This window comes from Cervus elaphus, chromosome 25, assembly GCF_910594005.1.
Source record: "Cervus elaphus chromosome 25, mCerEla1.1, whole genome shotgun sequence".
Lineage (NCBI taxonomy): Eukaryota > Metazoa > Chordata > Mammalia > Artiodactyla > Cervidae > Cervus > Cervus elaphus.
The window spans coordinates 40,129,210-40,257,070 of record NC_057839.1 but is presented as its reverse complement, the minus strand read 5'-3'; the positions used below and the strand labels follow the sequence as shown (position 1 = coordinate 40,257,070).

The following is a 127,861-nucleotide window of genomic DNA, read 5'->3' as shown; positions in this document are numbered from 1 at the left end:
AATGGCAATTGTGAGATCAGATTTGTGGTTACCAGAGGAAGGGGTGGGGGGTATTGGGAGTATAAAAATTTTAGATGGCATGATTGAAATGAACTCTAAAAATTCATGAGTATCAGAGAAATAGGAGCATAATATTTGATGATATTAAATAGTTACTATTCATTTGGAGAAGCATCATAATATTATTGGGGTTATTTAAAAAGAGATACCTTGGCTCTTCAGATCCGTTCTGGGAGACAGATGAAGTATTAGGATGTTTTGGATTTGCTTCAGAATAATTTGGGGCAGGGGATGGAGGCAATGTTGAAAATAGGTGGGAATATAGAGGAAAGAAAATTTTCCAGGAGTTTATAATCTTAAATGTTGGACACGGGAAAATTCTGATTTTACAAATATTAGAAATTTGTCATTAAAAACTTCTTAAACTCTCCCACTATGATTCTAATTTTTCTTGTTGTTCCAGTTTTTGAGGTCACACTAGTAGTGTGTACATTTTCATAGTTTCACACATTCCCAGTGAAATAATTCACCTTCATTACAAAAGTACCAATTTTGTCTCTAGTAAAGCTTTTTACCTCAAGTCTGTCTGATATTATTCCTAATTATCCAGGTCTTATTTTTCACTAGCATTCAAGACCTTTTTCTATCCTTTTATAGTCAACCCTCCTGTATCCCCATGTTTTAGATGTGCCTCTTGAAATGGCAATTAGCTTGTTGTTAATCAAGTCAGTCAATCTTTGTATCTGAACCAAAGTGTATAGGTTTACATCTACCATGTTCTTATTTCTCCCTCTTATTCTTTCTTTTCTTCTCTGTTTTGTCTTCCTTTTCAGCTTGGAATATTTTTTGTTACTCCATTTTCTCCCTCTAATGATTCCCCTCTTGTCTCTTTTCTCCAAATAAAGTATCCCAGATTCACAACATGCCTTTACCACTTATCAAGGTCAAAAATTAATCCATATCTTTACCTACTTCTGGTCAACACAAGGACCTTAAAAGTTCCATTTACCCCTCCTGACTTACATGGTATTTTTGTCACACATTTGGAGTCTATATTTTTAACCTCAAGAAACATTATTTTTTACTTTAATTATTAATTGTATTTATTAAAGACTTTACACCAGATTTCAGAGAACTCAGTAATTAAATGAGAGATACTGAGGCATTACAGAGTTAGTAGCGATGGAAGGCAGCCACCACCCCTTGTGCTAAGGGAACAAAGGAAAGAAGTGAGAATTACTAAAATTTAGAGTCTTGATAAAGAATCTGCCTGCCATGCAAGAGACCCCAGTTTGATTCCTGGGTTGGGAAGATCTGCTGGGGAAGGGATAGGCTACCCACTCCAGTATTCTTGAGCTTCCCTGGTGGCTCAGCTGGTAAAGAATCCACCTGCAATGTGGGAGACCTGGGTTCGATCCCTGGGTTGGGAAGATCCCCTAGAGAAGGGAACGGCTACCCACTCCTGTATTCTGACCCAGAGAATTCCATAGACTGTATAGTCCATGGGGTCGCAAAGAGCTGGACACAACTGAGCGACTTTCACTTGAAGAGTCTTGGTGGTGAGAGCCATGCAAAGCTTGGAAGGAGAAGGGAGCAGTGTCTTGCTCATCTGGTGTTGATGCTTTAGGACCACAGAAGGGAAATCCACAGAACTGAAACCCAGACCTGGGAGGGGCAGTCACCAGCCTGCCAGTCCTAATATCTGTGGGGGGCCCAATGAGGCTGACTCCAGTATTTCAGAAGAGCTGCAAACAGAAAAGCACTCCTGGCACTAAAACCGTCACTGCCACCATGAAAAACCACCCCTGTGGTGTTGCTGGCATAAGCGGGGAGCACACAGGATGTCCCAAGTCCCCACCTGTCCCTGCAGCCTTCCTCTGGTGTCCCCTGTTTGCAGAGTCCCAGAGGGAGGGAGCTGGGCAGGCATTTGGCAGATTCCCAGTGTCACAAGGCAGGGCAAAGTTTCTCGAAGCTTAGAAACAACAGCTTCATAACTTGTATACCTGGCCTGCCATTTCTGGAACCAGTAATCCAACTGACTCATTCCTGGTCTCATGGTTATATTAGCAAATAACTGTTATTTCTATATCAGTATCTTGAAAATGTCGTTTTCTTGACTGTATTTGCATTTGAACATGATAAAAAGTTCAAATACATTTTTTATTTTCAAAACTATTGAATAGATAAAATTATTAGAAAAAAAAAAAACACGAACTTCCCTAGTGGTTCAGTGGTTAAGAATTTGCCTGCCAACGTAGCGAACACAGGTTCAATCTCTGCTCTGGGAAGACCCCATATGCCACAGGGCAACCAAGCTCAGGTGCCCCAACTACTGAAACCCACGCACTCTAGGGCCCATGTACTGTAACTAGAGAGTAGCTCCTGCTCTCTGCAACTCTAAAGAAAGCCCACACACAGCTATGAAGACCCAGAGCAGCCAATAAACTTTTTGAAAAAGAAAGAAAGAGATATCCGGTTAATAATTGGCCTTAGGAAGTGTTCTAAGTAGTTGATTTCCATAATTCCCTAGTTTCCATAATCCCAGTGCAACCGGGGACCAGTTAATGCCATCACACTGAGAAAGTCATTGAGGTCAACTCGGAGCCAGATGTCTCCTCAGTCCCAGTCAGAGATGGTAACCAAGAGACAAAAGTTATTCTTTTCATTGTGCCAAGATTGTCTGATGATTTGATAGTCAGATATTTTCAGGAACTGATTTTATGACCCCAATCCTTACATCTTTTCCTACCTAGAAAAGCACTAAATCCCTTCATGGTGACATGAGCTCCTCGTGACTAGCAGAAAACTTTTTGTAAACTAAGTGCTTAGTTGCATTGAACTTCTCCTTCACCAAAGTCTTATATATTGACCTTCCTCCACTGCCTCTTTGGGACAGTCTCTCAGAGCTATCTGCGGTGCTGTCTCCCAGGCCACAGTTGTCATTTTTCTAAAACTTAACTCGCAACTCTCACATTGTGAATCTGTTTTAGTCAACGCTATAAGTACATACCAGGATAAAATTTCAAAACACAGAAAATTTATCTTCTATGAGTCAAGCATTGTGGAGAGTTTTTTGGCCCTTTGCCATTTGCATCAAACACTACAGGTTGTTTAACCCATCACCCACTTATAGCTCTTAATCCTCACCAGCTGCCAGTGCAGAAAGTTTTCACAGCTTCTCTTACAGTCTTGACTGGCTCAGTGACAAGATTCTAGGCAAGAGGAAAGAAGCCTCTTGGTGAGAGGCGGAGGGAAGGTAATTCTGTGAAAATGCTTACTAGCTCATATTGCCCCTTCTCTGTTTTTGTCCTCCTTGGGACATGGACATGATATTTGGAGCTCGGCAGCCATCTTGAAACCATGAGGGGGAATTATAAACATGTTCTTCCTGACATTGTAGAGCTATGGAACCATCGCCATCAGTTGCCTGCTTCCCTCCCATCTACTTCTTTTTTTTTTTTTCCATCTACTTCTCATGAAGGAAAAACAGTCCTCTTTTTGTGAAAGCGAATGGCAAAAAAAAAAAAAGTGATCTTCTCAACTATATATATACTTTGTAAGAACACATTTTTAATTGACATCTAGAATGTCTATTTAAATAACTGAATAGGATGTCATTTCTAGTTACTGCAATTGTATCATTTAACAATAAACAGTTGCATCATTCTGTTAAATGTATGCAGTGAGTTATAAAATCTCAGCATGTCAGCATTGATACCATCATTCATTCTTAATATAGATAATGAGCTGTCAACTTTCAATGGGAAATTTTATGTCATTCTATTTTCCTCTTGAGTTTTTATTTATGTTCCACTTTCTCCAGAGAATTTAATTCTAATCTATGTATCTTTATGCATGAAAGCACTGTATTGAGTATTCACTCATAACTTTGAACATCATAAATATTATTCAAGTTAATATTTATAGTTCCTACAAGAGCCCAATATTTTTAATAAATTATCACTTTGTTTTAATACTTGCATTCACTTGGTCAAAGCTACATAATCACCTAACAAAACATAAAATTTTATTGGAAACATATCTTACAATGAGAAAGGGGCTGTTTTTTCAACTTTTAAAAATTTAATTCATGTATTTAAAAATCAATGTTACCTACTTCTAGAGGTTAGTTATGCAAACACTGAAAAACTATTTGCATAAATAACAGGAGCACTAAGAGTTTTGTTATGAACTGTCTTGAAAATGGTGTCCCTCCATTCTTTGAATGACTTCAGAATAATGTGCTACATAAATATGCCATTCTCACACCAATCCATTATCAAAATTTACTGTCTTTAAAGGTCTGTCAGCTGAAAAAAATCACAATTCATCTTTGGATTTTGTTAAAACAAAGAATTACAAATCATCTGAGTTACAAGGACTTTCTGGCTCAGTCACCTCTACTTTTCCACCCCCAGGCAATGCACCATGGGAAGAATGGGAGTGGGTGAAAGGTGTCCATTTCTTCTGTAAAATAAAAGTCAGAAAATTGTAAAAAGTGTGGCAAGAGAGAGGACCTGTCAACTAAACACAACACCTTGTTAGGAAGACCAGTTTTAGAAAACTGGAGTACACAAAGGTGGAAATTTATCACCTCCAAACTCTGTGTCATGTAGCCCTTGGGAAGTTTTCACGTATGCATGATGCTGAAGGTAGCCTAGTTTGAAGGCTACTGGCTTAGGCTGTTCTACTGAGGCTTTTTGCTACTGCTTGCTAATTGGTTTCCTAGTAACAGTAACTCTCATCTGAGATGATGCCAAGTTCATCAATGGCCACTAAAGGAATATGGAATTGCAGGCTTTAGCTTGGTAATATTCCATGAGATAAACTATGAAAAGGGGAAGGAATGATGGCACTGTTATTTTTTTTTAGGCTTACTCATCTGTAAAATCAATTAGAGGACAAATGAAGCTCAGCTCTCAATAACACAAGTGAGAAAGCAAGAGTTATGCCATCATTCTCAATGGTCTTATCTATAGTCAGGGAGCTGGCCCCACCACCTGGAGGGTTCACAGGCCTTATTTGTGGAACCTTCCTTTCTTTGTGTAAAAAACAAGATATCTCAAAATTCATCTTGAATTTTTAAATCAGAAAAATAAATAAATAAAATCCAGGGGGACTGAATCACCAGTGCAAGTATTAATTGATATCACTTACTATTATCTTGAGATGAAATTTGAAGATACTAGTTTAAAATCCACTCTGGCAGATGTGTGTGTCTCTAAATTTGGAACTTTAAGAACTTATTAAAAAGAAATAATTAACTAATTTAAAGCCTGGCATGGAGAAAGGAGCCTTCCTGGACCTTAGGGGTTAAAAAAAAAAAACCCACAAAATTTCCCAAGGGAATTCCTTAGCCAATCCTAGTGCCTTCTGTATGCATGAGCATGAAATTGCCCCGGGTGGGAGGGGTACACCAGCCAGGACCACCCTGTGGCAGGGCAGATTATTCTTGGCAAAGACATGCTCACAGGAGGGGGCCAGTGGGAGCTAAAACCAGCCCATCCACTCTCCAAGCCATGTACCCTGGCTGGAGGGGGCATCCATGATGAGGTGGCAACAAATTTTATTGCTACTGTCTTAATTTACACAATGACTCTCCTCTCCCTCTGTGGTTACCCCTGTGGTACCTGTTTATTTCCAGCTGAATGGATTAGACACAGGTGTCCCATTAAATGGCAGAAAGGAAGATGAAAGAACTTGGAACAAATAACACATGTCACACGGTAAAAGACTGCTGTTCTTATTTTGAATGTTCCACTCAGAAAGGTGGTGAAGGCTGTCCCCGAGGTCACTGAGTCACCAGGTCACAGGTGAAACATACACTCAATCCAGCCCTTCCCTGCCTGCCCTCCACATGTGACCAAGGATCTAGTTTCCTCCATTATCCACTGTCCTTTTTTTTTCTTTCTAACACCTATTGCCACCCCTCACCACCGCCCCCCCCCCCCAATTACTTGGAGTAGTAGTGTACCCAGCACTGCAGTCAGAGCTGGAGAATATTTATGTAGCTAGGAATGGTCACATGCCTCAGGTCTCTCAATGAGATTTAACTGGAATTCTTTGGGAAACCTTTAAAGAAGCTAACTCAGCTAGCATGAACCTGCTTTATTCCCTTTCCTTGAGTTTCCCTTTTCTTGCCTAAAATCTCATGTGCTGACTGAATCCAAAATGACCACCTGGAAAATCAGGGTGACCTTAGGATGAAGCCACCCATTAAGGAAGGCAGATCAATCAGACAAAAAATCTGGACTATTGATGACATCATGGCACTACCACGCCAACTCTGGATGGCCTGCCCACTGACACTACACTTTTTTTTTTTTTCAGCCCTGATACCAGCTTGTGGAATCTTAGTTCCCCAATTAGGGACTGAATCCTCATCCTCTGCAGTGAAAGCTCAGAGTCCTTACCACTGGACCACCAGGAATTCCACTACACTTTCTTTTACATGAGAAAAACAAGAAAAAAAAGAAAACCCTAAGCAGTTCCAGTCACTCTTTTTTTTTTTTTTTTGGCTTCCATTACTATCAAGATCACCAGGAGAAATACCAACAACCTGAGATATGCAGATGATGCTACTCTAATGACAGAAAGTGAAGAGGAATTCAAAAGCCTCTTGATGAGGGTGAAAGAGGAGAGTGATAAAGCTGGCTTAAAACTCAGCATTCAAAAAAGTAAGATCATGGCATCTGATCCCATCATTTCATGGCAAATAGAATGGGGAAAAGTGGAAACTGGGAGAGTTTATTTTGGGGGGCTCCAATATCACTATGGACAGTGACAGCAGCCATGAAATTAAAAGACACTTTCTCCTTGGAAGGAAAGTTTTGACAAACCCAGACAGCATACTAAAAAGAAGAGACATTACTTTGCCAACAAAGGTCTGTCTAATCAAAACTATGGTTTTTCCAGTAGTCATGTATGGATGTGAGAGCTGGACATAAAGAAAGCCGAAGAATTGATGCCTTTGAATTGTGGTGTTGGAGAAGGCTCTTGAGAGTCCCTTGCACAGCAAGGAAATCAAACCAGTCAATCCTAAAGGAAATCAACCCTAAATATTTATTGGAAAGATATTCATTGGTGCTGAAGCTGAAGCTCCAATTCTTTGACCAGCTGATGTGAAGAGCTGACTCTTCAGAAAAGACCCTGATGCTGGGAAGCATTGGGGGCAAGAGGAGACGGCACAACAGAGGATGAGATGGTTGGATGGCATCACTGACTCGATGGACATGAGTTTGAGCAAACTCCAGGAGTTGGTGATGGACAGGGAAGCCTGATATGCTGCAATCCATGGGGTCGCCAAGAGTCAGACATGACTGAGCAACTGAACTGAACTGAATGCAATTTCCAACAGTATGTCAGGTACAGAGAGGCTCAGCTATGTAGAGACTCTTCTCAGTTTACAAAGAAATTATCTTCTTTCTCATGACTTCGTGTTTTAAATAGGAAAGTTGAGAAGATAGCTCACAGCTATGAAAAGCAGAGACCAGTGACACTTCAGCCCGTGACTAACCTGCAGTCTCCACTGCAAAGGAGGAGTTCTCTGCAGAAACCAAGGCAGAGACCATGCACACAGGCAAGGGTGTGTCTGGCCCTCAATGCTCTTGCCCAGGACAGGCTTCCTGAACTTTGACAAGAGTTTGTGGGACAAGCAAACAGAAAACCAAAGAAACAACAAAGCACCTGCCTTAGGGGTTATTCTTTGACAAGTGGTGGAGGAGGAGTGAGGGAAGGAGGCTGAGAAGATGCAAGGGAATGGAGACCAAAATGGTCCAGGCTCAGTGCCAGGAAGAAGGGTGTGATACAGAAGGCAGTTTCAAGGCTTCAGATCTGATGGTCACTTATCCAAATTTCCCAGGGACAGAATCACAGAACAGCCCTTGCTGAGTGGCAGTCAAGGTCACAAGGGCTCAGTAAAGAATTGCAGTCATGAGAAGAAGCCAGTGAGCAGGAATTTGTAGCAAAAGAGCAAGTGGATAGGATGTGGAGAACCAGGGTTGACAAAACTGGCTGGAGATGCCAAGAAATGCTGAGTCTGCCCAAACACTCCACCTTCCTAGGCTCCATTCGGCCTCAGGCCTTCTTCAGCTTCCTGGTCCCACACAGCCACCTGGCCACCAGGCCTAGCAGCTTCCCACAGAGCCACGCAGTGCCCAGGGTGACCACCAGCAGGAATAAGAGGATGTCCAGTAGGTACTGCTCATACCACGGCTGCTGGAAGGCATGGGGCTTGAGGTGGGCTGCACCCCCTGTCTGGAGGATGTGGTCGATCCAGCCCACCAGCCGCTGGGTAGGGGTCAGGGGCTGCGAGCGTCTGATGATGCTGGCGGCCTCTGCGGCAGATTTGTACCTATCGACAGAGACAGAGGGGAGGTGTTAACTCAAGTGGTCTCAGAATTCTTAGAGACCTTGTATCACACACACATGCACACACACACTTTCTACCATAGGCACAAAAGACTTCCTTTCAAGGAAAAGTTGTTGACCTTACCTTACCATTGTCTAGTTGGGTCTCCTTTAAAAGTTCAAACTGATATATGCATGCAAAGATCCATGCTTGGTGCTGGAAGTGCTAAACTACAAAAAAGTGACTACTTCTATAAGGACTAGTCTCTCCCCAAGGAGGTTCATGATATAGACTACAGGAACCATTATATTTATTGAGTGTCTACTTTGCTCTGGTGTTTGGGCTAGATAATACATATGACTCTGAGAACCACAGTCCAGGAAGACACCTGCATTTCCCTGCCCCTTTCAAAGCATCATGTTGACCAGCACTGGCTTCATGGGCTGTGAGCCTGCCTATTTGCAGAGGGCTTCACCCTTAAATCAGCCTTATTGATTAGTCACTAAGTTGTGTCTGACTCTTTGCGACCCCATGGACTGCTGCCTGCCAGGCTCCTCTGTCCATGGGATTTCCTTCAAGAATACTGGAGTGGGTTGCCACTTCCCTCTCCAGGGGATTTTTTCCAACCCAGGGATCTAACCTGGGTCTCCCACATTGCAGGCAGATTCTTTACCACTGAGCCACCTAGGAAGCCCCTTTAAATCAGGCATGCTTGATTTAATTGTCTGCTGTCACAGTCTTAAAATCCTTACACACTATGACAAGGGGTTTAACATTTCCATTTCACATAAGGGCACATGAATTCTATGGCCAGCCCTGATATCCAATGTCTGTGGACCATCCCAGCCCAGATGACTGCTTCGTAGGGCCAATGGATCATGCACATTTGGGTCTAAATCTTTGAAAATATAATGAAAATTACAAATCCATTCATCAGGAAATGAACATTTTAAACATATGAGATACCAACTATATATAAAGTTTCTGGGTTATCTGATCCCCAGAGTTTAACAACTTTTCTGGGGTTGGCATCACATGTGATATGGTTATTATTCGGTCATCTAACAAAACTACTTACAGGTCTCCTATGTGCCATAATGTTGTACGGTAATGCTAAGCCTTGAGCTATGCTTCAAGTGTGTGTCCCTGAAGCTCTAAGTTTTTCAGTCTTTCTTCATTATAAGAAAGAAAACATATATTTTTTCTCTTCACACACAAGATTATTGCACTGGTTGGAAAGTTTCTTAAGAGATGAATGAATCCCTTTGTATTGATTCACTTAACAGAAATCCATTCAGACTTACTTTGTGGCAGACCCTGAGCTGGACCCTGAGGACATAGCAGGAGACTCATGCTGTTATGCTGGAAGAGTTTACTCTCTACCTTCTCGTGTGGGGTCCATGCATGCATGCAGTCACTTCAGGCATGTCTGACTCTTTGCGACCCATAGACTGTAGCCCAGCAGGCTCCTCTGTCCGTGGGATTCTCCAGGCAAGAATACTTGAGCGGGTTGCCATGCCCTCCTCCAGAGGATCTTCCCGACCCAAGGATCGAACCCACAACTCTTATATCTCCTGCACTGGCAGGCTGGTTCTTTACAACTACCGCCACCTGGGAAGCCCTTCATGTAGGGACAGACAATAAATTAAAACATAAAGAAATGGGGCGATTACAGATTCTGAGACACATTAAGAAAAAAATAATGTGTTATGATTGGGGTGGAAAAGAGAGGAAGCTCTGAGACCTATCAGAGAAAGGTCTCTCCGAGCAGTTGACATTGGGATGAGACCTCAATGTCATGAAGGAGCCAGTCTTGTGAAGAGAAGGGAAGGAGTGTTCTAGGGAGCAGCACAGGCCAGGGGCCTGGGGTGGGGAACCGTGTGGGATACTGGGAATAGAAAGGCAACCTCCTGCCTCAGTTGGAATTCTACTACAAGCACCTCCAAAATAGAAGACCTCTCAAAGACAGTCTGTGTCAGTAGTTCCAGTTCCTCACAGCTAGAAGATAGAAAACCAACATCTAACCTAAATTATTCTCGTCTTCTTCTCAGAGGAAATAAGTCAGCTATTAGCATCATACACATATAATTTCATTTCCTGGAAGTTTCAGCTTTTACTGCAAAAAGACCCACATGGTGCCCGTCATGGTTTATGTCTTCATTCATCATAAGCAACCACAAGCCCAGAGAACTGCACACCTCTTGTCCTCTATGACTTGCTTCATCTTCAGAGCCAGTGTCTCAGCCTTGATCTGCTTTAATTGGATAGACACACCGAAATTTTTGGCTTTAACACGGAGCAGGTTTTCATGTTGGTCTCCAAAGAGGGGAATCCCCACCATGGGCACGCCATGTTGGATGGCCTCCATGATACTATTCATCCCGCCGTGGCTGACAAAGAGGCGGATGCGAGGGTGCCCTGTTGTAAATAAGAAAGAGAGTGGGACATCTTAGGTAGAAAGTTTTCAGGACAACAAGGAAAGCAGAAAAGGCAGAAGAAGATACCAATGGGAGCTCAAGGGGTGTTGGAGCCATTGTAAAGATGATTTTGCTTGCTACACATTCAAAGACTTCAAACCTTGCCTTTGTAGAAACTCCTTGACTCGGTCATAACTGGGGGAAGACTCAGAACCCAGGGAATTCTGTAGAGAATAGTGCTAGTGCTAATCAAGGCAACTATCTCCATCTATCCATCCATCCATCCAACATTCCATCTATTCTTCTTTCTATCCCCTCAAGTCTCTGCTTCTCTCATCTGTTTTCTCTTTATGTTTCCCTGTGTCTATCTTTGTCTCACTTCTTTTCCTTAAGAAAACCTTTCTCACCCACCAAATAATAGCCTTCTCCTATAAATTCCTGGCACATTCATTGACATCACAAGTCATATAACACTCATAAAACTTATATAGTATGTGTTGTGCTTTTTAAATATATGAGAAGCTCCTTGAGATAAGAGACTGGACTCTGCCCATTAGTATTTGCAGTTCTAGCCTTTGCATCCCATCCTTATGTAGCAATAACTAAAGTGATTATTGATAATGAAGAGTTCATCTCAGCCTGTGCTGGTCTACTGGGATGTGCATCAGAGCCTCCTCATTTCTTCTTTGAAATGAGAATCCTGTCCCACACCCAAGATATAAAGAAATACATTTGCAGACATAGAAATAAGAATATGTTTTTTTTTAATTCTACAGATTATTTTGTTACAATCTTGGTTATCAGCCTCTGATCCAGTCAGTGGCTATGGCAGTGAGGGGTCTGTATGAAGCAGTGCTAGCCATAGAGATACCCTGTTGGGGGTGAGCAAATTCTCTGGTATCAGAGTCTCAATGTGTCAAGTAACTGGCTAGGAGGTTGCTCAGCTTGGGACTCAGGTATATTGGCATCAGTGTTGTGAATCTATGAATTGATTACACCTTAGTAGCTAAGGAAGATATATCTATGTGTGTGTGTGTATGTGAATGTGTAATGGAACATAAGTGAACAGGTGCTCTTGAAGCCACTGAAGACAGTGGTAGTGTATCTCTTGGTATGTGTTCTCAGAGTTCATAGATTGTTTAGGATTATTTTGTGGTGATCTTGTTCAAGACCAAAGGCAGTAGGTCAACATGACTTCAGTGGTTTCAGACATGAGGTCTGAGATAGAAAAGAATTTAGGGCAGATAGCTGTTTTGGCATCTGAGCTCATCATAGCCTGATTCCTCAAGGGCTCCAGCTTGCTGCTCCATTCTTGTCATCTAAAGACTTACCTTGTGCTGATGAAATAATCAAGCTAAAGATCAGAAGCCCAATGATCCCCAAGACATGTAAATGAGAAGAAAAAAAGCAATCCTGGGCAGTCCTTACCCAGAAGGTCATTCTGAGGAAGCCAGTGCACAATCTTCACATTTGGGGCCAATTTGATGTCTTTGGGCCAATGAGAAGGATTACACTTCCATATCACCCCTTGAGGGAGACGAGCAAAGGCAGCATTCATCTCTTTGAGAATCTCCTGGGACTGAATGAAACTCACCATGGACCCCAGGCTTACAAGGACAAAACCAGAGTCTCCAAATTTGGTGATGAAGTTCTCAAATTCCTAGAAAGAAATAAGGAAGGAAAGAGGAGAAAAATGTTCACAAAAGACTAGATGGTCATGAAATGAAGTCGGTTATTCACTGAACACACTCTCCCGTCCCCTGGAGTTCACTGTCCTGAGACAGCTCAGCACTCTCAGCTGTGCTCATACCCACTGTGTTGGTGGGAACATCTTTCATTTTTGAAACCTTGACCCTACTGTCAAGGCAATCATAGACACTCTACTCATTGTAGGTCCATGAAGATATGGCCACTTGGGTGTTTTCCAAAGCCAGACCAGAAGTGGAATGTAAGGAAGAACCTCACAGGGAGCCAGGGTCCAGCAGAGGGAGGTGGGCTATCTGGAGGGTAGACTGGAGAAGCTGAGAAGAAATGGAGGTAGAATGGGGAGTTGACTGGCCACCCATACCCCATCCACCATGTAGTGTGCGTTCCTCTGATATCCCATGATGTTGTTAGTCACTGATCTTTGCAGTTTATCTCCTATCTCAGTGATTCACCCACATGACTGCACATTATATTCACATGGGAAGATTCTTTTAAAGTAGCAATGCTCCACCCAGTCTCAGACCTCAGCAATTCTTTTCTTCAAATCCCTGAGGCAGTTCTGAAAAACCGTTCTGATCTAATGCTGTAATCTTGGTTTTAACACATTTTGTCAATTCTTCCAAATATTTCTTTGGACCCTGACTCTTTCTGGATTTCCTGTGGCTCCCCCCACCCCAGATCCGAGTTGTTGTTCAGTCTCTCAGCTGTGCCTGACTCCCTTCAACTCCATGGACTGCAGCACACCAGGCTTCCCTGCCCTTCACCATCTCCAGGAGTTTGCTCAAACACATGTCCATTGACTCGGTGATGCCATCCAACCACCTCATCCATGTCATCCAGCTCCTAGACCTTCACCCTATTGGGCTGATTTCATCTAGCATAACATTGTCTGATCTACTGCCTCAGAGGATCACTTTGACAACAGTTTTGTCATTCTGTTAAATTAAGAAGCAATGTAAAACCATTATATAAAAACTGGAAAATGCAAAGGAGAAAATTTTTTTGAAAAAGTTACTGTTATCTCACAATCCTTCCTCCCATCATGCTCCTGCTTAACAATTCCCTTCCGCAGTCTTGTGGCTAGGGCTGCCCCACCCTCCTAACTGGTGAAACTTCCTGCAGTCTGGCCTGGGCATCTTTGTGCAACTGCATCTTCCTCTTTCTAGTCTAGCTGGAGTCACCCAGGGAACCCATAGACATCTCACTTCATCTTCACATTTTGGGCCTCCTGTTGTCTCCACCTGGAACATCTTCCCTCCCAGCTTCATTCCTAAAAAATTCTTCCACCGACTGAAAACTCACATAGCCCAGGGATCATTCCCCAACTCTTCCTGCTCACTTGATGCAAGTTCAGTAGGGGACGGATAGATAGTTTCATTCATGAAAGGCCCAGGCCAAATCAGGACCCTCTCTGGCTTTAAAATGAATGAGAGTGGGACAGCCACTTATACCACTAGAGGCCTGTCCCCTTCTTTATAAAGATGGAGGTCATGGGATTTCCCTGGTGGTCCAGCAGTTAAGAACCCACCTTGCAATGCAGGGGACATGGGTTCAATTCCTGGTCAGGGAACTAAGATTCCACATGCCCCAGAACAACTAACCCACACTCTGCAAGTACTGATCCCGAGTGCTTTGGAGCCTGTGTGCCACAAAGAAAGATCCCACATGATGCAGTGAAGATCCTACATGCTGCAACTAAGACCCGACTCAGCCAAATACATAAACAGATATTCAAATTTTTATAAATTAAAAAAGAATTAAAATGGAGGTCATCATACCCCCTTCTAGGTGGCAAGAGATTATATAAGATAAATTCCATAAAATTGCAAGCCTGTGCTGTTAGATGACAAGCAACACATTCATCTTAAAGAGCTAGTCACTCAGTCATGTCTGACTCTTTGTGATCCCATGGACTGTAGCCTGACAGGTTCTTCTGTCCATGGAATTTTCCAGGCAAGAATACTGGAGCAGGTTACCATTTCCTTCTCCAGAGACTGAACCTGGGCCTCCTGCATTGCAAGCGAATTCTTTATCATCTGGTCTTAACTCCCTTCCATTTTGAAAACTTCTCCAGCAGTGGTTCTGAGTCAATACAGTCAAACTGATTGAGCAGCTTTTATAACTTACACTTCCCAGGCTTGACCCCACATCAATCAAATCAGGAGGTGTAGGCAGAGTTAGGGACCAGGGCGCTACTGTCTCAGGATGCTGGTGATAAAGCCTGCATTCTCACTATCAGTCTGACACACCACCCCCATAGTTGTTCTGTTTTGTGTTTCCTTGTGAGTAACTCATCTCCTTCATGATTCTTGCATGTGACAGATGCTCACTACATACTTACTGAAAATATGAGCATAGAAAATGAAAACGGAAACTTCAATTTACTAAAAGTCTTTTTCTACCAGCACCAGGACTAAGGTGAGGCAAGAGAAGACCTTGGATATAGTATTTAAGGAGGTCAATCTCAGGGTTGTATAAGTCTTAACTCTGTACTTTCATGATATTAAAAGTGAGTCTTTCCTTTCAAAGGGTCCCCTGGAGCCTCACTTGCCTCACCTTATGCACTCCCAGGATCCCAGTGACAGGGTGGCCACCAACTCTGCACTGAGGACTTCTGCATGAATCTACACTCTTAGCATTTACTTACTTGTGGTACTGGTTTAACAGGTTTGGACATTAAACCTCCAATACACACAGTGTTGGGAAGCAGGGGCGGAGCGAAATCAAAGGCAAAGTCGGAGTTAACAAACCACAGCTCTGCTTTTGTTAGAAGATGAGACAAAACTGGCCTAGAGTCGTCCGGGAAATGCTCCTTGATGGTGTCATCATACACAGACTGGATTTTCCACTGCTTCTTGAAGAACTCAAAAAACATCAGGAAATTCTTTACTCGGTCCCAGAAGTCCATCTGGTCAGTTAACAAGGAATAGAATACTGGCACATAAGACAGAGGACTTGGTAGTCCAAAGTCCACAGTGCCCAATAGGGAAGGGAGAACGGCCACAAATGGCTTCCCAAGCTTCTCAGCAACCAAGAAAGGACAGTAGTCAAACATTTCCACTATCACCAGGTCAAAGTTCTCATTCTTTAAAGAATTCATGACATCATTTCTCCTTAGCAAATGACTGCAGTGATGCCCTAGTAGTTCCATAATATTTAAAAAGTGTTCAAATCTGCATCTGCAAGAAAAATAAATAAATGATAAATATTTGTTGAAAGTGTTTATATCACAATACATAAAAGAACCTTGGTCCATCAACAGATGAATGGATAAAGAAGGCATGGTATACATATACAGTGGAATATTACTCAGCTGTAAAAAAGAATGAAATAATGTCATTTGCAGCTACATGTATGGAACTTGAGATTATCACACTAAATGAAATAAGTCAGAGAGAAAGACAAATACCATATGACATCACTTATATATGGAATCTTAGAAAACAATGCAAATGAGCCTATTTATAAACCAGAAATAGACTCACAGACATAGAAAACAAACCTGGTTACCAAAAGGGGAAGGAGGGAAGGGATAAACTGGGGATTTGGGATTAACATATACATACTCGCTTGCTCGCTAAGTCGCCTCAGTCATGTCTGACTCTGTGCAACCCTATGGACTGGACTGTAGCTCTTCTGTCCATGGGATTCTCCAGACAAGAATACTGGACTGGGTTGCCATTTCCTTCTCCCATATGCACACTACTATATATAAAATAGATAACCAACAAAGATCTACCATAGAGCACAGGGAACTATATTCAATATCTTGTAATAACTTATAATGGAAAATAATCTGAAAAAGAATACGTGTGTGTGCGCGCGCGCATGCGTGCATGCATGCTAAGTCATTTCAGTCATGTCTGAATCTTTGTGAACCTACGACTGTAGCTGGCTAGGCTCCCCTGTTCATGGACTTCTCCAGGCAAGAATACTGGAGTGGGTTGCCGTGCCCTCCTCCAGGGGAGCTTTCCCAACCCAGTGACTGAACCCAAATCTCCAGCAACTCCTGCATTACAGGCAAATTCTTTACCACTGAGCCACTGGGGAAACCTATAAATGTGTGTGTATATACATATATATACAGATACATATGTGTGTGTGTATATATGAACTGAATCATTTTGCCGTGCACCTGAAACACTGTAAATGAACTATATTTCGGTTTTTAAAAAAGGATCTTGGGAATTCCCTGGTGGTCCAGTGCTTAAAAATCCGCCTTCCAGTGCAGGGGACTTGGGTTTGATCCCTGGTCAGGGAACTAAGAGCTCACGTGCTGTGGAGCAACGAAGCCTTCATGCCACAGCTGGAGAAAAGCACTCACAATGCAACAAAGACCCAGTGCAGCCAAAATTTAAAAAGTTGAATTAAAAAATCTTGGGCTGCAAAGAAAATATTCCAGGTAAGTAAGCCCACACCCAGCAGCAGCCATCCTACTCCTCCACTGTCCATACACACGTCCCCTCAGTCAGTCCAGGCAGATGTTCTGCTCTTGAGAGTGTTCCCTTCCATCCCCTACTCCCTTTCTTCACTGCTACAAATCCCTAGCACTCTCCATGACAGTTTTCAGACAGTAATTCTTGAAGGCCTTGGGCATAGATGAATTATATTAATGAAAAAGGAATTCCCATCATTGGGACTTCTGCTCTGGGAGGCTTCTTTGACCATAGCAGGCCTCACAGGTCTCTTTCTACTTGAATTCTGTGACACTCTCTTTCAGTTTTACTTACATACTGAACCTTTATGAGTGGTTTCTTTGTTTACTCAGCAAAACTGTGGGAACCACTTGATAACACAATCCCACAAATATTGACAATACAGACTATTTTTTAAAATCACTGTGTATTTGCATATGACAGATTTCCTCATCCAAGAGGTTATCGGATCATACTAGAACTCAAAATCTCAGTTAAAAATGAAAACTCTTTCTATGTCCACAGTAAACAAAGGGGAAAAGTCTGGTTTTGAAGCACATGATTAGCCTTTCCAGTTCACTGCAGGCTAAGGGATCCAGAGAAGAAAAGCTTACTGACCTGTAATTAAGACATCACCTATGGGGTTATCCCAGGAAGCTATCTTCTTGCCATGCTCTCCCACCACTGCCTAAATAGATTATGATTCTGTTTCCTCTTTGTACAATACAAAGGGAAGTAGGATATCCATCTGCACTCTGAGATACCAGAGGTAACAAGCGCAAGGCCTCGAGACATCAGAGGCTTCCTGACTGCATGGATGACCAGGAGAATTGGTACCTTGGCATAGTTATAACTGTCTGCCACTGCACCACTCTGCCTCAGATAGAGATTGCCCAGAGACTAAGAAGTCATTAGCAATATGCAGATCTCTGTCTGATCTTTAGGGTTAACTTCAAGTCACAACAATGGAAGTGATTGGCTCACATCATCTTCTACTGTGTATTTGTTAAGATATAACAAAGGAGTGATTACCAAAACTTTTGGATAACTTTAGTAATGTTCCAAAAATTCCTAGAATGTAATTCATTAGTCATAATTAAAATTAAAATAAAATAGGAAAAATATCAAGAATGCCTGGTTACTTATATCTGTCCTCAAAATATTAAAGTAGGGAGGAATTAGACAAAGAATATACTTAAAATATATAACTAACACCACAAGATGATATAAACTAAGTATCAGTTGAGCAGATTAGATCAGACCTATCCCAGAGGGCTTCCCTGCTGGCTCAGACAGTGAAGAATCTGCCTGCAATGCGGGAGACCCAGGTTCAATCCCTTGGTCAGGAAAATCCCCTGGAGAAGGAGATGACAACCCACTCCAGTATTCTTGCCTAGAAAATCCCATGGATGGAGCAACTTGGTGGGCTACAGTGCATGGGGTCGCAAAGAGCGGACACGATTGAGTGATTAACACACATACCAGAGGGACCATGGTCATCCAATCTGAGTGAGGAAAAGAGATTTTATGGAAATAGTCAGATTTGAGCAGTACCTTGATTAGTAAATAGATTTTCAAGAAAAAAAGAGGGGAAGAGTCCTCTGTAATTAACCAAGATAGGCATGGATTTCTATCTTTCCCCTTTAACATTGAGTAAGGAGCTATGTGTTCCTTTTCATGTCAGATGAAGCAAAAGGAGTCAGTTTCACATCTTATTTTGCACAAGGTTGACTGCTTTTTAAAAGGACTTTACATGGCCAGATGCTCAATTTCTACAAAAGCACTGTTTAAAAGTCTTCTCCGTTAATAAAAACATATGAGGGAAAAATGAAAAAATAAATAAAAAGATGTCTTTGATGTCCCTACCAACAGTGAGAGGTTGAGATACATATACTTCTGTGTTGGGGAAATTATAGACAAAGATTGTAAGTGAAGTATTGTAAGGAAATCCCAGAAGAAACTACCTACCTCCCACTTGGTACAGGAATGTGTGTGTGTGTGTGTGTGTGTGTGTGTATGTGTGTGTAATACCTTCATGCTTATAGTAGAAGAAAGGACAGAGCAAGGAAAAGTCTTGAGTGGCTGGAATGGGTGATGTACTGTGAAACACCTGTTTACCCAAAGATCAGTATCATTCATCCATATCTCTGTCCCTCTGTCCATCCATCCAACCATCCTTTATCACATCCTCACTCTAAGCATCTATCCATTCACTTTTATTACCAAAATTGTGACTCTTTAAAAAGCAGGGGCATTACTTTGCCAACAAAGGTCCATCTAGTCAAAGTTATGGTTTTTCCAATAATCATGTATGGATGTGAGAGTTGGACTATAAAGAAAACTGAGCAACGAAGAATTGATGCTCTGAACTGTGGTGTTGGAGAAGACTCTTGAGAGTCCCTTGGACTGCAAGGAGATCCAACCAGTCCATCCTAAAGGAGATCAGTCCTGAATATTCATTGGAAGGACAGATGCTGAAGCTGAAACTCCAATACTTTGGCCACCTGATGCGACTTTGGCCACCTGACTCATTTGAGAAGACCCTGATGCCTGAAATGATTCAAGGTTGGGGGAGAAGGGGACGACAGATGGTTGGATGGCATCACTGACTCCATGGAACATGAGGGTGAGCAAGCTGCAGGAGTTGGTGATGGACAGGGAAGCCTGGTGTATTGCAGTCCATGGGGTCACAAAGAGTCAGACACGACTGAGCAACTGAACTGAACTGAACTGTGACTCTTTAGTTTGAATAATTAAGAAAATTACCTGCCCACAAAAGTTTTCTCCATAAAGGAATGAAAAGACCTCTGAAATTCTTCATTACAGTCTTCAGGCAGAAACCAGTTAAAAACTTTGTATGATTTCTCCTCCTCTTTAAAACCTACAAAAACATCAATGGGTTAAACACACTAAATATGTCACACAACATGGATTAACATTAACATGATGATACCAACATTTGATTGTATCTTTTGAATTATTTTTATGACATTCAGTTGCTTTCTCATTCAATCTTGCATACTGAAAGTATTCCTTGAGGACCTTGCAACAATTCAAGAATGCTCTTCAGTTTAAAGTTATGGAAACTTCCATTTAAAGCTTTAAGTGAATGTATCGCTGTCTGTCTCATTTTACTGCTGAGAAAACAAAGTTAATTAGCTTAAGATAATGTGTCAAGGTTGGTTCCAGTGTCTCTGCTTGTTCTGTTTTAGAAAAATTCATCTTCATTATTTAAAGTGATATATCCAAATAGTTTTTTGATTCAGTAACAAGTACTGAATGACTTAATTAAAATAGTCTTCTTTACTAACTTGGTTTCTCCCCAATTACCCAAGTGTAATCAAAAGTCTGAGTTTGTTTCTGATCTTTGATGCTGGCGGACTTCGGTCCCTATCTCCGTTTCCTGGGCGAACTATTAAGAAAGGTGTATGCTCCCTCTCGTGGCCCTAAGTGGAAGTTTCAAACCATGCAAGTCAGGTCATTGAGGGGCAATCCTCACCACATACCACTCCCCCACTCACAATAAAAACTCAAGCTAATCATCCCTCCGTACACTGGACGGCCATTTTCCAGGTACTTGGGAACCTGTCCCATTCTTTCAAAAAGGCATCATTATTTGAGCAATAAATCTTTCATACTGTCTTAATGCTTACATGCCTACTTCAGTCATGACATCTGACCAAATTGTAAGGACTGGGAACAGATAATGCACAGTCCCACACATTGCAGCTTCCATACTCAGTGTTAATTAAATGACTGACTCTATCCAAGGATCTACTGGGAAATCCTTAGCAGTCATAGATTTGGCTAATATGTTCTGCTCAGTACCTCTTTAAGCAGGCCCTCACCTACAGTTTGCCTCCTTGTGGCTCAGCTGGTAGAGAATCCACCTGCAATGCGGGAGACCTGAGTTCAGTCCCTGAGTTGGGAAGATTCCCTGGAAAAGGGAAAGGCTACCCACTTCAGTATTCTGGCCTAGAGAATTCCATGGACTGTATAGTCCATGGGGTCGCAAAGAGTCAGACACAACTAAGCAACTTTCACTTTCACTCACTTTCACTGGAAAAGGCATAATATAGCTCTGACTGGTTGCCAATGGATACTTCAACAGCTCTACCACCGGCCACAATCTTTGCTGGCAAAATATTAACCACATCCAACTTCCCCTAGGATCATAGGTATTACATTACATTATCCTCCTCCAAGGTGATTTGTTCCACACACTCCTTCAAGACAGAAACGTTCTCAAAGCAGCTCACATGAAGGGATGTGCCATCACTCCCACACAAAGCTTAAGACCCTGTGAAAATGAAAGTGTTTATTCACTCAGTTGTGTCCAGCTCTTTGCAACTCCATGGACTGTAGTCCACCAGACTCCTCTGTACATGGAATTCTCCAGGCAGGAATACTGGAGTGTGTTGCCATTCCCTTCTCCAGGGGGGATCTTCCTGACCTGGGGATCGAACCCAGGACTCCTGCATTACAGGCAGACTTTTTACTGACTTTCCACCAGGGACACCCCCACCCCTACCCCATACCTAAGTTAAATTTCTCAGAAGGATTTGGTCAGTCTTAAAACTTCTCTATCACTTACATGGTAAAGAAACAACTAATGATACCACAATATTTCAACGGCTCCAACATCTTTTAGGTCTTTTAACATTCTGGAGACAACATATTTCTAATTTACATGTTTTACTTAAGTTCATGTGTGCTTGAAAATCAACCCACTTTGGATAGAGTCCCAAATAAGAAAAGCTCTAGGACTTCCCTGATGGTCTGGGGGCTAAGAATCCACCTGCCAATGCAGGGGACACAGGTTTGGTCCCTGGTCCAGGAAGATTCTACGTGCCACAGGGCAATTCAGCTGGTGCTACTGAAGCCTGTGTGCCCTAGAGCCAGTGCTCAGCAACAACAGAAGCCACCGAAATGAAAAGCCTGCACACAGCAATGAAGAACAGCTCCAGCTTGCTACAACTAGAGAAAGCCTATGTGCAGCTCTAGAATCCATCCAATAGCCACTGCAATTAGTGGCCCTCCAAGTTGGCTTTAGCAACCTAATCTTCTGCCTTCAGGAGGGATCTAACCTCCTATGATCACTGTAATAGCTTCCTAAGGCTTCTGTAAAATTTACTGTAAACATAGAGGCAATAAACGACATTTATTATCTTAAAGTATAGAAATCCAAAATGGGCCTTATTGGAGTAAAGGCAAGACATGAACAGGCTTCGTTCTTTCTGGCGGCTTAACTGGACAATCTTTTTCTTGCCTCTTCCAGCTCTCAGTGGCTGCTTGCATTCCCTGGCTCATAGCCTCCTTCCAATTGGCAATTATATCACTCTGACTTTTCCTTCCTCTATCACATTCTTTCTGTTACTCTCCTGTTATCTTCTTTCATTTAGAAGAACTCTAGTAATTATACTGACCCCACCTGGATAGTCCAGGATAATATCCCCATCTCAAGACACTTATGTTAATCACATCTGCAAAGTCCCTTTACCATGTGAGGTAGCATATTCACTGGTTCCAAGAATTAGAACAGAGATACCTTTAGGGGGACACAGTCTGCCTATTATATTCTGCTCTCTGTACCTCAAAACTCAAGTATATCGCACAAAATGTATTCACCCCATCCCAACATTCCAAAAAGTCTTAAACTGTTACACCGCCAATCCATAGTTCAAAATCTCATCTAAATATCATTAGCTTAAATGTCCCAAATTATAGCATCCAAATAATTTAATAATTATGGGTGAGAATCAGGGTATGATCCATCTAGAGGTAAAATTTCTATCTGTGGACCTATGAAATTAGGGAACATGTTTTCTGCTTCCAAGAAACAGTAATGGGACAGATATAAGACATGGGTTACTGATCTTTATTAATCTAGGTGCAACAATTTGGAAGGAAAACATCAGTCACTGGTCATAAGAAATTTTGACATCCAAGTGGGTAAATAATATTAGATTTCAAGAACTGGAAACAATTTTCTGTGATCTGAAACTCAGTCCTGTGAGATTGAAGTTCTAACTTCTAATTCTTCACCCTCATAATTCTCCTTTGCTCTCCATAAAATATCATGAGTTTGCAGCTGAATAGTTCATCAGCTTATTTCTTCCTCTATGGGAGTCCAAAGGTTTCATTTCATCTCATCCTTTTCCTGTCTCTTTCATCCCAAACTAGCCATGTTTCTTATGGTATAAAAATCTCAAGTACATTATGGATCTCCTGGTTATATCATGGGAGTTACCTCCATTAGACAAAAGGCTGCTCCACAGATCTTTAAAAATATCCTCATCTCCATTTTTGGCTTCTGTCAATATGTCTGAGGGCTTCCTTGATGGCTTAGATGGTAAAGAATCTGCCTGCAATGTGGGAGACTTGGGTTCGATCCCTGGGTTGGGAAGATCCCCTGGAGGAGGGCATGGCAGCTCACTCTAGTATTCTTGCCTGGAGAATCCCCATGGACAGCGGAGCCTGGTGGGCTACAATCCATGGGGTCACAAAGAGCTGGACATGACTGAGTGACTAAGCATAGCACACAACATGTCTGAAGGGATCCATGAGTCCATGCCTCATCTTCAAGAAGCTGTCTGTGAGGATTTTAGAGGAGATCAAGATGGTGGAATAGGAGGACGCTGAGCTTACCTCCCACGTTGAACATATCAGTAAGTTACATCTACCAGTGGAGCAAGTTTCCCTGAAAGCAAAGAGAAGACTGGCAGAAAGACTTCTGCAACCGCGGCTGTGAGGGAAGACCGCATGGAGCCATGTAGGCAGGAAGGAGAAGCAATCGAGCCAAGACCCAGTCTTCTAAACGGGGGACACAGAGGAGGAGTGGGATATCACAGTCCTGGAAATCTTCCATGGGGGTGAAGGGCTCCAGTCACATATTGGGCAACCCAACCCTGGGGTCCAAAGCAGGAAGATGAATCCGCTTAGCTGGTTTGAAAACCAGTGGGAATTGTCAAAGGGTTGTAAGAGATCAAGAGTCATGAAAACCGAGCATACACACTTGCTCACTCCCAGGAACAAAGCAGAGGAAGCAGATGAGCAGAAAATGTGGCCATGCTTGGGGACCTGGCTGGTTTCCTGAAACCACCCCACTGTGCACCCTGGCCCGCACTAGGTACCTGTTCCAAACCATCTTGCTCCACTGCCGTCCCCACTAGAATGGAGGCTGCTGTCGTCAAGTGGTACGGCAAGCAGAATGTCAAGCAGAACTTAGCAAGAACGAAGCCTCCTCAGACACAGCCCTGCATCTGAACAGAGCAAAATAGCCATTGCTGGCATGCAGGGAGGCAGTCCTCATTAGTAGATTTTTTTAAATCTGCATTTCCACTAACAGTCTATTCAAGGCAATCTAGGCTTTCTCTTTCATACTCCTCAATATTCTTTAGCCTCCATCAGTAACCCAATTGTGATTGCACACACTGATTGCAGCATGAGAATCCACACATGTGAGTATCACGGATCTTTGCTTCTTTAGAGCCAGTGATGTTATTTTTTTCACTAAAGTTGTTAATAAATAAGAAAGATGGGTAAGTGTGTTCAAATTAGGAGTCAGTAAATGGTTCAAGTATTTCAATGCACTGAGGTGAGCACCAGGTCGGAAATAATAACATAATCGTGTATTTTCCTGATTTGCAGATACCTAGCCTAGCTCTACTAATGAAGTGAAGAATGAAAATGCTGTTTCAAAGCCTCAGAAATGCCCATGATTAGGGAATATTGAAAGAAATCCTACACACTTAAACCTGAAACCTAAGAATAAAACTGAATGGATCCATAAACTCCCTAAATTGTTTATAGACTTTAATGCACATATATTTATTAAAGGGGTAGAATGTAATTTCAGTAGTTTCCCAAAGTTTGTGCAAAACTTATTTTTTAATCTAAAATTTTTATTTAAATTAAATTAAAAAGAAATAAAATTAACAATGGAAAGGTCTTCTGCTTTTGTGATTACATGGACGGGCATTTAGGCTAACTGTAGTGAGGCTCTGTCTTAGACATCCCCTCCAACATCTCACCTAGATTCTTTAAACAGTTTTTACCACTTTGTTTTGATTTTAGATCTCATACAAGTCATTCTCCATAAAGGAGTCAGGTAAATTTTCTAAAAATACATATCTTAACTCTGTAGCTCCCAAGTGCTTCACAAGTTTGAAAGATCAAGGTCAAAAATATAAAATAAAATATATTTTGATTTAAATCAGTTTAAATTTTTAATTAGGTTAAATTATAATTTTTTAAATTAAGTATTAATACACTACACCTATTTCATCAGATCTGCTGTCAAAAAAAGGTGCAAAAGGATATGCATATAAAAGATGTTCACTGAAAAATATAGAACTTAATCTAGAAAGTGATTAAAGTGGATTTAGATAGGGACTCAGATATTTGTACACCAAAGTTCATGGCAGTATTATCCACATAGCCAAAAGGTAAAAACAATAGACATATCCAACAATAGATGAATAGACAAACAAAATATGGTATAGACATTCCATGGAATGCTATTCAGTCTTAAAAAAGAAGAAAATACTGATACACACTCCAACATGAATGAACCTAAAAGACATTATGCTCAGTGAAATATACAAGAGACAAAAGGACAGTATTGCGTGATTTCACCCATATCAGGTATCTGGAATAGTCAAATTATCAGAGAAGTGAAGTAGATGTGTTTACCGGGGCTGGGGAAATGGATAATGAGCAGTTATTGTTAATTGGTACAGAGTTCTAGTTTGTGATGATAAACAAATTTTTGGAGGTGGATGGCAGAGACAGTTGCACAACCAGGAATGTACTGGTCACTAAATCTCACTAATGTCACTAAACTACGCAAAAATAGTTACAGTGGTCAATTTCGTGTTCTGTATATTTATCACAATTAAAAAAAGAAATTTCAACAGAAAAAGAATTATTTTAATACAGTTTGAACAACTGCAAAGCCTAAAGTCACCTTCTAAGTTTTATCATTTCTCATTATTTTGTTCTTTAATGATTCCACTTAATACTGGATTTTGTTTTTAAATCAAGTCCGAGCAATATTTTAGATTGAGCAATGCAGAGCTTAAAGTCCTAAATCCACCCAACACTGTTATTAACCTGTCATGTAACTGTGAGAGAACCATTGACGTTCTCAGGGTTACTGTTCCCTTTTCTGTTGACAGAGAGGAGTTGCTAAAATGTAGGAGCTCATTAGAGCTAAATTCTTTGGATTTAGGCCCTTTCTGTGTCAACATGCACAAATTCATGGGCAGTCACTGATTCTCAAGAAAACAAGATCACCATAACGGTAGAGTCTGATCTTAGCTGCATAAATAAGGAACCCCTTGAGAAAGCTTCCTTAAATTTCAGATAAGTCATCTATGCCATAGAAAAAGAAAAGTGATTTTTACTTATTAGAAATCTTAAATTTCGGTAACACATCTATTCAACAGGTTTTCAAGCCAAGTTATAAAGTAGTATCAAAAAGCTTACAAACAATAAATGCTGGAGCGGGATCGAAGAAAAAGGAAACCTCTACACTGTTGGTGGGAATGCAAACTAGTACAGCCACTATGGAGAACAGTGTGGAGATTCCTTAAAAAACTGGAAATAGAACTGCCATATGACCCAGCATTCCACTGCTGGGCATACACACTGAGGAAACCAGAACTGAGAGAGACACATGTACCCCAATGTTCATTGCAGCACTATTTATAATAGCCAGGACGTGGAAACAACCTAGATGTCCATCAGCAGACAAATGGATAAGGAAGCTGTGGTACATATACACAATGGAATATTACTCAGCTATTAAAAAGAATACATTTGAATCAGTTCTAATGAGGTGGATGAAACTGGAGCCCGTTATACAGAGTGAAGTAAGCCAGAAAGAAAAACACCAATACAGTATACTAACGCATATATATGGAATTTAGAAAGATGGTTATGATGACCCTATATGTGAGACAGCAAAAGAGACACAGATGTAAAGAGCAGTCTTTTGGACTCTGTGGGAGAAGGCGAGGGTGGGATGATTTGAGAGAATAGCATTGAAACATGTATATTATCATATATGAAATAGACTGCCAGTCCAGGTTCAATGCATGAGACAGGGTGCTCGGGGCTGGTGCACTGGGATGACCCTGATGGGATGGGATGGGGAGGGAGGTGGGTAGGGGGTTCAGGATGGGGAACATATGTACACCCATGGCTGATTCATGTGAATGTATGGCAAAAACCACCACAATATTGTAAAGTAATTAGCCTCCAATTAAAAAAAAAAAAGTAGTATTTACCAACATGGTCTGTGGGAATGTGTGGAGGGTTTGCTTGAGATGCAGAAGTCAGGTAAGGGAGGAGAAGGTTTCCTAGGTGGTGCCAGTGGTAAAGAATCTGCTTGTCAATGCAGGAGATAAAAGAGATGTGGGTTCAATCCCTGGATCAGAAAGATCCCATAGAGTAGGAAATAGCAACCCATTTCAGTATTCTTAACTGGAGGATCCCCTAGACAAGGAGCCTGACAGGCTACAGTCCATGGGGTCACAGTCAGACATGACTGAAGTGACTTAACACAGGGAAGAGAACATAAGACCAGAGAACATGGAGTTTCATGCTCATGCTAAGTTGCTTCAGTCATATCTGACTCTGCGACCCCATGGACTGTACCCCGCCAGGCTCCTCTGACCATGGACTTTTCCAGGCAAGAATACTGGAGTGGTTTGCCACTTCCTACTCCAGGGGATCGTCCCAACCCAGGGATCAAACCCACATCTCTTATATCTCCTGCATTGTCAGGCGGGTTCTTTACCATTGAGCCATCTGGGAAGCCCATACAGGGTCCTGGTGAACAGGGCCAAGAAGCTTTCCTATAGCTTACATAGACACACACATACACACACACACACACACACACACACACACACACACACACACGCTTTTCCTTCTTTTAATCCAATTAGATTTAAAGAAACTATCTGAAAAGCCCTTCTATGCAAAAAGCATTAGTTTCTTTCCAAGAATATAGGAAATCAAGGATTAGTGGGGAAAAAAAATTTTTTTTAATAATTAATGGGGAAAGGTACCTGGTAGGAATAAATTTCCCCTTTGGAGAAGCATGGTGACATTATGACCATGATCTTGAAGAATCTGAGCGATCTGATTCATCAGTAGAAAATGGCTTCCACCTAAGAACAAAGCATAAGTTCCTTTTTATGATGATGAGAGTAGAGATTCTACAATTGATGGGCTGATAAATCCAGGAGAGGAGAGGTAGGGAAGCAGAGAGCTGATGGGGAGTGGAGGAAATGAGTGCCATCAGTCTCTCCATCTCATTCTGAGTATGTCCAACCTGCCCCCAACCCCTTCCCCCTCCACCCCCACCCCCCAGAGCCTGCTGGCCCAGCTCCTTGACAAGTGGCAAACCTTCATTAAAGATTTCCTCTTGTGACTCTGGTCTCCATGTCAGTGTGATAAGCTTCTCAGTGCTTAGGTCCTAAGGAGTTCCTGATCCTAAGGTACACACTGCCTTTTAGCCAGGAGCGTAGGGAGACACCATATCCTGAAAAAATAACTGCACTGGTAGAAATTTTGGCACAGTGCCATGCATGTGAATGTGAAGAGTTCCTAATGGAAAATCCATCAGAGCTATTTCTGGAATTTTTCTCTTTGGAAATGTATGCTGGAATAGGAGCGAGAATTGTGGGAGCTTGAATGTGAGTCCAGGAAGTAACCACTGCAGCAGAGGGATGTGGAGCCATCAGTTAGAGTCAAAGTGCTTGAGATTCAAATAAAATTAGCAGGAAGTTTCTCAGTGGAGGCCTAAATGTTTCACACCCATCAGGACTCGGGGGTGGACTTGTGGGATAACTGTGGGATGGCCTGCAGAATCTTACATGCATGAGAGACTGGAACACTATCCATCCAAGGATAGTCTTGGTATCCTAAGGAAAGAGAAGCTTAATCCCTGGGGGAGGTTCAAGCTCCATCACACTAAGTTCTCTTAGAGCCTGCATCAACACAGGGACGCTGCTTGAATCTAAGCAGTAGAGAAAGCCAGTCAGGAGAGGAGTTAGTGGCAAATGGCAAATGTTTGGAGACTGAGGTTAGAGACACATGGTGCTAGAAAAATAGTGTGTACCTATTTCTCAACTTTTTTTAAACACAAACTTATACAGTCTGACATAACAGGAAATGAGAAGTACAGATCTCCCACACCACTTGCCCACGTGTTAATCCCTAGACCTGGGAGAAAGGGCAAGATGAAGGGCAATCACACATGCGTCTATTCATGGAGGGTCCTGGGGAGCCCCAGTGCGTTCTGGGCTTCCAGCCCCTCACAAACCACACCAGCTCCCTCCCAGAGCCCGAGGCTAGGGAAGAATGTACTCTTAGCGGGGCTGAGAAAGCTGTCTTGCTTTCTTACAAACAACCAGTCAGAAAAAAGATTTCAAATAGAGACAGAGTGATTTTTAAAACTCCCCACTGAGAAATGAGTGACAGGGGAAGCTTGGAGAAGATGGTCTCAGGGATAGGAGCTCCTGAGTAAATATCTGGTATGTTCCATTAGGGGCTTCTGTTTGCCTTTGCAGTAGATGCCTCACTTTCCTGACCCTTAATTTCCTGCTCAGGAAAGCCTAGTGGGAACTCAATTAGATAACTTACGTTTCTTTCCAGCTCAAAGATTCTCAGTGATATGAGTGCCCACTGTGGGTTAAAATGAAGTCTTAGGGAAGCTCCATCTGTGATTACCCCTTTATCCTGATATATTCCTCTGGGCAAAACACTCCACTCTTCTAATTGTTGTAGTATCTTCCCTGCTCCACCCTGGCTCTCATGCAGCCTCAGAAAATTCTTAATATTACTGCTGCCCTCAGGGGCCCCTTTCTTTCCTCCCCTCCATATACCCTCCCCCCACACGCCCACCTCCCTGCAAACCACTAGTTAGCCACAGTCCTTACTTGCATCTGCTGTGTGCCCTCCAGATATTTAGTGAGAGCCTCTGAATATCCAGCTCACGCCCTGGAGGAGGCAGCCCGGGGCCTCCTGCACTGGGCTGGATCTCAAACTTCTAGTCCCAGCACCACGCCTGACCCACATGGATGGCTCCTACCTCTTCATCGGCCAGCAAGGGTAAAAAACCTGCCTCAGAAGGGAAAAACACGCGACTCTCTCACCGAGGGCTCTTTGCCTGTCTCTGGATCTTCGGTCAAGCACTTACCCACCAGGGACACAGTTAGGATTTTGGCAGCCTCTGAGAACAGGAGCCCAGGCAGCAGAAATCCAAATAGAAGCAGCGCCTGCTGCCCTGCCATCCTGGATCCTGCAGAGGCTCCAGGGCTGAGCCCCGTGCCCCTGCACACACCCGGGGTACACGCAGGCGGGGAAGGAAAGGCGCTGGCTGGGAGCTTGGTGAGAGGGGAGGTGTCCCGTTGTCTTCCTTTCTGTCTGTCACCTCTTGCTCTCCGGCCCCTCCTCCCTCTGTGAGTGAACCACTAGTCTGCCCTCACCCTCCCTAACCTTGGCCAGCAGAAGGAGTGGTCAGTGAGCTAATCCAGTGCTCTCCACATCATCTCCACCCTCCCTGCCAGGAAAACACTCTGAACCAGTAATGCTCGGGACGTTTAGAGAGCACATGGGTGACAGCTCCACCTCCAAGTAACTTGGATCCACCTGTTTTATGGACCCTTCCCCCCAACTTTTGTTACCCCACCTAATGGTTCTAATTACTTCATACTGCCCATATCCAGGGCTTCCCTGATAGCTCAGTTGGCAAAAAAAAAAAAAAAAAAAACCTGCCTGCAATGCAGGAGACCCCAGTTTGATTCCTGGGTTGGGAAGATTCGCTGGAGAAGGGATAGGCTACCTACTCCAGTATTTTTGGGCTTCCCGTGCGGCTCAGCTAGTAAAGAATCCAGTTGCAATGCAGGAGACCTGGGTTTGATCCCTGGGTTGGAACGATCCCCTGGAGAAGGGAAAAGCTACCCACTCCAGTATTCTGGCCTGGAGAATTCCATGGACTGTATAGTTCATGGGGTTGCAAAGAATCAAGCTCCATTTCCCCAGGTACCTGCTTAATATCTCTGCGAATGTAGCAAACTCAAGACTTGCTAAGTGTAAGTCCCTTCAGTTGTGTCCAACTCTTTACGACCCCGTGGACCATAGCCCACCAGGTTTCTCTGTCCATGGGATTCTCTCCAGGCCAAGAATAGTTTGCCATTTCCTCCTCCACAGGATCTTCTCGACCCAAGGACTGAACCCGGGTCTCTTAGGTCTCCTGCACTGGCAGGAGGATTCTTTACCACTAGCACTGCCTGGGAAACTGAAGATATCCCCATGCAAATCCCCAAGGGAACTTGACCTACCATTCCAGGACTATTGCTCTGATGGCCTCTTAAAAAGGTCATTGTTCCTGAACAGGTATCAGGGTCCTAACTCTGGAGTCCACATCTTTACTTGGAGGACTGAACCTCTAAAGCTGAGACTCTAATTCTGAATAAGCTTTATAAAATAGGACTAGGGGTCTTTCCACAGTCTCCTGATGCATAAGCTGAGGTCATCTTGTAATTTTGCTGCCTTATAATGTTAACCCTGGGAAGGACAGGGCCTGAAAACCCCAGAAGATATCGTTGATATTTTCTACCCTCAAAACAAGACTGGCTTCAATGCTGGTTTTTAGTGCAACTCTGAAACAGACAGAAAAGACCTCCAAATAAGGCCAAAACCAGAGAACTCCTAGAAGAAAACTAGGTGCTCCTTGACATAGTTCTGGGTGATGATTTGTTTTTGGATTTGACACCCAAAGCAAAGGCAACAAAAGCAAAAATAAATCTATCTAAACTTACAGTTTTTTGCATAGCAAGTGAAAAGTGAAATTCGCTCAGTCGTGTCTGACTCTTTGTGACCCCATGGACTATACGGCTCATGGATTTCTCTAGGCCAGAATACTGGAGTGGGTAGCCTTTCCCTTCTCCAGGGGATCTTCCCAACTCAGAGATCGAACCCAGGTCTCCCACATTGCAGGCAGATTGTTTACCAACTGAGCTATCAGGGAAGCCCTGCATAGCAAAGGTAATATCAACAAAATGAATTATTGTAACTCACCACAATAATAGAGTAAAAATGAAGTACCATATGATCTTTTCAATAGATGCAAAAAAAAATTTTGACAGAAATCATTACCCTTTTACTATAGAAACTCTCAGCATAACTAGGAATAGAAAACAATTTAAAAAAATATTTACGTAGCTGCTCCATGTCTTAGTTGCAGCTCGCAGGATCCTTTGATCTTCCTTGCAGCCTGTCAGATCGAGTTCTCTGACCAGGGGTTGAATCCCGGGCCCCCTGCATTGGGAGCTTGGGGTCTTAACCATTGGACCACCAAGGAAGTCCTGAAAGTAATTTCTTCAATGTGATAAAAGGCATGTATTTTTAAAAATCTTGGTCTCTAATCATACTTGATGATGACACATTGAACTCTTTCCATCTAAGATAAGAACAAAGTAGAAATGCCTGCTCTTATTATTTGTATTCGACAACATGGTAGAAACTCTAGCCAGTTCATTCATTCATAAATACATACATACATAAATAAAATAATCAGGAAGGAAGAAGAAAACTGATATCCGTCAGAGACACCATTGTGTACATAGAAAATACTACTGAAGTGATAAAAATTCCCGGTAAAATAAGTCAACTTATCAAAATTGCAGGACTCAAGGTCAATATATAAAAATCAGTTATATTTCTGTCTAATAGCAGAAACTATTGGAATTAAAATCTAAAAAAATCCAGAAACATTACATGCCTAAGATTAAATCTAGCAACAAATTGTCCATGACCTCTAAACTCTACAAAGGATTACTGAAATTAAAAGATATACAAAGTCACTGGCTCTGAAAGCTCAAAATTGTTAAGATCTCTATTCTCCCAAAAATTGATCTATAAATTCAACACTCACACACTCCCAGCAAGCTGTTTTGAAGCAAAAGAATTAATACTTATATATTTTTTAAAAAACCATATTCCCCTAAATCATATAGGTACAGACTTTAATTCAAGATGGATCATGGTCTAAATGTAAAAATCTAAAACCATAAAACTTAAGGAAAAAGAAAGCATAGGAGAATACCCTTATGACTTGGGAGACAGCAAAAATTTCTTAAATAATTAAATTGATAAACCAGGGTCCATCAAACATAAATCCCTCTGTTCATCAAAAGACAAGTAAGAAAGCAAACAGGCTATCCATGGAAGATCTTTATTCCAAAACATATAAAGAACTTGTACAAAACAATTAATAGATTAATAATTTATTAATAAAAAAGACTTTAATTTTTTTGGCTCCAAAATCACTGCAGATGGTGACTACAGCCATGAAACTAAAAGACCCTTGCTCCTTGGAAGAAAAGTTATGACCAACCTAGACAGCATATTAAAAAGCAGAGACATTACTTTGCCAACAAAGGTCCATCTATCTAGTCAAAGCTTTGGTTTTTCCAGTAGTCATGTATGGTTGTGAGAGTTGGACTATAAAGAAAGCTGAGAATTGACGCTTTTGAACTGTGGTGTTGTAGAAGACTCTTGAGAGTCCCCTGGACAGCAAGGAAATTGAACCAGTCCATTCTAAAAGAAATCAGTCCTGAATATTCATTGGAAGGACTGATGTTGAAGCTGAAACTCCCGATAGTTTGGCCACCTGATGTGAAGAACTGACTCATTTGAAAAGACCCTGATGCTGGGAAAGATTGAGGGCAGGAGGAGAAGGGGACAACAGAGGATGAGATGGTTGGATGGCATCACTGACTCAATGGACTTGAGTTTGAGTAAATTCTGGGAGTTGGTGATGGAGAGGGAGGCCTGGTGTGCTGCAGTCCATGGGTTCGCAGAGTCAGACACGACAGAGCGACTGAACTGAACTGAACTGAATAAAAAGACAAACAACCTAACTAAAAATTGGGCTATTTTCTGTTTCTTGGTTTGTTTCTGTTTTATAAGGTAAGGGGGAAAGAAAGAGGTAGAACGACATGACCTTCTCTATGGTTGAGGTTTCTGGATCTGAATGTGTGGATCACTCCAAAAAAAAAAAAAGAAGAGCAAAGATGAACAGACAGTTCAAAAAAGAAGATATAAAAACAGCTGTTAACACATAGAAAAATGTTTAACATCATTGGACATAAAGGAAATGAAAGCTGAAACTAGAGGTACCATCTCACCCTCATCAGAATGTTTAAAATGAAAAAGACTGACAACAGTAATGTTGACAAGGATGTACATACGGCCAAAGGTTGGAGAACTATTTAGCAATTTATTTAAATGATAAGCCCACAGTTATTCATTTCCTTGTTTTTGTCTTTGCTACAATTCTTTCTGGTGTTTAGAGTGTTCTAGCTTTCTTCCTTCTGCCATTCTTCCCCTAATCTAAATAGTACCCATCATTTAATGCGCTTCCTGCTCTGGATGATCTTACCAGCTATGGCTGGTGTCTCTAATCTCTCTCTACTGGCTGAGAGAAGCTCATGAGAGAGAGCTTCTACGGAAGCTCATTCATGATGCTGGGTATTACCTTCAATTCTACGCATTTGTTCTCAAATGTACCTGTGTGTAGGACTTGTTTCCTTGATGACAGAGTCTCATAAACTCAAGTCTTTTTTTTTTTTTTTATTGGACAAACCACTCTAAAATGCGTGTGCCAATGACACCTGCTGGTCCCTTGTTTTCAACTGTTGGGCCAACAGATGTCTTCACATTCCACTGGCAGCAAATTCTTCACAAAGAAAGCCACAGTTCACCTGCGACTCTTGTTTAAGAGCCAGTGAATGAGGACTTTATATTTCTCTTCATCCCAAGGGCCTCTTCTGTGATAGTTTCTGAAAACCCTGGTGAGGGGTAATATCCTGTGTCAGCTCTTATTTGAGGTTTTACTTTGCTTTACTGGGGCATTATTTTTTTTCATAATGTTTAAACATTTGCTAATTTATATAGCATTTGGGAAATGCCCCCACCTAAGGGATTCTACACTTAAAAATCTCAGGACAAACAAATTGGCCCAGGAGTCAGGCAGTCAGCTGACACTCTGAATGAGCAGCAGTCAACTCTGACCTCCTTTTGCTAAAGAGGCCTGACACTTAGAGAAAACCTTGAGGAGAGAGCCGTGCCCTGTGCAAAGTTGGGGAAACAGAGACGTGGCTGTGGAAGGGAGAGTCTCTACCTTGTGGACTGTAATTCCTGGGAGCTGTACAAATACATCTTTGCCTGGACTTCCCTTCCCATAAGTAATCTACATAAGACATTCTGAAAAAGGACCTAGACATAAGTATGCTTTCAGAGTTCCTCAAGTGATTCTAATATGAAGCCAGGGTTGAGAATATCAGTTCTGGAGGGAGACAGAAGGCAAACATGCATTTACCCTAAATATATAAGGACACAGGGTATATCACCATTCACATATATTTAAATGGTTCAAGTATATTTAAAATTGGTTTCAGGAGAAAGATGGAATGAACTAATGTTGGGACAAATGATGTTGAAACTTCTGTTTCAATGAGAAAATCCTTCCTCTGAGGATGATTACTGATAATTATTGAAAGCAAATAAGAGGAAACTGACATCTCATCAGTGAGACATGTACAGTAGGCTTCTTCCAAAAGAGCGTGAGGTTATGAATGGGGAGAATAAATATGACCAAATGCATAGTCAGTTTAGGCTATAGGAGGTTGATGAGCATCTTCTGATTTGATTGAGAAAAAAAGCAGATAGCTAGTTTAAGTCCAGAAAGCCATAGTGCAAGGAGTCTTCTTGAATTCAATGACTGAATGAGGATAATTTTCCAAGTTATATCTGGAACAATTTCAAAGGGTTTCATTAACTGCAAAATCCTAGTCAAGGAAGATTTATACTTTGGTTTAATATATCTATAAATCTTGAGCTTTAGATAATGCAGCAGTTGTTTATCATCTGTTAAATGCTGTACACTATGTACACTCTGTGGACCGATAGTGAGGAAGGCAAACATGACTTCTGAGCTCATGGAGCTGGCAGTTTGACTGGAAAGAGAGACATTACAAATCATTACAAATAACAGATTAAAAACTAAGATGTTAAGTCTTTCAAAGGAAAGAACTAGGTATTATGAAAGTTGTTGTTGTTGTTGTTTAGTCACTAAATTGTGTCCGACTCTTTGTGACCCATGGACTGTAGCCCACCAGGTTCCTCTGTCCATGGGGTTTTCCAGGCAAGAACACTGGATTGGGTTGCCATTTCCTTCTCCAGAGGATCTTCCCCACCCAGGGATTAAACCTGTGTCTCCTGCATTGCAGGAGGATTTTTTACCCCAGAGATGCCCAGGGAAGCCCCATAGACACAATCTAATTAGTCTAGCAGTCAGCATACTGATTCTGTCTGTATGCTACTATTGATTTCATGTAAATCAGTTGGGAGGCTTTCATTAAGTTTTAAAAACATTTAAAGTAACATGTGGGATAGTTTTGAGAAATCCTGCCTACAAATCCAGGGCTGAGGAGTCTTTACAAAAATCACATCGGTTAAGTCCCTCTTCAAAGTGGGCAGGTGACACTCTGAGCAGCACTGGCCCAAAATGCAAACTCAGAATACCAGGAGTCTTCCTTTGGTATTTCCATGCCCCCTTTTCTGGACCTCTCTCCTTTCTTACTAATTCTAATACTCACACATCTAATCTCCAACCCTCACAGGGAAAAGACAAAGATGTGAGGTTTAAAAGACATCACAAGGCTCCTCCTATTGATATCCCACTGAACAATCCCCAGTACCTAATATCATGCAGCAGCTCAGATCAGGGCAAGATGGAAACTGAGTAAATTAATCTACTGATTCAACACAAATTGAGTATCTATTATGGGTCAGGCACAAGTGGTTCTGTAAACAAAAATGATTCCTTTTGGAGCTTATGTCTGAGGAAAGAGGTGAGAAATAGCATATAGTATGTTAGTGCTAAGCTCTGATTTTCAGAATTTGGCCAGGCAGAATCCCCGTCCCTAGGGGCTCAGACAGTAAATGAGAGAGACCCGGGTTTAATCCCTGTGTTGAGAAGATCCCCTGGAGAGCATGGCAACCCACTCTAGTATCCTCGCCTGGAGAACCCCATGGACAGAGGAGCCTGGAGGGCTGCAGTCCACGGGATCGCAAAGAGTCAGACACGACTGAGCAACTAAGCACAGTATGTTAGATAGAGCTAAGTGCTAAGAAGAAAAATTAAGCAGGGATGTTCCCCCAGAAATGACTTCCAGATAAGGACCTGCAGGAAGAGGATCAACTTAACCACATGGATACTTGGTGCTTCTTAAATAACAACAGTCTTCTGCGGGCCAGCATTTCGCTTGGTACTTCCATTATTTGATTATAATCCTCACACTAATGAGCACTGTATTATAAGCCATCTCACTCACCCCACCCCCTTTTTTTTAAACAAATATGAGTCTGAGGATTGGGTTTACCGGGGAGTCTCTGACCTAACCAGGGTTCAGGGGCCCCAAATACCATATTAAAAGATGCCACTTTCTTATCAATTCTTATAATTTGTGTATTTTGGGATCTCCCACATACATAATCATGTCAAATAAAACTTTCTCATTCTTAGGTCTTTTATTTTTCTCTTCTTATGATTATGGAACATACAATGTTAAAAGAAGTGGTGATGGTAGGTATCCTTGGCTTTCTTTGGGTCTTAAAGGTAAAGATTATAGCATAAAGGATGACATTTGCAGTAGTTTTGCATTCATATATGCCTATATATATGTATGAATATATGTATTCTTTTATCAGAAAAAAGAATGCTTATTTTTTCATTGTCTTTTTTCATTTATTATTTTTTAATTGAAATACAGTTCATGTGCCATGTTATAGCATAAAATAGTGATTCACAATTTTTAAAAGTTATACTCCATTTATAGTTATTGTAAAATATAGGCTATATTTCCTGTATTGTACAATGTATCCTTGTAGCTTATTTTCTACATAATTGTTTGTACCTCTTCATCCCCTACATTTATATTGCCCCTCCCTCTTTTCCTCTCCCCACTGGTAAACACTAGTCTGTTTTCTATGAGTCTGGTTTTTTGTTTGTTTGTTGTTGTTATATTCACTACTTTGTTGTCATTTTTTAGATTCCAAATGTAAAAGATATCATACATTATTTGTCTTTGCCTGACTTATTTCACTTACCATCATATCCTCCAAGACTATCCATGCTGCTGCAAATGACAAAATTTTTCTTTTTAATGGCTGAGTAGTATTCTGTTGTATGAATATACAACATCATCTTTATCCATTCATCTGTTGATGGACTCAGGTTGCTTCCGTATCTTGGCAATTGTAAATAATGCTGCTATAAACACTGGGGTACATGTATTGTTTCCAATTCCCAGGAGTGGAATTATTGGGTCATATGGCAGTTCTATTTTTAGTTTCTTGAGAAACCTCCATTGTTTTCCACAATGGCTGCACAATTTTACCTACCAATAGTGTTGTAAGGGTTCCCTTTTCTCCACATCCTAGCCAATATTTGTTACTTGTGTTATTTTTGGTGATAGCCATTCTAAGTGTGAGGTAATATCTCATTGTAATTAGCAATGTAGAATATCTTTTCATGAGCCTGTTGGCCATCTATATATCATCTTTGGGAAAATATCTACTCAGGTCTTCTGCTCATTGTTTAATTGGGTTGTTTGGGTTTTGCTTTTTTATTTTTGACGTTGAGTTGTATGAGCTGTGGATATTAATCTCTTGTTGGTATTTAATAGTATCATTTTCAAATATTTTCTCCCAAACCGTAGGCTGTCTTTTTGTTTTGTTTTGTTTTGTTTATGGTTTCCTTTGCTGTGTAAAAGCTTTTAAGTTTAATTAGGTCCCATTTATTCATTTTTGCTTTTATTTCCTTTGCTTTAGGAGACAGATCAAAAAAATATTGCTACAATTTATGTCAAAGAATGTTCTTCCTATGATTTCTTCTAGGAGTTTATGGTTTCCAGTCATACATTTAGGTCTTCAATACTTTTTGAGTTTATTTTTACATATGGTGTTAGAGAAAATTACAATTTCATTCTTTTACATGTAGCTTCAGTTTTCCCAGCACTAGTTATTGAAGGGACTGTCTTTTCTCCACTGTATAACCTTGCCTCCTTTGTCATAGATTGACCATAAGTGCATGGGTTTATTTCTGAGCTTTCTATTCTTGTCCACTGATCTATGTCTGCTTTTGTACCAGTACCATACTGTTTTCATTACTGTAACTTTGTAGCACAGTCTGAAGTCAAGGGGCTTAATTCCTCCAGCTCTGTTCTTTCCCAAGATTGTTCCGCAGTAGTTTTAGGTTCTTACACATACACATGTCTCTATGTATGCATGCAGATATGCATTATCAGAAAAAATGCTTTTTAAAAAATATAACTTTAATATGTGTTGATTATATCAAAATATTTTATGCAACTATTTGAGATGTGATTTTACTCTTTCAATTATTAATGTGATTTACAGATCTTTCTTTTCAGAAAACTTTTACAGTTTGGAATATAGATATATTCAGAAAAGTGCATAAAATATAAATGTATAGTAGATAAGTATAAATAGAAAAATGGTTGTACAAAATGCCCACATATAAGGAACAAAACATTGCCCATAGTAACCCAGAGGCTGAGTGATACCTTTGAATGTCCATCCCTATCAGAGGCATACTCTGATTTCTATACTAAATCACTTCCCATGACTTTACTTAACAGTTTTCTCAACTATGTATGCATTTCTAAACAAAAAGTTCTAGTCTTAGGTAGCTTCTGTTCTTTTGCTGTTCTGAGTTAAAATTTTTTGTCACTTAATTTTTCCTTTACTTGTTGCTATATCCTATTTCCATTCTTTTAATGATTACCAAAGAAGACTGTAGCATGCATCCTCAATTAAGCAAGACCAAAAAAAAAAAAAAGAAAATCTAGCTTAAAGCAACATCTTTACTCCTCCTGAATATAATCATGACCTTGGAACACTATAACGCAGTTTCTTCCAGTCCCAACTTTTAAGCTATGTAATTTAAATCTCTATATTTTGAAACTTTATTATAAAACAAGATGTACACATAGCAAAGCACACATAAAAGTATGTACTGTTAAGCAATTCATTACCACCAAGTGGACACCTGTAAAACCACCACCCAAGAAAGGGGACACAGGTAGCAATCCAGAAGTTTCCCTCGTGCTCATCAGAGTCACTAATCCCTTCCTTCTCTTCAAAGGTAAGCCTGACATGTATGGTAATTTCTTTTTATTCTTCATGATTTTACTACAAAGCATTCATTTTTTAACTCTACAATTTAATCTTTTTTTGAACTTCATATAAGCAGAATCACACTATATTTTTTCATGTCTGACTTGTTTGGATCCACAATATCTTTGTTTCATCCATGTTGTTACATAGTTGTATTAAAAATTAATCATTTCCACTTATTCATGCACATATCCATCATGATGAATAAATAAACCTATTCTGTTGACTGAATTATCTATGGTTGAAATTATTATGAATAATGCCATGAACTATGTCATTCCTATACATATCTCTGGGTACATATATATATACACACACACATTTTTGTGTGATATATATATTGTCTGCCAAGCCCATGTTTACCTATGTTTCCATGTTATCTTCTAGAAGTTTTGTGTTTTAGATTTATGAACCATTTTGAGTTAATTTTTGTAAAAAGCATAAAGTTAGTGTCTAGATTATTTTTGCATTTGGTTGTCCAGTGTTCCAGCATCATTTGTTAAAGACTCCTTTCTCCATTGAATTGCCTTTGTTCTTTTGTCAAAGATCAATTGACTATATTTATGTGGGTGTATTTCTGCTCTCTGTTGTTTCATTGTCTACTTGTCTATTCTTTCAACAATCTCACAATGTCTTGATAATTGTAGCTTTATTTTAAGTCTTGAAATTCGCTAGTGTCAGTACTCCCAACTTTGTTCTCCTTCAGTATTGTGTTGACTCTTCTGGGTCTTTTGCCTCTCCATATAAACTTTAGAATCAGTTTGTCAATATCCATAAAATAATTTATTGGGGCTTTAACTGGGATTACATTGAATCAATAAGTCAGTTTGGGAAGAACTGACATCCTGGAAATATTGGGTCTTCCTGTCTTCCTGCTCATTATGGAATCTCTATTTATTCTGTTCTTTGATTTCTTTCACTGGTGGTTTGTAGTTTTCTTCATATAGATCTTAGATATATTTTATTAAATTTATACCTAAGTATTTCATTTTAGGGGATGCTAATGTAAATGGTATTACCTTTAATTCTGAATTCTACTCTTCCATTGCTGGTAAAAGTGAAAGGGACTCGCTTTTTTATATTAGCCTTATATCCTGCAAACTTGCTATAATCATTTACTCATCTTAGGTTTTTTTGTTGTTGTTGGTTTTTGTTTTCATTTTTTTAGCCAGTTCTTTTAGACTGCTACATAGATGATCATATGATCTGCACACAAACACAGTTTTATTTCTTACTTCCAAAACTGCATATCTTTTATTTCCTTTTCTTCTTACTGTATTAAGTAGGACAGATGTAAATGATGTATTTTTAATCTCAAATTTTCATTGTTATTTCTGGTATATGGGAAAGCAACTCTATTTCCTTTGTCAGCCTGGCTAGGGTTTCATCAATTTTACTGATCTTTCCAAAGACTCAGTATTTGCTTTCATTGATTTTCCCGTTTTCAACTTCATTGAAGGAAGTAAGGTGGAGCCTAAAGTATAGGTATTTAGTTATTTATCATAAAACATTTCTTTTGTGATACCTGTTAATAATTTGAAAGGAACAAAAAATGTCTTACTTTACTAAAAAGAGTATAATCTCAAAGATGGTTGAAGGAAAACACATAAATGACCAGCAAAGTTCTTAGTAACTTGTAGAAATGTACTTTATTTCATGCAAAGCTACATAATTTCCTATATTTTAACAGCTAATCAAATAAACATCTCAAAAAATTCATTACATTACAATAAGTTAAAATACTACAAAGCAATTCCAAGTCCATGAGTCTGTCAAAACCAAATTGAGAGAACATTATGCATAAATAAGGCAAAAGATGCTAACTTAATTACAGGGAGCACTTTGCAGGTTTTTTTCAAATACATATTTAGTGAGAATCTGCAGAGAAAAATAGTTATATCTACAAACCATTGATCAGAAAGGGAAACATTTATCATTACATACCAGGTAGTATTCTTACCTGGACAACTCCATGGACAGAGGAGTCTGGTAGACTACAGTCCAAGAGGTTGCAAAAAGAGTCAGACACAACTTATTAATAGCAACTAAACAACAACCAGGTAGTAGTGGCTGATTAAGGATAAATTTGGCATCATGCACCAAAAATGAACATAATAAACATTTTGAAATTTATGATCAGACGCACATTTGAAAAGACTTACTCTCTACTTCACCTAATCCACTGAATTAGATAAATAACAAGCACTTTATTAATGCAACACAGAACTTAGGCTTTTGGTATACTTTGCTTGAGTACTGGTATATATAAAAAGATACTGAAGAGATGTAGGAATATTTCAAACTCATACTAGACTACTGAACTTTAGAATATTGACCCAAGGAAATAAGTCCTGGGCAGAACTTATTTGAGAAAGATTTTTAAACTACTTAAAAGTAATAACTACAATTAGTTACTTACAAAAAACTTTACAAAAATTAAATACCAGGAAGTAACAACATCATTATTAGAGCTCTTTTTCCAATGCTATAATTTATAAATATATATATTAGATTACAATTATTTAAAAGATAGGTCCACATGTTCTATATCTTCGAAATGAGAAAAGTTCAAGTTTTTTACAAAATATGGACAAAAACAAATCCATTGGATTGCGTAAAAAAAAAAAAAATACAGTCTCTCCCCTACGATTTGGCGTACCAAGTAGGGAAGATGCTAGCCAGCATTCTTTAGAGAAATACAGCTCTAAGTGACTAGATTGATAAGATTTGTGTCAATAATACCAACTCAAAATGGTGTTGTACAGTCAGATTAACAAATTATGACTTTATTTTACATATGTCTGCCACAGTAAACCATTCTTTCTACTCTTTTCCACTAAGTACAGTAAAAATCTCCTTTTGCAAAATGATGTGAGATCAGGATAACCACAAAAGAAAAGATTTTCATAGGAAAAAAGGTTAATTCTCTCCAGGGAATGTGTTAAAAACAAAAGTCTTTTAGGATATCTATGAGAAGAGGAACATGCCATTATTCTTGTTTCATTAACAAATTTAAAATTGCGATGAGGCTTCAATCTACCACAATGGATATAAATGATAGGAAAACCAAGCTGAACATAAAAGGAGTTAGGAGTGTGGGTGTGTTTCCACTGCAACAGGACTGGGATGGGCAGGGCTAACAGCTGCTCTGATGCCAGTGATGGCTCACAGGACCTGGTCTCCAGAGTTAGAACAGGGAATAAGACTGCCTAGTCTTCCAGGTCTCTGAGCAGAAAAATAAGTCACTGTATTGAAAAGAAGTAACCCACACAAAGGGAATTAATATTTCAGAAGGCTCCCTGTAACACTTTTATATTGTTTCAACCTCTTCTAATGAAAACTTTGACATGAAGGATGTTATTTACAAACTCCTTTTCATAAAATGAGGTCTCAAGGTTTTTAATGTTTGGGGTTTGTTTGCTTGTTTTTAATAATCACTCGTTTTAGAAATGCAATTTTATGCTAAAACATCTACACTGAGAATATTTCATTTTACTGAAGAGTCCTACTTAGTGGCGAAAAAGACAACACAGTGAGCTAGCATCCCTCATATTTACACCCAGATGTTGCTTGGTTGTCTAGCAAAATCTGTTGTACTACTTTAAGTGCAATACTACCATTCAAGTAGTGGGATCTGTAGTCAGAACTACTACCTTTTGAGTGTACTAACCATCAAAAACAACTGTATACACCAAACAAACGGAAGAAAAATATGTCAGTTCATTATAAGCCATACTATAAAGACAGGCTTCAGAGAGGAAGGAAGGTATAAAAGGAATGAAAGGAGGAAGGGAGAAAAGAAAGGAAAGATAAAAGTCTAAATCCATTTACTTATTAACATTTAGGCCTTAATAAATACTATCCATTACACTTTGGAGATTCAAGTACGTTAAGATTTCTCAGGGATATGTTCTGCCTCTTAGTGCAAATATATTTATCCTTGTGATTTTCAGGCATGGCCCACACAAATCACAAATATAAAACTCACATTACTGAACAGTGTGAATTAAAATTATGGAGAGTTTATTTTTCTTTTAAAACAGTAATCTACACAAAAATCAAGAACATTCTCTAAATCTACTACACGTATACAAAAATGAGGTTTGCTGTTGCATATCAATGAATTCCTTCATTAATATTCTAAAATATACTTAAAAAAACACAGACTTTCCTATCCACATTTAATTTCATTTGGGTATACAACCAGCATACATTTAAGAACTGATAATCTAATCAAATAGTAGTGTCTGAAAACAAATTGGCAGCAATTTTTTAAAAAGTTTTGATTGTCCAATCCTCTGATCTATTCTTTATAAATTAAAAACCCTTGAAAGTTCTTATTTAGTTCTTATGACTCTTGTGAAATGAGGGCCTCTAGTATAATGAAATTATTCCAAAGTCCCTGTTCATCTGGTAAGAGAACAAATTCTAATAATTAGTCTTATTTTAATAATGACTTTTTAAAAAAGTTCTAATAATAACAAATTATTGATGTAATAACATAAGTTAATAGCAACTTACAGATCCATGAAATTAAGAGATTACTAATTGTTATTTTCTGCAATGGCTTACTAAACACTGGCTTACTGAATATTCTAACAATTATTTAGAAAAATAATTTAGAAAGTTTAACTAGGAATCTATTACAATATAAGAAACACTCAAAAAGTAATTATCAGAAGTAATTCTTCAAGAAATGTACTTTGCATGTAAAGTGTATGAATTTAGTAGTAATGTTTTGCAGTAGATGTCATTTTAGTAAGATTCTCAAAACAGAAAGCTTTTGTTCATATTACAGTTTTTACAAAGTTGCTTAACAAATATTAACTTAGTTCCCCAGCAATAAACTCTTAAGACTTCAGGGATTAAATAATTAACTTCCAAACACAAAATTACCCAGCCAGGTAATCTTTCTATATGATCATATATGAAATCCTGTAACATAAATTCTGCTTAAACAACTGAATACTCTGGATCACTTAAACAACCAAAATTATTTTGGAAATAACTCAAAAGTCATAAAGGGGATCTATACTGTTTTACAGAAGTATTACATACACTCCAATTATTATAATCATTTAAAAAATTAATAATAAAATAAAGTAGTACATCTTTTACATATTTCTATCAATATATCTTAGAGTATTATAAATTATAAAAGTAACTGGATCATTTCTTCTCTTTTTCTGCTTCTACTTCTACAATAGCATCTGAGTTTCATGATAAAACCTATGAGAAACAACATTATACTTAAGGAACATATTCCAAAGTAAACTCAAAGACTAAATAAGAAAGCAATATTATTTTCACAGGATTTTGATTACTTATTCCAGAAAGAGTTTTTGCTTTGGGAACTTGTAAGCTTCTCTGTAATAATAAGAAACTGGACCACTTTCTGGGGTGATCCATTTCCTATCTAGTATCTTCAAATACCACTTGTGTGGAAAACCAGCATAGCTAATAACTTATTTTGTCTTTTTAAACGCCACTATATAAACATCAACTCAATACCCTCACAATTGCTTTGTGAGGTAGATCAGTAGGTAAATAGCAAGTATCCTCTTCATTTTGAAAATGAAGAAACTGAGGCACAGAAAGGTTACCTGATTTGCCCAAGGTTTCAATGGTCAGTCATGAAATTAGTGTTAAATTATCTGTGCTCTTGGCCTATTGCTCTCTGACCATGCTTCACAATAAAAGGCTGTGAGTGTGTGTCTTCTTAAATGGAAAGTCTATATAATTTCGATTTAGAGGAAAATCTATTGACTGATAATTATTTTAAAGGGGATCTAATCTTAAAGATCATAAAAATTTAAGAAAATAAGATAATTAGGATGATAACACTATCCTTTTAGTATCTGCCTAAAACTGGCTTCTAACATATTTACATGGTAACACCAAGAAAAGAGAGAAATAAAACATTTAAAATTATGATTCAGGGAAAAATGACCTTTAAGAAACATATAATCAAATTGTCAGGTGACTATATAATTCATCCTCAAACTGGAATACTTAAGAGTGAAAATAAGCACTACTTTTAGGATCAAGGGAAACTAAGATGGCCGTGGGGAAGCTCAAGTACAGTCACCACTGGGTGAACCCATGGTATGGATTCTCAAAGAGTTGCAAATATTTCAGGGACATAAACAACTCTTTTTGCAAAATGTGCTGAACTATAGTCACTGTGCATAAAACACTGATGATTTAAAATGTAATATGTAACTTTGGCTTAAACACAAAATTTTAAAAACTCAACTTAAAATGATAACATGTTTAAGCAACAAGTTCTTACATATCTCCATTCTAAAGTAGTTTTCTATAAACCACAATTTAAGTGTTAGCAGTAACAGTAAATGGACTCACTTTTTATCTTTAAATAACCAGATATTCTTTTTCACAAGGAATAAACAGCCACCTTTTAACAGTGGAGAATTTTGTGGGACTCTTTGGCTATTAAAGTGAAGTCACTCAGTCATGTCCGACTCTTTACGACCCCATGGACTGTAGCCCAGCAGGCTCCTCCATCCATGGGATTCTCCAGGCAAGAGTACTGGAGCTGGTTGCCATTTCCTTTTCCAGGGGGATGTTCCCAACCCAGGGATCGAACCCGGGTCTCCCACACTGCAGGCAAACGCTTTACCATCTGAGGCACCAAAACCCCACTATTTACCATTAAAAATTATGATTCTCCTTGAATGGAATGATCAACACTTAAATCACTTAAATGGTAAAGGTGAACATTCCTCTCTGAAATGAAAATCTTTTACAAAGCAATACCAAAAGCATAAGACAACTTGCAGTTACTACCAAAGACTGAAAGAATAATTCACCACCTGATTAAAGTACACATGCTGAAGATACAAACACTATCAGTTGAAGTATACTCTTAAATATACATGCAAAAACCTAACTAATTTGCATATAGTGTTGAAAAAGGGCTTTCTACATTCAGTTATGTCTGGTAAGTAAGCCTTGTTTTAAGACATGGGTTTTGTAAATATGGTTATTACTGAGGTCTCCATCTCTTTGGGAAATAAAGGATCAACATATTTTTTAGAAAGAACAAATATGTAAATCACTATAATAAAACTATAATATTACTCAGTTTTAACTATGGCTTCCTTGAATCTTTAAAACAATTTTTCCTGAAAAAATTAATCTGAAACAAACTGAACTACATGTTTTCAATATATACTGATCTTGATCATGAATTAAATCCTTCCATTCTAACTGTACTTCTAAGGCAGACATTTCAGGAATGGTATGCAACAAATCCTTTTAGAAATAAAGACGATATTCAATGAATAATAAGCCATTATGACTAAGATCTGATTAATTTTTAGTGCCTTTTTTATCCTGACACTTTTCACTGGGAGTTCAGTAGTAAATTCTAGAGCATACGGATGTTCATAAAGACTGAACTTGTTTGTTGATCTTGGTTAGCTATTCCATAAATTCCTACAGACTTTAAACATCATCGAATATTCTGCTGCGAGACATTGAGAGGTATCGTCCACCAGGCTGATACCTGAAAGGTGGATAAAGAAATGATCTGAGGCATCAAAAATAAAGAAGGAGAGAAAAACAAGGACACATTAAAAGGAAGTGGGTACATAATTTGTAAGAACTGTAAAATCTATTCAGTAGCTGAAATAAGAAACTTATTCTCCAAGGATATTATCCCAAAGAGATTTACCTATAATTATAAATTAATCAACAACTGTTTTACAGCCTATTATATGACACATATGGCAGGATGAGAGATGTAAAAAAAGAAAGAAGAGAGATATAAAACACATCATGGAACTTGGATTTAATAACTACTCTAGATTGTTGAATATAAACAAAATATTCCTCTTGCTATTTATAAGCAAATATCTTCATGCCCATGTTTTGCTTTTGCTTAATTATTTCTGGAGTGGAGTGGAGTCGCTCAGTCGTGTCCAACTCTTTGTGACACCATGGACTGTAGCCTACCAGGCTTCTCTGTCCATGCGATTTTCCAGGCAATAGTACTGGAGGGGGCTGCCATTTCCTTCTCCAGGGGGTCTTCCCAACCCAGAGATCAAATCCGGGTCTCCCACATTGTAGACAGACGCTTTACCATTTGAGCCACCAGGGAATTAATTATTTCTACTTGGTATAATAGGTAAAAGCACAGACTCTGAAGCCAGAGTCCTGGGGTTTAAATGCCTGATTTTGTTACTTAAAAGTTGCGTGATCCTGGGTAAGTTACTGAGCCTCTCTAGATTCAATTCCAACTGGACTTACAGCCACAAAATATGATTACTGTTGTTAAAGTGCTCAGAATACAGTGCCACCCAGTCATATCTATGTAACTACTGCTAAATATGATGCATTTCTTAAATGGAATTGTCAGAAAAAGGAATATAAATATTGTTAAGATTCTACCAAATGATTTCAATTCTTTGTTATTTATCATACTACTAGTAATAATTTATGAAGGTACTAATTTCAATTACTACCACTGGATGATATAATTTTTAAAATATAAAAGATTAGCAGGTGTTAAAAGGTATCAAACGTTGCTTAATATGTTTTGCATTAGCAAGAAAGATGAGTATTTTCCTTATGTTTATCTAGTCAAGTCAGAATGTTATCAAATTTTCAGAGGAATGCTGGAGCCAAAAGGACAAACTGGAACTTACCTTCCTGATTCAGATTCAAGAGGGTCATCAGTGAATGTTTCTGCATTAAAATCCAAAGGTTCTGCATCCTGAAGAAGTTCTATTCGGTCCCTCTCAGTCCTGTTATTAGCCCTGGTATATTTAGATGTCGCTGCAAAAGAAGAAAAAAATTTCCACTTTCTGTTGTCTTCATGGGTCACAGTCTACGGACACACAGAAAGTCAAGATTATAAACGATCTGAATTTTCTTTGTGAAGACAATATTAAGAAAAGATAACTACATGGTTATCTTAAAATTATATTAAGATCATTAATAGTATGATAGAAAATAACAAAGAAGAGTTCTCCTTTGTATGTAGTCTAAGCTCAGAAGCAGCTACAGCAACAGAATTAGTATTTAACTTCAACGCAGATGGTGACTGCAGCCACAAACTTAAAAGACGCTTGCTCCTTGGAAGAACAGCTATGACAAACCTAGACAGTATACTAAAAAGAAGAGACATCATTTTGCTGACAAAGGTCCATATAGTCAAAGCTATGGTTTTTCTAGTAGTTAGCTATGGATGTGAGAGTTGGACCATAAAGAAGGCTGAGCGCTGAAGAATTGATGCTTTCGAACTGTGGTGTTGGAGAAGACTCTTAAGAGTTCCTTGGACTGCAAGGAGATCAAACCAGTCAATCCTAAAGGAAATCAACCCTGAGTATTCATTAGAAGGACTGGTGCTGAAGTTGAACCTCAGTACTTTGGTCACCTGATTCAAAAAGCTGATTCACTGGAAAAGACCCCGATGCTGGGAAAGATTGAGGGCAAAAGGATAAGGGGACGACAGATGATGAGATTGTCAGATGGCATCACCGAGTCAATGGACATGAGTTTGAGCACACTCTGGGAGATAGTGAAGAACTTGGAAGTCTGGTGTGCTGCAGTGCATGGGTTCGTAAAGAGTTAGACACAACTTAGCGAGTGAACAACAGCAATCATAACAGTGAAATTGTTCACAATTAAAATAAGTTTCAGCTGGTTTCATAGTGAATCCAGGGGATGCTACATCTCATTTCTCGGCTATGATTTTAAGGTGCAATCAACTCAAACTCTCCAAGAAAGGACTGACTCTTTTTTCCATGGGGCAAGAATTCAGGGAAGCAATGTCCAACAGAAATAAATTGCAAGCCCCGCATTTACTTTTTACTAGTAAATACATTTAAAAAGTAAAAATAAATAGTTGAAATTAATTATAACATATTTAACCCAATATATCCAAAATATTATCATTTCAATATGGGGCACCAGCTACCCTGCAAATGCTAAACAGCCATATGTGGCTAATGGTTACCACCTTGGTCAGCACAGATCTAGAAAACTAACTCTCCTTTCCCTATATGAATGATGTTTTCTCCATAAAAACCTAAATTTTCACAGTGTCATTTTGAGCAGCTCAACAGCATCAAAACAAACCATGACACAGCTCTTTTTGAAAATTTATGGCAAGCCAATTCTCTCTCACCTTACATTGTTGTCATCTTCGCCTCTGCCCTCCACTGTTTCTCTCATTCATTCAGCAAATACTGGTTGCCTCCCACATGCCAGGTTCTAACTCATCATCCCAAGGTTTTGTGTTTCCTCTTAACCATTCTCCTATGCCCACCAGATCTCTGCACTCGGTTAAGTCCAAATCTAAGATAAGCTTCCAAATATCTTTGTAGAATTATCCCTCTATTTCCTAGCTTTAATGGAAACTTCAGCTTTCTCTCATTTCTTTTATGCTAAATCTCATCCAAACACATCCTCTCTTCTTTATCTCCAGGATGCTTATTTTAAGCCCTCATCATTTTTTTGTTTTTTAATTTATCTTTAATTGGAGGATAATGGCTTTACAATGTTGTATTGGTTTCTTCCATAAAACAAATATTGTGTATTAATGCCCTCATCATTTTCTGACTGCATTACTACAACAGACACTAAACTGGGTTGTGTCTCACTTCCCTGGAAATAATACTTTATATAGATGTCAAATTCATCTTTCTAAACCAAAAATCTGAGCATGCTTCTTTCCATACTGAAATCTTCTCTTTGGGATAAAATCTAAACTTCTAAGCGTGATAATATGTTTCCCAACTATCTCTGTAGCCTTTCCTCTCATCAGGCTTCTCATACTTCAGGTTCTAGTCATACAGGAAAATCTACATTTCCCCCCAAATTCTCTCATGTTGTTCATTCTTTGTTCTGCTAAAAACCCCTTCAACTGGCTAAATACTACTCATTCCTAAGTAGTATTTCTTTACAATAGAAACCCTTTCCCAATGAAGAATTCTTTTTCCTCCCTTGAGCTGAGTCCTTCAGCATCATGTGTGCAGCCTTATACACTCTCAGCATCCCTGCATCTCTCCTCTGCCTTCTACTCAGTGCTGGATCCTGCACACAAAGAGGTCTCTTGTCACCCTTCCAGAAGCATATGACAAAATCAAGAATGTGGGGAGGCTTCCTGACTCAACCCACTGGCCAATGTCTTCTGCCTGGTATCAGTTCCTCATTCATATAAGGGCAAACCAAGGATGGAAATTATCTTCTTCGTACTCCTGGGAAAGTACCTGACACATAAGAGTCAGTCAGTAATTTATTATAAAAATGACCAAATAGCCTGAAAAACATTTAGGTTAATAGAAACCGATACCTGCCAAAAATATGCCTGGGATAAGTACTATTATTTAGATAGTATAATGACAACTATTCATATGATGTCCCAGATGTCTCCTTCTCCTACCTAACGCATACTTGACTTTCCTCTTCCTCCCATATACTGAGGGATGAAAAAAGGAAAGTCACTGCAGAACCTCACTTATTGTTCTATAAAGGCATTTTCTCAGTCTCTATACAAGCAAGCATAAGAAAACAATTTCTTAAGAAAACTAGATAATAAACTACTTACATCGGTTGGTACTCATTTCTGAGAAATTTGATTCTTTTGGGTCAATATGAACATTTCTGTTTCTAGTGGAATCTTCTCTACTGTGTCCATAACGCTCTTTCCATTCCTAGAAAAGAAACACGAACATATAACACGAGAAGACACAGTCAGAAAATAATTCATCAGTGATAACAGATTCAGATTATATATGTAGAGTAATATAATCTAATTCTTTTTCATCAGGAATTTGTCAGATAATCAGTATAATTAGCACAGTGCCTTTAGAAATCATAGATAATTTCCTTTATTTCTAAATGATTTTAATAGTTATCAAACTTAACTTGAAGACATTTATAAAAATTTTTGCTAGCAATGATTATTTTAAGTTATTGACTTCCATCTAAAATGTCAAAATATTACAACTACAGTAAGGTTGTCTTGACCATGGAAGAATTATGAAACTCAAAATAATTAATAAGATGTTAATAAAATTTTATTCTACCCAAATAAACTACAAATCATAGTGACCCAAATTTTGATAGCAAAATTAAAGTTGTAGATAAACATAATTAAGTAATGACTCACGTGGCATTGTGTCTTAACTGCACTAAAATCTTATTAACTGGGATTCTACTCATCAAATTCCTAGAATTGAAAGGAACCCATGCAGTGCAGAATTTCACTCTAAAATAGCCATGCCAGATGCTATCTGGCTCTCTTATTAGAAGACATGAAAAATTCTATGTTTGATCATCCTGTTCCAATTTTGGTAAACTGAGTTTCCACACAGAGGTGAACTCTAGTCCACTCTTTGGTGCTAGTTATGCCTTCTGAAATAAAGAACAAGTCTCCCTTTCCACGACATGCACTAAAATACACAAAGACAACTATCATGTCTCCTGAGTCTTCACTTCTCCAATATGGACACACTCAGGTGCTGAAAATTTGTAGTGACTATGACTAGACTTTTCTCATTTTTTGCCTTTTCAATTCTCTAGGAGGTTAGTTTGCCTTAGCAAACAAAGGACTAAAGAAAAAGAGGAATGAAAGTAATGTCATAACACAAAAAAGCATATTTTTCAAGCAATCAAAATCATTTCAACAGCAAGACTGCATTAATTTATTCACTTACTCAATAAATATTTACTGCCCCTACCTTAGGCAAGAAACTGCTAGATGTTGGACATGAAGTAATTTATTACTAATGATTTTTTAGAACAGGTCTGACAGAATTCCTAGCATGTTTATCTGAAACTATTAAAACTGCCTTTCTGTAAAAATACATCTATGTCATTGTCCCATTGTTTTCAGCCAAAATCAATTAGATTCTTACGATATTTCACATTAATCTTTAGGTGATAGCAAGTTAGTAAGAACCATACTTACTCTTCTTCTGTTTTCACCTTCTTCTTGCCGTTGCCTTTTTCTCTTCTCTAGAGACAGAAAAGTGGTCTCAAATTTGGTATAATATGGTTTAATTAGATGTAGAGTAACTGAAGTAAAGGTATCAGGCTATGACCAATTTCCTTTAAATTACTACAAAGTCAAAGGTAATAGGTTATTGTTGGAAAGAACCGGAGAGGTCACCTAACTCCGTAGAGAAAACCTTCTCAACTTTTGCTGGAGATCACTCTTTAGGATCTATCTAAACAGTGTCAATGAGGAAGAACTTCCTCCCCCTGGCGACCTAAAATTTGCTTCTAGGCAGTTTCTCTTTTTCTTTGTTTTACCTTATAAATTAAATTCATACTTCTTTCTGCATAAGATTTTTTTTTTTCCATTACGCTCTTCTGGCTATATACTCAGTGGTTTTTTCCCATAAGATACACCTGACACACTCATCATTCTGCCTATCCTTCTCTAGATTCCTTCTGACTTATCAGTCCTACTCTTGAAAATCTTATCCAGGACTGTGTATGATATTCCAGATGAAGTCTGATTAATGCAAACAGCAGAAGAACTATTACATTAACTAGACACCACCTTCCTGTGAGAGCATGTGAAGGCTACACTAGCATATTTTAGAGTCATAGTACATTTTGGATTTATGTTTAAATAAGATCATAAAGAACCCCATGCTCAAGTAGGAAGAATGCCTAAAAACCAATGTCCCAAAACTCAAGTTTTGTTCTTCTTTTCCTCCCTATTCTACCATCACTTGAACATCAAGAAATTTGATACACTCAGTTTTGAGATTAGATTCCAGTAGAGCACAATGCATTCTAACAGACTGTTAATTATCACTACATTCTAAAAACCAGCCTTGGTTTGAATGATAACCTATGCAGCATTAAACTAATGATTCTTTAATGAGTTTTATATTGTATTCAATTTGACAAATATATTTCAAAGAAAACAAGAAAATGACTCCCATACTAAACAAGGGCATTATTTAGTCACAGACATATTAATAATTTCTGCTACAGAATTTCTTAAAGACAGATGAAATAACCATGTATGTTTTCAAAAATTTTTTTTACCATGAAGGCTTTCCATAGAATTTTAGCTAAAACACATTAATCTGTAATTTCTTAAGATAGATTAGAAGTTTCAAATCACACAAACATTAATTTTGTATTTTGAATCAGTACTTTCTCTTCATTTATTTTAAAAGAAAAATCTTACCTCGTCTGATTAATTCTTTTCCTTCATCAACTAAGTCTGATGTCATATCATTATCTCCCATGAACTGCTGGAAACCAAGTAGATTCAAACAACGAGTTCCCAAGCTAACAAAAGTAGATTTTCAAAAAGATAAGCATTATTTCATACTGTAAATGTTTACATTGGAAGCCTCTGTTGTATTTCTAATTATCATGTCAAGTTATACAGCACTACATTCGTCTTTCTTCAAGTACTTATTTCCCTTTCTAAGAAACTTCAATGCCCAGTACTCCACCGACTAAGGTATGCACCAAAGCCTGACTTCTTACAGACACAAATTAAGTTAGGCCACTAGCATACTTTCAGAAGATTATTATACCAGGATGCTAAGCAATGGCTATAATACAAAAGCAATTTATCCTTTTCTTGTATTCAAATAGCAATTTTAATACACATACACAACCAGTATTTACAAGTGTAGAATATTCTTGGCTTAGAAAGTCTTAATTATGCAAACTGATTTTCATGTTTTTTTTATACTGAGAACTAGTCAATTCTATTTAAATCAGTGTTACTATAAATTCAGAATTGATTACTATAGCTTAACTGGGGGCTATCATTTATATCTTATTTGGTTTTTACTTTAAACCTCATTGTTGTGCAGGACAGGAATACTCTGAAAATATGGTACATAAGGAAGGATTAATATCTGTTAAACTACTATTACGCATCAGATAGTTTACAGATACGCTTATTTAATTCTTACTATAACTCTAAGAGATAAATATTACTTTATAGATAAAGAACAGAGGCAAAGGGCGTTAAATACTTTGTTAAAGACCAATTAATAAATTTTAGAGCTGAGGATTTATATCCAAAACAAAACAAAGACTAAGTTCTTTTTACTACCTTAGTTTTCAAACTTCTTCACTAATGTACTTTTAATGGCAGAATTCCGAACACCATACATGAAGTAAGGCAGAGAGAGGAAGAAAAAAGGGAGGAGTGTGTGTGTGTGTGTGTGTGTGTGTGTGTGTGTGTGTGTGTGTGTGTGTGTGTGTGTGTGTGTGTGTGTGTGTGTGTGAAAGCATGTGTGTGAAAGCATGTCTGTTAGGAAGAAGAGAAAACAGTGAAACAATTAAGAAAAAGTAAAGATCTCCCATTTTACATCAGTGACGTGTAAAAATCTGACTAGTTCATAAATTATCTGCTTGTTTTAATATATAAGGAATGCTTGGATGACTTACCAGTGAGTAAAATTGGGGTTTCAGGTGGATGGTCATGCTAATTCTGTGACTTTAGATACTCCCCCTACCATCCTTATATACCTGTGGGAATACTATACTGCAGGATGAGATCATTGTCTCTGGAAAGGTTGTAGCTTTGTATAAAGTGTCCAGAAACAGCTTTATAGGCTCTAGGCAGTTAAGTCTAAATATCATTAATAGCTCTGAGAATGTTTATGTGCTAGTAATAAAGAAATTAAACTATTATGGCAGCATTCCAAAAGAAAATCGACCTATAAAGTCAAGTCAATACTGAAATGTCTGCAAGGCATTTCTTCAAATATTCCTATAATACAGTATATTTTTATATATAAATATATATATTATATATTACAAATATATAGATAAATTATAAAAATATAATTTGATAATTGATGTATATGACCTTTCTTTTCCTTAAACACAAACTAGCAAAGTTTATCTTAATTATAAAACAACACTTTTAAAGAAATATTTTTAATTAAACAATTTTCCTTTTAAACATAATTCCTTACATTAAAATTTTATAGTTGACAAGACATTATCTCATCCATCTGTTCCTTGATGCATATGTCAATCTAATAAGATGCTAACCTTAAGTAGAGATGCTAATCTTACCAACATAACCACTAAGATGAGGCGATAGGATTTATACATCACAAGCTCTTAATGTTCCATTTGTAGTTTATAAACTTTTTAAATGAATAAGCACATAAAAAAGTTTAGTTTTGGATATCCAAAGGATGACTGATCTCTTACTTTTAACACATCATTTTCATAATAAATATAAACCTCTGTCTTTCCTACTTTACAGAAAAAAGCTGAAAATATTATATTGTTTTATCAGTTTATGGGCTTCCCTGATAGCTCAACTGGTAAAGAATCCGCCTGCAATGCAGGAGTCCTGGGTTCAAGCCCCAGGTCAGGAAGATCCCCTGGAGAAGGGAATGACAGTATTCCTGCCTAGAGAATTCAATGGACAGAGTCGTCAGATAGGCTACAGTCCATGGGGTCGCAGAGAGTCAGACACGACTGAGCGACTTTCATTTTCACCAGTTCATATTAAGTTTTATTTTAAATTATAATCTTTTGGCTCCTTTACTTATGAGAAGACAAAATATAGATGCTTAAAAAAAATTCAACAGAGAATTTATTTCAAACAATATTTGTCTTTTTAATCAATATCCAAGTGTTAGAATATCAGTATAATAATATATGCTATTTGTAAACTATTTGTAGTAACTAATTATACTGAAAGATTTAAATGAATAGTGGTTGGATGAAACTTATTATCAATAAAACTTTTTTTAAGTGGCATTTTTGGTCTGTCATGGAGCACTGAAGCAGTGAAGAAGGTAGGCAGAGTACGGGATGAAGGCACTTAATGTGGAAGTAGGGAAGACAAGGTGCTAGAAGCCAAGGACACCTGTCTTAACTCCTTTTGAGTCTGATCTCTGCCAAGGTTCTACCAATTTTTCTGATCTGATAAAAAGAGTAGCCCGTGTACTTTCCATGTACTGTCTGATTACGACTGCTCCTTACCTGATCTTTTGTGCTGATTATGGTCTGAAACATCTAAAAACTCAAAAATTATTATGTGGAAAGCCCTAAGACTAATACATGTTACCAAATAGAAGCTGGGCAAGCAGGTGCTTTATAAGATACACTGGCTGCCATGACCAAAGGCCAGGACTCAGAGTTAATATTTTGTTATTAATCCTATCACTTTGTAGACCAAATACCTAGAATAACTCTCTTTTCTTGAAAATATCTTTAGAGGGAGACCCTGACCCAGCACGCAAGTGATCTCTTTAAATTATCCCCAGTATTCCCAAAGCCACAATAAAACAACCAAAAGCCAACCAGTGAATATTTAAAAGAGTTTTAAGAAGAAAGATATCCAGATCAGGATACATTTATAAGAAAAAACAAGCAATGTTAAGTGTCTTACCTAAAATACGTAGCAATGCAGAGAATTACCACCAACATAGGATAATATATATAGAACCCATCTGCAATAAAGGATAAAACTTTCATGGAACCCATAATCTGAGGAGCAAGAAAAAAATTTAGTTAAATCAGTACAGCTCTATATATTTCATTCTTTTCATCATTAGAAAATTTATCTATAACCAGCTACATCAATAAATTTGGAGTTTTAAAAAAAGTAGAAATGAAGCACTAAACAGACTGACTTTTAAGTCCTCATCACAAGAGGAAAAAAATTGTGATTGTGAGGTGATGAATGTTAATTAAACTTACTGTGATAACTATTTCACAATATATACATATACTAATTATGTTGTACACCTTAAAATAATACAATGTTATGTGTCTATTATATCTTGATATGGCTTATTTTGTCCTAAGAAATTAACATTATATAAATATTACTGAAAATCATCAATTACATTAAGACCATAAACATAAAGGTCAATATTATTATAGGTCAGGTCTGTGAATACTGCTTAGCTGGACCAAAAAAAATTTGTTTATAATAAAACAAAAGCAATATCACCTTTATCCAGTCATTAGTAACTACATATACAATGTGTAAAAGAAAGTTCTAGTAATTTTTAAAAAGATTCTAATAATGCAATAGAATTGTTTTCCAGCAGTGAAAAGAAATTTCACAATAATAGCATCCTATATAGATAATGAATCTAAAGAACTCTTTTTTACCATACTTACAGATGTATAAGCAGTTGGCTGTGTATTTTGGTGAGAGATGGATGAATCCATGTGGGTCAAACCCAAGAAATTAAGACATAAAGGAGGAGTCAAACGGCAAAATAACCTGCAATAAAGCATAAACAAACACAATATATAAGAATAAAGCAGCAACACACATTTTATGTTATCTTGAAATACACTGAGAATGTTTCAGATCATTCTATTACTCTCATCTATTTGTATTTTGAATTCTTAATATGAACTGCCCTTACTTGGAAGACATTCTCAAAGTCCTATTAATACCACAGTCTCGTGAAAAACATCAACACCTACAAAACAAAACAGCCTCAGGATGCCTCCTTTGGTAAGGTTTGCCACTGCTTTATCCCAAGAATTTGTAGAGTGGCTTTGTATGTGCCTCTTCTGTGCAATTTAGCTCAATCCTCAAGGTGAATTGTACTCAGTACATAAAAGATCTGAAGCTGTAACACATTATGTCAACTCTGACAACTACAGCTTTAAATAACTGTTGGAGCTCAGTTTTTTTCTTATTATATTCTATTTTTTTAATTAGAGGATAATTACTTTACAATATTGTGACAGCTTTTGCCATGTATCAGCATGAATCAGCATTAGGCATACATGTCCCCCCCGTCTCGAACCCCCTTCCCACACCCTCCCCATCCCACCCATCCAGGTTGTTGTTGTGTTATGCAGCAACTTTTCACTGGTATCATTTTACATATGGTAATGTATATGCTTCAGTGCTTTTCTCTCATATCATCCCACGCTCTCCTTCCCCCACTGTGTCCAAAATGTCTGTCTCCTTTGCTGCCCTGCAAACAGGGTTGTCAGTACTATCTTTCTAGATTCCATGTATATGTTTTAATATATATTTGTCTATCTCTTCCTGACTTCACTCTGGACAAGAGGCTCTTGGTTCATCCACCTCATTAGAACTGACTCAAATGCATTTCTTTTTATAGCTGAGTAATATCCCGTTGTGTATATATACCACAACTTCCTTATCCATTCATCTGTCAGTGGTCATCCAGGTTGCTTCCTTGTCTTAGGTATTGTAAATAGTGCTGCAATGAACATTGGGGTACATGTGTCTTTTTCGATTCTGTTTTTCTGAGAGTATATGCCCAGCAGTAGACTTGCTGGGTTGTATGGTAGCTTCATTCCTAGATTTTAAAGGAACTTCTATACTGTTTTCCGGGCTTCCCTGGTAGCTCAGCTGGTAGAGAATCCTCCTGCAATGCAGGAGACTTTGGTTTGATTCCTGGGGCAGGAAGATCTCCTGGAGAAGGAATAGGCTACCACTCCACTATTCTTGGGCTTCCCTGGTGGCTCAGACAGTAAAGAATCTGCCTGCAGTGCGGGAGACTCGGGTTCAATCCCTGGGTTAGGAAGATCCCTGGAGGAGGACATGGCAACCCGCTCCAGTATTCTTGTCTGGAAAATTCCATGGGCAGAGAAGCCTGGTGGGCTACATAGTTCATGGGGTCGCAAAGAGTTGGACAAGACGGGGCAACTAAGTACAGCAGCACAGCACACTGCTCTCCATAGTGGCTGTATCAATTTGCATTCCCAACAGTGTAAGAGTGGTCCCTTTTCTCCACACCCTCTCCAGCATTTATTGTTTGCAGACTTTTTGATGATAGCTATTCTGACTGGAGTCAGATGATATCTCATTGTAGTTTCTACTTGCATTTCTCCAATAATGAGCTTCGTTGAGCATTTTATCATGTGTTTATTAGCCATCTGTATGTCATCTTTGGAGAAATGTCTGTTTAGGTCTTCTGCCCACTTTTATACTAGGCTGTTTGTTTTCCCGGTATTGAGCTGCATGAGCTGCTTATATACCTAGGAGATTAATTTTTTGTCAGTTGTTTTGCTTGCTATTAATTTTGCCCATTCTGAGGGTTGTCTTTTCACCTTGCTTATAGCTTCCTTCGTTGTGCAAAAGTTTTTAATTAGGTCTTGTTTATTTTTATTTCCATTATTCTAGGAGAACATAGCGGGCCTTGTTGTGGTTTATATCAGAGTGCTCTGTTTTCCTCTAAAAGTTTTTTAGTTTTTGGTCTTACATTTAGGTCTTTAATCCATTTTGAGTTTATTTTTGTGTATGATGTTAGATGATGTTCTAATTTCATTCCTATACAGGCAGCTGACCAGTTTTCCCAGCACTACTTTTTGAAGAGACTGTCTTTTCTCCATTGTGTATTTTTGCCTCCTATGTCAAAGATAAGGTGCCCACAAGTGTGTAGATTTATCTCTGGACTTTTTATCTTGTTCCTTTGGTCTATATTTCTGTTTTTGTGCTAGTATCTCTCCATTTGTTTGTGTCATCTTTGATTTCCTTCATCAGTGTCTTATAGTTTTCTGCATAGAAGTCTTTTGTCTCTTTAGGCAAATTTATTCCTAAGTATTTTATTCTTTTTATTGCAGTGGTGAATGGGATTGTTTCCTTAATTTCTTTTTCTGATTTTTCACTGTTAGTATATAGGAATCCAAGGGATTTCTGTGTATTAATTTTATATCCTGCAATTTTACTATATTCACTGATTAGCTCTAGTAATTTTCTGGCGGCATCTATAGGGTTTTCTATGTAGAGAATCATGTCATTCGCAGACAGTCAGAGTTTTACTTTTCTTCCAATCTGGATTCTTTTTATTTTATTTCTTTTTCTTCTCTGATTGTGATGGCAAGGACTTCCAAAACTGTGTTGAATAACAGCGGTAAAAGCAGCCACCCTTGTCTTGTTCCTGAGTTTAGAGGAAATGCTTTCAGTCATTTACCACTGAGGATAATGTTTGCTGTAGATCTGTCATACATGGCCTTTATTATGTGGAGGTATGTTCCTTTTATGCCTACTTTGTGGGGAGTTATGACCAGATAAACAAAGAACCTTACAAAACAAGGAGCTAGAGAACAGGAAGAGATGAAAATGAAGAGAGGGTATGAATATAAAGAGGTGAAGTGAGGAGTTATTTTGTGGTGACAGAATAGTTCTGTATCTTGATTATGGTGGTGGTTACAGGAATCTATACACACACACACACAAATGAATAAAGTATAAAAAATAGTGAGAACTAATAAAGTCTGTTGTGGTCTAGTTAACAGTAATGTGTCTGTGTAAATTTTTTGCTTTTGATATTGTACAACAGCATATAAAATGTCTCCACTGGGGGAGGCTGGGTGAAGGTTATTAAGATTCTGTATTGTATTTGCAACTTCCTTTGAATCTGTAATTATTTCGGGGAAAAAGGTTAAAAAAAAGTCTTAGAGATGCTTCAGATATTGATTCCTCTTGAAGTTCCCAAAGTCCAGCCCTAAAAACCTAATATAACTAGTTTAATAATATGGACAAACAATAGATTGTGCAATTTAGCCCAAGCTGGAGCCATCTCTCTAAAATTCTGCTAAATCTCTTAGCAAAAATTATTCTTTTGGTCTTCTTAGTCCTCCACAATTCAGTGTGACCACTGAATTTTTCTGATTCTCAGAACACTTTCTAGACTTAGTCTCTAAAATCTCAAATGTTTCTATTATTACTAACTTATTTACTGACTTCTAATTGGTAAATCCAGACTCACTATGCCCTTCTTTTCCTTCCTAATCTAGCATACCTATTTTAACCCTAAACTTCAAGCAGGATTGAGCTAGCAATCAACAAGCATCTAATTAATACTTAAACCTAAGCAACTAGCTCATAGAAATATAGGTGTTAGTAAAAGAGCCATAAACAACAAGAAATAAAAGAGACCTTCATATAACGGAGACATTTTCCTTGTTTCTAAACACAGTCTACTTACATGCCACTGAAAAGAAGGCTATACGCATCAGTCTGGTGATGTGAAGCCAGGTAGTAATAGTTAAATACACGAATCCTGAACACAGTAGAATAAACACAGATACTGAGGAAGAAGATGGAAAGAAAACAAGCAATCTGAAAAAACAAAACAAAAACCCAGTTTCAGACTAATAGACTTCAGTACTTTATATACTATTATAAGCATCATCTTTTCATTCCAACTAACATTTATTGACATTCTAAAATTTAAACACAGTAATAGCAGCTTTTTAACCACCTAAGAAAATGAAATTATGAAAAAAAAATCTAGATCTTAATCAGTCCCACATCCTATCCATAAGTTTCAAATCTACCTCCTGAAGTGAGCCTGTTCTCTCATTCCCTTGGCAACTCTTCACATGAAAACTATAATTTATCTAGCTTCACTGGCATAAACAGGATCAAAATATTCTCATAAAAATATTGTGCATTATTTTGCATCTTTTCATCTCTCCTCAAATACAGTTCTTAGTTTTTATAGTCTGGGTAAAATGATGAAGCTCATTTTTGGAAATCTGAATAATAACACTGTGGGGAACTTCACTGCTTTCATTATTATTAGAAGAAATATGTGGAGAAAAGATACAACAGTTAAGGATTAAACTTAAACCATGACTGACATTTATTTATGACAGATATAAAACAAACTAACCTCGATATAAATATAATTGTATGTTTTTTCAGCCAGCTGTATGAAGACTGCAAAGAGGGATAAGACAGGTCTAGTGCTAAAGAATGTGCACTCTGACCACACAACTATCACAGAGAATATGGACAACACCACAGCAAGTACCCGATAAAACCAGGGTCGCAAAAGACATTCCCAGTACCACTCTGTAAGATAAAAAGAAAAAATGATTAGGAAGACCATAAAGAAGCAACAGTGTATTTACAGTGTGTCAAAATTCCTCCACACAAGATACATAATTGCAAAAGAGACATACTGGTGGAAACAAGCAGACACCATCCTAAACAAATGATAACCAATAACAGAACAAACTGATATCATAGGCCTCCTGCTCTGAGAAGGACACATTACTGCTGAGGTATTCCTGCCAAAAATGCAGAACCTGTATCTGATCATGAGGAAACACCAAACTCAAATTGGTGTAAGTCAAAAAACACAATTATAATTCAACTCTGCATTGGTGAAAATATACACTTTCCATCAGGAAAATTATCAGCATCAAACTTTGAAATGTATATCAAAAATTACATACCAACTGTAGGATTATAAAAATATTGAATAAATCTATTTTCTGGCTCTGGCGATTGAAAGGTATGAACAAACTGACAAGTAGCACTTGTTTCATTTTTTGCTACATCTTCTAGATAAAATGCTTGTTCCAAAAGAATCTGCCATTGTACTTGAGTTCGACGATGTCGCTGAACTGAATAAATCACCTTAAAAAGACAGCAGGGGGTATACCTGTCAGTGCTCTGAAACAACAGTGATTCAACTCCCTACTAAGGAGCATGTTTTGGTTGTCACAACAACAGGGAAGTGCTAATGGCATTTACTGGGTGGGGCTGAGGATGTTAATATTCTGTAATATATGTAACAGTTTGCTCAGTGAATAATTCTCCTCCGGAAATGCCAACAGTACTCCTGTCAAGAAACAGGAAGTTAAAACACTTCCAAGAATAATGATAAGGACAAGATCAAAGGAAGTTTCTGACATACATTCACTCAAAACTCCTTTTTTGTGGGCAGTAAATCCAACTAAAATCATCAGAAGGTAAAAAGGCTATATAGTTACCTGTTTATGTAGTTTTACCAGACTTTTTTCACTTGGGTAGGTATTATGCTTTTCATCAAAATCTTCATAATCATCCATGTTCCTGCCCATTTTTTCCTGATACTCTATAGGACACTAAAAGGAACAAGTAGATTTTTAGAAATTCTAAGATAAAAAATTTTTTAAGATTAAAAAATCTTATTTTTGTTAAGAATCTTTCATTCTTAAGCATATCCAATTTTCTTGCAAATATCTTCCAGATGTGGAGTCACCTACCCTACTATTAGTCATTTAATACATCTATGAACTTGGGCAAGTTAGTTAACCTCCATAAATAGGTCTCAAAAGGTAGCAAATAAAAGGGAAATGATTAGAGAATTGATTCTCATGACTCTCATCTTAGTTAAAACACAGGATTTAAAACACAGGAAAAGAACTGAATAGCCACATGCAAAAAATAAAAAAAAAAATTAAACTAGGCCACAATTGCACACCATATATAAAACTCAACCCCAAATGGATTAAAGACTTGAATGTAAGACCTGAAATCATAAAAATCCCAGGAGAAAATATAGGCAGGATGCTCTCTGATATCACTCTTAGCAAAACTCTTTCTAGATATGTCTCCCCAGGCAAGGGAAGCAAAAGCAAAAATAAACAAATGTGATTACATCAAACTAAAAAGCTTTTGTATAGCAAGGGAAACCATCAATACAGTGAAAAGACAACTTACCAAATGAGAGAAGAATTTCAAATGATATATCCAATAAGAGATTAATATACAAAATATGTAAAGAACTCATACAATTCAACAATGAATAATCTGACTGAAAAATGGGCAGAGGAGCTGAATAGATTATATTTCCCAAAGAAGACATACAGGTGGCCAACAAGTACTTGAAAAGATGTTCAACATCACTATTAGAGAAATGCAAATCATCAAAGCGGCTATTAACAAAATGACAAGAAATAACAAGTGTTGGTGAAGATGTGGAGAAAATGGAATCCTCACACACAATTGGTGAGAATGTAAATTGATGCAGGCCACTATGGAAGATAGTATGGTGAGTCTTCAAAAAATTAAGAACAGAACTACCATATGATCTAACTATCTCACCTCTGGGATTTTATCTAAAGAATAAGAAAATACTAATCCTAAAAGATATCTGTACCCCTATGATCACTGCAGCATTATTTACAATAGCCAAGAAAATAACCTAAGTGCCCATCAATGAACGAATGGATAAAGAAGATGTGGTATATGTGTACATGCACACACACATGCACACACACAGTGGAATACTACTCAGCCATCAAAAAGGGCAAAATCTTGCCATTTGCAACACAGATAGACCTGGAGGGTATTATGCTAAGTGAAATAAGTCAGATAAAGAAAAACACTATATGATTTAACCCATGTGTAGAGTATAAAAAACTAATAAATGAACAAAACAAAATAAATGAATAAACCAAACTAAATAAAAACAAACATTGATACAGAGAAAAAAGTAGTAATAGAGATAGGGTAAAATGGATAAAGGGGTTCCACTGTATGGCTGATGGAAAATAAATTCTGGTGGTAAGGATGGTATAGGGTATATAAAAGTAGAAATATAATGTACACACAAAACTTAAAATATGTCATAAATCAATGCTACCTGAATTAAAAAAATACTTACATACAAGTCTTTAAAAATAAACATAAGAAAAGGAATAGTTCAGTGGTTCTATGGTTGCCGAGAAGATAACTGGGAAACTCATTTACAAAATAATCATTTTTGAAAGTATATGAATACCTCCAATTCAATACTAAGCCATCAAAATCTTAATTGTATAGTTTCTTTTTAAATATCTACATTAAATATCTTATAATATCATTTATCTTATAAACTATGCTTATAAGATAACATGTACAAAGCTGCTTAAAAGTGATTATTGAGAACTTAGTTTATTTTCTTACAGGAGATATGCCTCTTGTGACTACATTTAATGACATTTTTACAACCTATAAAGGTCCATCTCCATCACAGCAATGATTTTACATTATTTAACATAATCTCTATAGCCACATTTCAATGGAAAATACTGCCAATAAATAATGTTAAATGTATAATAACTAACAAATTTTATGTACAAATTATTATTAATTTACTGTTAACATAAAAATGGAAAAGGCTGGAAGATGTCAATCATATGCTGTTTGTGTACTTTTCTGATGCTTTTATTATAATATTACATTATGTAGATTTATATTTCAAAAGAAAGCAGATGAGAATATTATTTAATTACCTTTTTAAGTATTGTGTCAACACATTTTCTCAGTGGGTGGTTATACTTGATGCTCTCATTCACTTTACGAACTTCCTATAAGAACAGTAAGAGAAATAAAAATATTTCCATTTCTATAGATTAGGTGTTTCAAATCAGGACGCTCTAGGTACTATATATATTCTCACAAGTTTAGTAACAACCTAAATTACTCAGCATATAATAAAGTTCCATTCTCTGAATAAAAGTTCTTAATAACAAAAATAAAAATATAAAATTATAGAACAAATTTATCTACACCCTCACACTTTCTATAAATTTCTAAATTTACTGCCTTATCATTTGGTATACAAAGATGAATAAGCATTAGAAAAACTCATGAAGGATCAGTCAGACTTTGCGATTCTAAAAGAACAAGACTTTGTTCTTCCACCTTGCTCCTCATGCTCAATTACCTCATTATCTAAAATGCAAAGAAACCAGAAGCAGCAGAACATGCTAAAAATATCACAAAGCACCTGCTCCTTTCCAACAACAGAGTACTTTCAGCAGTCACAACTAATGATTCATTCCACATTTTTAAGATTAAGAGTACATTATATGTCAGCACTGTCCTAGGTGAAAGGTCACCACAATCCATACTGCAGGGTGAAGTGGGAAGACATGGTGTTTTAAGTCTAAGATTACAGTGTGGTGATGAGATAATTAAACAAACAATTTAAAGAGTAAGAAAGGCATGAAGGCATTAGGGAAGGGAATCTTTAGAAGCACTAGTTCTCATATCCTATAATATCCTATAATACTACAGGAAATTTTTGAAAAGTTGGAACCACTGTTCTAGGAAGAAGAAACAGGATGTTCAAAGGCTGGGAGGCAAGAGTGAATCAACCAGAATATTAAAAAGAACATTCTGATTATAGGGTAGAGAATGGCCTTAAAGGATGTAAAACTGGAGGCAGAGAAACCATAGGGTGTATAAACAAAGCTGTGAAAAAATAAAATATATATGGAAAAAAATACTATCCTTAATATATGAAGCATTTTTAAAAATCAATAGAAAAATGGGAAGCTATAAAGGAAATGCAACTGGCCAATAAATAACTGAAAAAAAAATATTCAACCTCACTAAAAAAAAACAAGTTTTTAAAATGAGGACAGTTTTCTTGCAAAATTATAAAAAATTGCTATTTTGTAATGAGGGAAGACTGTAGGGGGAAAGGCCTTCTATATACAATAAAATGTCAAATAACCTTTTTGGAAAATAATTTAGCAGTATCCACCAAAATTTAAAATACGCAGACCCATGAATAATCTGTACCAAAAGACACTGCTCCTGTCAAAGAGCTTAGCTGAGTGAAGAAAGCAGATATGATTCAAATAGAAAAGGTGTGAAAACTGCTCTATAATCTCACATGGAAAGTTTTCTGATGAACTGATTTTTTAAACTGAGATAAAAAGCTAAACTGAGGAAAGGAGTCAGCCAACCAAAGGAAAGAGTAAGAATATACCAGACAGAGGGACAGCATGCACGAAAACCTCCAAGCAGAAGAGAACAAGGAGTTTCAGGAAAGTGAAAGAAATCCAGTGACTAACAGGAAAGCAGAGTAATGGCCTAAGTACTGCTTGATCAGGTTGAAGAGAAAGAGCAAAGTACTCCAGAAGGCCTTAGCAGCAGTTCATTCTGAGGTCAATGAACAGGCCTAAAAACAGAATGAAAAGATTTTGCTTTTTAAAAGGTGCTTGAAGTAACCCTTACACTACAATTTTCCATTTCTAAGCTACCTTAAAGTTCTGTTGACTTGTTACCATAACTTTGAATATAAACTATAGTCTGTTTATATTTCATATATGAAAGTATTTTTCCTTTGAATTCTATAGCTATAATAATAGCTTATCATACAAAAGTTAAGTTTAAGTAATAAAATATTGATATTGGCTATACTTTATGAGTTTAAATTTCCTTCAAAGTTCATAATTTTTATAAAGTGCAGAAAGTATTTGAAATAGTAGCTTCTTTGCTTCATATAAAATAACATAATTTTAATTATGTTATGTTATACAAAAATAACTCTGTCATTATTATATCATTATAGTCAACTCAACATAATTTAAACTCTGTCATATCTGTGTCGTTATAGTCAACTCTTCACCAGACAAAATACATCAAATCAGACTAAAAGGCAATTTTCAGTGGAAATAAGTAGCTGTTTTTTCCCTCTCCAAAATCATCTGCCTCAAAAAATGACAGCAGGTAGAGGTGACCTCTGGCCATCTAGCAAAAATTTCTTTTGAATGATTTGACATAGCTTGTAAGTTTTATTAATGGTTCAAAGAAAAGTAATGGACACACAAGATATATATAATTCACTCCATGGAAAACATATCATAAAACACTAAACTGGTTTTTATAAAACGTATTTGGGAGATTTTATGGATAGCTGAAAAATATAATTAATAATTACCCCCTAAAAAGGTGACTGTGATCTGCTAAAAGATGTATTCAAAACCAGTGTATTTTAAGTTTTCTCTCAAACTAAGTTATCAATAGTCTCATTCCAAGCTTTATTCTGCACACCTCCATCTGATTGGTTATCCTAAACCATATACAAGGTGTCAATGATTCCTCACTGCTTTCAAAATATAGTCTGGACTTCAGTCTGACTTTCGAGGCCCTCCTATCCGGCTGTATATCTTTCAAGCTTTACAAACTTTGTATTTTATCTTATGCTTAATTAGTTTGGTTTTAAAATCTCCTGATATTTGAGCAGAATGCTGTCAGCTATGAAAATTCTACACTTCCTTCAAGGCCCAGGTCATATTTCATTTCCTCCATTTCATCTCCTCCACTGATGGCTGCTCTGAAGCAAAACTTCTCAACACTACAGCATGCATCATTTACAGTGCATTTGGCATATACTGTGAGGAACTGTACAATTTTGTACTCTAGACAGTTAGTATCCTAATAGCTCATTCCACATAGCACTTCAGATGGCAGGAAGATATTAAATGATTTATTAAATGATAAAAATTATTTTATTATTTTATTAAATGATAAAAAAATTTTCTCCACAAGTTTATAAATTTTCAGACATTCAGAAAACAGGAAGGACCCCAAATTCCCTTAAAATACATGGACAAAGAAATCCATATCTGATAAAATTTTTTGGGGGGGGTAAAAAAGGTCCAGAATTCTTTTACCTATGGGAACTTCCTGCCATTTGCAAAACAATCATTAAGAAAAGAGTGTCTCTTACAATATAAAATGGATCAATTAACACTTTGTACACCTTAAATTTAAAGAGCCTCTTGATGAAGGTGAAAGAGAGTGGAAAAGTTGGCTTAACGCTCAACATTCAGAAAATTAAGATCATGGCATCCAGTCCCATCACTTCACGGCAAATAGATGGGGAAACAGTGGGTGACTTTATTTTTCTGGGCTCCAAAATCACTGCAGATGGTGATTGCAGCCATGAAATTAAAAGACACTTACTCCTTGGAAGGAAAGTTATGACCAACCTAGACAGCATATTGAAAAGCAGAGACATTACATTGCCAACAAAGGTCCGTCTAGTCAAGGCTATGGTTTTTCCAGTGGTCATGTATGGATGTGAGAGTTGGACTATAAAGAAAGCTGAGTGCCGAAGAATTGATGCTTTTGAATTGCAGTGTTGGAGAAGACTCTTGAGAGTCCCTTGGACTGCAAGGAGATCCAACCAGTCCATCCTAAAGGAAATCAGTCCTGAATATTCATTGGAAGGACTGATGCTGAAACTGAAACTCCAATATTCTGGCCACCTGATGGGAAGAGCTGACTCATTTGAAAAGACCCTGATGATGGGAAAGATTGAGGGCAGGAGGAGAAGGGGATGACAGAGGATGAGACGGTTGGATGGCATCACTGACTCAATGGACATGGGTTTGGGTGAACTCCGGGAGTTGGTGACGGACAGGAAGGCCTGGCATGCTGCAGTTCATGGGGTCACAAGGAGTCGGACATGACTGAGTGACTGAACTGAACTGAACTTACATCAGATATATTCAATTAAAAAAAGTGATTTCTTATTCACATGGAAAATTTTCTCTTATCTAAAATTTTTTAAATCCCTCACACCTTAAACCTATACTAAAATAGCAAAGAAGGCATCAATTCCAATCCTTAATTTACCACAGCCTATTTCTAAGTACAGGACTCCTACCTAAAAACAACAGTAACAAAATCTATCTTTATTAAGATACTGAAGGTTCCTCCTGGCAAAATCCAGATCTAAAATAATAAACTGCATTTAATTTATACTTGGTCAAGGAATTTTTAATAAACTCATGAAATCTATATTCCTTAAATATGAAAGAACTGAATTTTAATACCAACTTTTGAGGGAAATGCTATCAAATGATCTTTTAATTATTTTATTATCAAATATAAATTTTCAAATTTCTTAAAAAATTCAAATCTTCAGTTAAAAATTTTCAAATATATCAAGTATAAAAATCACCAAATATAAATTAATTTCTTTTGAAAAATATAATAATATCCATCATATGCCTAAGGAATGCTACAGTTCTTAACATTTTATAAATAAATGCTGAAAAGTCAACAGAAAAATTTTCAACCAGAATCAAAGAATCAGTATTCATTCTTTTGTTCACTTAAAAATGGTTGCTGAGTATCTAAGAATTTAGAGAACCAAGGGAGGTGTTATGGGTTGGAACTTTGTTCCCCCCAAAATCATATGTTGTCTCAACACCCAGTACTTCATAATGTAATCTTATCTGGGAATAGGGCTTTCACAGCTTTAACTGGTTAAATCAAGAAAAGGCTTACTGGAATGGGGTGGGCCTCTAATCTTACTGGTGTCCTTATAAACAGAAGAAATTAGGACACAGAGAGGCACACAGGGAGAATACCATGTGAATAAGAAGACAGAGAGATCTACAAGCTAAGGAACATGAAAGATTGTCACTTAACTATCAGAAGACAGGAGATGTGGTACAAATTTCCCTATAGCCCTCTAAAGGAACCAACCATGCTGACACCTTGATCTTGGACTTTAGCCCCCAGAGCTCTGAGACAAAAAATTTCTGTTGTTTAAACCACCCAGTTCATGTACTTTGTTGTGGCAGCCCCAGGAAACTACCAGAGAAGGCTTCCCTCAAGAATTCTCAGTTGTATTGAGAACTGAAAATGAAGTAGGAATTAGCGAAAGAGAATGGAGAAAAGAGGGTTCCAAGAATTTGGGAACACCACACTCAAAAACAGAACAAAGAAAGCAATGAACATAATGGTGAAGAGTAGGGGTCGGCAAACCAGATTCAATCCAGTCCACCATCTGTTCTTATCTGAACATATCCACTGCTCATTCTTATTGGGTATGGCTGCTTTCATGCTAAAGCAGCCAGTGATGCAGTTGCAACAGAGAGCATATGGCACAGAAAGCCTAAAATAGTTACTATCTGGCCCTTTACAGAAAAAGGCCTGTCCCTATAAAAGCACAAACTAGAGTCAGACTGCCTCGCTCCATCACCCGGTAACTGTGTGAACATGGGAAACTTACCCTCTCTGTGTCTCATTTTCCTTTATAGAAACAAGGACAAAAAACCCTCCCTTATAAGGCTGCTTGAGAACTGAATGTATTAATATATATAAAGTGCTTAGAAAGGCATGGGCAAATACGTCTATAAGTCTACATATATTTGTTTGCCTACATGTTTGCTATTATCATCACCATTAATAAGTTTGAGGAACCAAAGTTGACCAGTGTTAGGAAGACTTTAGGGGCTTGAGATAAGGCTGAAGAACTAAACATGGGTCAAATCATTTTTTGATTAGCCACATTAAAACATCTTGGAGACTACTCTAACATGAATGAAAGCCTTTAGTATAAGGTTTTAAGCTGAAGAATAACATCATTGGAATAGCATATTTTCACAGAAGAGCAACATTTTAGGTGACTACATTCTTTTTTAAAATCAGCTAAATTATTAAACAGCAAAATTTTGCACTTTGTTGTATTTTTGGGTATATATTATTGAAATTTATACTTTCAACAACTTTATGAGATTTATTCAAATTATATGCATATTACAAGTGAGCAAAATGAAGTGCCTTATTAAGATTATAGACAGGAAACAAAACTGAGGCATACAAATTCCCATGAATATTGTTCTCTAAAGAGGTTTCCAGACTTGGTGGGATTACTTTGGGTCAAACTTTCAGGAAGAAGCCCTACCTTTAATTTCAATTTTCACTTCTACTCTGTCATGGTAACTATGTAACTTATCATCTAACTGTGGACACTTTTTGAGTCTCAACTTTTAACTACTAAAAGTTACCCCAGGACAACAAGCATAAGCCTGCACTGTTAAATACATTCACCCTACATCTTTGTCAATTAGAAGATGGAGATGATATCTTACGAAGTTGAACTGCCAATGAGTCATCTGAATGGGTGAGAAATTCTTTAGAATTACACATCATCAGTTTTCAGTCTAAAGTCCACCAGTATGCTGTTGATACCACCACCACCAACAAAACCAACAGTGTATACAAAAAGTGATACACAAAACTTGATGACTGTTGACTCCAGGATTTGAACTTGCTTACCTCCATGACATCTTCTAAAGTCTCTTCTGCATCTGCTTTCTCTGTCATCAATTTGGCTGCCTTAAAATAAGTTTTCATGAGTAGATAACCTCTTTTTGCGCCATTCCAGTATGACCGAGGAATTTCTACCAAGCCATACCCCAACAACAATACAAGAAGAAACAGACCCCATGTATTAGCAGCTGCTATCCCAATTGTCTGAAGCTGGTTCCTTAGAAAGAAAAAACATAAGCAGATAGCTGTGATAAATTTTTCTGACAAAAATGTAAAATGAAACTAACTAGCGTTAAATGGTTTTTCAGAAAACAACTGCCCTATGATATAGATCCAATTTTATATGAAAAGTTTCAACCTTCAAATCTTAGCTCCTCTTTTAGTAACAGCAGAAAATCTGTGTTGTAATGAAAAGTTAGAGTGTGACTGCAGAAATAGACAAAGCAAACACTGCTTCTATTATAGTTAAAATTAGAATCTTAGGAAAATTCATGGCAAATTATCCTGAAGAAAATACATTTTTCATTAGGCACTTTCTTATTTAATATTAACCAAGAGAAGACTGAAAAGAAGTTTTAGCCTCAAAAAATTTTGTTTTGAAGCAGACACACACAAACCTCAAGAATCCAACAGTAAGGATTATCACTGCTACTCTATTTCTAAACTTTTCAGATATGACTCTTCACATATATCATTAACACATTACAAGTATAACACAGATTTCAACTTTATTACAAAGACAAATCTAAACTTAAAGAGAAATATGCCCTTATATTATAATCAGAACAAAAAAAAATATTCACAACTTAACGATGAAAAATAAATCCAGGTATTTAGTCATACATAAAAATTTTAAAGTCTATGAAAAAATCATAAGAGTTAATACTTCAACATAGCTCTTTGATAAAACATCAGTTCCTTGTCTAAGATGTATATGCAAAGATGTTACTCCATATTTTCCTTCTCAGTAATATGGATTATTATGATATTCTTTGGGGGGAACCCATAAAACATGTCATGGTAGGTTTCCCAATAAAATGCTTGCTTGCATATGAAATAAAATTTAATTTAAAAAAATGCAAATGTACACAGAAACAATGTTAAGAACATGGTTTATCTTACCATTCTAGGTGCAAGTGTGGGTTGACAGCTACATAAATTAAAAATGCTCCAAAAATCAGCAAATAGGTGCCATAATAGATTGCATTCTCAATTAGTGCAGTTTTGATCTTCCCAGTGATGGAAAACCCTCCTGATCTTGCATATGACTGCATGAAAGGTAACAGAATCCTGGATGATTAGAAAAAATATGATTAAAACACACCTGACATGTCTGTACAATTTCAAAATACTGGAAACATGTAAATCTCAATTTTAATGTGTGGTTCTTCTCATGAATCAATATGATTTTGAGTAATAACACTAAACCAAACAGAGGGCTGAATATGTTTCCAACATTAAATTCTGGGGAGAGAAAAGCATATTCCTGGGAGCAAAAACAATGATCAACAGAGAGTACAACAGTACTCTCTGACTTACAAGGAATCTGAAAAAGGCCTTTAAAGATTTTTTGAATTATTTAGATTACATCCAAAGAATAGTGAGGAATCATTTTCTTTAACTGAAGGGAGACACGATCAAACTTTTGTTTTCTATGGACTGATAAAAGTTCAACATGGAGAATGGGCTTAAATGGAACAAAACTGTAACTATTTAGAATGGGTAAGGGGTGGTGGTGTGGTAAGAAGCAAGAGAGAAGGGTGGTTGTCAGTATACTGAGTTTGAAGTACAGGTAGGTTTAGTCCCCCAGTTGTTTGACTCTGGGAACCCCATGGACTGTAGCCCACCAGGATCCTCTGTCCATGGCTTTCCCAGGCAAGGATATTGGAGTAGGTTGCCATTTCCTTTCAGAGGATCTTCCCGACCCAGGGATTGAATCCCGGTCTCCTGCATCGCAGGTAGACTATTTAGCGACTGACTGAGCCACCAGGGAAGCCCAAATGTCAGGGGAAAGTGTCCTGGATACATCCTAAAGGAGCTGCACAGGAAATAGTTGGCCATCCAGCTTCAGAATTCAGGAGAACGAACAGAAACACAGACAATTTGGAGTCATCACCGTACTAATGGTACTGAAATAACATCAGTAGATGAGATCTGGAAGGGAATATATACATAGAATGAATGAGAAGGAAAGATCTGAGACTGATGCCTCAAAAATATCAACTTTTAAATGAAAGGCAGACAAACAGAAGGAAAGGCCAACAAAGGAGGCTGAGGGAACAGTCAAGAATTATGGAAGAAAACGAAGAAGTACATGGAGAATAAAGTGTTTGAAAGTGGAGAGAGGAAACAGTAAAATCAAAGGCTGCCAAGAGGTCAGTAAATTAACAGCCTGTACATTTAAGTGGAGAAGGGAGGATAGAAAACAGGGTCCAATGGGTTGTGGAAAGAGTAAGCAGTGAGCAAACGGAGACACAAAATGCAGACAATTCTAGAAGTTTGGCTACTTAGAATAAACTATGGTATATTCAAAAAGTAGAACTCTTCACAGAAATTTAAAAAAAATTAGAATACTGAGACATACAACACAGAAGAATCTTCCAAATATATGAGCAAAAAGAGAAACAAAAAGGTACATACTGTATAACTCCATATTTATAAAGCTGAAAAAGCACGCAAAACTAATCTATGGTAATAGAAGTCAGAATCATGTGCTACCTTTGGGGAGCCTAATGACTGGGAGAGGGGTATGTGGGAAGCTTCTGGGGATATTGTTAATGTTCTATATCACAATCTGAGTGCTCATTATATGGGTGTATTCATTTTGAAGAGAAGTCAAACTAAATACAGTCTGTGGGATTTTTTGTACTAATTTATACTTTAAAAAAAAGTCTCCCTAAAAAAATACAGCAGTGATGAGTAGATCATCGAGGGGGAGACAGAAAGTTGGAAAGGATTCTGACTTGAGTTTTGTAACAAGAGCTGAAGGAGATAGGTCTACATTTGAGGAAGAGGGACTGACTTTAAGAATGACTCTTACATTCTTGGAGGGAAGGAAAGAAAGGATAGGTAGACAGGTTTGTTGGTGAGAAGCTGAAAAGAGCTGCCATCTGATGATTCCTTTTTCACTGGATGGCAGAAAGTAAAGTCATCTGCAAGGAGAGAAGGTGACTGTTTCTAGGACATAAGAGAGAGAGAGTCACAATCACTGCTGAGGTTTGCAGTGACTGGAAAGATTTCTTGTGAAGAATGAAGAGCAAACAGATGAGCAAATCAAAGGATCAAAGTTTGGCAATGTTGAAGAACTAGCCGAGCTCAATGTACATGCTACAGGCATCCTATACCCTGCTGTGTGATTTTTCTCTTGCCATGTTCTCCACCTCCAGTTTACTTGTATTATATCTATTGTAAAATGCTCAATAGGCAGTGGAAAAAGTATGAATGAGTCTGGAGCACAGCAGAAAGACAAAGTTATATTGGGTAGAAAACAAAAAGACTTGGAAAGCATCACAAGTTAATGAAACCATGGCTATAATTACAGTTACTCAGGGAGAGTCAGATAACAAGATGACCAAAGATGGGACCCTGGGGAACACCAACGTTTAGGAACGGGCCACAGAAATGCAGCACATAAAGGAAATTCAGAAGTCTGCACTAAGTGCACAGAACACCAGGGGTTAATGATGACCTCAGCAAGAGACCAGGGTCACATAACAATGGGACTTGAAGAAAACGGAACTGAAGAAGGTCCAGAAAGAAGGCAGTAACGAAAAGGAAATGATGACAAGGAGAATTTTTTTGTCTGTTTTCTACTTTTTGTTTATTTCTTTCTTTTCATTCCTTTTAAGATAAGACAGATCTCAATGAGGAAAGCATATAGATTTAAGGGAAAATATGACATAAATAAGTTCTAAAATATGAAAGTTCACTGAAAAAATAATCACTTTTTAAAATTTAGCCAAAATATTGAAAATTTTATCCTTCACCACCACTTACCATGTTAAAAATTGTGAAGTCCAATATACTACCCTCCAGAAAATTGGCATGATTCCATCAGGAATGTAACTCCATGGCTTGAAACACGGATGTTGGCTATTTAAAAACAATTTAAAGCCAATTAATCATATGCTACTTAAATGAATTGCACAATTAGTTTGTGTTGGCAAAGTTCACTTACATTCAGCTTTAAACTATGGATTCTAACTTATAAAATTTTATAGAAAATTAAAATTCAAAACTGTGTTCAAAAAACACACAAAGGGAACAAAACTGTTTCAAGGAGAAATGTGTTTAAATTTTCAATGTTTTTCTAAGTCTTTGAATAAAATGAGGACATAATGTACTAACAGACTAATGAAGTGACAGCTTTAAAAGTAAATGCATTATGAAATCAAACTCTTGAGACGATTACCTTTAAAATACCCCCTCACTTCATTTGTGGGTTGGTTATGGTGGCAAGAAAAAAAGGTATTAGGTGATTAAGTCCTAGAAACTGGAACCCTAACTTATCAGTCACTATAGCATATGTCCTATGGAGAAAGATGCCAGCATCTATACATAATTCTGTTTGAATTTTCTGAAAACATGTGTATCTGACCATAGGTTCTTTCAGTAATAATCAGCATTCCTAAACTGTAAAGCTACTCTTTAGTCCAAGGGCTTCCAACAATCCACAGTGGTGCTTCAAAAGGGAATAACTACTACATTTAAAATTCACCCTTAACTAGCTTTGATTTAAAAATAAGTAAATAAAAGCTGCATAAAGAAGTATGTAATACTACTTAGAGCACTGGTAAAAGCTACAGCCAATACTTAGTTTTTTACTGGGAAGTTTGATATGAATTCAAGATAACCTTTTGATAATTTTTTTTTCCTTTTGATAATTTGAACTTTATTCTCAGTCTAAAACCATAATGTTTTAAAAGGATGCACATATATCAAAGGATTATCCTATGTACAGAATAACCTCCTCTTCATTCATTACAACCTTGTAAATTAGAAAAACAAGAAAATGCACACCCCATTTTTTTTTACTGGAGAGGAAAAACAGCTTTTGGCAATCTATTCTTAGTAAGGCACTAAAAAAATCAGGTCTTCTCCAAGTTTCTATTAGCATCTACTGAGAGGTCTTGAATGCCAATAACTATTTAAAAAATGTATTCAAGATTAAAATTTAAATAGGATACATGTAATGAAAAGTCTATTAGCAAAGGATGAAGAAGGGAGGTGAGTAGAGAATGAGGATAAACTTTTATAAATATAAAATACAGATGGTAAAACTGACAATTTTTAAACAAACTGCCCCCACAACATTTTTTTTAAAAAAGGAAGAAAGTACCTTGGGACTGGGGTAGCAGTTGCATACAATCCTGTCATGTTGCTACCCTCAGGAGGGCTTGAGTTTGCAGCAGCATGTTTGCACCGGTTGTATATTGTCTAAAGCAATAAAGGCATGGTTTAAAAATGAAAACCAAAAAGTTACCAAGTACTTAAGGGATATTGGAATGTATCAAGTTATTTACCCAAAATTACCTTCCTGGCTATGCATTTTAGTGATCAAATTCATACAATAACACTTGCTTAAAATACAAGTTAATTTTTACATAACTGAGCTGTCTTAAAAACATATCTCAAACATGCTGTCTGATTACAAGTGCCTTTTAAATTGTGAAAATTAGTTTCACCTCTTACCGTACTAACATCCAGAGGGAGTATGAAGACAATCAGGAAGCAGAGATACCAAGCTAGCAGTGTTCCAACAATGACAAGTCTATGCTGCTTCTTAAAGTCTCCATACCGATGAAGTAGGAATAACGCCAGGAAAAAGACAAAAACAATCTCGAGTCCCAGAGCTGCACCACTCATTATTCAATGTTTCCTCTGATTCACCAAAGTAATTCACATATAGACCTGGATCATTTCTACAAGCCACGAAGAAAAAAAATAAGGCAGTCATATGAAATGACCACTTGGAAATTTCCTAATTATTTTTTATTCATATACTAATAAATTGTTAAAAAAAAACTGTCAGGCTTTACACCTGACTCTGAGTAAGATAAAAAGGATAAACCGTATTCTCAAGTACTTCTGTTTTTTAAAGCATATGTTGAAAATTTTGCATAAATGATATCTTTAGGAAAAAAACTATTTTAGCAAAAATCACACTAGTTTCAAAAATATTACAAAGTAAGAATACTAGATATAAACAGTTTAAATACAGTGTCACTTGGAGTTGTTCCTTAATATTATAAGTCCTAACATAATATTTTATATAAATACACTATTGACTGATCCTATGAAATCAGATATTTTGTAAAATAAAGGTTTCTAAGTCATCCATAATCATTACTTCAGATTTTCTAAAAGAGAGGGAGGGAGAAACAGAAAGAGAGAGACCATTTGAAAGTAACATTTCCTTCGTTTGAAGCAGTATTTTTCTTTCTTTCATATTAATCTTGTCTAACTTTCAGAACCTGAAATTTTTATTCATTTCCTGTGCCACAAAATATACTTACCTTTTCCATCTATCTATATAAATCTTATTGTCTTTAAAGTTACTTCACCTATTTTATAGGCAGAAAAATTTATCAACGAAAATTTATCATTTGAAAATATTTTTTCATAAATGTTGATACAGACATCAGAAAATGGTTTATTTGATAGTTCTCTACTCTTATAAAATAATTTACCTTTACTAACTAAAGACAATATATGTGCTTTTCACCTCTATAAAATCAATGTCAGGCATTTCTGGTTGTCTATGGACTAACTACAGTATCCCAAGGAAAAATTAATATCTTAACATAAGAGAATCAGTATCATGATGCAACCCACCAAAATAAAGTAAGGTAGAATCAATAAAATATGTCAAATTAACAAACATTCCCAACCAAAGCTATTTATTAAAAGAATAAAGAAAGTCTGAGTACCTTACAGGTTAAATTTAATATAAGAAATACCCTTATATGGAATATCACAAATGAAAATTACATTTAATAAACTATTTCCTTCATTATTTCTTTATATTATTCAAGTAGTTTCCTTCCATCCCTCTGTGGATTCAACCAGTATTTTCATTCTTAAGTGTCTAAAATAGAAAACCATTTGTCATTCTCTATCTCCATTTCCTCTATATTTTACTTCAAAGCACTTATCTACCTGATACAGTGTATGTTCTTTATTGCTTCCCTGTAAAAACCCACACCACACACACATACACACACACTCTTCTCTCTCCATGAAAGCAGAGAGCGGGCATGCTCAGTTGTGTCTTGTGTCTTGACTCTTTGCAACCCCACGAACTGTAGCCCCCAGGCTCCTCTGTCCATGGATTTTTCCAGGCAATAATACTGGAGTGGGTTGCCATTTCCTACTCCAGGGGATCTGGAGTAGGGATCAAACCCAAGTTTCTTGCATCTCTCATACTGGCAGGCAGATTCTTTACCACTGAGTCACCTGGGAAGCCCCATGAGAGCAGAGACTTCACTGTTTTATTCAGTACTGTACCCCATGTCTATACTATAGTGTCTGGCATATAGCTGCTATTCAAAAAATATCTGTCAAATGAATAAGTAAATGAAAAAAAAACATTACTGTATACTATAGTACATACACTATTTTTTTATTACTGCTGACTTCAAAGGTAACTTCAAAGGTATTACTGCTGACTTCAAAGGTAACATACCACTCACTATTGTCTCCAAAATTGATTTTACATATATTTATTACAACTCAAGGGCTTCCCTGGTGACTCAGTGGTAAAGAATCTTCCTGCCAATGCAGGAGTGAAGTGAAAGTCATTCAGTCGTGTCTGACTCTTTGTGACCCCATGGACTATCAGTCTATGGAATTCTCCAGGCCAGAATACTGGAGTGGGTAGCCTTTCCCTTCTTCAGGGGATCTTCCAAGTGGGTTCAACCCCTAGATTGGGGAGATTCCCTACAGAAGGAAATGGCAACCCGCTCTAGACTTCTTGCCTGGGAATTCCCAAGGACAGAGGAGACTGGTAAGCTACAGTCCATGGGGGTAGCCAAAAGACTCAAACATGACTTAGCAACTACACAATATTACAACTCAAAAAGCTTAAAATTCTGCTCATTACTAACTACTACTCAAAATTTCAAATTTCATTTTTAAAGAAAAATCTTGTGTCATTACGGTAAGCCAAATCTTATTTTTAAGCCAAGAATAAGTTAAGTGACAGCCAGATGTAGAATATGCTGATGAAAACCATTACCATCTTTAAGATGCAGCTCTTTTAAGGAAAAAATTATTCAGTGTGAATTTACTTAATATAATTATCATATGAAAATCCTTTTATGATTTGACTTAGATATTTATTTTGCCTGAAATTGTTCACCACAAGGAATATGACAACCATAGGAAAAAAGAATGAGTATCAGAGATAAGCAAGGGGATGCTAAAGCATGGCAGAATGAAATGATGGAATGTTACTGAAGTGTAAGAAATTATATTTAAGATTATTTAGTAACATTAGAAAACTATCACAACATTAACTGATAAACTAGACTCATGTATTTTTACATAATATGCATAAAAATAAGAATTAACGAACAACAATGAAATATGTGGAGACGTTAATAATAGGTAGTAAGATAACAGTTTAAGCAAACAATACATTCAGTTACAAACTTCCTGGTAGTTACTAATTATTCTTTTATAATGGCTGTCAATTTTTCAGTTTGATTCATACTACTCTCAATATTATAGATGAATAAGCAGAATTATGGATCCTTTATTCTAGCAATAAAGAAATGATTTGGTTACATTTCTTCCCATACTCAGTGTATGTGTCTCCTATAGCTGTTGCCCATTTGAATGCAGAGTTCCAAAGAACAGCAAGGGAGATAAGAAAGCCTTCCTCAATGATCAGTGCAAACAAATAGAGGAAAACAACAGAACAGGAAAGACTAGAGATCTCTTCAAGAAAATTAGAGATACCAAGTGAACATTTCATGCAAAGATGGGCTCAATAAAGGACAGAAATGGTATGGACCTAACAGAAGCAGAAGATATTAAGAAGAGGTGGCAAGAATACATAGAACTGTACAAAAAAGATCTTCACGACCCAGATGATCATGATGGTGTGATCACTCATCTAGAGCCAGACATGCTGGAATGTGAAGTCAAGTGGGCCTTAGAAAGCATCACTATGAACAAAGCTAGTGGAAGTGATGGAACTCCAGTTGAGCTATTTCAAATCCTAAAAAATGATGCTATGAAAGTGCTGCACTCAATATGCCAGCAAATTTGGAAAACTCATCAGTGGCCACAGGACTGGAAAAGGTCAGTTTTCATTCCAATCCCAAAGAAAGGCAATGCCAAAGAATGCTCAAACTACTGCACAATTGCACTCATCTCACACACTAGTAAAGTAATGCTCAAAATTCTCCAAGCCAGGCTTCAGCAATATGTGAACAGTGAACTTCCAGATGTTCAAGCTGGTTTTAGAAAAGGCAGAGGAACCAGAGATCAAATTGCCAACATGCACTGGATCATCAAAAAGCAAGAGGGTTCCAGATAAACATCTATTTCCGCTTTATTGACTATGCCAACGCCTTTGACTGTGTGGATCACAACAAGCTGTGGAAAACTCTTCAAGAGATGGGAATACCAGACCACCTGACCTGCCTCTTAAGAAATCTGTATGCAGGTCAGGAAGCAACAGTTAGAACTGGACATGGAACAACAGACTGGTTCCAAATTGGGAAAGGAGTACGTCAAGGCTGTATATTGTCACCCTGCTTATTTAACTTATATGCAGAGTACATCATGAGAAACACTGGGCTGGGGGAAGCACAAGCTGGAATCAAGATTGCCAGGAGAAATTTCAATAACCTAAGATATGCAGATGACATCACTCTTATGGCAGAAAGTGAAGAAGAACTAAAGAGCCTCTTGATGAAATAAGAAAGTAAAAAAGTTGGCTTAAAGCTCAACATTCAGAAAACTAAGATCATGGCATCCAGTCCCATCACTTCATGGCAAATAGATGGGGAAACAGTGGAAACAGTGGCAGACTTTATTTTGGGGGGAGGGCTGCAAAATCACTGCAGATGGTGACTGCAGCCATGAAATTAAAAGAGGCTTACTCCTTGGAAGGAAAGTTATGACCAACCTAGACAGCATATTAAAAAGCAGAGACATTACTTTGTCAACAATGTCCATCTAGTCAAGGCTATGGTTTTTCCAGGAGTCATGTATGGATGTGAGAGTTGGACTATAAAGAAAGCTGAGCACCGAAGAATTGAAGCTTTTGAAGTGTGGTGTTAGAGAAGACTCTTGAGAGTCCCTTGGACTGCAAGGAGATCAAACCAGTCAATCCTAAAGGAAATCAACCCTGAATATTCATTGGAAGGACTGATGCTGAAGCTCCAAAACTTTGGCCACCTGATGCAAAGAGCCGACTCACTGGAAAAGACCCTGATGCTGGGAAAGATTGAAGGCAAGAGGAGAAGAGGACAACAGAGGATGAGATGGTTGGATGGCATCACTGACTCAAAGGACATGAGTTTGAGCAAGTTCTGGTAGATGGTGAAGGACAGGGAAGCATAGTGTGCTGCAGTCCATGGGTGGCAAAGAGTTGGTCAGGACTGAGTACTATTTATGTTACTGACTTGGAGTACTACTTCCTGAGTACTTTATGGCTGATAATAGTTTTTCACACTAAACACACTTTAAGTAGAAAATTTAGAGGTTAAGATCATTTTGGAATCTGAAACATCCCATCCCAAATATTTTCCAAAAGGAGCATGGGGAGATAGGAAGGAAAGATTGGTATCAACTGAACAAGAGAACACAGACAAACAGTTTGTCAAAACCTGACTCTGAAATTGAATAAAAAATTTTCAACTAGACCTAATGATTCATCACACAGGCTGTGTTAACTTAAACATGTATCTTTACTCAGGTATGTGCATAAGAATTAGGAGACAACTTCAGATCCAAATAATGAAAAATCAGAAGAATTAGAACAGAACTAGATGTGAGTAATGAAAGTCAACAGTACCACCAAGTCAAAATTTAAATCTTTGAAAGATAATCATTAATTCCACATTAAATGATTTCAGGAATAAGGACAAGTCAGCTTAGGATATAGACAGAATACCACAAGAGAACATTAACTCCCACTCTAAAAATACAAGAAAGGCATAACATCTTTTGAAATCATCTTTAAAAAATAAGCAGAGTTGGCAAGCCAACCAGGTGAACTGAATCCCAAAGTGTAACAAGCTCTTTTGAAGAAAAATGGACATATTCAAACTGTTTCACCTTTGGCAAGGCATGAGAGAGGCAGCAATCATTAAGTAGGCAAGAAGAAAACAATTGGATCCATTGTAATGAATTCTTAAAGATTTTCAGTAAAGAGATTATAAGATTCATGTCAGTAATTAGAAAATAATCCATAGACTACTTCCTAGTAACAAAATAATTTTCTTTAAGGGAGTAGCTAATATTGAGTTTACTATTAAATAGATTCCAAGCACTTTGCTAGCACTTAACTTGTTTTATCAAATTAGACTTCACAACCCAGTAAGAAAGGATTATTAGTATTCCCATTTAACAGAGAAAATGGCACAAGAGAGTGTAAGAAGTGGGATGCAAACAGAGGCATCCTGACTACAGAGCCAGGCTCACAATTAGGATACAGGATACTAGAGTCTTTAATCCAGTCCAGACATACTTTTTTTAATGCAAGTTAGACTGTTTAAGTCATGCTTTTGCTCAGCTTTCCTTTGTTAATTTCATTTCTGTGAACAAAGTAGACACATTCTCCTGTCATTCTTTTAGATATATCAAGATAGAGTGCTAATAAAGTCATGTTTAATACAGAATCTAACTGTGCAACTTTGCAGGTAAGTCTGCCATAACTTAAGGATAAAACATGACTGCAATCTACAAGATGAAAGTAAAAAAGCAAGCACAGAGCAAAACAGAATTGGGAAAGAACCCTTCTGTTCTTGCCCCAACCTGCCCATTGTAGAGAACATTAAACTGCAAAGAACTAAAAGATCTACTTTAAAATTAACCGAAGGAAAAAGAATCTTTTGAATTTTGATGAGCATATAGAAACTTCTTGCTATGTAACTGTTGTTAGTCTTTTGTTCACATAAGCTAAATAACATAAAAAAAAAAAAAAAACAACTAAAGGAATCTTAAGATTTACTTCATGCTATTATGGAACTAAGGAAAAAGCACATCACACTTCTATTTAAGAGAATCTCCTTTGTCACATTTGATTTTCAAAAAGAACAGTAATATACTGTGCTGTGCTTAGTCTCTCAGTCGTGTCCGACTCTTTGGACCCCATGGACTGTAGCCCGACAGGCTCCTCTGTCCATAGGGTTTCTCCAGGCAAGAATACCGGAGTGGGTTGCCATACCCTCCTCCAGGGGATCTCCTCTACCCAGGAACCAAACCCAGGTCTCCCACATTGCAAGCAGATTCTTTACCATCTGAGCCACCAGGAAAGACCCAATAATATACTACTGAATACTGAATATATATGTATATATAAATATGTACACATAAGCTAGTTCTATGCCCTAATAATGACCATCTCGTAACTATGCTCTTGTCCCATGTATGAGAAACACCTTTCCAATTTACAAAGTCACTTGGTACTCTACCTAAAACTTCCAAAGAGTATTAGAAATTACTCACTCTGACATTTGCAGGTATTTTTAAAATGTAATTGATTTGTCCTAGATACTGATCTAGTAATTCTAGAAATAGGGAACCCTCTCTCACTAAAATGAGACTTGGGGTGTGCTGAGTGTATTAAATAAATAAACTTAATCAGGAAAACAAAATAATCTACATCAGTAGCAATCACAATGCAGTTCTTGGAAAGACCAGACAGGAAACTCTATGTAGCTAATAATCTCAAGCCTTCAATAACCACAATTCCTTATATTAAAGAGCCAATTTACCAAGTTAAACTTTTACTTAACATATTAACAGAAAAGCCATGATTAAAGGAATGCAGAAATGACTCCATTTTCATAAGCTAAAATATTTCTGCTGCCAGGGCAAACTATTAGAGCAATATCTATTCTAGAATTTGAACACTTCGATTTTCCAAGTTGACAGGCTCTCTCTGAAGCCCTATAAAGGACCTTGTTTCCACTAATTCAGATATTTCAAATATTCTGAAAACTAGAAATGTTTCCTAGTTCTCAGGCTAAATCCTAGCACAAGGATATTTCTCATTTTTAAATTTAGAGTCATCCTATTAGACCTTCCTTATAAGAGCTCTTTGTGCCCTCTTCCAATTATTGGGCTTCCCTGATGGCTCAGACAGTAAGAATCCGCCTGCAATGCAGGAGACCCGGGTTTGATCCCTGGATCAGGATGATCCCCTGGAGAAGGAAATGGCTACCCATTCCAGTATTCTTGCCTGGAGAATCCCCATGGACAGAGGAGTCTGTAGGGCTACCATCCATGGGGTCGCAGAGTCAGACAGGACTGAGCGACTAACACTTTATAAGACCTCTGTCTGAAGTGCCCTCTTTCAATCATATCATATTTCAAAACTTTACTCTCATCATGGCATTACAAATTTTGTTTATTCCTTCTCTCCATTAGTTTATAAGCTCCCTCGTCTTGTTCACTTTCCTGAAGAAGACTAAATATTTCCTCTGAATTGCTGTTTTAAGAGAAAGGATGTAGACTTCAAGCAGAAGGCTACTGCTTTCTCCTTAGCCAAAATATCATAAAGATAACTTCATGTAAAAAAAAGTCAGAACACTGCATTTAAAAATATTTTCCATGTAACAAATTGTGAACATTCAGCTTAGTATTCTTCATCTAGTTTCAACTAGAATCAATCAGTGAACAGATCCATTCTTTACACCAGTTTTACCTAGTTTCAAGAATAAACTAGTTACTAAAGGATCACGAACGCCCTCCTCTGTCAAGGGGTGGTTCCATTTCAAGCTATGCACCAACCCTGAAACAAGCTGATATACAAGCAAGGGAGGTTTAACTCCAGAGAAAATTGAATTTTTTTTTTTTAAAGAGAAGAAATAAGAAGGTATGCCACACAGCATGCTTAAGTGACATTCTAGTATTTTTGTGATGACGCCGGGTGCTTATTTCTGAACTTTATAAATCCTCTCGATTTTTATTAGGGTTGGAAGTTATTACCCTTCTCTCTTCCACTGTTTTACCAGGGTCACAGTTATAGGACATTTGCACAATGGATTTCGCACGGTCATCCTACCCAGAAAACGGCACTCTCTAACCATCTCCAAACTTTTCTCCGTGGATATAGTCTAAAAGCAAGCAGCTGGCTTTTAGGACGTGAGGCAATTTTTTTTTGAGACAGTAAGCGAATGGCGCTGCTGGTGGCCGCTAGCGTGGCACGAAAAGCCTTTTGCAAACAATAGTTACCTTATTTGTTCTCAAGCTAGCATTTATGGGACTTCTCAAGGCTGCCGGGAGATGCTCAGCTTTCCCACGGCACTCACCGTAATCTCCTGCTCCCCCTAAAATTAAACCTCCGCCTCACGTTTGAACCGCGCTTTCGTTTACAGACGCTCTCACGAGCCTCCTCTGATTTGACCGCGACTGTGAAACGAGCGTCGTTGCCGTGGTGCCTGTTTTACACGGAAGGAAAGGATCCTGTCCACAGACCTAGTCCTCAGGGCCGCCCTCACCCGGGTGGAGTACGCAGCTTCCAGGCAGAGGGGAGCAGGCGTGACGCCCACGGCCGCAGCCTCTCACCTGGCCGGCAGGGCGTGCCCCTGCCTCCACTCAGCTGCCTGGGACGCAGGCCCCGAGACGGCGGCCTCTCGGAGTCTCCGGGGCCCTCTCTCAGTCCGCGCTCGGCCCCACACCTCAAAGTGCCTCACGCTCTTCTCCTCCGGCTCACCGTCCGATCTCGCCGGACAGCGTCCAGAAGGGCCTGGAAACCCCGCGGCCGCCACAGCCTTACAGGGTTTGGGACCCACACTCCTTGGCGACAGCGGTGGCAGTCACCAAAAGGTCGAGGGGTCCCCGAGAAAGGAAACCCCGACCCCAGTCAAGCAGCTGACATTTCCCCAGTCAGCCGAAGCACCGCCCGCTTCCGCTTCCCCGCCTACCCTGTGGGTCGTCCAGTCCCGCAGCCGCGCGGGGTTGTGGGTATCTCGAAGGCGGCAAAGCTGCAAGGAAAGGAAGTAGTGGCGAGGCAGCCGGACTACCGGGTTGGGCAGAAACTACAATTCCCAGCAGGCAGCGGGGCCGCAGACGACGGCTACGGAGGAGAGCCAGCTGGCTGGAGAATTCTGCGCGCGCTGCTGGGATGGAACGTTGATAGAGTTCGCGGGTTTCGCTGCAGCGAGTCGGGGGCCGCACGCAGTGCGCCGCACGCAGTGCGCCGCCGCGCGCCAAAGCGGGAATCTGGGAGGCGGGCACCTCTGCAATTGATGCACGCATTTAAAACTCCCGAACCTGCGGACGCCATGCACAGGTAAACCGATTGCAGAAGGAGACAGAACATGAATGGACCGTCTGAATTCTTTTAGGCCGCGTGTTTTGCTACTTGCTAATATTGTTAGTAGTGCTGTAATGTGAATGGTTGCTTAGCCTCTTTGGGAAAATGTGGATGGGTGGATGCTTTAGCGCGGTGATCAGCGTGGGTGTTATTTGTCTTCCCTTATTGGGCTTTCCTGCTGCTGTTTTCAATCGTGTGTGATTACTCTGCCTCTTTCCTTGTATGTTTCCTCCACTTTTAAGAAATTCTTAAGGCCTTCTGCACGATCGGAAATCGAAAACCCTTTTCGATGTGTTCGGTTATTTTCTCTTTTATTCTTGGGAACTCGCCGCCGGCGCGTAAAAATGCAGTTCAGTTAGCTGCTGTGAAAGCTTTCTGCGGTGCATAGCTTGCAGCTTCCTTTAGGCCTGTCTGGGAATTATTTACGGCCGTGTTTTTGAAAGGAACGTGGGGCTATTGTGCGTTTCTGCAGGAAACACCTCCAGGAGATACCCGACCAGACTAGCAACGTTACCACCAGTTTCACATGGGGATGGGATTCTAGCAAGACTTCTGAACTGCTTTCAGGCATGGGGGTCTCCGCCCTGGAGAAGGAGGAGGTGGACAGTGAGAACATCCCCCAGGAACTGCTTTCAAACCTGGGCCACCCACAGAGCCCCCCACGAAAACGGCTGAAAAGCAAAGGGAATGACAAGGACTTTGTGATTGTCCGCAGACCTAAGCTAAACCGAGAGAACTTTCCAGGTAAGGTATGAGGGTAAAATACAAGCCCAGTCAATGGTGGATTAAACTATTTTGTCGGTAAACCTTTGTTTAGGGGTCTTTAGCGTGGGGCCCTTTTTAAAAAATTGTTATTTAAATTTATTTATTTATTTTTGTCCGTGCTGGGTGTTCATTGTTGCCCGGGCTTTTCTCCATTTGCAGTGACTTCTCATTGGGGGAGCATGGGCTCTAGGACGCAGGGGCTTCAGTAGCTGGGGCACGTGGACTCAGCAGTTATGGGTTCCAGGCTCTAGAACACAGCCTCAATTACCGTGGTGCCGGGGGCTCAGTTGCTCTGCTGCATGCTGGATCTCTTCCCAGATCAGGGATCGAACCGGTGATTGCTGCATTGGCAGGCAGATTCTTTATCTCTGAGCCACCAGGGAAACCCAGATAGGGTCCTTTTAGAATTGCCCAATTCTTAAGTTATTTTCCAAAGAAACCAGACAACTGGTTGTGCTTACAGAAATGGTGGTATGTGTGTGTCTTCAGACAGAACTGACTTGTAACCTGTGAAAAGACATTCCTTCCTTTTTCTTTAGGAGGGACTCTGCCTGGTTAAAGGCCAGCTCAAAACCTCTGACAAATGGAAACAAAGCAATGATCCATAGAATTCTTTTTGTTTATATTTGGCTGCTCTGTAGCTGCAGTTGCGCCTTTTACCATAATCACTTTAGTTATTTGTCAAGAGACTGCTAAAGTGAATGTTGAGCTAAGGGGAAGAGTCTTATCCTTCCAGATCCATTCCCAAGAGGAATTCTTCTTTATGCTGTCTCCATCACTCACTGTGTTATCTGTTCAGTTTCCCCAACCCCATAACCTAAAGGTCAGTCAGAATCCCACCATCCCCCACAATATCCAACCAATCATTGAATCTTTCCCTCTTGTCTCCTAAACATTTCTCATATTTAGGAGTGGACTCATAATTCGGAGCCTTATCCTCCCCAGCTCCATCCCCCAGAGCTAGAGTGGACTGATTGAAATGTAGAACTCCACTACGTCACTCCCCTCTAAATAGCTCTCTGTTTCCAGACTTCTCAGGCTGATGTATAACTGCCTCCCACGGTGGATCAGAGCTCCAGGAATACTCAGAACCATAGGGTAAACATTGTGCGTTGACCTGGGGTTATCAGTTTTTCTTACTGGCAAGCCATGTAAAACATTAATTCAGCAAATATTTGCTGAGCACATTGTGTGTGCTAGGCGTTGTTCTTAAGTACTGGGAATACAGCAGTGAGCAAAACAAAAGCATTTCTACCCTCGTGGAGCTTCTCTTCTAGAAAGAGGATGCCGTATGCACAAATCTGGTGTGTAGCATGTTAGAATAAGTGCTATGGCTAAAAACGAAAACAGAACAAACCAAGAGAGACAGGAGGTCCTGGGAGGGAAAGCTGGTTTGCAGGGTATTGAAGGAAAGCCTCACTTGGACAGTGAGCTGTAAGCAAAGGCATAAAGGAGATGAAGGAATGTGCTATGCAAATATCTTGGAGAAAAGAGCCCCCAGCAGAAGGAGCAGCTAGTGCAAAGGCCCTGGAACAGGGGAATGTTGTGTTTGTTCAAGGAACAGCAAGGAAGCCATATGCCAAGAGTAGAAGAACAGAGGGGAGAATAGTGAGAATTGGGCTAGAGGCGCAGTTGAGCAGAGTTGCTATGTAACCTTTGAAAAGGACACACTGCTGTCTTGAGACTAAACTTTGAGGCCTTGAGGATAAAAGCTTAAAGACTTGTTGAGAGGTGTGGGAGTGGTGCTAAGCTGCTTCTGGATATATTTTGCCATTAGAGTGGACAGAGAAAGATTTTGAAATTGTACAAGTGATCATAGTCTAAATTGAAATTGCTGATGATGGAGAAGAAGAGACAGTCGAGAAATAAAGATGAAGTTTTGCAGAGCCAGGGTAAATTAAGGATGTTCCTGAATTCCCCCATCTGGCTTTCTGTGAGAAAGGTTGGTTGATCACTTGCTTGCTTAAACAGAAGGAAAAAAAAAAAGATTTTTTGGCTTTTGACCCTTTCTTTAGAAAAGAGAACTTTCAAATTATAGTCTGAGGATCTATATTAGATATTGGATTAATCAGAAAGGCAGTAAGGATTGTGGTGAAGTAGACAGATATGGCTTTGAATCCAAATCCTGCTGTTTACCAACCTTGGGAAGCTATTTGAGCCCTCTGTCCCTTAGTTTCTTTGTGCAATGGGATAGTAATGCCGGCATCATGGGTTACTGTAAGATTAAATGAAAGAGTACACGTGAAACTGCTAGCATGCTCCCTGCATACAACAGTAAGTACCCCCAGTTAATTTGGTGGACAAAAGATACCTAGCTGAGAGGCTACTTAAGTTTATCTTTTGTCCTTAATCCTGTTAGTCTGGCCCTGTTCGTGTAGATCTGTTTTCTTCAAAATTGAATGTCCCTGCTATTTTTAGTGTCAGGAATGCAGCAGGAGCAATTTGGTGCTTGACTAACCAAATGTGGTGAACGACAGACGCTTCCTGCTAAGATGAGCGGCTTTTGACAACTTTGTCCAGCGCTGATAGCATCTGCCATGGCGTGTGATTGCTGTGTGTCCTATATGTCCTTCCACATTCACACACACAGACGGAAATACAAACGACGTTTTTCAAGCAAGGCAATAAGGAAACAAGGTGGAAGATTCAGGCATGGCTTCTGTCTTCTAGGAAATTGTAATTGAAGTTGAGAGAAGAGGATACACGGTAAGAGACGCTCACAGCAAAAGATGGCAGCTCATACACTAGCAGCTGCTGAGTGGCTCAGGCAGCAAGTGCTATAGGAGGCCAGAGGGAGGGAGCCCCTTGCACCAAAATGACCCGAAGCTTCTCATGGTGATCCTCACTGCACGTGGGCATGCTTCCTCCTGCGCTTCAGCAAAGCAGAGGCTCTGGAAGAGAGAGAAGGACCTGGAAACCATTCAGTCACTGCATCTAGATTGTTAAAATTGACTTCAGATGTATTTATCGGAAGTGAGAGAAAAAATACCTCGACTTTTCTGTTGTTGTGACCTCAGAGAGAGGCAGGGAGGGAAACCGCTGGTATGCTTTGCGGGTGCGTAGAATTACGCACTATAGTGATTGGTATAGGGGGGCAGGGGGGTTGCAGGGTGAGGAACAGCTGGTATAGAGCATTCCCAGTGGGCCATCAGGAGCCTGAGCCTCTGGCGGTGTTGGATCATCATTGTAGCGAGTTTTGTCTGCAGTTGTCAGGACAGGTGGCTGAGAGCTCTGCCGGATTAGGCTGGAACGGACCACACCTGCTTTCCATAGCGATCTGATGACAGTGGCCCTGGGCTGTGTGAGTTTTTCTTGGTTCTTCACTTGACAGTCTCTCTTTTCTGCCGGCCCCAAGCCAGGCTCACATCTGGTGACTAAATCCTCTTCATCTGTTCAGCCTGGAAGATGGAAACTTTGTGGCCAGCCGGTACCAGGACAGGTCTGAGTGGCCCTTGGGGTGAGTGTGTGGAGGGAGGAAATGGCCTGGTGATGAGATCAGTAATGAACAGAAAGAGAACAACTGTGTTTTATTCATGGTTGTTAAATGCCTGCCCTGGTCCCCTGTCTTCTCCTGCCCACCCACAACCCCCACCCCAACCTCCCAAACAGAAGATAGCTGTGGTAATGCTGTCAAACTAATTTGTTGATCAGCTTTCCCATGGCTGTTAAACTGCTTGAAATTCCAGGCCCCACAGTGGTTTTCAGAGTGGAGACTCCAAAGTTTAGAGTCTACTGATATCCCCAAGGGAACATGTTCAAAGTGCAAAATTCCAGAGATTCTCATCCCAGAAGTCCTGCCTGGAGCCTGGGAATCTGCTTTTTCAGTATCTCCAGGCAAATGCTTTTCCTCTTTTTTTTTTTTAATAACCAATGACATATTTTCCATTGCAATCTTGGGTGTGTATCTTAAACTGAAATTGCACAAAATTAGTTTTTTCCTTACTAAGGTATTTACTATTCTCTTCCACTCTTTTAAAACAACACTAATCAGACTAAATTGATTTCATGACTCACCAATGAATCTTATCCCACAGCTCCAAAACTCAGCACTGTAAGAACCTTTCCAGGCCTTTCCCAGGCACCTGTGTTTACCCTGTAGCTTCCTTTCATTCGTTCAGCAGTGTAAATGCAGCATCATTCTAGAGATGGGGGATCCAGCAGTGAACACAGACCAGAGATCCTGCTCTTCGCGACCTTGTATCCTGTACCTAATTCCCTGAATCCCAATTTCCATGGTTTCTTAGTCTTCTCACATCCCAGGGTTGAGCAAGTCTCTCATAGAAGTGTGGGGTTGAAGGGGTCATTGAGGACCCCTATTTTAGCTTTTTCCTGTTTTGCTTTTTTCAGTTTTGTCCAACCAGCCAAAAAAAAGCCAAATACCAAGAGCTAGCTTGGTCTAGTGTTGTCTCTTAATGATTTATAGAAGAGGAAGGAAACCTCATCCCAGATGGCAGAATCTATAGTCTCCCAGAAGGGAAGCACGGGTCGTTAATACTTAAAACAAGCGAGTAGAAGCAAACAGGAGGTGAACCTCCACTCTTAAAAAAGCAGTAGATGTGAACAGCAGTGCCTGCTTATCCTTCAGATACAATTATCTGTGCTTAAAGAAAAGGGCAATTTTAAGAGTCAAAGATTGAGTACTCTGGAGTTTGAATCTGAGTGTAGGTGATGTTTCAAGAAATAAGCATGTCAAGTAGGAAGACGTTACCTATCCTGTAAAGACCTCGTGCATCAAAAACTCTTAAGCATTATTATTTCCGAAGGACTTAAAGAGGCATGGGAGGTGATGAGATTACAGAAGTGGACAGCTGACTTTGCACCAGAGAAATGAATGGAAATGCTGGTGACTAGCAAGTTTGTGAATCTGGCCAGTTTTCACCTTTCATGGCTCCAAAGTGTGTTTAATTGCTTTCATGTTGTTGAAGATTAGAGTCCATGGGCTTAATTATTTTGCTTACTGTGCAGGTCTGGTGTGCAGCCTTGGGGGTTTTAGAAGAGGTGAGTAGAGGAAAGACTTGCTCTGGACTTTGTCATCCTCTCTGAGCAGACAGACCAGGCAGCAGTGCAGTCAGGAATCCAGGAAACAGATGGTCGATGTTTTGAGAATTAACTATGGCAAGTAAAATTAGATTGAGCATATCCCAAGCCTGGATACTAGCCACTGGGGCAGCTGTATGAAGACAGACTTCTGTCTCATCTGTTGGAACAGCATCCAGTTTCAGGCTGTGACACCCCTCCCCCACCTTCACTCCCACCAGAGGCCCTAGAATCAGTGTTGTCCTGTGATCAGCTCCGTGGAGAAGTGGGGACTTGGCTGCTCAGACAGGCTGTGCGTTTTCCCAGCCATTGCCCTGTCTATATGCTCACTGACCCATTGAGAGCTCTCAGCGTCTCTGTTTCACTCCCTCTCCCCTCCGCTCTCCCTCCCAAGCCCTGAAGGATTCCTTTTCCCAGAGCAAGTCAGGTTTAGTTCTCACCTTTTAAAAAAGTGTGATTTTTTTTTTTCTTAATTTTTTCTTCATTTTAGAAAATTTAGTCAGATCAGGAGAGAGACTCCTAGGGTAGACAGAGGACAGGATTTGGAGTCAGAGCTGTGCTTGAATTCCCACTGGGTGGTTTGCTAATTGTGTGACCTTACCCCTTTAGTCGGAGTTACATCATCTCTTGAAGCCCCTCCCCTGACTTACAGAAGACACTGTTTCTGTTTCTGGATTTCAGTCTTCAGCCTCATTCCCCTGGACACCTGCAGGGCTGTGCCATTCCTTAGCAGGCTCTGTGCCCCCTGGCCAGCCTTCAGACACTCTCCTCCGAGGCTCTGTGCCTTCACCTCTGGTGGTGGGGTTTGGAAACAGACAGAAGAGTCCATGTTAACTTCTTGGCTCTGCCACCTGATAGTTGCTAGCACCTCCATGAGGTTAATAAATAAAGCTACTAAGACACGTGTCCTCATCTGTGAAATGGGACACTGCATTCTAGGACACAAGGCAAGCATTAGAATCACATGCATTAATAAGTGTATGAGACTCTTTAGGGCTTTCAGTAAATGGCAGTGGTAACGTGGGCTTGTGTTTCTGTTTATTAGTTTGCCTCCCAGTGAGGCCAACAGACAGGGCCTGTGCTCACGCTCTCCAGCATTAGTCAGACACGCAGGAATGTTTGTTTAAGTGGAGCCCTAGGCCAGCCTTGTCATTTGATAAATGAGGAGACTGGTCCTGAGAGGCCCACACTCTCACCCGTCTGTGAAACAGAGCCAGCATTCTTCTCTTGGGTGTCAGTCATTCCTTTGTGGGATATTGAACACTTTCTAGGGTTCGTCGCCAAGTTTGTCTTAGGCAGCAGGAGTGGCAGTTAATTGGTTAAGGAAGGTTCATCAGTCACATGGATACAGAATTCGCACGTTCACAGTTTGCGTGAAGGGGCAGGAAAAGGTATACTGCATTGAGCAAGGATTTTGAGAATGTCCGTGGTGTGCCAGGCATTGTGTGGGGTCTCCCTGTGCCTGCCTAGGTGTTGGGGGGTGGGGGGTGGGGGGGGGCCATGCTGGTCTCCTGGGAATGCTCCTCCGAGGGAGAGACAGTTCAGCTGGAGTCTGAAGGATGAGTAGGAGTTGGGCAGGTGAAGATGGACATTGCAATGCAAAGCCTTCCTAGTTCTAGACTTAGCTTCCTTCTGTGGCTTCAGTGCCTGGCTTTGCTGTCCTTAGCGAACACCTGCATTCATCCCAGTGCCAAATTTTCCTTCTAGCATTTGAACTGTGTGCTAAGTGACTTCAGTCCTGTCCGACTCTTTGCGAGCCTGTGGACAGGCTCCTCTGTCCATGGGATTCTCCAGGCAAGCATACTGGAGTGGGTTGCCCTTCCCTCCTCCAGGATATCTTCTCAACCAATGGGTCGAACCCCCGTCTCTTACGTCTCCTGCATTGGCAGGCGGGTTCTTTATCACTAGTGTGCCACCTGGAAGCATTTGAATTACTGATCTCGTATTCTCAGTTGCTGATTTCTTATGTCTTCCTGTTAAAATGGGAAGTACCACATTCATTAGTTTATTGATTTCTCCTACCCTTTACTTTGCAACAAGCCTCCCTATCTCCTTTCCCCACTATCTTTACCTGACACTTGGGTGCCCCATCCATAGCTCCTTGAAGCTCACCATTCCCTTTTATGCCAAGGGCTTTCTCCCCCACATCGATGACACTCTGTGTTTGAGGGCTTTCCCTGGGCAGGCATGCTGGGGAGTCAACATGCCTGCCCCCTCCCAGAAGCCGCCAACCCATGACTGACAGCAGATGATGGATTAACGCCCCAGCATCTGGGGCAGGTGCTGTATGTTTCCTGGGAGTCCCCTGCAGATTTAAAGCCCATAGTGATAATCTGCTTACTCACATGCCCATGTTGGCTTCCTGCCCTTCCATGTCTCTCTTCATTCTTTCCAGTATTTCCTGGATCCCAAACCTCGATTGTTCTTGATAAGTTGATCAGTCACTCAATCATGCCCAACTCTTTGTGATCCCATGGGCTGCAGCACTCCAGCAGGCTTCCCTGTCTTTCACTATCTCCTAGAGTTTGTTCAAGCTCATGTCCAGTGAGTCGATGATGCCATCCAACCATCTCATCCTCTGTTGCCCTCTTCTCCTGCCCTCAATCTTTCTCAGCATCAGGGTCTTTTCCAGTGAGTCAGCTCTTCACATCAGGTAACCAAAGTATTGGAGCTTCAGCATGAGTCCTTCCAATGAATATTCAGGATTGATTTCCTTTAGGATGACTGGTTTGATCTCCTTGCTGTCTAGGGGACTCTCAAGAGTCTTCTCCATTACCACACTTCAAAAGCATCAATTCTTTATCACTCAGCCTTCTTTTTGGTCCAACACTCACATCCATACATGGCTCCTGGAAAAACCATAGCTTTGACTATACGGACCTTTGTTTCTGCTTTTTAATACGCTGTCTAGGTTTGTCATTGCTCTTCTTCTAAGGAGCAAGCATCTTTCAATTTAATTTAATTATTTAATTAAACCTAGATAGAAGGCAGTTTGGGGGTCTCGGTAAATCATACCAGGCAGCCCTTGTCCAGCCCCTACTCAGAGATGGATGTTTTCACATAGGTGAAGATTCTCAGCAGCACTGAAAGGAAAAGGTCATGAAAGTAAAACATACAGATTTTTTGGAGAAAGGAGAGGAATAGAAGCAAAAAAGAGGCAGTTTAACTCTCTGCTTTGTCACCTCTTGACATGAGCTATTTAATCTTCATAGTGAACAACTTTGCAAAATGAACCTTTTTATTCCCTTTCCTACTGATGAAAGTGAGCCCCAGGAGGATTGAGTAGCTCACTTAGGGTTTGCTGACATGGAGACAATGCAATCAAATTCCAGTCGGAACTGTGCTCCTTCCTCAATCCAGAGTTCTCACACTTGGCGGGGATTGGGGGCAGGCACCTGGTGTCAGGGTAGTCATTGCAGATCATAGTAAAAATCTCAACAGACTAGATTCAAAGTGGCTAAGTGTAATTTTTTTTTTTTTTTTTGCCGAATGTAATGCTAGCATCTGATCTGTATATGCAGGAGGCAGCAGAGGTTAGGGAGTTAAGAAGAATTAATGGAAGGAAAACTTTGTTCCAATTTGTGGAGCAGGAGTCCTGCTGGAGACCCTCTTCCCCCACTGACCTTGGCCCAGGAGCTTTGTGGTGTGATGGAGGCTCGTTGCCGCACTGAGGAGCTGTTCTCTGGAACGTGTCCAGGGTCAGTGCGGATGGTCTGCCTTCATCCCTCTACCCCGAGGCTTCAGAGCCTCAGTCCTTTATTTGATTCTCTCGAGAGGAAGGGGCAGGTGTTCATGGAGCAGCTACAAGTCCTTATTTTCCCAGGGAGCATCTTCGCTAAGCACTGTGCCGGTCCCCGGTGTAGCACAATACCCTGAGCCTTTCTCCAGCCCGTTGTGACCCTGGATTGAAATATCCTGTTTGTCTGTGTCTCTCAAGCGCTGAGAAGGCCATGCCTTGTTCATCTCTTGTCTGTAGAACAGTCCTCGGCATATAGCACGTTAAGTAAATAAATGAATGCTTGCATGTATCGGACGGTGTGCTAGTTCCTCAGAATATGAAGATTGTTAAAAGAAAAATCAGGTTCTCCTTCTCAAGATCTCATGGCCTTGTAGGGCCTACACAGGTGAGTAAGGAAATAACAAAACTGTGGTTAAAAAACTGGCCTGTTTTTGGTGATGTCCTGGGAGGCCGTGCATAGGAGTTGGGGCGTTAATGGCCCCTTGAGTAATAGCAGTCGGGGGTGGGCACAGCATGTACAGAGGCATTGAGATATGACACAGAAAGACTCATTCTGAAAATTCCAAGTAGCTCCAAGTGGCTGGAACATATTTCTAGATAATGAATCTAGAAAACCAAGTGGGGCCCTGATAAGAAAGCTTTGAATTTCATGCTCAGCAGTATAGACTTTAGACAGAATATTCAAGGGACACCATTGAAGGGATCTAATTGAAGAATGTTTTCAAAAGATTGCCCAGGAATAGGGGGGAAAGAGTCCACAGAGTCTAAGACTGTTATGTTTATCACTCACCTCCACGCTGTCTCCAGCTGTCCATCGTCTTTCCCCTGAGCCTGTTGCAATGTCTGTGTTCAGTACATACTGACACCTTTTAAATGGGGTGTGTGTTCTGTATTTAGTTGCTCAGTCGTGTCCGACTCTTTGGGACCCCATGGACTGTAGCCCACCAGTTTCTTCTGTTCGTGGAGATTGTCCAGCCAAGAATACTGGAGTGGGTTGCTATGCCCTCCTCCGGGGGATCTTCCCAACCCAGGGATCGAGCCCAGGTCTTCTGTATTGCAGGTGGATTCTTTACCAGCTGAGCCACCAGGGAAGCCCAAGAATACTGTCAGAGCCACTGAACAAATAAGAGATACAAGGAGGCTTATTAATAAGGCATTGGCTTACGTAGTCCTGGAAGCTGAAGAGTCCCATGATCTTTGGTCCCAAAGACCTGAGATTCCGGAGAGTAGATCTTGTTAGTTTCAGTCCAGCCTGAAGGCAGGAGGACACCCAGGTTCCAGCTCAAAGATGGGAGAAAGAGCCGGGTCTCCCTTCATCCGCCTTTTATTCCAACCCGACTTTGGATTGGATGAGGCAGGCACACACTGGGGACCGCAACCTGCTTTTCTCAGTTAACCAGTCAAGTGTTAATCTCATCCCAGATACCCTCCCAAAGACAGCTGGTATGGTGTTTAACCAAATATCTGGGTACTCCTTAGCCCAGTCAAGTTGACACTAAAATGAGCTGTCACCGGGGAGAGAGGATATTGGTAGCATTGGTGTAGCAGGTGGGTTGGAGTTAGAGACCGAGAAGGCAAGTTACTGAACTCAGCTAACCACTCTGAATTCTGATCTAAAACACTCACTGTTTGGTGCCTGCTTGTTTCCTTCTAGGCCGTGGTCATATTATCCTTGTCTTGTGGGTTATTCTATTCATATGTAAGCATGTAATACTTGTTGCATAGCAATTAGAGTTTGCTTTTATAAAAACTAAGAAAACTGGTTTTCCTGCATCCACCTTTTTCTCCCTCCAGTTTATTCCGAACACACAGTCAGAGTGATCCTTTTAAAACCTACGTGAGATCCTGTCATTCCTGTGCTCAGAACTCTCCGGCGGCCCCTCATCACCTTCAGAGTCAGAGCCGGATGACCTGGCCCCCTCCCACTCCTCTGACCTCTTCCCCGCTCCCTGCAACTTGCTCACTGTGTTCTACGCTGGCCTCCTTGCTGTTCCTCAAAACAGACCTGCTGCTCCTGCACATAGAACACGCTCCAGGGACTCACAGGGCCAGCCTCTTCTCTCTGTTCAGCCTTTGCTCAATGATCACCAGCTCAGTAACGCCCTCCCCATTGTTTTATACCATTTTACACCACAGAACATTGTTTGTAGTGGAACAGATTCTAACATCTCCCAGAAGAATGTTCTTTAAATACCAGTTTGGGAAACAGTATGTTTACGAAATGGATGTAAGTGCACCAGATAACTTAAAAATATCTCTGAGAAATGGAACTGTTTTATACTTTTAAGTAACTCAACTTTTCTTCAAGAATTTTTTCAATAAGAATGCAATACTTTTTTTAATATAAGAAAACACAGCAAATGTATTAAAAAGTTTGGGGGGGGGAACTCCAGCTATAAAACTTGACAGTTATTAAAGGAACCACCATTGTGGTGAAATTCACATCACAGTTACTCACTATTACAGAATTTTGTATTAGGCATTTATTTTGAAATGTAGAAGGAGATATTTTGACCAAATCTTTACTAATACAGACTTAGTCTCCTTAACTATGAATGACGAGTTTCAGTAGGCTAACAAATAGAGTTGAGTCAAAATAGAATGAAAATAGTTGTTTTAATCAAAGAGCTGAATACAACCCTTATCATAATTTATTATTAACCCCAAACATGAAAAATAGAACAAGGAGGTAAGTTGCTGTTGATGGTTGAGGGTGTATGTATGTGTATGCTGTGTGTTAAAACTTTCTAAGTTTAAACTTTCTTTATTTTCTTTCTAAAGTTTAAACTTTATTTTTAATACATCAAAGTAAAAGCAATTTTAACGTATCACTTAATTTTTTTAAAATATTGAACAGTTTTTAACATGTCTTCTAATATCATGTGATTGTTTCCCCAATGGAACATAAGCTCCATGAAAAAGTGTTTTGTCTCATGTGTTACCTGCTTTCTCCCAACACCTTAACCCATCCCTGGCATCAAACTAAGCACTCAGGACATGTGTGTTGAATTAAGAGATGAGAACAGCCTTTTGGTATTGCACTTTTAGGTAAATGGACTTCTGAGCCCACCCTCTGTAAACTTGGAAGAAGAGGGGGGAAGATTGGTTTGCCTTTTAAATAAGGTCACTACTTGATAAATCTACCACTGAAGCTGCTTCAAAGAGGAGTGAGGTGTTCCTTAGCAACCCAGAAGCATTGTGTATCTTAGACATTGTCGTCCAAGATGTGAGAGGCCTGGGACTGCCTCTGAACCCCCATCAGTATGGTTCTGAGCCTGAGACTGGCTGGTGGGTGCTTAAGAGAAGAATATCATGACAAGTATTCTTGATACTCTCTTTTCTCCTTTGCTGAGAAAGTATACAGTATCCACTTCAGGAAACATAGACCATGGGTAAACAGAAAAAGAATTATGAGGATGAGGAATTCATTTAGCATTAAATTCACCTTTTTAAGCTACACGTTGTATATCTTTAAGTGCAGGAAAAAGCTCAGTACACTTGATGGGGGAAAGCATGGTAAAAGGAAAACAATTCTTTTTTTTTCCCTCCAAGGTGTTTCTTGGGACTCCCTTCCAGATGAGCTGCTCTTAGGAATCTTTTCCTGTCTGTGCCTCCCTGAACTCCTGAAAGTTTCCAGTGTTTGTAAGAGATGGTATCATCTAGCGTAAGTATTTTTCACCCCATTTAGTATATGGAGAGGAGGAGAAAAGAAGGGTTTTTATTCGTTGGGGTCTGCTGACACTGAAAACCAAGAAGAATATAGTAGGACAGAGCACACTTGATATTTTCTTATTCTTTATAGTAATCAGTGTCTTATTTCACAGATAAGGGAGGAATCTACTGGAGGGGGGTGTGTGTGTGTATGCCAAGTTGTGTCTCACTTTTTGCAAGCCCATGGACTGTAGCCTACCAGGCTCCTCTGTCCATGGAATTTTCCAGGCAGGAATAAAGGAGTGGGTTGCCATTTCCTCCTCTAGAGGGTCTTCCCAGCCCAGGGATCAAACGCACAACCCTGCATTGGCAGGTGCATTCTTTACCACTAGCACCACCTGGGAAGACAGCATCATCCCCTTTTATATATGGGGGGACTGGGACTCAGAACCTCACTCCGGTCCCATAAAGCCTAAGTAGCAGAGGCTGGTTCCCCACTTGGGTCCCACTCAGAGCCCCGAGTTCTCTTCCCACCACTCACAGCCAGCCCACTGGGTGTATGAGAACCAGCTATGCCTTCATGCATCCCTGTCACGCCTGGTACACTGCCTGGCCCAGCATCCAATAAACATGGGCTCTGCTGAATACAAGGAAAAGAAGTTTTCCAAATGGGGCAGGTCACTTCCGGTGGGTCACATGATGGCCACTGTGAGCATGAAATATAAAGATGCTCGGGTGGTGCCCAGCTAATTGTTCAGGTTTTGTTGGGTTTGGGGCCACGCTTCTCAGGTGCGAACAGTGAGCTGCACATGGGACATCTTGGTGAGCTGGGACGGGCTTTTCCATCTTCACCTTTTCTCCTGCTCATCAGCCTCTGGCCAACCTTTGCTCTGTGCTTAAGGCCATCTATGTCTCTTCTCCCTCCACACGTCTAGGACTCTCACTGTGATTACGCAGGAGCCCCTGCCCTTCCATTCACAGGTGTGCTGGAAATAAGACACTCCAGGTATTTACAGGACTGGGCTACAGTCATCCCTTGGTACCCACTGGTTATTGGTTCTGGGACCCCCCTGTGGATGCCAAAATCTGCGGATTCTCAAGTCCCTTGTATAAAATGGGGTAGGACAGTCTGGCTCTGGATCTGCGGATCTGTGGATGTGGAACCCGTGGATAGGGAGTGCTTGCTCAGTCGTGTCTAACTCTTTGCGACCCCATGGACTGTAGCCCACCAGGCTCCTCTGTCCATGAAATTCTCCAGGCAAGAATACTGGAGTGGGTTGCCATTTCTTCCTCCAGGGAATCTTCCCCACCCAGGGATTGAACCCACGTCTTCTACATTGGCAGACGGATTCTTTATCATCTGTGCCACCTGGGAAGCCTTGTGGATAGGGAGGGCTGACTATGTTTGCTTAGAAGAGCCACAGAGAGGTCGGCACACCTGGAATGCCAGAGTAGGTACATGGTGGTTGACTCACTTATCCCTGCTCAAGAAACACCATTTGGATTTTCTTTTGCCACCAGCTGTGTTCGCTATGCAGCTCTGTTCATCTTCATCTCAACTGTCATAAAAGTTATTACTGACATTCATTAAGCACTTGTTATATGCCAGGCACAGCAGTCCTGTCTTCTTAAGAATAAAGGTTGACAATTTGTTTATGCAGAATTATTTCAAAGCTCCAGCCAGTGGTCTGCTTATCTCAAGTAGGATTAAAAAGTAAAATTCTTGTAAACATTTAAAATGTTCCCTCACGGGCTTGATCTCATGTTTTCTTTTGTGTTAAATTGAAATAATCTATGGGTATTCAAACCTCTTTATGTTTTTTTACTATATTTGTTACCGCTTTTTTGCTTTTGAAACACAAATCTAAACATTTTTACCTCTTCTCTTCACATTAGTTCATAGGTATACCTGTATTTCTGTGCATTTATTTTAAGCTTTTAAGGTTTTGTAAATGGAGCTGAACTATGACTTTTCCTAATGGATATTTGCTAAACATATCTCATAATAAAGTCATACAAACTTTCCTTCTTTTAGGTACATTTACATGTTTTTTAGGGTACTTGTGGTAGCGTGCTGGTGCTTCACAAAAATGGCAAGCAAGGTCATTGTGAACCTACCTACTTGATCAGTAATCAGTTGAGTGATTTGAGCAGTCTTAAAGTTATTGAATTGAATTGAATGCTGAAATTTTATTCTCCTGTTCCAGATCATTGCAGAGCTCATGATAGCTTTGAACTAGCTATGAAATCCATGTAAAGAGGAAGATGAAAGCTTATCCATAATGGGAAAAAGAAATATTCCATAGTGGCTTAAAAATATAGGTAATTGTATAGTCAGAAACAAACATGCCTTTAGAATTTGCTTCAGGGCAATTGAGTGGCCGTGTCCTCTTGTTAGAAGCGGTGTCGAGGGTCTCCAGAAACTGGTGCCCTGACTCACCAAACGAAGCACTTCTTTTCCAGGTTTGATGAGTCTCTCTGGCAGACTGTAGACCTTGCAGGCAGAAACCTCTACCCAGACGTGGTTGGTCGGCTCCTGTCCCGAGGGGTGGTTGCCTTCCGCTGTCCAAGATCGTTTATGGACCAACCGTTAGTTGAACACTTCAGGTAAGAAAGAAAAGTGCCCAGAAGATCTTGGGGAGGAAAACAGATCGAAGTGTCTTTTTTTCCTCTCTCTCCTGCTATATGCCCTAGGACAGGTCATCTGTGCAGCGTGGGACGTTAGTTGTGTATGTTGCCATGTGGCCTTTGTGTTGAAACACGGCACGGGTTTCAGTGACGTCATTCCTGTGTTAGCCTAGGCCTGCTCTTGGGCTCTTCCCAGGGTCTAAGGGTGTCCTGAGTATCCTATGAGGCAGGAGCCAAGCAGAGCCCTCGCGGCAGATGTCATGCAGCCAAGCTATTCCCCCAATGCCCATTTCTTCTTATTTTTTTTAAATGTATTTTTATTTGGAGGATAATTGCTTTACAATATTTTGATGGTTTCTGCCATATAAGCACATGAATCAGCGATAAGTATACACATGTCCCCTCCCTCTTGAGCCTTCCTCCCATTCCCCCATCCCATCCCACCCCTCTAGGTTGTCCCAGGGCACTGGGTTGAGCTCCCGTATTATACAGCAACTTCTCACTGCCTATCTGTTTACATATGGTGATGTATATATGGTTCAACGCTACTGTCTCAATTCGTCCCACCCTCTCCATCCTCCTCTGTATCCACAAATCTGTTCTCTGTGTCTGCATCGCTATTCCTGCCCTGCAAATAGATTCATCAGTGCCATTTTTCTAGATTCTGCACATACGTGTTAATAGATGATGTTTGTTTTCTCTTTCTGACTTACTTCACTCTGTATGACAGGCTCTAGGTTTATCCACCTCACTAGAACTGATTTGTTCCTTTTTAGGACCATTGTGTGTGTGTGTGTGTATGTATATATATATACCACAACTTCTTTATCCATTCATCTTTTGGTGGACATCTAGATTGTTTCCATGTTCAGGCTATTGTAAATAGTGCTGCAATGAACGCTAGGGTACATGTGTCTTTTTGAATTATGGTTTTCTCAGTAGTGGGATTGCTGGGCTATGTGGTAGTTTTATTCCTAGTTTTTAAGGACTTTCCTTACTGTTCTCAACAGTGGCTTTATCAACTTACATTCCCACCAACAGTGCAAGAGAGGACCCCTTTTTTCCACATCCTCTCCAGCATTTACTGTTTGTAGATTTCTTGATGACCATTCTGACCAGTGTGAGATGATACCTCATTGTAGTTTTGATTTACATTTCTCTACCCCCACTGCCTGTTTCTGATAAGGAAAAAATGTGAGGGGTCTTTTCAGATTTTGTCACTCTGGGTTTCTGATCCTGTCACAAACCAGTTTACATCCTGAAAAAGATGCTCTGTGTTGGTGTTTTTTAGACTTTCTGAAAATGTATTTCTTACTGATAGTTTTGCAGTGTGGTTTCGTGTCATCTCATGCTAGAGTGGAGTAAATAGATACTGAACAGAAAAATAAGCTAAAGACGGCAGAGCTAGGATACAACACGCATCCCAACTCGAGGCCTTTTCACCTTCTCGCTGTGGTCATATGACAACTCTCCTCTCCCACGGGTGTTTTATGCTTCTCCTGCACTTCCTTCTCAGTCTCCTTCAAGTGCACGCTTTGCTTTGTTACTCTAGGGTCTGTCCCTGGCTGCCTTCTCTCCTGACCCACACTCTGTCTTCAGACAAGCTATGTCTTGTACACCCCCATCTATGCCAAGACTTTCACATCCTCATCTCTAGCCCAACCCTCTCTTTCAAACAAACTCTTATTTCTAATTACCTAAAAACTACCACAGCTGAATTTCCTACAAGTACCTTAGTATTAGCATGTCCATCCCAAGAACCTTGGTATTAACCTCCGTTTACAACTTGCCTTTCCACGGTCTTCCCTGGTTTGGTCATCCACCCACTCACCCTTGCCAGGAGTCATTGTAGGTGTGACCTCCTTGTCACCCACATCCAACTCATTCTCCTGATGCTCATTAATTCATTTTCTAAGTTGGACTGTGCTGGCACAACGTCTGGACTTGGCCCCACCCCACCCCACCCCCCAAAAACAAAAGCTTTTGAATTTTAAAAAAACGAAGGTGGCCAGTAACAGTTTATTTTATGACTACAACTATAGCTAATACTTGAAATGCGTGTTCAGGGTCTTGTTTGTGGTGAACTGCCCAGGTGGGGAGGAGAAGGGGTCAGATCTAATCTGGACATTCTGGTGTGAGCCACCTTGTAGAGCCTCTTTTTATTCCCTCTGTCTTCAGCCCTTTTCGTCTACAGCACCTGGACCTGTCGAACTCTGTGATCGATGTGGCTACCCTGCATGGCCTTCTGTCTCACTGCTCCAAGTTGCAGAATCTCAGCCTGGAAGGCCTCCGACTTTCAGATCCCATTATTGAGTGAGTGGCACCTGGGAGCATGTTTCAAAGGCACTCGTTTTGTGTTTGTTGATTTTGTTTCTCGAGTAGATGTGGGGTGTCCTGTCCACATGCAGGTGGACTCAGAAAATACCCAATACAGTGTTCCAGCCTCTGCAGAACCTTCCAGGAGGCTTGGTTCCTCCTTCAGGAGGTTTGGTTGCTCACCTAGACAACCAGAGTTTGTGTACTAACTCTCAATATGTTGCTGGGTCTCATGCTAGGTTCTAGACACGCAAGGAGGAATTGAGGCGTGGCTGCTCCCTCATTCAAGGGAGAGACAGATAATTACAGTGCACTGTGTTTGCTGGATGCGTTGGTGAATATGTGGCAACACAGAGGCCTAATTACATTTCGAGAAGGCAGCCGTCTCGTCTCAGAGGAAGTGACTCTGAAGCTGAGTATTGAAAGTATGTGGGTAGGAGTTCTCCAGGTGATGTGGCGAAGGAAGCAGTCCGGGTGAAGCTGCCTTTGTGACTCTGAATTCTGAAGTGGTCAGGAATTGATGGAGTGCGGGAGGGAGGTGACAGGTGGGGGTCGGCAGGGACCACATCTCGTGGGTGCCTGCCACGCTGGAAGAACTCTGGATTTTGTTGTGGGCTGTAAAGAGGGAAGCATGGTGAAGAGAAGCATAGTTCTGAGAATGGAACAAGCAGTGTTTAGAAAATTAACTCACTGGGCATCTCAGAAGATCGATTACACATGAAAGAAACTATTCAGTAGATTAGTTAAGATGATGTTGTATCCATTCAGGTAAGACATGATGAAACTTGATGGGGAAAAGAAAAGAATAATGATAATATCTGCTTAATATTTGTTGAGCACATACCATGTGCCAGATACTAGGTTCTTTAAAGGTATTCTGAGTAAATCCTCATAGCAACCCCATGAAATATGTTCTTATTATTCCCCTTTTTACAGATGTGGGAACTAAGGAACAGAGAGGCTGAATAACTTGTCCACGGTCACACAGTAGCTAGGTAGCAAAACCAAGATTTGAACCTGGCCATATAGTATGATTCCAGAACTCTTGCTCTTGATCACTGTTTGGCTAACATGAGGCATTTGGGAATGGAGAGAAGAGGGCAATTGGAGAGACATTTAATTGAAGGAGCCTGGTGACTTTATAAGTAGAAGTTTACTTACAATCTAATTACAATTGTGGGTAAAATAGAAATATGTTTAGGTCATTGGTGGGTTCTGTTTTTCAATTTTAAAAGTACACTGGTAAGTGTTGTGTAGTTAATCTCTGTGCTGGGCACTGTGCTGAGGCCTTTATTACATTATATCACTTAATTTTAACACTACCAAGAAGATACTGATCTTGCCATTTCACAGATGAATAAACTAAGGCAAAGCATCCTGCTTGGTGTCATCTAGATGGTAAGATGTGAATTTAAACTCACTTCTGACTCAAAGGCCTGTGTGCTTGTAACTGCCTCCCTTAGCTTCATTCTTGTTGATTGAATAAGAGGGTCTGGTTAGTATTGTTACAACTTTGTCCTCTTTTTCCAGTAATCTTGCTCAGAACACAAATTTACTGCGACTCAATCTTTCTGGGTGTTCTGGATTCTCTGAATCTGCCCTGAAGACTTTGCTGAGCAGCTGTTCCAGGTAGGAGAGATTTGAGATTTGATTATAGAACTGTGATTTCAAACATACAGTTATCTTTCACATCAGGATAGAATCAGGTAACATTTTTAAGCTATTCCTAACTCTTTGAGCTCTTGATTTGGAGAACTCAATACCCTTTATCCTTCAAACTTTCTGTCCAAACTCAGGAGCCAAATCGGTGAAGTTTGCAAAGATTACTTGTGTTGTGATCCCTTTTTTCCTCTGAAACTTATTAAAATAAGGAAAATGTGGTAATGTGTTTATCAACAGTATGTACAAAGAGTATCTGTTTATACCTAACTATACTGTCAGGCTTTTTTCCCCTGTAAAGTCTGTAGACCTAACAACAGTTTTGACTGTTTATTTGTCAAAAGTTTGTTATTGCAGAATACACCATGAATCTGGGTGATTCAATTAAAAACATCTTTTATACTAGGTATTAATGTCTATTGTCAGTATATAAAGGTTACAGAGTTACAGAAATTAATACGTGAGGGGGGACATGATTCACAGAATACCCAATACTGTGTGTCCTTTTTAATATTCCCTTGGTCTCTGGGCTAATAGCATGGTATTTATTTCTCTGTAATGATCTTATACAAAAGATTGCTTTTGTATAAGAACATTGCTGCTGCTGCTGCTAAGTAAGTCACTTCAGACATGTCCGACTCTGTGCAACCTCATAGATGGCAGCCCGCCAGGCTCCCCCATCCCTGGGATTCTCCAGGCAAGAACACTGAAGTGGGTTGCCATTTCCTTCTCCAATCCATGAAAGTGAAAAGTGAAAGTGAAGTCTCTCAGTCGTGTCTGACCCTTAGTGACCCCATGGACTGCAGCCCACCAGGCTCCTCCGTCCATGGGATTTTCCAGGCAAGAGTACCGGAGTGGGTTGCCATTGCCTTCTCTGATAAGAACGCTACCAATGAGATAAAATGGTAGCCCTACATTTTCTCAGCAATGCCAGGAATGGGATGTATAGTTTAGTGGTTGGACTTTCTCTTTGAAGCCCTCATTTGCTTAGTTAGCAGAGGCCCCGTAAGATAAAGTGAATTTTTGCGATGTCGGCATCTCTTTATTAGGAATTCCTGGTACAACCTATCAGTTTTTTAAAACATCTCAAGCTCATATTGTTTTCCTACAACCCAAGTGGTTGAGAAAGAAAGCATAGGAGCTAGAATTTCTCCTAGTCCTGGAATGAGGTATGAGCAGGCGAGGAGAGCACTTCCCTTCTCTTCCAGAAGAGGGCAGCATTCACTAAGCCCTTGGCTCATATACCCTGGCAACTTTCTGGAACAAACTAGACCGAGATGGAGAGCAGTTTCAGGTGAGCAAATGTAACTGCTTAGAGAAGCTGAGGTCCTATGCAGAAAATGTAAGGAATCAATGGCCCTGTATTTCCTTGGTTCACAGCTTTAGGCAGGGTTTCATAGGAAATTCACTCTGGGTAATGGTTTCATGCTCTCCTTGTCACCCTTCTTGTGTGCAGACTGGATGAACTGAACCTCTCTTGGTGCTATGATTTCACTGAGAAGCATGTACAAGTGGCTGTTGCACATGTGTCTGAGACCATCACCCAGCTGAATCTCAGCGGGTACCGAAAGAACCTGCAGAGATCAGGTAAGACCCTCAGTGCCGTTGGGCCCTTAACAATAGCAGCCCCACCAATAACAGCAGGTTTGATTTCCTGAGCATCTCCTAGGCATGATCCTCCATACACTGTCTCATTTAATGCAGTGTGTGTGTTCCTATTCCTGTTTTTCAGATGACATAACAGCTAGCTGATCAAAAGGGTCAGGTAAATGCAGACAGCTAGTGGGTTAGTGGCAGGGTTTGAATCCAGAATCCATGAGTGAAAACCTTTATACTTTAAAAGGATTTAGGTTTAAGTAGAAGAGCTTCTTTTATTTAACCAAATTATTTAGGTAAAACCCAACATAAAAATTGAGGGATGTAGTGTTTGATTAGTATAAGCAGTGATTCTCAACTGGGGACAGTTTTGCCTGCAAGAGGACATTTGGCGAGGTCTGAGACATTTTTGATAGTCACAGCTGTGGCATTACTGGCATCTACCCACTGGCATCTAGTGGGTAGAAGCCAGGAATGCTGGTGAACAACGCACAGGACAGTAGAATAACACACAAAAAAGAATCTGGTCCTAAATGTCAGTAGTGCCGAGGTTGAAAAACCCTGTAATAAACCCTCTAAGTTCATATTTATAACTTTTTTCAATTCAGTCTAAAAGGACAGTGGGGTTTTTTAGGTGAACACAGGCATTTAAAATCAGGGGTGATGTGTGACAATTAAAGTCTTTATAAACCTGAGCATTCGGTTATGTGTACTTTGTTTTATTTTCTAATATTGATGGAATCTTGATTTGCAAAGATAAGGACAAATGGCAAGGGTTTTCTTTATTATTATTAAACTATATTTGATGTACAGTAATATATGTTACAGGTGTACAAGAGTGATTTACAATTTTTAAAGGTTATACTCCACTTAAAGTTATTATAAAATATTGGTTGTATGCCTCATGTTGTACAATCCTTGTAGCTTATTTTATACTTAGTAGTTTGTATCTCTTAATCACCTTCCCCTCTATTGCCTTAATCTCTCTCCTGTTTCTTCTCCCCACTGATAACCACTAGTTTGTTCTCTGTATCTATGAATCTGCTTCTTTTTTGTTATATCCTTTAGTTTGCCTGCAATGCAGGAAACCTGGGTTTGAATCCTGGGTCGGAAAGATCCCCTAGAGAAGGAAATGGCAACCATTCCAGTATTCTTGCCTGTAGAATCCCATGGACAGAGGAGCCTGGCAGGCTACAGTCCATGGGGTCGCAAGAGTCGGACACAACTTGGCGACTAAACCACAGCCACGCATTAGTTTGTTGTAGTTTTTAGAGTCCCTAAATAAGTGATATCATATAGTAGTTGTTTTTCTCTCTTTTTTTAATATTTATTTTTGTTTATTTATTTGGCTGGGCCAGGTCTTAGTTGCAGCATGCAGGATCTTTAGTTGCAGTGTGCTAACTCTTACTTGTGGCATGTGGAATCTAGTTCCCTGACCAGGGATCAAACCCAAGCCACCTGCATTGGGAGCATGGAGTCATAGCCACTGGACCACCAGGGAAGTCCCCTGACTTATTTCACTTAGCATTTTAATAGCTTGCCCTCGTGGCCTCAGGCTGGCCTACACAAAGCCTCGTTAAGCCAGTGCACGCCTCAGCCCTAACCTCGTGTCTTGATGGTGGTGTGAGCCCCTCTAAGTGTTTTTCTTATAACGTTTAACATACTCTAAATACTCATGAGCCAAATATTTGCAGAGTGTATCTTCTTAAAATCTAAGCAGTATTTGAAAAGCTCTCCTCCAGGACGTGACCTGTCACATATCTGAGGCTGTAGAAGATAGGAGCGGATTCTCCTAGATGGTCAGAGGTTGGAATCCTCTGCAGGTACTTGAGCCCAGATAACAAAATGAAGGCTTTCTCTAGAGATCTGTAAAAGCAGCAGTAGTGTCTTTCTTAACCACTGCCCTCCACACACAGTATTTCTATTCTGCATCTTTTCCCTTTAAACACAATTTTAAATCTGTTTGGGAGGGAGGTTCAAGAGGAAGGGGACATATGTATACCTATGGCTGATTCATGTTGATGTATGGTAGAAACCAACACAATATTGTAAATTAGTTATCCTCTAATTAAAAATAAAAATTTAAAAGTATCTAGTTATAGTATTACATAGTCATTCTCAAATATACCTATAACATGTAAAAACACAGAAATCAATAATCCTACTAACATTTTGCTAGTCTTTTTTCCTGTTAAAAAGTGGCTTTTTTTAAAAAAACATGGGACATAGTGTATGGAATACTTTATGGTATGGTTTTATTTCAAGTAACCCTATTTCAGTAGCTACACCACACGTCATTTTCAGTGGCTATGTGATATTCCATCAGATATATTTGGAATAATTTATTGATTCATTCACAACTTACTCCGTTGATCTCCTTGTAACGAATGTTTAGAATCTTTACAGTTTCTCCCTTTTATAAACAACTGTCTTATGGACAGAAGCAAACTGTTGAGTGCATTTCTAAGTGGAGTTGCCAGGCCAAGGATTAGGCTTCATTATCAAGCTTTGGATAGTTCTTGCCAAGTTGCCTTCCAAGGACTTTAACTTCCCACCAGGGAGCATCCTCTTCACATTGAATCCCACCCGTGGTTCTTCCCCCTTCATTCCCTAGAGAAGACAGTGCCTTGTGTACACTTCTGCCCATACCTGAACTTCTCACTTCTTTATTCAGAGTTTTTCTGTAATGAACTGAGGTTCTGTGTGTAAGGTCGAGAAACTCAGCTGTAGGCAAACTACTGTAAATTGTTTCCACGTTTGGCTTAAAACTCTTTTCTGGGTTCCTCTGAAAAAGAACAAATCACCTTTCTACTAAGTTTTGGCAAGAATGATAGGTGGTAAAATCCCACTTGCTAGACACATTCAGGGCGAGGATAGGACGCAGAGTAGGAGTTGAAGTGTTAGTTTCCTTAAGTGTACAATGGGAATTCAAGCCTTTTTAAATGGATATCTTTTTAACAACGGCACACGCTATTTCACTGTGTAGAAGACAATACAAATTTTGTGTCTTGCCTCCAAGACCAGGGGCAGACCATCTGGATTTAAGCTCTGTCATTCACTGGGTAGCCTTGAGCAATTTGCTTAACCTTGCTGTTCCTCCATTTCTCAATAAAATGGAGTTAATAGTAGTACCTTACCTCTTAGCATTAGAGTAAGCAATAAATGGCGTACTACATGTACAAGACATTTAGTCATTCTCGGCACATAGTGAGAGCGCAGTAATTGTTGGCTCTCAGTGTTTATATTCCTCACCCATCACTACCTCTCTGTGGAACAGTGGATGAGCACGGGATGAGGTTTGGAGGACCTAGCTTTGGGTCTTAGATTTACTTGGACTTCTCTAGCGAAAAATGTCTCTCTTCTAAAATGACAAGTTATATTAGGTAGTTTCTAAGATCCCTTCTAACTCAAGTGAAATGAAGGAGACGGTAAAGAGGAATCTTGGCAGTCTGGTTCCTAACTCTTGCCTAAGTCTTGGCAATCTGGTTCCTAACTCTACCCACCAAAGAAAGACGGGACTTAAACAAGGGCTGGAGACAGAGACTAACCAGTTTCATCCCCCAAGGTTTAATTCTTTCCCAGGTGGTGGCAAAGGAAGATTGTATCTGATTGTGGATTTTGTGGTTGGCTAGCAAAATGATGGGTCACTCAAAATTACATTGTGCAGTTCTTCGTTTTTTTAGTGACTCATGAGACAAATGTCTGTTGAGCCCCTATAATGCACAAAATCCAGTTCTAAACTTGGGACATGTGGCCTTGAACAAAACAGAGAAAGTCACCCTTGTGAAGCTTCCATTCTGGTGGGGAATCCAGACAATCAACAAGGAAGTAAATATGATGAAAGGAAGTGAAAACACAAGGAGGAAAAGTTTAAAGCAGGGTACTCAGGTAGAGTGTAGCAGGAAGGGGGCTGTTTTCAGATGGAATGGCCAAAGAGAAGAGCTCCCTGAGGAAGTAAGATTTAACCATAGACCTGAAGGAGTGATATGTAGATACATAAGGAAAGAACATTCTAGAACTAAGGACCAATAAGTGCCTTTAGAGGAAAGCCACATATGCTACTTTATAATCAGAAAATGAATCAATAAATGTTATTTACTTTTTAAAATAGACAAACTTTATTAATGTTTGGGATTTTTGTTTCCTCTCAGTATGGAAGCCAGTGTGGGAGAGGGAGCGAGGAGCCCAGTGTGAGGAGATGAGATAGCCGGGGGCTTTCTTGGCCAAGGCAGAAGCTCTGTTTCCCTTGTTTTCCTGGGTAAGATGGGAAGCCATTGAAGTATCTCAAACAGGAATGAAATGATCCGACTCACCTTTGAAAAGTCCCCATGCAGAGCTATGCTGGGGAAAGGCCGCTGGAGACTTAGTGGTCACACTTGAGGAAGTAAGAAGTGATTGATTTCAGACGCATTTTGAAAGCTAACCCGACAGGACTGGGTAACAGATGGGGTGTGGGATGTGAGGAAACAGTTTGAGTACAACTCCGAGGGTTTTGGCCCCAGCAATCGATGAAGTTCACACTTACTAAGACGGGAAAGACTTTGGGGGAAGGCGCAGATTGAGGGGAGAAATCAGGCATTTGGTTTAGGCATAAATGTGAGATGCTCGTCACATAGCCCAGTGAGTGTGTTGAGGAGGCAGGATTTAGACAAGGGGATGTGGCTGGAGTTGCAGCTGTGAGAAGAAAAAAGAAACCCTCAAACATTAATAAGATTTGCCTATTTTTTAAAGTAAATAACACTCACTAATATGTTTTCTGATTGCGAAGTATCGACTTTGTTCCAAATTCTGAAAAGGTATTTGTGATCCCACTGCCCTTGGTAACTGCACTTAACATTTGGATGTATTTTCTTCCAGCCTTCCAACCCCCAACCCCCTTTCTTTCTATGTGTAAGTTTGTGTGTAAATATATGTTTGTGTGTTTAAATTGAGATTATCATGCATTATATTTATTTTGTTTTCAGTATACAGTGTATCCTGAGTTATTTTTTCACTTTGTAAAATGTTATTAAGTAGCTTTTTAATGGCTATTACCAGCATTGTGTTCCATAGAATGGATGAAGGTTGACCTGTTGGGGAGAGGGGCTTTTATAACTGTCACTACAGTGAATATCATAGTGCATGTAAGCATGCGTGCTAAGTTGCTTCATTCATGTCTGACTCTTTGCGACCCTATGGACTGTAGGGTCCTTGGGATTCTCCAGGCAAGAATACTGGGGTGGGCTGCTTTGCCCTCCTCCAGGGGATCTTCCCGACCCGGGGATCGACTTGTGTTTCTTGTCTCCTGCATTGGCAGGCAGGTTCTTTACCACTCGTATCACCTGCGATCTCTAATTACTTTTCTAAAAGTGGAATTACTGAGCCAAAGAGCAAAGTGTGTTAAGCCCTGAAAGCTTTTTTTTTTTAAAAGAAAGATCAGTTCACCCTCAAAAAATGAGGTCTTCTGAAAGGCTGCATAAAATTAAATACCCACTTTTAGTGTAGGGGCACCTGCTTTATGATATTTCATCAGTTCTGGGTATTGTAATAGGATTTGTTTTTCATGTGATAGCACCAAAAAAAATATTTTATTTTGCATTTCTTGCTCCATTTTTATTATGTCTATATTTTATGCAGTATCATTCTATTTTGTTATACTCTTAATATACTATTTTTTTATACTGTTAATATAATAAGAACATTAACTCTACTGGAAACATTTATTCCCAGTTTTCTGATACCACTTTATTTCTGTTTGTGTTCTGTTTTGTTTTAACATGTTAGAGTTTTTAAAGATTTTTGTTGTAAATTATCATTGTCTCCTTTTTGTTTTATGTTTAGAAACTCCTCATTGATATGAAGATCCAATGAATAATTATTCATTTTTGCATTTGTAAGTTTTTAATAACATGTGGAATTAATTTGGATATATTATTTGAGTCGAAGTAAATTTTCTCTAGTTGTAGTAGCCATATTATTTTTTAATAATCCATGATTTTCCTCCACTGGTTTGGAGTGCTACTTTTTGATATTTGTTTATATAGTGCGCTGTTTGATTTTGCTTTTTGCTATTGTGAACAGGACTTTCCCCCCCTCTTTCCATCCAGTGATTGCTGGCACATAGATAAGCTATGGAGTTTCTTATCCAGTCATTTTACACAGTTAGTTCTCTTACTATTTCTAGTCGTTTTTCAGATGATTTCTTGTGTTTCCTGGGTAGAAAGTCTTACATGGCAAGATGATGATTTTTTTTTTTTCTAATAGTGAATGACTCTAATTGCACTACTCTGAATTTCCAGCACAATATGAAATGTATGGACAGCAAGTATCCTTGTGTGATTCCTCATTTGATGGTGACCATCTTTTTTTTTTTGTCTGCTAGATGTCTCTACCTTAGTTGGAAGATGTCGCAATCTTGTCCACCTAGACTTAAGGTATGTTTTTATTTATTTTAAAACAAAAAAAATTTTAATGAAAATTCATGATTTTTTATTGAATGAGGAAAGAGTCTTAATATGTTGAATTGAAGGAACTGAATGATAAGCTGTTCCTATCTTCTTCATCTGGGATTAATGGATAGCTTTTTAATTTTTTCTTCTGTTACAGCGATAGTGTCATGCTGAAAAATGACTGCTTTCCAGAATTTTACCAACTCAACTACCTCCAACACCTTTCACTCAGTCGGTGCTATGACATAATACCTGAAACTTTACTGTGAGTACTCTTTTCTTTTTTTTTTTTTCAAATTCAGCAGCCTCTGGTCTTAGTTGCGGCATTGATCTTACTTTCAGCATGCAGGATCTTTCATTGTGGTGCGCGGATTGAGGGTGGGCTTCAGAAGTTGCCTCGAAGGCTTGGTTGGCCCCGAGGCATGTGCGACCTTAGTTCTCCGACCAGGGATCGAACCTGTGTCTCCTGCATTGCAAGGCGGATTCTTAACCACTGGCCCACCAGGGAAGTCCCAATACTCTTGTTTCTTAAAATGAACAGAGGGCAGGGGCCAGAAGAGATGTCACTTGGTGTTAAAATCCATTAACAGCAGATGTTTAAAGCTTAAACATCAAATTAATGTATCACAAACTAGTTAGGAAGGACTAGCAAAATAGAACAACCAAGGCAAAATGTTTGGCTTAAAACATCTGGTAAAATTGAGTTGATTGAGGTAGTTCACTAAACATTTATTTGGCTGTGAACTGGTCTAAATATTAGAATACTGTACTAGTACTTGCGGAGAACTTACAAAAGCAGAAGACAGCCTTTAGTCCCAGGAAGCTCAAAGTATAATGGGAGGAGGCAAACCATGTGTATATGTGTTTCTGAAATTTTTCAATCAACTAGTTAAGTCCAAAAACCTTTATCTGAGCTTAGAGGAAAAGTTCTACAGTCTTCTAGTGGTGTCTGTCCCAGATGGCCAAGGAATGGGGAAAAATAAAAATATTTAAGTAGTAAATATTGTAAGAGTGGTGTTCTCTTTGAGAAGAAGGGAGATTAAGATCCAAAAGAGGGAAGTAACTTACCCAAAGCTGAAAATAGTGAGTTACTGACTGAACTGGATGTACTTCCTAGGTCTCCTGGACACGTGCAGAATAGTCTATTTAATCTGATAGCTCATTTAGGGGTTGATTTTGTACTGCTCAGCAACTTCCACAAAATCAAAGCAATGCTAACAAAAGAGGAACCAGATCCATCTTGCTTTCAAGAAGTGCTATACCCAAGTCATCCTGGGAATATCATCTCTTTAGCTTTAAGAAGTTTTCCTATATCTCAAAGGGTTGCAGAGTTCTTCCTTGTATAAAATATAAGTATATAGCAATTTTATTAAAAACCACAAGAAGTCAGTATCTTAGATTTGGCCTGGTGCCCTTCTTCCTCATCCCCTAAATGAGGCTGCTGACCTTGTTTAAGCTATTATCCACATGAAGGTAATCAAGCTGATTGCTACCAAAGAAAGGTGGTGAATTTGAGCACAGAATTTATGTAGTCCTCAAATGACTAGTTTGGGTCTTGTAAGTTAGTTTCAAGCATTAATGAATACAGAAAACAAACTTAAGGGTGCCTGGGGTAAGGGATAGTTAGGGACTTTGGGAAGGTCATTTGCGCACTGCTATGTTTAAAATGAATAACCAGTAAGGACCTTTTGTGTAGCACGTGGAACTCTGCTCATTGTTACTGCCAGGCTGGATGGCAGGAGGGTTTGGGGGAGAATGGATACATGTATATGTATGGCTGAGTCCCTTTGCTGTTCGCCTGAAACAATTATACCACAATATTGTTAATCAGCTATGCCCCAATACAAAATAAAAAGGTTAAGGTTTGGAACAAAAAAGAAAAAAAGAATTAATGATTATAGCTGCACTATTTACAGTAGCCAGGACATGGAAGTGACTTAAATGTCCATCAGCAGATGAATGGATAAAGAAGATGTGGTACATATATACAATGGAATATTACTCAGCCATGAAAAAGAATGAAATCGTGCCATTTGCAGCAATATGGACAGACATAGCGATTATCATACTAAGTAAAGTAAATCAGACAGAGAAAGACAAATATCATATCACATGTATGTAGGATCTAAAAAAATAATACAACTGAACTTATCTACAGAATAGGAGCAGACTCACAGACATTGAAAATAAGCTTATGGCTATCAAAGGGGAAAGGGTGGAGGGAGAGGGATAAATTAGGAGTTTAAGATTAACAGATATACACTACTATATATAAAATAAATCAACAACAAGGACTTACTGTATACCACAGGGAACTATATTCAGTTTCTTATAACCTGTAATGGAAAAGAATCTGAAAATTAAATATGTGTGTGTGTATGTACATACACATGTATATATTGCTGAATCAGTTTGCTGTACACCAAAAACTAACACAACATTAAAAATCAACTATATTGCAATTTAAAGAAAAAGAATTAAAAAGAATGAATAAATCAGACACTTCAGCTATATAGAGTTAACTCATAGAATTAGGGAATCCAGTAATTACATCTTTAATAAAGCACTGTAATTAATCCTTAGGGCTCTGGGTCTGAGCTGGTGTCTCATTTGGAAAAGCACTGCCCAGCAGGGATGCCAGTATTTAGTTCCAGGGCTCTCAGATATTGGGGCTTAAATTCATATACATGCAACTTTTGTTAAAATCTCCTGCCACTTGAATTTTCTAGCATCCAGAACTGCTAGGAGCCTGGAGTGTCTACCCGAAAAGGTTTCTCTGTTGACAGTTATTTCCCACCCTTGCCATTTGAGCTTTAGCTGCATTGTCTGTGCAGCGCCCTTGGGAATACACTGATCATTCTTTTCTGCTTGCTTTTCTCAAGAGAATCTATTTATGTGGCTTACTTTTGTTCTTTCTCTCCAAAGAATAAGAAGTTAGGCAGGAAATACCTATTCACTTGAGTAGAGGCTAAGGGGAGGCTGTGAGCCTTCATATTTTTATATTTATATCCAGTGGGATGATAATCCTTGCACAGTCATCTGCAGGCAATGTGACTTGATGGGCCAGAGCATGGGTCTGAAGTCACAGACCTAGGTGCAAATCCTTACTGCACTGGAACCGATTTGTCTAAATATTATCTTGAAATAAGGGAAACAGAGGAATCAGTTTAGTAACAAGTCAGACCATCAGAATAAAGTGAGAGCAGACAGAAGAAAGATGCTGTCCTTGAACCTTAAGGTAAAAGAGTATGTTTCTTAAGACATAAAATGAATGGTATACAGGTTACCTTGTGAATTCATTAAGATGAGTTTGCTGGTACCCTATCCTTAAACATTTCTCCAGGTAAAATGTATATGAAATGCACAGTAAGAATTCTAGGATCTTCAAAAATAGTTTCCAGAAAGCTATTTATGCTAAAAAATTTTCATTTCTTATCTCAGAAGTGGGAACATAAAATTTGAGTGTCTTTCTTTTGTAATGATAATGCTTTGAAATACTTGGGATACTAGATTTTTTATCCTCAGGACACACCCTCCCTGTATTTATACCCTTCCTTATTAATTGGTCTGATTTCCTCTTATATTTCTCATTAATGGAAAAAACTGAAGCTGGAGATAGTAATCTGAGATTAAGAGAAACTAAATAAATAATAATACTTGCAGGAGAATTTGTAAGTTGAGGAATTTAAGGTTTTATAAGGAGAGTAAGATTGCTGGGAGAAATATCAACAGTAAATATGCAGATGATACCTCCGTAATGGCAGAAAGTGGAGAGGAACAGAAGAGCCTCCAATGAGGGTGAAAGAGGAGAGTGTAAAAGCTGGCTTAAAACTCAACATTCAAAAAAACAAAGATCATGGCCTCCAGTCCCATCACTTCATGGCAAATAGATGGGGAAAAGATGAAAACAGTGACAGATTTTATTTTCTTGGGCCCCAAAATCACTGCGGATGGTGACTGCAGCCATGAAATTAAAAAACGCTTGCTCCTTAGAAGAAAAGCTACGACAAACCTAGACAGTATTAAAAAGCAGAGACATCACTTTGCCAACAAAGGTCCGTCTAGTCAAAGCTATGGTTTTTCCAGTAGTCATGTATGGGTGTGAGAGTTGGACCATAAAGAAAGCTGAGCACCAAAGAATTGATGCTTTTGAACTGTGGTGCTGGAGAAGACTCTTGAGAGTCCTTGGACAGCAAGGAGATCAAACCAGTCAGTCCTAAAGGAAATCAACCCTGAATATTGGAAGGACTTATGCCGAAGCTGAAACTCCAATACTTCGGTCACCCGATGCGAAGGGTCAACTCACTGGAAAAGACCCTGATGCTGGGAAAGACTGGGGGAGGAGGAGAAAGGGGCGACAGAGAAGGAGATGGTTGGATGGTATCACCTGACTCAGTGACTGACATGAGTTTGAGCAGACTCTGGGAGACAGTGAAGGACAGGGAAGCCTGGCGTGCTTCCAGGCTTATGGGGTCTCAAAGAGTGGAACACAACTTAGCAACTGAACAGTGAACACCAAAGGAGCGAAGCTGGTGAAACAGTTTATAAATACCTTTTGTTTACTAAAACTAAATAGAGACACTTAAGACATCAGTGTCATTTTATCCTTAAGTTAGAAATAATGGCTCTCAAGCTATTCATTTCTATTTACTCTCCCTGAGTTTACTTTTCAGTCTCTTCCACTGAAGTTTCAAAGAGATACTTGGGCACGTTCTCTGCTGCGTTGTAGGTGGTACACGTACTAGAGTCTTGTTTTTGGGGGATGGGGGTTCTCCTTAAAATTTTAAAGACTTCCTGGTTTTTTTGGCTAGGGAATGATCATTCATCCACCATCTCATCATAGTCTGCTCACTCCTTTCTGATGTGTAACACCTGAGTGTCTTCTAAGTGTCTAGTATAATTTCCTTCCTCACCAAGGCTCTTACAAAGTGCTGTTGCAAGAACATTTCCTTTGTTCTGATGGCAGATGTCGTCTGCCATCCCTCTTCACTCCCACCTCTAGTTTCTTCTTTTAAATACTCTCGACTGCAGAATGTCTTACAACTTGGCTAATCTGGAGATCCCAGAATCTGGATTCTCATGGATATTACAAAGTTCTCATATAGTCAGATTTTATGTAAGAGAAATTTAAGATTGGGCCAGATTGCTATCATCTTCAGTGATGATAAGTATAAACATCTGTGTATGCTGACTTCTCCTTATACTCTTGTTTGCATTTCAGAGATTAGCTTACTTTATGAACAACAGCAATTTGTTCTTACTGCTTTTCTTTTACATCTAGATCTTATTGTCCCCTTAGGAACACCAAGCATGTTTATTTCATTTGGTTAGTACTTTTATTTTCTAAATTACCCTTCCTCTTGTATTTAACCAGTATATCTTAACATCTGTGGTGTTTAAAACTCTCCTAAATGTAGAATAAATACACTTAGATGGGGAGTGGGAAGAGTGGAAGAGCGGGATTAGCATGGAAGGTCGGCCAGTAGATGGTTTGAGTTGTGTAGACATGAGGGAGGCATCCGCGATTTCAAACAGGGGAAGGACTTAATCTGAGCTAGGCTTTATGAGGATGCCTTGGTCATTGGTATATACACTAAGCTAAAAGGAGGAAAGATTACAAGCTGACAGTTACTATAAGGAAAGTTTATTTTTTAGGTAATTATTAGCAGTATGAAAATATAAAGGATGCTTCTGATTCTAGGGAATTGATGTTCTCATTGATCTGCTGTGGGATTTTGTTGAAACTCCAAACTAAATATTCCCTTTCCTGAGACTTTGGACTGTGTGTCCCAACCTGGAGTAAATATAGATCAGAGAGATGAATTTCTAAGCCTGTAGACCTAGGTTAAGAAAAAAGAATCATTACCAAAACATACTTGCTTTGGGAAAACAGGTTCCCTTTTTTGTGGACCAGAATTTCACTGTTGACATAGTTAGGTTTCACTTAATGTGAAATACCTAGGAAGATGACTGGCTTCCATGTGACAGAAAGAAAAAAAGGAAATATGTAGTGAAGTCAAATGTCTATTGTGTCTGTCTGCACCTGACACACGACCTTAAAATAGTATCATGAAGTCACCGTTAGGTTTCATCATATGTAATGCACTTGTTGACTATTAACCATTACTTGGAAATTACTGACTCTGCTCACATCTCCTTTCAAGAGGGCAGGCCTTGTTCAAATAAAGATCAAGTCCATATCCTTAAGTTGCATGTAACCTTTCGTGACTCCAGCTTATGCCATAGTAAAACATTTACTTTTACTATCACTAGCTTGCTGGCTTCCCCTCCCAACACGGTGACATTTTTCAGTATAAACCAAGAATGGGGGTGGGGGGAAGAGTATAAACCAGGAATGGAGAAAGAAAGAAAATGTGTTTGGATTTTAAATAAACCTAGGATTTTTTTGGTTATTAGAAATTCAATGAAATACACTTATGTGTTTCCTAAGGCCATATTGCCCAAGCTGTGGCCTGTGCTTTGTGGATTCACCTTTGCTATTTCCTCGAATCATTGATTGCAAATTATGTCTTCAGTTTGTATTGTATAAAATATGATACAGTGTGTAAAAATTGGATCATGTAATTCTAATGGCACAGTTACCGTAGATACTGCTACTCTGAAAGTCTCTCTCTTCCTTTCCAGTGAACTTGGAGATATTCCCACATTAAAAACACTACAAGTCTTTGGAATCGTGCCAGACGGTACCCTTCAACTGTTAAAGGAAGCCCTCCCTCATCTACAGATTAATTGCTCCCATTTCACCACCATCGCCAGGCCGACCATTGGCAACAAGAAGAACCAAGAGATATGGGGCATCAAATGCCGACTGTCACTGGAGAAGCCCAGTTGTCTGTGAAGCCTCTATTGCAAGATGGTCTCTCCTCTTTTCTTTGAACAGGGAAAGTAAGAAGGAAGCCCAATTGTGGAGAACTCAGCTATTTTTATTCTTCGTTTTCTGTTACCTTCCTTCTACAAGTATATTAGAGAACCATTGGAGAGAGAAAACTATGAAGTGTTGCTTTTTAGAGATGACTATAAAAGCTTTTATCACTGCTATACTCTTAAGAGCCTAAGCTCTATGCTTTTTGAAATTTTAGGGAGAGTGAGCCTATAATTTCAAGATACCTTAAATAGCAAAATTTGAACCACATCTTCCAAGGCCATGCTTCATAAATCTATTTAGAATCAAGCTTAAAAATCACCACCAGCAAATCATTTGTGTAGCCTATATGGCAGCTGAACTTTCTTCTATTTAATTTTTCAGCACTGCTTTATTATAAGACATAGGTTGCAAAAAATAATAAGCTATTTGTATTGTAAGCTGAACAGAATGAGAATCATAAAGTAGATGTGAAGCAGTCTCTTCTGAGGATAGCAAGAAAAATAGACGTTTCAATGGTGCCTTTAGATTCGTAATCAGGTTGATGGAAACAAATAGCCCAGGTCATTCACCTTAAAATCTAAATAAACAAACAATCGGCCAACCAGAGGTGTAGAATCTGTGTAGAATTCAAAGACTCAAGAGGCAGTTTTCTATAACAGGTTAACCTGGGGTATCCTCTAGTGTACATTAATGACTTCTCCTTTATGTACAGTTGGGAAGGTCACCTGGAGGAGGAAATGGCAACCCACTCCAGTATTTTTGCCTACAGAATCCCATGGACAGAGGAGCCTGGGGGGTTACAGTCCATGGGGTCGCAAAAAGTCAGACACGACTGAGCGACTAATACTTTTTATTTTCTTTATGTACTGTGTTTGCAGTGTTCTGAATTAGCTGAGGAAATTGAATTGTGGACTTCTGACGTTATGATCAAATTATGTTAACATGGGTTCTTTAGCTTTTAAAATGACTTACTTTGTTTTAGAGAGGTAGGAACCAGTCATTCTTTGATTCTTGAAATGTTGGATGGAATCCTGAACCGCAGATGCCTGCCGTTTTCCTTTTCGCTAAGGTTCTCAAAGCTATTTTTATTCTGGAATCAAGTATTTTAAATTGTCTTTATTTTATTTTAATGGCCTCCCACAATGATTGTCTCTAGCAACCCGTTTTATAAAGTTCTGGACCTGGAGTTCCCTAAGAACTGCATGTTCCTTTCAATTAGGAATATCCACTAGAAGAAGGTGTATGTTCCGTGCAGTTTCAGAGCAATAAGCACAGCCGGCACATGTGTAAAAGTTAAGACTTGGGTGCTGAACCTTTTGATAGCATCAGTGAATTTTTTTTTTTAATGATACATAGAAGAAAAAGGACTAAATTCTACTTAAAACACATACACACACACACACAAACACAAAACACTAATTTCTCGTTTAAATCGATGACCTTCCCATATATTCAAAATGGAGCAAAAACCCCAAACTCATCATTTCTATTAACATTGCTTTTTTAAAAAATCAGATTTTTCAAATGTTAGAAACAATGGTATGAAGTGCCCTTATCTGCTCAAACCTAAGGAAGAACATTTTTATAAAGTAGTGTTACACAGGAAATGATTAGGTTTCAGTTTTGTAGTAGTTTAAAAGTGCTACATACTACTTGAAATTATTGTTTACAGATTAGTGACACGGGCTGGAGGGAGGATCCGGTCGGCCTCTGATTTCCGGATGCCCTCACACATACAGTACTTCCAAACTCAAGTCCAGCCATAAGCTATTTTGCTAACACGTCAGAGTAATCTGTATTTTTGTATGTGATTTCTACTTTTATAGACTTGTTTTAAAATAAAACACATTTTTATAAAAATGAATACTTCAGCTAAGTTGTATTCCTTTTTTCCTTCTCTGTTTTTCTTAAGCACTCTGGTTAAAACGAGCATTAGGTATGGTGTGAGATTTATCTCAGCCCTCTGAATGTGTGTGTGTGCTAAGTCATGTCCTACTCTTGCAACCCCATGGGCTGTAGTGCGCTGGGCTCCTCTGTCCATGGGATTTCCCAGGTAAAAATACTGGAGGGGGTTGCCATTTCCTTCTGCAGGAGATCTTCCTGACCCAGGGATCAAACCGGCATCTGCGTTGCAGGTAGATTCTTTATCACAGAGCCACCAGGGAAGCCCCAACCCTCTGAACAAGGCACTTTAAAACAAGCCGTAATATGGTCCCTTTTGCTTCATCTACTTCATGTGTTGTCAAATTAAAATGTTTATAATTCTTTGACAAGGCATTAAGTATAGGCTTGTTATGGTTAAAGTGCTTCTTAAAGTATTAACATATTTTATAAGACATTTGAAATTAAGTGATAAGTACTATCAATAAAGTATCAAGTACTATGGATAAAAATCAGCTCATAGCACTTTTTAAATACAGACTTGATCAGCTTATGCTGTGCATTTTATTCTCGTTAGCAAACTCTTTGAATAGTTTACCCTATATCCAGAGATCTTCTAGGAATTAACTCCTTTTGAACACATTGAAATGGTAGAATGGTGATTCTTCCTGAATATTACCCAGTTTTTTGCTTCCTTTTTAAAATCAATACCATGCTTTATTTTATCAAAAATGTCAAATGCAAAAGGTAAAGATGGTGAACTTCATTTTCTGCTTTCAAAGGTCATTAACTGATGACCAATCTCATTTCATCCATCTCTCCCATCCCATCAAAGAAGGCAATGGAAACCCACTCCAGTACTCTTGCCTGAAAAATCCCATGGACGGAGGAGCTTGGTAGGCTGCAGTCCATGGGGTCGTGAAGAGTCGGACACGACTGAGCGACTTCACTTTTCACTTTCATGCATTGGAGAAGGAAATGGCAACCCGCTCCAGTGTTCTCTCCTGGAGAATTCCAGGGACGGCAGAGCCTGGTGAGTTGCGTCTATGGGGTCGCACAGAGTCGGCCACAACTGAAGCGACTTAGCAGCAGCAGCTCCCATCCCATAGACATCACATGCTCACAAGATTACTTTTGAGGCAAAACCGAGACCCATGACTTCATGAATAGTTCAGTATCTACCTGAAAGATAGTCTTCTGATTTAATTCTGAAACATTAAATATAAAGATGATGTTGAAAGTACCCTAGCTATCTAAAAGCTGTTTTCTTACATAGATTTGTTTTGCTCAGGCTCCAAACACAGATCATACTTTGAATTTGGTTGACAGTGACATTTTCTTTAGTTTCTTAATCTTAGTGTTCCTCTTCTTTATTATCCTTACAATTTACGAATGGAAGAAACTAGGTTGCTTGTCCAGTGTTCTCCATTCTGGATTTTACTGATGTGATCCATCGCTGGAATAATGTCTAACAGGTTCATGTGTCCCCTATTTCCATAAACTGGCAGTTAGATCTAGCAGCAAAAAGCTCCTAACCAACAGTGAGTTTGCCACCAAGAGACACTGGTAACATCTGAAAATGGCTTTGGTTGTCACAAGTGGAGAGGGGCTATTGACCTCCAGCAGGTACATACCAAGGATGCTGCTAACCATCCCACAATAGCTAGGACAGCTCCCACAATAAAGAATCATCTGATCCAAAACCTCAGTGCCAGTGTTGAGAAACCCTGATCTAGAGGGTTTGTCAAAAGTTTTTTTGAACATCACAGCTAGGAGACAGGATAGGCGGTATACTGTCTTCCATCAAGAGGCACACACCATATGCCTTTCATTCTTTTTACAAATCAAGATTGCCAGGAGAAATATCTATAACCTCAGATATGCAGATATCACTAATGGCAGAAAATGAAGAACTAAAGAACCTCTTGAGGAGAGTGAAAAGGCTGACATAAAACTCAACATTCAGAAAACTTAAGATCATGGCATCTGTTCCCATCACTTCATGGCAAATAGAAGGGGAGAAAGAAGCAGTGACAGATTTTATTATTTTCTTGGGCTTCAAAATGACTACAGATGGTGACTGCAGCCATGAAATTAAAAGATACTTGCTCTTTGGAAGGAAAGCTATGACAAACCTAGACAGCATATTCAAAAGAAGACATCACTTTGTCTATATAGTCAAAGCTATGGATTTTCCAGCAGTCATTATGGATTTGAGAGTTGGACCATAAAGTAGACTGAGCATTGAAGAACTGATGCTTTCGAACTGTGGTGTTGGAGAAGACTCTTGAGAGTCCCAAGGAGATCAAACCAGTCAATCCTAAAGGAAATCAGCCCTGAATATTCATTGGAAGGACTGATGCTGAAGCTCCAATACTTTGGCCACCTGATGCAAAGAGCTGCCTCATTGTAAAAGACCCTGATACTGGGAAAGATTGAAGGCCAAAGAAGAGGGCAGCAGAGGGTGGGATGGCTGGATGGCACCACTGACTCAATGGACGTGAGTTTGAGCAGACTCTGGGAGACAGTGAAGGACAGGGAAGCCCGGGGTGTTGTAGTCCATGGAGTCACAAGGAGTCGGACATGACTTAAGAGACTGAAGAACAACGATGTTAACAGTCTGCCTGTGGCTCTTGATTCCTCTTCTATACCCTAGATGCAAGTTCCCAAGATTATTAGGTAAACTCTAGCCAAATGCAAAATATTTATTTCTGGATAAAGTGACTCTGTCCCTTCTATCATGATGAACTTAATTACAATCCAACATCGACTAATGATCTACAATGTAGAGGACAGGGCAAGGTCTAGAACATGAGGAAAGGCACTAACTGGTCCAGGAAAACTGGAAACACCTTTCCATTGGATAACCTAACCATGGAACAAACAGAAGGCAACCTTCTCTCTCATTACTTCTCTTCCCATACCCACCTGGCCAAAGGTCCCAGAAAGTCAAAAAGCTCTCTCCACCAAGACACTAACTCCTTATACAGGTTGAAACCCTAAAGCCTAAACTCATTTTAGGGATTTGTTTTGCTCTAGTGTTTGAG

The 127,861-nt window shown here is 39.2% G+C and overlaps 3 protein-coding genes across 9 annotated transcripts; 1 reads left to right on the top strand and 2 right to left on the bottom strand.

Annotated features, from left to right (window-relative positions):
- Positions 1-2,386: 2,386 nt before the first annotated feature.
- UGT3A2 (UDP glycosyltransferase family 3 member A2) lies at positions 2,387-30,343 on the bottom strand. 2 transcript variants are annotated; one of them, XM_043887823.1, is made up of 8 exons: positions 30,103-30,343; positions 27,968-28,069; positions 19,656-19,770; positions 15,122-15,653; positions 12,196-12,427; positions 10,549-10,768; positions 8,210-8,353; positions 2,387-4,467 (listed from the first exon to the last, which is right to left on the bottom strand). In XM_043887823.1, coding segments are annotated over exons 1-8 (1,440 nt in total). In that variant the 5' UTR covers positions 30,197-30,343; the 3' UTR covers positions 2,387-4,466. The 2 variants fall into 2 exon arrangements, with proteins under 2 accessions (XP_043743758.1, XP_043743757.1); XM_043887822.1 differs by lacking the exon at positions 2,387-4,467 and having other exon boundaries at positions 7,222-8,353.
- An 11,459-nt stretch (positions 30,344-41,802) lies between these two features.
- LMBRD2 (LMBR1 domain containing 2) lies at positions 41,803-87,837 on the bottom strand. 5 transcript variants are annotated; one of them, XM_043887416.1, is made up of 18 exons: positions 87,478-87,837; positions 78,421-78,650; positions 78,068-78,165; positions 76,726-76,821; positions 73,852-74,019; positions 72,736-72,946; positions 66,156-66,230; positions 63,888-64,001; positions 63,348-63,531; positions 62,780-62,961; positions 62,090-62,223; positions 58,287-58,392; positions 57,547-57,644; positions 54,352-54,455; positions 53,113-53,159; positions 51,748-51,853; positions 48,842-48,971; positions 41,803-47,724 (listed from the first exon to the last, which is right to left on the bottom strand). In XM_043887416.1, exons 2-18 carry the CDS (start codon positions 78,592-78,594, stop codon positions 47,640-47,642), a joined length of 2,112 nt encoding a protein of 703 aa, XP_043743351.1. In that variant the 5' UTR covers positions 78,595-78,650; positions 87,478-87,837; the 3' UTR covers positions 41,803-47,639. The 5 variants fall into 5 exon arrangements, with proteins under 5 accessions (XP_043743351.1, XP_043743352.1, XP_043743353.1 ...); XM_043887417.1 differs by having other exon boundaries at positions 41,803-47,700; XM_043887418.1 differs by having other exon boundaries at positions 41,803-45,401.
- A 142-nt stretch (positions 87,838-87,979) lies between these two features.
- Positions 87,980-125,329, top strand: SKP2 (S-phase kinase associated protein 2). Of its 2 annotated transcripts, XM_043887585.1 has the most exons (10): positions 87,980-88,204; positions 88,701-88,972; positions 101,322-101,433; positions 103,884-104,027; positions 106,227-106,361; positions 107,895-107,993; positions 109,480-109,610; positions 115,981-116,032; positions 116,205-116,312; positions 122,693-125,329. In XM_043887585.1, the coding sequence occupies exons 1-10, from the start codon at positions 88,161-88,163 to the stop codon at positions 122,904-122,906; spliced, it is 1,311 nt and encodes a 436-aa protein (XP_043743520.1). In that variant the 5' UTR covers positions 87,980-88,160; the 3' UTR covers positions 122,907-125,329. The 2 variants fall into 2 exon arrangements, with proteins under 2 accessions (XP_043743520.1, XP_043743521.1); XM_043887586.1 differs by lacking the exons at positions 87,980-88,204; positions 88,701-88,972 and adding an exon at positions 92,384-92,450.
- The last annotated feature ends 2,532 nt before the right edge of the window (positions 125,330-127,861 follow it).

Coding starts and splice junctions, on each gene's coding strand:
- SKP2 (XM_043887585.1), top strand. CDS start 88,161: ATGCACGCATTTAAAACTCCCGAACCTGCGGACGCCATGCACAG. Junction 107,994..109,479: donor TTGCTGAGCAGCTGTTCCAG/GTAGGAGAGATT, acceptor TCTTGTGTGCAG/ACTGGATGAACTGAACCTCT. Junction 116,313..122,692: donor ATAATACCTGAAACTTTACT/GTGAGTACTCTT, acceptor CTTCCTTTCCAG/TGAACTTGGAGATATTCCCA.
- UGT3A2 (XM_043887822.1), bottom strand. CDS start 30,196: ATGGCAGGGCAGCAGGCGCTGCTTCTATTTGGATTTCTGCTGCCTGGG. Junction 12,428..15,121: donor CTGTTAAACCAGTACCACAA/GTAAGTAAATGC, acceptor ATTTCTTTCTAG/GAATTTGAGAACTTCATCAC. Junction 10,769..12,195: donor TCCTCAGAATGACCTTCTGG/GTAAGGACTGCC, acceptor TATTTACAACAG/GGCACCCTCGCATCCGCCTC.
- LMBRD2 (XM_043887416.1), bottom strand. CDS start 78,594: ATGAGTGGTGCAGCTCTGGGACTCGAGATTGTTTTTGTCTTTTTCCTG. Junction 76,822..78,067: donor ACTGCTACCCCAGTCCCAAG/GTACTTTCTTCC, acceptor GTTTTTAAATAG/CCAACATCCGTGTTTCAAGC. Junction 74,020..76,725: donor ACTTCACAATTTTTAACATG/GTAAGTGGTGGT, acceptor CTAATCATCCAG/GATTCTGTTACCTTTCATGC.